Raw genomic sequence first — 144,179 nt, 5'->3', positions numbered from 1 at the left:
AGGGAGAGAGAGAGAGAGGGCTGGAGAGAAAGACTTGGGGGAGGGAGAGAGAGAGAGGCTGAGAGAAAGACTTGGGGGAGAGAGAGAGAGAGAGAGGCTGGAGAGAAAGACTTGGGGAGGGAGAGAGAGAGAGAGGGCTGGAGAGAAAGACTTGGGGAGGAGAGAGAGGGAAGGGCTAGAGAGAAAGACTTGGGGAGGGAGGGAGAGAGAGAGGGGCTAGAGAGAAAGACTTGGGGGAGGGAGAGAGAGAGAGAGAGAGAGAGGCTGGAGAGAAAGACTTGGGGGAGAGAGAGAGAGGAAGGGCTAGAGTGAAAGACTTGGGGGAGGGAGGGAGAGAGAGGGGCTAGAGAAAGACTTGGGGGAGGGAGAGAGAGAGAGGCTGGAGAGAAAGACTTGGGAGAGGGAGAGAGAGAGGGGCTGGAGAGAAAGACTTGGGGGAGGGAGAGAGAGAGAGAGAGGCTGGAGAGAAAGACTTGGGGGAGAGAGAGAGAGAGAGGCTGGAGAGAAAGACTTGCGGGAGAGAGGGAGAGAGAGAGAGAGGGGCTGGAGAGAAAGACTTGGGGGGGGAGAGAGAGAGGGAAGGGCTAGAGTGAACGACTTCGGGGAGGGAGAGAGAGAGAGAGAGAGAGAGGGGCTGGAGAGAAAGACTTGGGGGGGAGAGAGAGAGGGAAGGGCTAGAGAGAAAGCCTTGGGGGAGGGAGAGAGAGAGAAGCTAGAGAGAAAGACGGGGAGAGAGAAAGTGGCTAGAGAGAAAGTGTGAAGGAGAAAGAGGGAGGAAGAGAGAAGGGATGCTTGTTTTGTGGAAACGTGACCTTTCTTCTCTCTCCTTGTCTGAGATCTCACTGTAAGGAAATACCTGTCCGACTGGACCCCGACAAAGAGGGGCCATTGTTCCTCCTGCGGGGGCCATCGATGGCAATGTGAAAGGGGAAAAGTCACAGCACCCAACACAGTTCCAAACATTACCCTACTGAGCCATAGCAGAAGAACAAGGACACACACACACACACACACACTGTATATTAAATTACTGTGATTCAGTCATTGAGAACAATGAAGACCTTTCTTAAAGTCTAGAAACTCAGGTGATTGGTTGGGGTCATTGTGTGGACTGAGGAGAAGTCAGCGGCCAAATGGGATCTATAAAGAAACATCTGAGATCCTCAAACATCACAGGAGTCATTTGTAATAGCACAGAGCTTTGATCAGTGCTACTGTATTCTCAACGAGCAGACATACAGTGCCTCCTTCTGATCACACAGACTTCTTTTCACTGTGGCACATTGGCTCTTAAGATGTGGGCGTAATGACTGTTTATGCTTACCGCATAGTTTAGACTTAGAGAACGCTGAGGATGCTGCCAGAGGAAATGGGTTTGGATGTTAAAGAGCGATAGACCGCATACCCCACTGTGTGTTTGAGTAGCTAGCTAGTCATCCTATGGATAATATGGTTCACACAAACAACAGACATATGAGAAGCACATACGGCACCCACTAAAATGGTGGTTTTGATGGAGATGGGAGGTGAAATCATTATCAAAGTGATGGAGATGGGAGGTGAAATCATTATCAAAGTGATGGAGAAGGGAGGTGAAATCATTATCAAAGTGATGGAGATGGGAGGTGAAATCATTATCAAAGTGATGGAGAAGGGAGGTGAAATCATTATCAAAGTGATGGAGATGGGAGGTGAAATCATTATCAAAGTGATGGAGATGGGAGGTGAAATCATTATCAAAGTGATGGAGAAGGGAGGTGAAATCATTATCAAAGTGATGGAGATGGGAGGTGAAATCATTATCAAAGTGGTGGAGATGGGAGGTGAAATCATTATCAAAGTGATGGAGATGGGAGGTGGATGGAGATGGGAGGTGAAATCATTATCAAAGTGATGGAGATGGGAGGTGAAATCATTATCAAGGTGATGGAGATGGGAGGTGAAATCATTATCAAAGTGATGGAGATGGGAGGTGAAATCATTATCAAAGTGGTGGAGATGGGAGGTGAAATCATTATCAAAGTGATGGAGATGGGAGGTGAAATCATTATCAAAGTGATGGAGAAGGGAGGTGAAATCATTATCAAAGTGATGGAGATGGGAGGTGAAATCATTATCAAAGTGATGGAGATGGGAGGTGAAATCATTATCAAAGTGATGGAGAAGGGAGGTGAAATCATTATCAAAGTGATGGAGATGGGAGGTGAAATCATTATCAAAGTGGTGGAGATGGGAGGTGAAATCATTATCAAAGTGATGGAGATGGGAGGTGAAATCATTATCAAAGTGATGGAGATGGGAGGTGAAATCATTATCAAAGTGATGGAGATGGGAGGTGAAATCATTATCAAAGTGATGGAGATGGGAGGTGAAATCATTATCAAAGTGATGGAGATGGGAGGTGAAATCATTATCAAAGTGATGGAGATGGGAGGTGAAATCATTATCAAAGTGATGGAGATGGGAGGTGAAATCATTATCAAAGTGATGGAGATGGGAGGTGAAATCATTATCAAAGTGATGGAGATGGGAGGTGAAATCATTATCAAAGTGATGGAGATGGGAGGTGAAATCATTATCAAAGTGATGGAGATGGGAGGTGAAATCATTATCAAAGTGATGGAGATGGGAGGTGAAATCATTATCAAAGTGATGGAGATGGGAGGTGAAATCATTATCAAAGTGATGCAGCAATTACTGAGAAGCTGTCTAAATCTGTTCTTCAAGGTTCGCTTAGCTCCTTTAATCATTCTGAATGACCACAGAGACATTCTTACCCTGCTCATTTGTTAAGATATATTCTGTCAGGGCTTGGCAGTGGACACCAGGGTGTGGCCATTAGTCTAACTGGCTATGTTTGTGAGCCGTCATCACCCACACACACAGCAACTTGCTATGGGCGAGTTTCACATCTGCTACACACACACACACACACACACACACACACACACACACACACACACACACACACACACACACACACACACACACACACACACACACACACACTCCTGATTGGGGGAAAGGGTGCGCCTCTTTGTAAACAACAACTGCATTGTTGGAAAGGGCCCATAAGTCTACACCTGTTGTTTACGAAGCATGACATTTGATTTGATTTGAACAAAATGCAGCGTGGTAATTTTGATACATGTTTAATAAACGAATAAACACGAACAATACAAAACAAGAAACGTAATGTGAAAACCTAAACAGCCTATCTGGTGCAAACAAACACAGAGACAGGAACAATCACCCACGAAACACTAAAAGAATATGACTGCCTAAATATGGTTCCCAATCAGAGACAACGATAAACACCTGCCTCTGATTGAGAACCACTTCAGGCAACCATAGACTTTTCTAGATAACCCCACTATACCACAATCCCAATACCTACAAACAAACCAGACTAAACACACCACATAATAAACCCATGTCACACCCTGGCCTGACCAAAATAATAAAGAAAACACAAAATACTAAGACCAGGGCGTGACAGAACCCCCTCCCCCAAGGTGTGGACTCCCGGCCGCTCACCAAAACCCATAGGGGAGGGTCCGGGTGGGCGTCTGTCCACGGTGGCGGCTCCGGCGTGGGACGTGGACCCCACTCCAACAAAGTCTTAGTCCGCATGCATCGCGTCCTTTGATTGGCGACCCTCGCCGCCGACCTTGGCCTAGTAACCCTCACCAAGGGCCCCACTGGACTGAGGGGCAGCTCGGGACTGAGGGGCAGCTCGGGACTGAGGTAGCTCGGGACTGAGGGATAGCTCGGGACTGAGGGGTAGCTCGGGACTGAGGGGAAGCTCGGGACTGAGGGGAAGCTCGGGACTGAGAGGAAGCTCAGGACTGAGAGGAAGCACAGGCAGGTAGTTGGCTCTGGCAGATCCTGGCTGGCTGGTGGTTCTGGCAGATCCTGGCTGACTGGCGGTTCCGGTAGATCCTGGCTGACTGGCGGATCCTGGCTGAATGGCGGATCCTGGCTGAATGGCGGATCTGGAAGATCCTGGCGGACTGGCGGATCCTGGCTGACTGGCGGACCTGGAAGATCCTGGCTGACTGGTGGATCCTGGCTGACTGGCGGCTCTGGCGGATCCTGGCTGACTGGCGGCTCTGGCTGCTCTGGCTGCTCCATGCTGACTGGCGGCTCTGGCTGTTCCATGCAGACTGGCGGCTCTGGCTGCTCCATGCAGACTGGCAGCTCTGGCAGCTCCATGCAGACTGGCAGCTCTGGCTGCTCCATGCAGACTGGCAGCTCTGGCTGCTCCATGCAGACTGGCAGCTCTGGCTGCTCCATGCAGACTGGCAGCTCTGACAGCGCTGAACAGGCGGGAGACTCCGGCAGCGCAGTAGAGGAGGAAGGCTCTGGCAGCGCTTGACAGGCGAGGCACACTGTAGGTGCTGGCACTGGTGGTACTGGGCCGAGGACACGCACAGGAAGCCTGGTGTGGGGAGCTGCCACCGGAGGGCTGGTGCGTGGAGGTGGTACTGGATAGACCGGACCGTGCACGCGCACTGAAGCTCTTGAGCACCGAGCCTGCCCAACCTTACTTGGCTCGATGCCCACTCTAGCCCGGCCGATACGAGGAGCTGGTATGTACCGCACCGGGCTATGCACCCTCACTGGGGACACCGTGCGCTTCACAGCATAACACGGTGCCTGCCCGGTCTCTCTAGCCCCCCGGTAAGCACAGGAAGTTGGCGCAGGTCTCCTACCTGGCTTCGACATACTCCCTGTGTGCTATCCCCCAATACATTTTTGGGGCTGACTCTCGGGCTTCCATCCGCGTCGCCGTGCTGCCTCCTCATACCAGCGCCTCTCCGCCTTCATCGCCTCCAGCTCTTCTTTGGGGCGGCGATACTCTCCAGGCTGAGCCCAGGGTCCTTTACCATCCAATATCTCCTCCCATGTCCAGAAATCCGGATTTCGCTGCTCCTGCTGCCGCTGCCTGTCACCATGCCGCTTGGTCCTGTTGTGGTGGGTGATTCTGTTACGGTTTTCTTGCGGTGAAAGAGAGGAGGACCAAAATGCAGCGTGGTAATTTTGATACATGTTTAATAAACGAATAAACACGAACAATACAAAACAAGAAACGTAACGTGAAAACCTAAACAGTCTATCTGGTGCAAACAAACACAGAGACAGGAACAATCACCCACGAAACACTAAAATAATATGGCTGCCTAAATATGGCCTCTGATTGAGAACCACTTCAGGTAACTATAGACTTTTCTAGATAACCCCACTATACCACAATCCCAATACCTACAAAAAAAACAAGACTAAACACACCACATAATAAACCCATGTCACACCCTGGCCTGAACAAAATAATCAAGAAAACACAAAATACTAAGACCAGGGCGTGACAGTTGTGTGGTAGACGGGATACTCTGTCTGTTCTTTCCTAGCCCGAGTTTGCAGCTGCTGTGGCTAACTCAACGGCTAGGAGGTATCACTTCTGTAGTGAATAAGAGTTCAAAGTTCATACCATTAGCAACCAAAGCTCATGCTGAGGTTGGCTTAGTTCTGTTGTTGACATGCTAGTCCTTTTAACGCAGAGGCTGCAGACCTCACGTACTTGGAACAGGAGGTTACATTTTCGTCAAGGCTTTATATATATATATACATATATATATTTTATTTTATTTTTTTATAACCCATGTCTCTTCACAGGGGCGGGCCACTGATTGAGCAGAGCCCTAACCTTATGAAAACACAAATCTCTCATTTGGAAGCTAAAATTACATTTCATCTCTACAACAATAATTTTATATTCAAACATTTAAATTGAACAACAATTCCATGTGATGTAACTCCAATGTGCAGACTTTCCACTGTAGAGTTTATGTCATCCTATCATTGATGAGAATGTCCCAGATAACAACCACACTGACATCATATGGATTAAGTACCACCGCATATGTTCAATTGGTCAGATTACCAGAATATAGTTCATTTCCCCCCACCTTCTGATCTTCCCAGAATCTCTATGTTAACCAAGGGGTTTTCAAATTTCTGTAGGGTAGAGAGAGAAAGAATGGGGAAGAGGTATTTATGACTGTCATAAACCTACCCCCAGGCCAACTTCATGACAGGATGCGCCTGAGGTCAATTTTGAGTCTCATAGCAAAGGGTCTGAATACTTATGTAAATAAGGTATTTCTGTTTGTTATATTGAATACATTTGCTGCATTTCTAAACACCTATTTTCGCTTTGTCATTATGGGGTATTGTGTGTAGATCGATAATAATGAACAAAAAAATAGAATAAGGCTTTAATGTAACAAAATGTGGGAAAAGGGGTCTGGATACTTTCCGAATCCCACCTCAACTGCCCCGTACCCCGGCACATTGACTCGGTACCAGTACCCCTTGTATATAGTCTCATGATTGGTTTTTATTGTGTTACTATTTTCTATTTGCAAAATGTTCTTACTTTTTAACTCTGCATTATTGGGAAAGTGCTCGTGAGTAAGCATTTCTGGGTAAGTCTACAGCTGTTGAATTCAACAACAACATTTTATTAGATTGTTCAGTGTACCCTTGCTGGAGCTGGTCACAAACACACACACACACACACACACACACACACACACACACACACACACACACACACACACACACACACACACACACACACACACACACACACACACACACACACACACACACACACACACACACACACACACACACACACTGGAGATAGCAGGTCTTTAGGGCCTGGCTGTCCGCCAGCTTCACGTGGGCCTCATGCTAAGCCCTCGTCTTTAAGGTGTATTCATTTGCAGAGAGAGAGAGAGAGAGGCAGATAAAGAAAGAGAGAGACAGACACAGAGAGAACGAGCGAGAGAGGAGATACAGAGAGAGAGCAAGAGAGGAATGAGAGAGACAGAGAGAGCGAGAGTGAGAGAGTGAGTGGAAGTGAGAGAGAGCACGGGAGAGAGAGAGAGTGAGAGAGCGAGCGAGAGTGAGAGGAGAGAAAGAAAATGAGACATGACCCAGGCCTTTCCTGACACATGTCTGAGTAATCGGAGCTCCGGGAGAAACAGTGGGATGTTGCTTTCAGAATAACAGACACCAGACAGACCGTTGTCCCAGTTTATCATCCTGAAGCCAGAGCCAGGCAGCCCCCGCTATAACCCAGCTGCTTTTCAAAACTCTAAGTACAAAACTATAAACTGGTAACGCTTGTAATGCCCCCATTTTAACTACCACTTAATCCAATATCAAAAAATATAAAATTCAAATTTCAAAACTATTCTTTATGAAATGCTGAATAGAAAGAATAGTAGATGGTAAATATCATTTTCAATGCAGTACTTGACTATAACTTGACATGCAATAATAATAGAAAAATGTTTTATCCAATGGCAGGTTGTGGGCATGTTGAGAAATATGTCAGTCTTGCAGTTCATTATCCTTATACAGTACATGTGTATACTTATAGGGTATTGTAAAGCAGCTACTGTAAAAACGTAGCAAGGTGTTGTATGCCATTTCCTCCCAATGCAACATTGTGCAAGATCACCTTTCTACGTGACTTGTATCGGCTGTTTTGCTGCTTGAAATTCATCAAATTCATCAATGAAATGCAGATAATGAGTGAAATATATTGTTATTACAACCCAGGTATTTCAGCAGTGCATTGTTCCCAACATTATAATTCCAAATGGTAGCACAGAGTGAATCTTTCCACTTCGTCCTGATGAAGCACATTGGCTGATGGAGAATGATAACGTAGTGCAGCCACATCCATATAGGATTTGGTTTTACCATCCAACATAAAGTTATGTCAAATTGATACATTTATTAGATAAAAAATATTGGATTGTATGGTGCTCAGCAGTTATCAAACTATACTGAAAAATATATAAATTTAACATGCATTTAACAATTTCAAAAATGTTTCTCAGTTACAGTTCACATAAGGAAATCAGTCAATTTAAATAAATTCATTTGGCCCTAATCTATGGATTTCACATGACTGGGCAGGGGCAAAGTGTGCCTGGGAGGGCATAGGCCCACCCACTTGGGAGCCAGGCCCAGTCAATCAGAATGAGTTTTTCCCCACAAAAGGTCTTTATTACAGACAGAAATACGGTCCGTGTGGCTGGTCTCAGACGATCCCGCAGGTAAAGAAGCCGGATGTGGAGGGCTGGCGTGGTTACACGTGGTCTGCGGATGTGAGGCCAGTTGAATGTACTGCCAAATTCTCTGAAACAACATTGTTGGCGGCTTATGGTAGAGAAATTAACATTCAATTCTCTGGCAACAGCTCTGGTGGACATTCCTACAGTCAGCATGCCATTTGCACACTCCTTCAAAACTTGAGACAACTGTGGCATTGTGTTGTGTAACAAAACTGTTCATTTTAGAGTGGCCTTTTATTTTTCCCTGCACAAGGTGCATCTGTGTAATGATCATGCTGTTTAATTAGTTTCTTCATATTCCACACCTGTCAGGTGGATGGATTGTCTTGGCAAAGGAGAAATACTCACTATCAGGGCTGTAAACACATTTGTGACCAACATTTGAGAAAAATAAGCCTTTTGTGTGTATGGAACATTTCGCGGATATTTATTTCAGCTCATGAAACATGGGACCAACACTTTACATGTTGCGTTTATATTTTTGTTCAGTATATACTTGTTAACTAGGCATTACATTATTTTGGTTAAGTAATGAGCAGTTTTGAGCAGTTTTATTAAGTTATAGTTAATCATATTAACAACTGACAAGAAAATCACATCTTAGGTAAATTGAATATTGTCATGTTGCAAACATTCTAAGATTGAATCCCGTATCAAACCCACTGACCCTAGCGTAATTTGCGCCATGCTCTACAACTGAGCTTTGGACCAAATTATAGTTAATGTTTAACAACTGACAAGAAAATCACATCTTAGGTAAATTGAATATTGCATTTTGAAAAGCAGATACTAAGATTGAATATGTATCCTAATTGATAGAGTAATTTGTTGCAGTGAACAAGTGACTTTGTGAAATTGTTTGTTGTACTCAGTCAATTGAAAAAGTGATTAGAGTTTTGAAACATGAGGCATTTCAATGAATTGTTTCGATGTTTATACTTACAGTTGTGAAAATGTACCACATACTGTACTTGTGAAAATGTACCACATACTGTACTTGTGAAAATTGCACCAAAGTGAATTTAAAAAAAAACAGTATGTCATTTTGGTGTACTCCCTGTCTCAGTATGTTTGGAGTTAAGTCAATGGTCTTTAAGTCCTGTTATGTTGTGGACATCTCAAGTACATGTACTGTATGCTTTTCTCTTATCTGGAAATACCCTACTGTCTGTAGGATAATGGTTGCCTTGTTCAAGCAGACCGTTGTCAGGTCATTCAAGTGTCATGGGTAGCTACTGTCTTTCTGTACAGTACTGACACTATACCATACAGTAAGTGTGCTCATCACTGTCTGCCACAGCAAACAGGGCAGTGCTAAGCACCAAAACAGTTTTATATGTTGGGTAGAAAAACCTGTTGCAGCATATTGTAACAATGTGATAATAAAATTATGATGTATTTGTCTTGCATTTCTAATATAGTAATATTTACTCTATTGAAAATATACAGTACAAACCACCTTTCTTTGTTTTTGTTTGTACTCATAATGGATCCATCCATACAGTTCAATGATCCACTGCTAATAATAACCAAGCCTTATCGTGAGTAACCCTGGTGATGAGCCATACACGATGCTGCTAGCAGAAAAACAATGGGGTTGGAGGCTTACAGCGACTTTCGTGGATGTAACACAGATGAGTCTGTCTCCCGAGACAGTAACCACACACACACTTTTGGTCTAAACACATTCCCCTACTCCAGGCCCTGCAGCCGTGGTGGTCCCAGGGAACTGTCCTCACTCCTGACAGCATCTCATAAGTCTAAATAATTCCACACAGACACACACAAATGTGCACAAACACATGCAGACATACGCACACATACAAGGTCGTTTCTCTCACTTTCTATTCACAGCCAAAGAAAATCCACCTTTTTGCAACCAGGGGAGTTCACAACACTCAAGTTCTTCAAACAACTTTTCCCTGGCCCAACCTGTTCTCCCCTGGGCTGCTCCAATCTCTCTCTGCAGCTGACTGTGATGCTCAGAGGGAACATCTTCAGGGGTGGTCCAACTCAGGGAGGGTCTCTTCAACTCAATTCAATTTAAGGGCTTTTTTGGCATGGGAAACATATGTTTACATTGCCAAAGCAAACGGATAATAAACAAAAGTGAAATAAACAATACAAAGTGAACAGCAAACATTACACTAAAACAAGTTCCAAAGTAATAAAGACATTTTAAATGTCATATTATGTAAATACACAGTGTTGTAACAACGTGCAAATAGTTAAAGTAAAAAGGTTAAAATAAATAAACATAAATATGGCTTGTATTTACAATGGTGTTTGTTCTTCACTGGTTGCCCTTTTCTTGTGGCAACAGGTCACACATCTTGCTACTGTGATGTCACACTGTGGTATTTCACCCAACAGATGTGGGAGTTTATCAACATTGGACTTGTTTTCGAATTCTTTGTGGGTCTGTGTAATCTGAGGGAAATATGTGTCTCTAATATGGTCATACATTGGGCAGGAGGTTAGGAAGTGCAGCTCAGTTTCCACCTCATTTTGTGGGCAGTGTGCACATAGCCTGTCTTCTCTTGAGAGCCATGTCTGCCTATGGTGACCTTTCTCAAAAGCAAGGCTATGAAAAAGTGTCGGAATTGAAATCTTCTTTCGGCCTTGCTCATTTGAGAGGATGGCCTATTACAGTAAAAAAAAAAAATCAAAATTCCAATGGGAAATAAATGATTGAGAAAAGGATTTTCGGTGAGAACTGGTGAGAACTGGTGAGAAACAAGGTGAAACGTTGTCATTGTAAGCGACGGGTATAAATTTGATATCGGCACGTTCGGAATCCAATTAGGCTTGAGAAAATATTAAAACTTTTCGCCTACGACGAAAAATGAATTATACAATTTTAGGGGTTCTCACCTCGAGAGGCGTTACCTTGGTAAACGGGGACCCCAACATTTTCCATACAAAACTTATGGGCTCATATGAAAGAGGAGGTCAAATAAATGACATCTAGGGTCAAAGGTCAAAATTCCAGGTAGTCAAGGTCAGGGTGTTGACACTGAGTCTGTACATAGTCAAAGTTTTCCTGAATTTTGGGTCAGTCAAAGTGGTCAGGTATTTTGCCACTGTGTTCTCTCTGTTTAGGATCCAATAGCATTCTAATTTGTTCTGTTTTTTTGTAAATTCTTTCCAATTTTTCAACTAATGATCTTTTTGTTTTCTCATGATTTGGCTGAGCCTAATTGTGTTGCTGCCCTGGGGCTCTGTGCGGTCTGTTTGTGTTTGTGAACCGAGCCCCAGGACCAGCTTGCTTAGGGGACTCTTCTCCAGGTTCATCTCTCTGCAGGTGATGGCTTTGTTATGGAAGGTTTGGGAATCGCCTCCCTTTAGGTGATTATAGAATTTAACGTCTCTTTTCTGGATTTTGATAATTAGTGGGTATCGGCCTAATTCTGCTCTGCATGCATTATTTGGTGTTTTACGCTGTACACTTGTCACGCCCTGACCTTAGTTCCTTTGTTATGTCTCTATTTTGGTTTGGTCAGGCGTGAGTTGGGGTGGGCATTCTATGTTGTTTTTCTATGTTTTCTTTTCTGTGTTTGGCCTGGTATGGTTCCCAATCAGAGGCAGCTGTCTATCGTTGTCTCTGATTGAGAACCATACTTAGGTAGCCTTTTCCCACTTGGTGTTTGTGGGTAGTTGTTTCCTGTTTTGTGTTGTGTCACCTTTCAGGACTGTTTTGGTTTTCGTTGTTTCACTTTGTTATTTTATATTTCGCGTTCAGTTATATTAAATTAACTTGGACACTTACCACGCTGCATTTTGGTCCGATCTTTCCTGTTCCTCAGATGAAAAAGATCACTGAGGATATTTCTGCAGAATTCTGCATGCAGAGTCTCAATTTGGAGTTTGTCCCATTTTGTGAACTCTTGCTTAGTGAGCGAACCCCGGACCTCACAACCATAAAGGGCAAGAACTTTCTATAACTGATTCAAGTATTTTTAGCCAGATCATAATTGTAATGTCACATTTGATGTTTCTTTTGATGGCATAGAATACCCTTCTGGCCTTGTCTCTACGATCGTTCACAGCTGTGTGGAAGTTACCTGTGGCGCTGATGTTGAGGCCGAGGTATGCATAGTTTTTTGTGTGCTCTAGGGCAACAGTGTCTAGATGGAATTTGTATTTATGGTCCTGGCAACTGGACCTTTTTTGGAACACCGTTATTTTTGTCTTACTGAGATTTACTGTCAGGCCCAGGTCTGACAGAATCTGTGAAGAAGATCTAGGTGCTGTTGTAGGCCCTCCTTGGTTGGGGACAGAAGCACCAGATCATTAGCAAACAGTAGATATTTGACTTCAGATTCTAGTAGGGTGAGGCCGGGTGCTGCAGACTGTTCTAGTGCCCTCGCCAATTCGTTGATATATATGTTGAAGAGGGTGGGGCTTAAGCTGCATCCCTGTCTCACCCCATGGCCCTGTGGAAATAAGTGTGTTTTTTGTCAAGTTTAACAGCAAACTTGTTGTTTTTGTACATGGATGTCGTATGTTTTTCTCCCAACACCACTTTCTATCAATTTGTATAGCAGACCCTCATGCCAAATTGAGTTAAAAGCGTTTTTTGAAGTTAACAAAGCATGAGAAGACTTGTGCAGGGTGAATAAGTGGTCTGTTGTACAGTAATTTGGTCAAATTTGGTAAATCTCTCTCTACTTCCCTGTTTCTCCCTCTCTCACTCTCTATCTTTTGCTCTCTCTTTTTCTCCCACTCCCTCGCTTTCTCTCACTATTCACCTCTTTCACCTTTCCTATCTCTCTCCTTGTCCCCTCTCTCTCGCTCTGTATAATGGACGCATGAGGCAAGCAGCAGCCAGGGGAGTCACCAAGTGGTACTTTATGACCTGTGTATAATGAGCATGGCCTTATTTCTATTACAGCATATTGGATGACTGTCCTTTATATTCCAATCACCCAGCTCATTGCAACATCAATAGGTTTAGGCTGCTACATGATACTCTTATTTTCCCTATACCCATCATGAGGTTGCTGCAACCTAGCCTATGAATGAAAGTTTACAACGTAGGTAGGTGCACAGATCTAGAGAATTTTAATCAAGGTGACAGACAGTGACACATTCAATGCCGCCGTGCACACTCTTGCCTGCATCTAGTTGATCTAGGTTGTAATCCTTAGTCCAACAGTTGCAAATGTGAGTTTCTGTTGGACAAATTCAGGTATGTTTATCCCTGTGAATCGGTGGAATGAACACACCCCTGATCTCACGCAAACACAGTTCACTTTCATAGCAGCTACATTAAAACAGCATGATCACTTTGCTCATTGTATATACAGTACCACTCAAAAGGTTGGACACACATACTCATTCAAGGGCTTTTCTTTATTTGAACTATTTTCTACATTGTAAAATAATGTAGGAATCATGTAGTAACCCAAAATATATTTTAGATTATAGATTCTTCCCAGTAGCCACTCTTCCTGTAGGTATTTGCGCCAACGATGTTCCTGGAGAGCTACTTCCTGTAGATTTTTGCTCCAACCTGTTTCTGGAATGCTACTTCCTGTAGGTTTACGCTCCAACCCCAGTTATAACTAACTTGCTTCTGCTCACCAGAATGTTTTGTTGTTGAATTTTACCCCTTTTTCTCCCCAATTTCGTGGTATCCAATGGTTATGATCGTGTCTCATCACTACAACTCCAGTACGGGCTCGGGAGAGACGAAGGTTGAAAGTCATGCGTCCTCCGATACACAACCCAACCAAGCCGCACTGCTTCTTAACACAGCGCGCATCCAACCCGGAAGCCAGCCGCACCAATGTGTCGGAGGAAACACCGTGCATCTGGCAACATTTGTTAGCGCGCACTGCGGCCGGGCCGCCACAGGAGTCGCTGGTGCGCGATGAAACAAGGATATCCCTACCAGCAAACCCTCCCTAACCCGGACGACGGTAGGCCAATTGTGCGCTCCCGGTCGAGGCCAGTTACGACAGAGCCTGGGCTCAAACCCAGATTGTCTGGTGGCACAGCTGGCGCTGCAGTACAGCACCCTTAACCACTGCGCCACCCGGGAGGCACACACCAGTATTTCTACTTGCACATCCTCATCTGCACATCTATCACTCCAGTGTTAATTGATCATTTGTAATTACTTTACCACTATGGCCTATTTATTGCCTTGCCTCCTTACTTCATTTGCACACACTGTATACAGATTTTTCTATTGTATTATTGACTGTACGTTTGGTTGTCCCATGTATAACTCTGTGTTGTCGCACTGGTTTGCTTTATCTTGGCTAGGTTGCAGTAGTAAATGAGAACTTGTTCTCAACTGGCCTACCTGGTTAAATAAAGTTGAAATAACAAAAAAATGTACAGTACCATTCAAATGCTTGGACACACCTACTCATTCAATGGTTTGTCTTTATTTATATTATTTTCTACATTGTAGAATAACACATATAACACATATGGAATCATGTAGGAACCAAATTTTTTGGGGGGACAAATCAAAATATATATTATATTTGAGATTCTTCAAATTAGCCAACCTTTGGCTTGATGACAGCTTTGCACACTCTTGGCATTCTCTCAAACAGCTTCATGAGGCAGTCACAGCTCCGCCCCCCCCCCGCAGCTCCTCGCCCAAGCCTCTCCAGGTTCTCCTTTACCCAAATCCAGATAGCAGATGTTCTGAAAGAGCTGCAAAACCTGGACCTGTATAAATCAGTTGGGCTTGACAATCTGGACCCTCTATTTCTGAAACTATCCGCCGCCATTGTCGCAACCCCTATTACCAGCCTGTTCAACCTCTCTTTCATATCGTCTGAGATCCCCAAGGATTGGAAAGCTGCCGCAGTCATCCCCCTCTTCAAAGGGGGAGACACCCTGGACCCAAACTGTTACAGACCTATATCCATTCTGCCCTGCCTATCTAAGGTCTTCGAAGGCCAAGTCAACAAACAGGTCACTGACCATCTCGAATCCCACCGCACCTTCTCCGCTGTGCAATCTGGTTTCCGAGCCGGTCACGGGTGCACCTCAGCCACACTCAAGGTACTAAACGATATCATAACCGCCATCGATAAAAGACAGTACTGTGCAGCCGTCTTCATCGACCTTGCCAAGGCTTTCGACTCTGTCAATCACCATATTCTTATCGGCAGACTCAGTAGCCTCGGTTTTTCGGATGACTGCCTTGCCTGGTTCACCAATTACTTTGCAGACAGAGTTCAGTGTGTCAAATTGGAGGGCATGCTGTCCGGTCCTCTGGCAGTCTCTATGGGGGTGCCACAGGGTTCAATTCTCGGGCCGACTCTTTTCTCTGTATATATCAATGATGTTGCTCTTGCTGCGGGTGATTCCCTGATCCACCTCTACGCAGACGACACCATTCTATATACTTTCGGCCCGTCCTTGGACACTGTGCTATCTAACCTCCAAACGAGCTTCAATGCCATACAACACTCCTTCCGTGGCCTCCAACTGCTCTTAAACGCTAGTAAAACCAAATGCATACTTTTCAACCGATCGCTGCCTGCACCCGCATGCCCGACTAGCATCACCACCCTGGATGGTTCCGACCTTGAATATGTGGACATCTATAAGTACCTAGGTGTCTGGCTAGACTGCAAACTCTCCTTCCAGACTCATATCAAACATCTCCAATCGAAAATCAAATCAAGAGTCGGCTTTCTATTCCGCAACAAAGCCTCCTTCACTCACGCTGCCAAGCTTACCCTAGTAAAACTTACTATCCTACCGATTCTCGACTTCGGCGATGTCATCTACAAAATTGCTTCCAACACTCTACTCAGCAAACTGGATGCAGTCTATCACAGTGCCATCCGTTTTGTCACTAAAGCACCTTATACCACCCACCACTGCGACTTGTATGCTCTAGTCGGCTGGCCCTCGCTACATATTCGTCGCCAGACCCACTGGCTCCAGGTCATCTACAAGGCCATGCTAGGTAAAGCTCCGCCTTATCTCAGTTCACTGGTCACGATGGCAACACCTATCCGTAGCACGCGCTCCAGCAGGTGTATCTCACTGATCATCCCTAAAGCCAAAACCTCATTCGACCGCCTTTCGTTCCAGTACTCTGCTGCCTGTGACTGGAACGAATTGCAAAAATCGCTGAAGTTGGAGACTTTTATCTCCCTCACCAACTTCCAACATCAGCTATCTGAGCAGCTAACCGATGGCTGCAGCTGTACATAGTCTATTGGTAAATAGCCCACCAATTCTCACCTACCTCATCCCCACAGTTTTTATTTATTTACTTTTCTGCTCTTTTGCACACCAATATCTCTACCTGTACATGATCACCTGATCATTTATCACTCCAGTGTTAATCTGCAAAATTGTAATTATTCGCCTACCTCCTCATGCCCTTTGCACACATTGTATATAGACTCCCCTTTTTTTCTACTGTGTTATTGACTTGTTAATTGTTTACTCCATGTGTAACTCTGTGTTGTCTGTTCACACTGCTATGCTTTATCTTGGCCAGGTCGCAGTTGCAAATGAGAACTTGTTCTCAACTAGCCTACCTGGTTAAATAAAGGTGAAATAAAATAAAAATATTTTTAAAAAGTCACCTGGAAAGCATTTCAATTAACAGGTGAGCCTTGTTAAAAGTTCATTTGTGGAATTTCTTTCCTTCTTAATTAATACTTTTGAGCCAATCAGTTATGTTGTGACAAGGTAGGGGTGGTATACAGAAGATAGCTCTATTTGGTAAAAGACCAAGTCCATATTATGTCAATACGACAGTCCATCATTACTTTAAGACATGAAGGTCAGTCAATCCGGAACATTTCAAGAACTTTGAAAGTCTCTTCAAGTGCAGTCGCAAAAACCATCAAGCGCTATGATGAAACTGGTTCTCATGAGGACCGGCACAGGAAAGGAAGATCCAGAGTTACCTCTGCTGCAGAGGATAAGTTCATTGTAGCCCAAATCAATGCTTCACAGAGATCAAGAAACAGACACATCTCAACATCAACAATTCAGAGGAGACTGGGTGAAACAGGACTTCGTGGTCGAATTGCTGCAAAGAAACCACTACTAAAGGACACCAATAATAAGAAGAGACTTGCTTGGGCCAAGAAACATGAGTAATGGACATTAGACCGCTGTAAATCTGTTCTTTGGTCTGATGAGTCCAAATGAGTTTTTCAACAGAACAATGACCCAACACACCTCCTGGCTATGTAAGGGCTATTTGACCAAGAAGAAGAGTGATGGAGTGTTGCATCAGATGACCTGGCCTCCACAATCACCTGACCTCAACCCAAATGAGATGGTTTGGGATGAGTTGGACCACAGAGTGAAGGAAAAGCAGCAAATAAGTGCTGGGAACTCCTTAAAATCTATTGGAAAAAGCTGTCATCTTGGCAAAACGTGGCTACTTTGAAGAATCTTTAATCTAAAATATTTGATTTGTGTATCACTTTTTTGGTTACTACATGATTCCATGTGTTATTTCATAGTTCTGCTGTCTTCACTATTATTATACAATGTAGAAAATAGTAAAGATAAAGAAAAACCCTTGAATGAGTAGGTGTGTAATCTTTTGACTTGTACTGTACATGGGGGGTTGAAGCAGATTAGTTACAACTGGGGTTGGAGCAAAAACCTACAGGAAGTAGCTCTCCAGGAACATGGTTGGAGTGAAAACCTACAGCAAAGGTGGCTACCTTGAGAAATCTAAAATATATTTAGATTTTTTTAACACTTTTTGGGTTACTACATGATTCCATGTGTTATTTCAGAGTTTTGATGTCTTCACTTTTTATCTACAATGTAGAAAAGAGTAAAAATAAAGAATAACCCTTGAATGAGTTGGTGTCCAAACTTTTGACCTGTACTGTATATAATTCCTTCTCGCAACTATCTACGTGCTTTCCTCCTCTCACCTTTTCTCATTGCTGTGGACTTAAGTGCACAACACATCAGCTGTTTGTGAACAGGCAAAAAAACTTTCCAAGCCAAACCTTCATATCATAACCTCTAACCGCTACTCAAAGCCCACGTCGTTGTCACGTCATAGTCAACATAGCTAGTAGAATTAACACGTTACTAAACCCACTAAAATCATGCAGTACAGTGTACAGTCAGAAATCAGTTTATCTGTTACACCGGCAGGCCCCAGTGGCAATAAATTAATAAAACCAAAAGCTTACCTTGACTTCCATTGTTCCATTGTTGGATAGCTGTAGCCAGCTAGCTAATATAGCATCCCTCTCTGTTTGAGCCGGGTGTTTGAATAGACCGAATTAGCTAGCTGCATTCGCATTCGCCATCCTTAATTTTGGAAGAAATACATTTGTTCAAAACTGTTCAACTATTGTCTTTCACTCTTTTTCACTCTCGAACCCGCTTGAAAATGAGATGGGATATTTATCCTTTCAATGCCATTCGTAAACATTATCCAGAGCGACATACAGAAGTAATTTGGGTTAAATGCCTTGCTCAAGGGCACATCGATTGCCCTTCGATATAGCTAGCAGCAGACATAGTAGTACTGTATGTCACTAAGATGGTCATATGCTTCAGTATGTTCGCACACTAAAGATATTGTTTTTTCTCGTCGCTGTATGATTAAAATTGGATACTTCCAATTTTTTTCCTGTGTGCTGAACAACTTTAGTGTTGGGCAGCCAACTGAGTACGGTCCACAACAGTTTATCGATTTACCTCAGAACAGAGGACACATTTTGTATATGGCCCCCTATATAGTACATTGTTTTTGACCAGGGCACATAGGGCCATAGTGCACTATGTGTCACGGTTTTCCTCCTGGGAAGGAGAGGCGGACCAAAATGCAGCGTGGTTTTAGTTCATGTTTTTAATCTAGGAAAACTCAACGTGAACATAATACAAAACAAGAAACGTGAAAAAACCGAAACAGCCCTATCTGGTGCAACAAACGCAAAGACAGGAAACAACCACCCACAAAACCCAACACAAAACAGGCTACCTAAATATGGTTCCCAATCAGAGACAATGACTAACACCTGCCTCTGATTGAGAACCATATCAGGCCAAACACAGAAACAGACAAACAAGACATCCAACATAGAATGCCCACTCAGATCACACCCTGACCAAACAAAACATAGAAACATACAAAGCAAACTATGGTCAGGGTGTGACAGTACCCCCCAAGGTGCAGACTCCGGCTGCAAAGCTTGAACCTATTGGGGAGGGTCTGGGTGGGCATCTGTCCGTGGTGGCAGCTCTGGTGCTGGACGTGGCCCCTACTTCACCATAGTCTTAGTCCGCCTCATTGTCCGCTTCCGTGGCCTCCTAACCACGGCGACCCTTCTAAATGACCCCACTGGACTGAGGGGCAGCTCGGGACAGAGGGGCAGCTCGGGACAGAGGGGCAGCTCGGGACAGAGGGGTAGCTCCGTACTGGCTGACGACTTTGGCAGATCCTGGCTGAATGGCGGTTCTGGCAGATCCTGGCTGAATGGCGGCTCTGGCAGATCCTGGCTGAATGGCGGCTCTGGCAGATCCTGCTGACTGGCGGCTCTGGCGGATCCTGGCTGACTGGCGGCACTGGCGGCTCCTGGCTGACTGGCGGCACTGGCGGCTCCTGGCTGACTGGCGGCACTGGCGGCTCCTGGCTGACTGGCGGCTCCTGGCTGACTGGTGGCACTGGCGGCTCCTGGCTGACTGGCGGCTCTGGCGGCTCCTTGCAGACTGGCGGCTCTGGTGGCTTCTTGCAGACTGGCGGCTCTGATGGCGCAGGGCAGACGGGCAGCTCAGGCGGCGCTGGGCAGACTGGAGACTCCGGCAGCGCTGGAGAGGAGGAAGGCTCTGGCAGCGCTGGAGAGGAGGAAGGCTCCGGCAGCGCTGGACAGAGGAGCTCTGGCGCCTCTGGACTGAGGGGCAGAAGCTCTGGCAGCACCGGACAGGCGGGAGACTCCGGCAGCGCTGGAGAGGAAGAAGGCTCCGGCAGCGCTGGAGTGGAGGAAGGCTCTGGCAGCGCTGGACAGACGAGGCGCACTGTAGGCCTGGTGCGTGGTGCCGGCACTGGTGGTACTGGGCCGAGGACACGCACCTCAGGGCGAGTGCGGGGAGCTGCCACCGGAGGGCTGATGCGTGGAGGTGGTACTAGATAGACCAGACCGTGCAGGCGCACTGGAGCTCTTGAGCACCGAGCCTGCCCAACCTTACCTGGTTGAATGCTCCCGGTCGCCCTGCCAGTGCGGCCAGGTGGAATAGCCCGCACTGGGCTGTGCAGACGAACCGGGTACACCATGCGTAAGGCTGGTGCCATGTATGCCGACCCAAGGAGACGCACTGGAGACCAGATGCGCAGAGCCCACTCTAGCCCGGCCGATACGCGGAGCTGGTATGTACCGCACCGGGCTATGCACCCGCACTGGGGACACCATGCACTCCACAGCTTAACACGGTGCCTGCCCGGTCTCTCTCGCCCTCCGGTAAGCACAGGAAGTTGGCGCAGGTCTCCAACCTGGCTTTGCTACACTTCCTGTGTTCCACCCCCCCAATACATTTTTGGGGCTGACTCTCGGGCTTCCATCCACGCCTCCGTGCTGCCTCCTCATACCAGCGCCTCTCCGCCTTCTCCGCCTCCAGCTCTTCTTTGGGGCGGCGATAAATCAAATCAAATTTATTTATATAGCCCTTCGTACATCAGCTGATATCTCAAAGTGCTGTACAGAAACCCAGCCTAAAACCCCAAACAGCAAGCAATGCAGGTGTAGAAGCACGGCTCCTGATATTCTCCTGGCTGTGCCCAGGGTCCTTTTCCGTCCAACTCTTCCTCCCATGACCAGTCCTCCTTGCTCTGCTCCTGCTCCCGCTGCCTGTCACCACGCCGCTTGGCCCTGTTGTGGTGGGTGGTTCTGTCACGGTTTTCATCCTGGGAAGGAGAGGCGGACCAAAATGCAGCGTGGTTATAGTTCATGTTTTTAATCTAGGAAAACTCGACATGAACATAATACAAAACAAGAAAAAAACGAAACAGCCTTATCTGGTACAACATACACAAAGACAGGAAACAACCACCCACAAAACCCAACACAAGACAGGCTACCTAAATATGGTTCCCAATCAGAGACAATGACTAACACCTGCCTCTGATTGAGAACCATATCAGGCCAAACACAGAAACAGACAAACAAGACATCCAACATAGAATAACCACTCAGATCACACCCTGACCAAACAAAACATAGAAACATACAAAGCAAACTACGGTCAGGGTGTGACACTATGTAGGGAATAGGATAAGATTTGAGAGGCAGCCTTTATTAACTATCCAGATGGATATCTCATGATGAGGGATCCTTCCTATCGGAGGTAGACAGGAAGAGAGGAGAGGGAGACCTGAGTTGTTCCTGGATGAACCCCCACTAGTGTTGCCTAGTAACCAGCACAACTTTGGACAAAACATTTCACTCTAAAATGTACTTTCAAAAAACATTCTACTGGAGCTGGATGAATAAATACCTTATGCTCATATAACAGCAGTGTGGACTGTAGCTAGACTTTCTCCATCCAACTTAAATTGGCTTTCAAAACCAGGTTGCGGCACATTTGTTTTATTCTAGAGTCTAGACCTTAGCTAGCTCTACTGATTTAGAGGATATTGTTTTCCCCTGAGCAACACAAAAGTTTCCTGATTGAGGTAACCAGAGCATTGGGGGAATGTTATTAAAGTGCACGGCATGCTGGGACTGATTTGCATCAGCCATTGAGACGTCAGTATGATTTTATGAAGCTGGGTGTGGAAAAGAGGGTGTGTCCCAAGTGTCCCAAATGGTGCGCTATACCTTATATAGTGCACTACTTTTACTAGATCCCTATGGGGATAGGGTGCCATTTGGGACATAGAGAGTGAAAAGCTCAAAGCTGACTGATGTATTGAGGTAGTGGGTTAGTCGAGGCAACTGCACTTAAATACAGTGTTGTGTCACTTCCTGAAGGAGGAAGTAGTTGTCCACAAGGGAGAATAAAGTACATTTTGCGTTGAACCAGTGTGGCTCTTTCTCCATCCAACTTGCGTCCATTGGGCCCCATGTAGGTCTCTACCTAGATACATACAGTACCAGCCAAAGTTTGGAAATCTACTTATTCAAGGGTTTTTCTTTATTTTTTACATTGTAGAATAATAGTGAAGACATCAAAACTATGAAACAACACATATGGAATCATGTAGTAACCAAAAAAGTGTTAAACAAATCTAAATATATTTAATATTTGAGATTCTTCAAAGTAGCTACCCTTTGCCTTGATGACAGCTTTGCACACTCTTGGCATTCTCTCAACCAGCGTCATGAGGTAGTCACCTGGAAAGCATTTCAATTAACAGGTGTGCCTTGTTAACTTCTTCGAGATAGGGGGTGCTCTTTTAATTTTTGGATAAAAAAACGTTCCTATTTTAAACAAGATATTTTGTCACGAAAAGATGCTCGACTATGCATGTAATTGACAGCAACTCTGACGTTTCCAAAACTGCAAAGATATTATCTGTGAGTGCCCCAGAACTAATGCTACAGGCGAAACCAAGATGAAATTTCATACAGGAAATGCCCCCAGATTCTGAAGGCGCTGTGTTCCAATGTCTCCTTATATGGCTGTGAATGCGCCAGGAATGAGCCTGCACTTTCTGCCGTTTCCCCAAGGTGTCTGCAGCATTGTGACGTATTTGTAGGCATATCATTGGAAGATTGACCATAAGAGACTACATTTACCAGGTGTCCGCCCGGTGTCCTACGTCAAAATTATTGCGTAATCTCTAGGTCCATGCGCGTTCCATTTCTTCAGAGGAGAAACTAAACTGCCACGAATGATTTATCATCGATAGATATGTAAAAAACACCTTGGGGATTGATTCTAAACAACGTTTGCCATGTTTCTGTCGATATTATGAAGTTATTTTGGAAAAAAGTTTGCGTTGTAATGACTTAATTTTTGTTTTTTTTCTTACGTGATGAAGAAAACGGAACGATTTGTCTACACAAATAATATTTTTGGAAAAACTGAACATTTGCTATCTAACTGAGAGTCTCATTGAAAACATCTGAAGTTCTTCAAAGGTAAATTATTTTATTTGAATGCTTTTCTTGTTTTTGTGAAAATGTTGCATGCTGAATGCCAGGCTTAATGCTATGCTAGGCTATCAATACTGTTACACAAATGCTTGTTTAGCTATGGTTCAAAAGCATATTTTGAAAATCTGAGATGACAGTGTTGTTAACAAAAGCCTAAGCTTGAGAGCTAATATATTTATTTAATTTCATTTGCGATTTTCATGAATACAGAAGACAGCTCTATTTGATAAAATACCAAGTCCATATTATGGAAAAAACAGCTCAAATAAGCAAAGAGAAACGACAGTCCATCATTACTTTAAGACATGAAGGTCAGTCGATACAGAACATTTCAAGAACTTTGAAAGTTTCTTCAAGTGCAGTCGCAAAAACCATCAAGCGCTATGATGAAACTGGCTCTCATGAGGACCTCAACAGGAAAGGAAGAGTTACCTCTGTTCATTATAGTTACCAGCCTCAGAAATTGCATCACAAAAAAATGCTTTACAGAGTTCAAGTAAGAGGCACATCTCAACATCAACTATTCAGAAGAGACTGCATGAATCAGGCCTTCATTGTCGAATTTCTGCAAAGAAACCACTACTAAAGGACACCAATAAGAAGAAGACACTTGCTTGGGCCAAGAAACACGACCAATGGACATTAGACCGGTCGAAATCTGTCCTTTTGTCTGATGAGTCCAAATTTGAGATTTTTGGTTCCAACAGCCGTGCCTTTGTGAGACACAGAGTAGGTGAACGGGATGATCTTCGCATGTGTGGGTCCCACCGTGAAGCATGGAGGAGGTGTGATGGTGTGGGGGTGCTTTGCTGGTGACACAGTCAGTGATTTATTTAGAATTCAAGGCACACTTAACCAGCATGGCTACCACAGCATTCTGCAGTGATACACCATCACATCTGGTTTGCGCTTACTGGGACTATCATTTGTTTTCCAACAGGACAATGACCCAACACACCTCCAGGCTGTGTAAGGGCTATTTGACCAAGAAGGAGAGTGATGGAGTGCTGCATCAGATGACCTGGCCTCCACAGTCACCTGATCTCAACCCAACTGAGATCGTTCGGGATGAGTTGGACCACAGAGTGAAACTAAAGCAGCCAACAAATGCTCAGCATATCTGGGAACTCTAACAAGACTGTTGGAAAATGATTCCAGGTGAAGTGACTGAGAGAATGCCAAGAGTGTGCAAAGCTGTCTTCAAGACAAAGGGTGGCTAATTTGAAGAATCTAAAATCTCAAATATATTTGGAATTGTTTAACACTTTTTTGGTTACTACATGATTCCATATGTGTTATTTCATAGTTGATGTCTTCACTATTATTCTACAACCTCGAAAATAGTACAAATAAAGAAAAACCCTTGAATGAGTAGGTGTGTGCAAACTTTTGACTGGTACTGTACATGGCTGGGGGTGTGTGAAGCAGGTTAGTTACAACTGGGGTTGGAGCAAAAACCTACAGGACGTAGCTCTCCGGGAACAGGGTTAGAGTAAAAAACCTACAGGAAATAGCTCTCTGAGAACAGGGTTGGAGCTAAAACCTACAGGAAGTAGCTTTCCAGGAAGAGGGTTGGAGCAAAAACCTACAATAAGTAGCTTTCCAGGAACAGGGTTGGAGAAAAAATCTACAGGAAGTAGCTCTCCAGGAACATGGTTGGAGTGAAAACCTACAGGAATGAGCTCTCCAGGAACAGGATTGGAGTGAAAACCTACAGGAAATAGCTATCCAGGAACAGGGTTGGAGCAAAAGCCTAGAGGATGTAGCTCTCCAGGAACAGGATTGGAGTGAAAACCTACAGGAAATAGCTCTCCAGGAACAGGGTTGGAGCAAAAGCCTACAGGATGTAGCTCTCCAGGAACAGGGTTGGAGCAAAAGCCTACAGGATGTAGCTCTCCAGGAACATAGGTGGTGGCAGGCAGGTTGGAGGGTTAGAGAGAGAGAGAACCTGGATTTGTGTTTAGCTCTGGGCCCGGCAGTCAGGGTGGTCTGGTCTGTGACTACACTGGGTTTATGTTGTGTTTTTAAACATGACTACCTACCCCCTCTGCAGATCATCCTGCTCTGCTTACTCTCATTATGATAGGAGAGGAGAGGGGCCACATTACCCAGTTACAGGAAAGATGAGATCATTGGCCAGACCAGTCCCCTCACATAGTGGGTGAAACAGCCCTAAGTATAGACTCTTGCCTGAATGAGAGGTGAGGGGAATGAAGTGTGCTTGATTTTCATTGTGCATTGAGAACATTCCATGTTGGAACAGCTACAGTAGGCTATAGTGTTCACAATTACAAGCAGAGCAGAAAGCAGAGCAGAGCAGAGCAGAAAGTAGAGCATCTCCACTGACTGAACACAACACAACTCATGGTGAGCCAACCCTAACACTGTAATGCTGTGTAACATGAAGATGGGTCTGGGTCGCTCCGTGAGAACCAACGTGTTCACCTCTCTCTACCAGCAGATAGCAGCGCCAACAGCCCTGTTTTGTTTGTGTTTAGGCTTTTTTTCTCTCTTTTTTTTCTGGACAGTCATAAATGAGGGGATCCGTTGTCTTGTGGACCCGGTAATCATTTGGGACGGGATGTTCCCACGCAGCCAGGGCCCTAGCCACCTTCCTGCCAATCACCAGTGACAAAGCTGAGCCGTGTCTGAATGACTTATTGTCCCCCTGTCGAGGGAGGGGTGCAGCCAGGGAGGGGAATGGGTTTGTGATGGTCACGCAGACTCAGTAAGCTCCACTACCGGCAGCATGCACCAACACTATAGTAGTTCTAAAGGGGACGGCGCTAGAGGTAAACGGTATCAGAATGAACATGGAATGTGTCCCAAATGGCACCCTATTCCCTACGGACCCTGGTCAAAAGTAGTGCACTATGAAGGGAATAGGGTGCCATTTGGAATTAACAGAATGAACATAGACTTGAGGGAGGTTCTCAAGGTTATTAATTCTAGTTGTAAACTGGTTGTAATGATGCCATAGCTTTGCCTGCTATGGGAACCAGTGTATATGTCTCTACCACATGTACTGTAGACATGGGGAGCTATTGTAGGCAGCTACATGATATGTAAATTAAAAGGGCTATCTGTGTTGTTGAAAACTCAGGCTCGTTGGATAATAATTGGTAATAAGCTCCTTCACTTTAGATATGTTTACAAAGTTTCAAACAGAATGTTATGCCGTGCTTTCGCTTTTTGTTATGTTGTGTGGCACAGTTTGTAGATGTATTATACACATTCATGTACATTCCCCAGAGCAATTAAACCTCAATAATAAAACAGGAATTCCTACAGAGATGTAGACAACCCTTGTCCGGCTCCTTAGAGCAGCAGTGGAATAAAATGATGGAGAGAGAAGTCAAACATTTCCAGTCTGAAAAGTCCTAAACATTTTCATTCCTTCCATGCTCTCCCTGTACCTCCATTGTTTCACCCCCCTGGGGGCATGACCTAAATCTGCCATTTTACTGTTTTTCCTGGAATATAAAACACCATTGATTCAATTTAAATCAGCAGCCAACGTGAGCCAAGTGAGATGTAACATATATCCCCACAGCTATGGGAAAACGGAGGGAGAGCCCATCTAGATACTCTGAAAAGAACGACAAAGACATGCAAGACAGCCAACTGGAAAAAACACAGCTGTACCCCTTAAAGGGATAGTTCACCCAAATTCCAAAAGTATACATTGGTATTTTTTTTAAACTGCATTGTAAGTAAGCATTTCACTGTTGTATTCCGCGCATGAGACAAATACAGATGCTCTCCATCCAACCTCACTGAGCTCGAGCTGTTTTGCAAGGAGGAATGGGAAAACATTTCAGTCTCTCGATGTGCAAAACTGATAGAGACATATCCCAAGCGACTTACAGCTGTAATCGCAGCAAAAGGTGGCGCTACAAAGTATTAACTTAAGGGGGCTGAATAATTTTGCACACCCAATTTTTCAGTTTTTGATTTGTTAAAAAAGTTTGAAATATCCAATAAATGTCGTTCCACTTCATGATTGTGTCCCACTTGTTGTTGATTCTTCACAAAAAATACAGTTTTATATCTTTATGTTTGAAGCCTGAAATGTGGCAAAAGGTCGCAAAGTTCAGGGGGCCGAATACTTTCGCAAGGCACTGTACAATTTGATTTGATTTGATCCATGCTTTGGTTTAGTTTCACTGGCACTGTTTCCACATGCTAACGTTTAGCATTTGTGGCACAAATCCCATTCAAGTCACTGGACCGATATTAGCGTTTTCGCGCATCATGTCCAAATCATCCAAAAGTATATAAAATTGATTGTGAAGCTCAACAAAGTCACTTATAGATTAAATCAAATCAAATTGTATTTGTCACATGCGCCGAATACAACAGGTACCTTCAGTGAAATGCTTACTAACAAGCCTTTAACCAACAATGCAGTTTTAAGAAAATCCCAAGAAAAGTAAGAGATAAGAATAACAAATAATTAAAGACTGGCCGTAATTAATAATAGCGGGGCTATGTACAGGGGGTACCGGTACAGAGTGAATGTGTTAATGTGAAGGGGGGCACCGGTGTCGAGGTAATTAAGGTAATTATGTACATATAGGTAGAGTTATTAAAGTGTCTACGCATAGATGATAACAGAGTAGTAGCAGCAGCGTGGGGGGCAATACAAATAGTCTGGTTAGCCATTTGATTATCTGTTCAGGAGTCTTATGGCTTGGGGGTAGAAGCTGTTTAGAAGCCTCTTGGACATAGACTTGGCGCTCCGGTACCGTGCAACAGGTCAGCAGCTCAGGAGTAAATGTCAGTTGGTCGATCATTCAGTTAGAGACAGCAGGTGCGGTAGAGATAGAGTCCAAAACAACAGGTCTGGGACAAGGTAGCACATCCGGTGAACAGGTCAGGGTTCCATATCCGCAGGCAGAACAGTTGAAACTGGAGCAGCAGCACGACCAGGTGGACTGGGGACAGCAAGGAGTCATCAGGCCAGGTAGTCCTGAGGCATGGTCCTAGGGCTTAGGTCCTCAGAGAAAGAGAGAGAGAAAGAGAGAGAGAGAAGGAGAAAGAGAGAAAAGGAGAGAGAGAATTAGAGGGAGGAAATATACATTTACCCAAGACACCGGATAAGACAGGAGAAATACTCCAGATATAACAGACTGACCCTAGACCCCCGACACAAACTATTGCAGCATAAATACTGGAGGCTGAAACAGGTGGGGTCGGGGGACACTGTGGCCCCGTCCTACAATACCCCCAGATAGGGCCAAACAGGCAGGATATAACCCCACCCACTTTGCCAAAGCACAGCCCCCACACTACTAGAGGGATATCTTCAACCACCAACTTACTACCCTGAGACAAGGCCGAGTATAGCCCACGAAGATCTCCCCCACAGCACGAACCCGAGGGGGGCGACTGCTCGGCCCTAGTGATGTACTGGGCCATACGCACTACTCTCTGTACTGCCTTGCGGTTGGAGGCTGAGCAGTTGCCATACCAGGCAATGATGCAACCCGTCAGGATGCTCTCGATGGTGCAGCTGTAAAAACTTTTGAGGATCTGAGGACCCATGCCAAATCTTTTCAGTCTCCTGAGGGGGAATAGGTTTTGTTGCGCCCTCTTCTTCATGACTGTCTTGGTGTGCTTGGACCATGTTAGTTTGTTGGTGATGTGGACGCCAAGGAACTTGAAGCTCTCAACCTGTTACAGCCCTGTCGATGAGAATGGGGGCGTGCTCGGTCCTCCTTTTCCTGTAGTCCACAATCATCTCCTTTGTCTTGATCACATTGAGGGAGATGTTGTTGTCCTTGCACCACACAGTCAGGGTCAACGTGGCGGATGTGTTGTTACAGTACCTACTCTTATCACCTGGGGGCGGCCCGTCAGGAAATCCAGTATCCAGTTGCAGAGGGAAGTGTTTAGTCCCAGGGTCCTTAGCATAGTGATGAGCTTTGAGAGCACTATGGTGTTGAACGCTGAGCTGTAGTCAATGAATAGCATTCTCACATAGGTGTTCCTTTTGTCCAGGTGGGAAAGGGTAGTGTGGAGTGCAATAGAGATTGCATCATCTGTGGATCTGTTGCAAAGTGGAGTGGGTCTGGGGTTTCTGGGATAATGGTGTTGATGTGAGCCATGACCAGCCTTTCAAAGCCCTTCATGGCTACAGACGTGAGTGCAATGGGTCGGTAGTCAATTCCACTCTTTTACTTTTCGATTTTTTTGTGTATTATTGTGAATTGTTAGATATTACTGCACTGTTGGAGCAGCTAGGAACACAAGCATTTCGGCTACACTCACAATAACATCTAGTGAGTATGTGTATGTGACCAGTAACATTTTATTTTATTTGAATAACTGTTAGTCGGGAGCTTCATGAAATGGGTATCCATGGCCGAGCAGCCGAACACAAGCCTAAGATCATCATGGACAATGCCAAGTGTGGGCTGGAGTGGTGTAAAGCTTACCGCCATTAGACTCTGGAGCAGTGGAAATGCGCTCTCTAGAGTGATGAATCACACTTCACCATCTGGCAGTCCGACGGACAAATCTGGGTATGGGGGTGTCAGGAGAACGCTACCTACCCCAATGCATCGTGCCAACTGGAAAGTTTGGTGGAGGATGAATAACGGTATGGGGCTGTTTTTCATGGTTCAGGCTAGGCCCCTTAGTTCCAGTGAAGGTAAGCCAACGCAACAGGACACCATAACATTCTAGACAATTCTGTACTTTGTGTCAACAGTTTGGGAAAGGCCCTGTCCCGTTTCTGCATGACAATGCCCCTGTGCACAAAGTGAAGTCCATACAGAAATAGATTGTCGAGATTAGTGTGGAAGAACTTAACTAGCGTGCACAGAACCCTGACCTCAACCCCATCGAACACCTTTGGATTGACTTGCAACGCCAGGCCTTATCGCCCAACATCAGTGCCCAACCTCACTAATACTCTTGTGGCTGAAAGGAAGCAAGTCCCCGTAGCAATGTTCCAACATCTAGTGGAAAACCTTCCCAGAAGAGTGGATGCTGTTATTGCAGCAAAGGGGGGACCAACTCCATATTAATGCACCTGATTTTGGAATAAGATGATTGATGAGCAGTTCTCCACATACTTTTGGTTATGTAGTGTAAGTAGGAGTTGTGCCAATAATTCTAAAATGTTAGCATGTGGAAACAGTGCCAGGGAAACTAAACCAAAGTATGGATTGCTGTCATAGATTGTCTCTCGGCTGCTTACAGGGTCAGGAGACCAATATGTAATTTTATAATTTGGGTGAACTATCCCTTTAAAGCTGTAACTCTTCATACAAGGGCCATGCAGGTCAACAACTCCTGTGACTAAGTAAACATGGGTGAAATGGGGCCAGACTGTTATGAATCCAAGCCAGGATATTCACGTCTTGGAGAGTTTTATCCAACAGTCTATCATTCTGTAGTTACCATACAGTAGGCTACATACACACATCCACACTCAGCCTATCAGCATGACTCTGACTCTACAGTACATGAGGTTCAGCTACCAGGTCACAGAAGTACAGTATAAAGGACACAAGGAGACAAGGAGATAAGGTAAGGTCATAGATAGAAGACATTCTAAAAATCCTGTAGTCTGATTTTATGTGAATCTGATTCAAAGGAATCCTCTCACAATGTTTACAACAATTGTGTGAAAGAATCCTAATCTACAGACGTAAATCTGGATGTGGACCCTCCTTCCCTCCCTTCTACATGTTTATAGCAGGCTGTACGTCAGACACTGGCCTGTTTGGAGTGTTTACTCTTAGACACGAGCCCACCTCTGAGTACCAACACTAAACCCTACACCAGGGTTCCCCAACTGGCGGCACGCAGTGGTTTTATTTCACCTCCCAAGTTTTCTGAGCAAGTAAACAAAAACTTTTTTTTTTCATTGTTGAAGATAAAACACTGTAAAAACACCAGGAAATCAGCTCCCAAATATTCCCATGCATAATAGATGGACGTGATCGAAAACAAATGCAATGACAGTTTGAAATGATTATGTTTTAGTAAAATGTTATATCTGTTTAGGCTTCTTGCGATCAATTTGATGTCTACAAATTTGTAAACATGTTCCGGCTCTCGACCCTCCGCTCAAGAAAAAATCATCCCACGGTTAAATCTAGTTGATGATCCCTCTGCCCTAAACCCTTTGGAGGGTTTGTACAAACAACGTGTCTGTGTGGTTAAATGGATACTTCAGGATTTTGGCAATGATGCACATGATCTACTTCCCCAGGGTCAGATGAACTCATGGATACCATTTGTATGTCTTTTTGTCCAGTATGATGGAAGTTAGAGGTAGATGTCATGCTAGCAGCATGCTAGCAGATTCCCATAGACTTCCAGTCATTGTGCTATTTAGCATTGGCTCACAAAACTGTTTTCTAAGACCCATTTCCATCTGTTTGATCAGAAATCAAAGCCTTTGTTTATTCCACATTTTTAGGATGGAAAATGGTTGAAAATGTATATATCAATAATATAGGTTTTCATTTGACACCAAATTTGACATGCTCCTTTAAACTTCACATGTTGGTGCTCATGGGTCATTTTACATGGAAATTACCTGTGGCGGAATTAGGCTAAAAGTAACCTCCCCATCTTATAAAAGGATAACCATTATAATATATTTACAAGGTTATCTAAATTAAACTACAACAGTTTATAGTGCAGTGTGTGAATTGTGAGACCACTGACATGACATTGCATCCCACCTTTTACATGTTTTTAAAATTTAAATTAAACCTTTATTTAACTAGTCAAGTCAGTTAAGAACAAATTCTTATTTACAATGACGGCCTTGTCCGCAGCGCTGAGTGAGTGGACCCACACACACACACACGCACGCACGCACACACGCACGTGCGCGCGCACGCACGCACGCACGCACGCACACACACACAGTAGCGAGAGGAAAATAAACAGGCTGAGCTGTTCTCCGCAAAATCTAAATATTGACTCTGCAACCTGTAATCATACACAGTCTGGACAGAATAGAAATAAACAAGTGTGCGTTCTATTTATGTGTGCCTCTGTGTGTGTGTGTGTGTGTGTGTGTGTGTGTGTGTGTGTGTGTGTGTGTGTGTGTGTGTGTGTGTGTGTGTGTGTGTGTGTGTGTGTGTGTGTGTGTGTGTGCCTCTGTGTGTGTGTGTGTGTGTGTGTGTCTGTGTGTGTGTGTGTGTGTGTGTGTGTGTGTGTGTGTGTGTGTGTGTGTGTGTGTGTGTGTGTGTGTGTGTGTGTGTGTGTGTGTGTGTGTGTGTGTGTGTGTGTGTGTGTGTGTGTGTGTGTGTGTGTGTGTGTGTGTGTGTGTGTGTGTGTGTGTGTGTGTGTGTGTGTGTGTGTGTGTGTGTGCCTCTGTGTGTGTGTGTGTGTGTGTGTGTGTGTGTGTGTGTGTGTGTGTGTGTGTGTGTGTGTGTGTGTGTGTGTGTGTGTGCCTCTGTGTGTGTGTGTGTGTGTGTGTGTGTGTGTGTGTGTGTGTGTGTGTGTGTGTGTGTGTGTGTGTGTGTGTGTGTGTGTGTGTGTGTGTGTGTGCCTCTGTGTGTGTGTGTATGTGTGTCACACAATTAAGATGTATTGAATTGGATTCGTTATTGAAGCACTACAGCTTCTTTATCTGAGGCTATTTGAAGTCAAGTTGAAATATCTCTTTCCTTTAGTACTTTAGACACAGAGGGTTTCTACATATGGGACTGTATTGTGTGCTCAGTTCATGGTCTGCTACACAAACAGGCATCTGATGTTTGTTTTTGTTTTTAATTTAGGGGTGGATCAGCATAATATTGCGGAAAGATTGTTGCTTTAAACAATGTAATTGTCTGCATCATTTCCAATCCCCCATATATTTTTGGGGTAAATATATCTATATACATACGTGTACATACCCATACATATGCATACATAAACATGCATACATATACACATATATATATATATATACATACTTTTTTTTAGAATGTACCTTTATTTTAGAATGTACCTTTATTATTCCACGCAAACCCTACCACCCTTCCCCCAATTGTAGTAAACAAATAAACAGTAACACTTAGGCTTCTACCTTCAGTTTATACATATTATACACATTTACAGACACAATCTATTTTACAATAGTTAAACTTTGTTTTTAGTCCTTCCTCTATTTCTGATGTCCATTCAGTTTGATTTCTATTTGTAACTGTGCTATTTCACAAACTTTCTGAACCTATATACATTTTACAGATCCCGTATGCTGTACATTCGTTATCTTGTTATTAGTCCCACCCTTCAGCTCCATTCAACCCCTCCCATCTATCCCTTAACACCATCCATTTGAATTTGTATTTGTCATATATTTTTCAATTGTGCTGTGATGCTTCACAAAAGTACTTTCTATTCTCATAGCTTCGACAGATTGTTAATTTAAGATAAACATTTTTGCTAAAATAATTATTATATTATTGATTGATTGACTCTTGCTTTGGGGTGGCAGGGTAGCCTGGTGGATAGAGCGTTGAACTAGTAACCGAAAGGTTGCAAGTTCGAATCCCCGTGCTGACAAATCTGTCGTTAACTGCCAGACAGAAGCTATGAGAATAGAAAGGTTCAGTACTTTTGTGAAGCATCACAGCACAATTGAAAAATATATGACAAATAGAAATTCAAATGGATGCTGTCCCACATTCTGTCCCTTATCAAAACTTTTGGCGCCAGAGAGAATGACGTAACAAAGAGCTTGATTAAGCCTCCGCCATGCATATCTCACTAGGCCAGGGTATTTAAGCCTCCATATATCCAATAATTCTACTAATTTAATTTTTATATTTGACCAGGCAAGTCAGAACACATTCTTATTTTCAATGACGGCCTGGGAACAGGTTAACTGCCTGTTCAGGGGCAGAACGACAGATTTGTACCTTGTCAGCTCGGGGGTTTGAACTCACAACCTTCCGGTTACTAGTCCAATGCTCTAACCACTAGTGCTCTAACCACTAACCACTGCCGCCCCCATATATCCAGGACGTTCATGATTTCCTTAAGTGCCTGAGGGTGAGAGTTTGTAGTGTGATTTCCTTTACATAGAGGTATTTAAGACCGTATTAAAATCTCCCACCATAATAATAGAGTCTAGTGTTGCTTTTAGAGTTGATCAATTCTTATATATATTTTTAAAGAAGCTTGGATCATCATTATTTGGAACGTATAGGTTAATAAGTCATATCTGTTTATTGTCCAATAACATATTCAAAATAATCCATCTACCTTGTTGATCTGTTTGGACTATCTGCACATTTGGATCAAAATGACTGTTAATTAATACCATTACCCCTTTTGAATTTCTTTGCCCCTGGGAGAAATATATTTCACCACCAAGTCCTTTTTCCACAAAACTTAATCTAAAATTGTTGACTGAGTTTCCTGTAAACAATAGATATTATATTCCTTCTCTTTTAGCCAGGTAAATACTGATAGTTTTTTCTTATTATCTGCTAAGCCATTACAATTATAACTGGCTATACTTATTTCACCATTTACCATAATGAGACACAACTTTCAATTAGATTTATCAAATAATGTTTGTAAATGTACCATTAAAAAGTAACATGATGATTGAGTGTCTATGTAGTTGTACCATGATCTTTGAATTTCTACTAAGTAAACCTCCAATTGGTCTCCACTATTCCACCCGCTAAAAGCCCAACCTCATACCGAGTTGGGTTGTCATCCCAATGCCCGGCAGACCACCCCCGACCCCCCGGATCCCATAGCCCTGAAGAGACCGGGACCCATCCTTCGAAAAGAGCACACAGTGCCACTCACAGAACAGAAGTAGATCAACCGCCAAATGCATTTCCATTGCCCTCACCTCGATTTGTATTATATACCTGTATATAGCCATCAAAAAATATATGTATATATTTTTAAATCCTGTTTCCTATTTTCCATAATTAGCTATTAATATTTGTAGTAATGTCGGCAATTTATGCAAAGGATTTTACCTCTCACCAGTCTCGCCATCACCAAAATGACATTATTGCAAGCAATTATTATATCAGCAAACAATTATTGTGAATCATCCTATATTGTCCCTAACATCTTTTACTCCCTCGGAACAGTTGTGGGATACACACACACACACCCACACACTCACACAGACTCAAACACACTCAACCCCTTTCCCCCACACAACCATAGGCTCACATTCTCAACAGTTGCACCATCCCAGAGCCCAACTCAAGAAAAGTATTGATTTATACGAATGCATATACAGTTGCAGCTGTATGAGAAGTCCTGCAAAACTGTGCAAAAAAATGGGCAGAAATTGGGAGATTTTATTAACCATTGTCACGTCGTAGATGATGGAGGTCAAATGTACCCCTTTCCCCTGAAACACCCACAACACGACATCTGCTGTTAATTCTCATCAGCATTAACATTAAGATTAGGGAGGACACTTTTTTTTTATGAGCATGGCCTTATTTATATTACAGCATATTGGATGGCTGTCATTCATATTCCATTCACCCAGTTTAATGTAACAGCTCAATGTAACATTGATATGTTTAGGCTACTACATGATACAAGCATTTTCCCTATAGCCACCAGGGTGCTAAAAACCTAGCCTACAAATGAAAGTGTATAACATAGGTGCACAAGTCGAGAGACAAATTGGAGTAATCAAGGTGACAGACAGTGACACATTCAATATCGTCTTGCACACTCTTGCCTGCATCCAGCTGCTCTGTGGTGTAATCATTAGTCCAACAGTTGCAAAACAAGAATTTCTATAGGACAAATTCAGCTAGGTCCATCCCCATTTCATTCAGTTCACTTCTGTTTAAGATACATTTGCCAACAGAATCATTGGAATGAATACACACACCCCTGATCCCCCGTGCAAATACACTGAGTGTACAAAACATTAAGAACACCTGCTCTTTCCATGACATAGATTGACCAGGTGAATCCATATGAAAGCTATGATCCCTTATTAATTTCACTTGTTAAATCAACTTCAATTAGTGTAGATGAAGGGGAGGAGACAGGTTAAATAAGGATGTTTAAGCCTTGAGCCAATTGAGACATGGATTGTGTATGTGTGACAAAAGACAAAGACAAAATATTTAAGTGCCTTTGAACGGGGTATGGTAGTATTGGCTGCCAAGCGCACTGGTTTGTGCAGAGAACTACAACGCTGCTGGGTTTTTCACACTCAATAGTTTCCCGTGTGTATCAAGAATAGTCCACCACCCAGAGGACATCCAGCCAACTTGACACAACTGTGGGAAGCACTGGTGTCAACATCGGCTAGGATCCCTGTGGACCGCTTTTGAAACCTTGTAGAGTCCATACCCCAATGAATTAAGGCTCTTTTGAGGGGGAGGTTGTTCTGCCACGAAAGTCAACTACTCAGTGGAGTTTACTTTCATAGTAGACACATACAGTATCATCCCTTTACTTGTTGTATAATTCCTTCTCATATCTACGAGCTCTCCTCGTCTTACCTTTTCCCTTCGTTTGTGGACTTCAGTGTACAACACAATAGCTGTTTGTGACCAGGCGCAAAAACCTCTCCAAGCCAAACCTTCATACCATAACCGCTAACCTTGACACAGCCTACAACATTATCACCATATTAGCTAACGCCATAGTCAACCAACTAGAACTAACGCGTTAGTAAACCCACACTCCAATCCATGTGAGCAATTATGCAGTACAGTGTACAGCAAGAGTTTAGCAGTTATAGCAGCGGCAATAAATTAATACAACTGAAAGCTTACCTTGACTTGGAAGAGTGTTGGATAGCATTAGCAAGCTAGCTAACATAAAAGCATTCAACTTTGTTTGAGTCAGGTTGTTGAGTAGGCTAAATTAGCGGAATTAGCTAAGTAAGTGAAAGGTAAACTAAGAAGAAAAAAATACAACAAAATCTCCCTCTCAATACAATTTCTATTTAAGGGGCTTTGTTGGCATGAGAAACATATGTTTGCATTGCCAATGCACGTTAAATAGATAATAAACAAAACAGAAAAAAACTATAAAATTAACAGTAAACATTACACTCACAAAAGTCCCAAAAGTATAAAGACATTTCAAATGTCTTAGTATGTCTATATACAGTGTTGTAACGAGGTGCAAATAGTTAAAGTACAAAAGGGAAAATAAATCAACATAATTATAGATTGTGTGGTGGTGTTTGTTCTTTACTGGTTGCCCTTTTCTTGTGGCAATAGGTCAGAAATCTTGCTGCTGTGATTGCACACTGTGATATTTCACCCAATAGATATGGGAGTATATCAAAATTGGATTTGTTTTTTAATTCTTTGTGGGTCTGTGTAATCTGAGGGAAAATGTGTCTCCAATAAGGTTATACATTTGGCAGAAGGTTAGGACGCGCAGCTCAGTTTCCACCTCATTTTGTGGGCATTGTGCACATAGCCTGTCTTCTCTTGAGAGCCAGGTCTGCCTTCGGCTGCCTTTCTCAATGGCAAAGCTATGCTCACTGAGTCTGTACATAGTCAAAGATTTCCTTAAGTTTGGGTACTCTCTGTTTAGGGCCAAATAGCATTCTAGTTTGCTTTGTTTTTTTGATACTTCTTTCCAATGTGTGAATTATTAATATTTTTGTTTTCTCATTATTTGGTTGGGTCTAATTGTTTTGCTGTCTTGGGGCTCTGTGGGGTCTGTTTGTGTTTGTGAACAGAGCTCCAAGACCAGCTTTCTTAGGGGGCTCTTCTCCAGGTTCATCTCTCTGTAGGTGATGGCTTTGATATGGATGATTTGAGAATCGATTTTGATAATTAGTGGGTATCAGCCTAATTCTGCTCTGCATGCATTATTTGGTGTTTTACATTGTACACGGATGATATTTTTGCAGAATTCTGCATGCAGAGTCTCAATTTGGTGTTTCTCCCATTTTGTGAATTCTTGGTTAGTGAGCGGACCCCAAACCTCACAACCATAAAGGGCAATGGGTTCTATAACTGATTCAGTATTTTTAGCCAGATCCTAATTGGTATGTCAAATTTTATGTTCCTTTTGATGGCATAGAAGGCCCTTCTTGCCTTGTCTCTCAGATCGTTCACAACTTTGTGGAAGTTACCTGTGGTGTTGATGTTCAGGCTGAGGTATGTATAGGTTTTTTGTGTGTGCTAGGGCAGTGGGTCCCAAACTTTTTATAGTCCCGTAACCCTTCAAACATTCAACCTCCAGCTGCGTATCCCCTCTAGCAACAGGGTCAGCGCACTCTCAAATGTTGGTTTTTGCCATCATTGTAAGCCTGCCACACACACACACTATATGATACATTTATTAAACATAAGAATGAGTGTGAGTTTTTGTCGGACCAGTGCACAAATAATAATTTAATAATAATAATCAATAATTTTGCTCTTTATTTAGCCATCTTACATATAAAACCTTATTTGTTCATCAAAAATTGTGAATAACTCACCACAGGTTAATGAGAAGGGTGTGCTTGAAAAGATGCACATGAATCTGCAATGTTGGGTTGTATTAGAAGAGTCTCAGTCTTCAAACATTTCCCACACACAGTTGTCATGCTAGTGAGGGCCGAGAATTCACTCTCACATAGGTACGTGGTTGAAAAGGGCATCAGTGTCTTAACAGTACGATTTGCCAATGCAAGAAACTCTGAGCACAGCCCTATCCAAAATCTGGCAGTGGCTTCTGATTAAATTACATTTTCACAGAACCGCTTGTTGATATTTCAATGAGGCTCTCTTGTTCAGATATCGCTAAGTCGACTGGAGGCAGGGCATGAAAAGGATAACGAATCCAGTTGTTTGTGTCGTCCGTTTCAGGAAAGTACCTGCGTAATTGCTCACCCAGCTCACTCAGGTGCTTCGCTGTATCACATTTGACATTGTCCGTAAGCGTGAGTTGATTTGCACTCAAAAAATCATACAATGATGGAAAGACCTGTTTGTTGTCCTTGTTAATGAACATAGAAAAGAGCTCCAACTTCTAAATCATAGCCTCCATTTTGTCCCGCACATTGAATATAGTCGCGGAGAGTCCCTGTAATCCTAGGTTCAGATCATTCAGGCGAGAAAAATATCACCCAGACAGGCCAGTTGTGTGAGAAACTCATCATCATGTAAGCGGTCAGACAAGTGAAAATGATGGTCAGTAAAGAAAACTTTAAGCTCGTCTCTCAATTATAAAAACAACGTGTCAATACTTTGCCCCTTGATAACCAGCTCACTTCTGTATGTTGTAAAAGTTTTACATGGTTGCTGCCCATATCATTGCATAATGCAGAAAATACACGAGAGTTCAGGGGCCTTGCTTAAACAAAGTTAACCACTTTCACTGTAGTGTCCAAAACGTCTTTCAAGCTGTCAGGCAGCAAGAGCCTCTCGGCCAAATGAGCTCGGGAGCAACTGCTTGCACACACGTTACCACTCCACTATGTATTCCTGTCATGGCTTTCGCGCCATCAATACAGATACAAACATATCTTGACCACCAAAGTCCATTTGATGTCACAAAGCTGTCCAGTACTTTAAAATATCCTCTCATGTTGTCCTGGTTTTCAGTGGTTTGCAGAAGAAAAAGTCTTCCTTAATTGACCCCCCATAAACGTAACGGGCATATACCAGGAGCTGTGCCAGGCCCACTATGTCTGTTGACTCACCCAGCTGTAACGCATATAATTCACTGGCTTGTATGCGAAGCAGTAATTGTTTCAAAACATCTCCTGCCATGTCACTGATGCGTCGTGAAACAGTGTTTTTTGATGAAGGCATTGTCTGTGTAGTTTTTTGGCTTTTTCCCCCAGCATTGTCCCAGCCATATTTTGCTGAACACTACTCAAGCGAGAGAAAAAAAACTCACCCAATTGTATAGCCCTGTTGGAAAATATAAATGTACCATTTGAAAAAGTGAAGAAAAAAATGTTTAAAAAATATATATACATGTTTGTTGAAGAAGGTGGGGCTTAAGCTGCAACCCTGTATCATCCCATGGCCCTGTGGAAATAAATGGGTGTGTTTTCTCCGATTTTAACTGCACACTTGTTGTTTGTGTTCATGGATTTCATAATGTCGTATGTTTTCCCCCAACACCACTTGTCATCATTTTGTATAGCAGTCCCTCATGCCAAATTGAGTCGAAAGCTTTTTTGAAATCAACAAAGCATGAAAAGACTTTGCGTTTGGTTTGGTTTGTTTATTTGTCAATTAAGGTGTGCAGGGTGAATACATGGTCTGTTGTACGGTAATTTGGTAAAAAGCCAAATGGACATTTGCTTAGTACATTGTTTTCGCTGAGTAAATGCAGACACATCGATGGCTCTGAACAAACTTTATTTGACTCTTTGCAAACTGGAATCCATACATCCTGAGGCTGCATTCATTGTAGCTGGGGATTTTAACAAGGCTAATCTGAAAACAAGACTCCCTAAATTGTATCAGCATATCGATTGCGCAACTAGGGCTGGAAAAACCTTGGATCATTGTTACTCTAACTTCCGCGACACATATAAGGCCCTGCCCCGCCCTCCTTTCGGAAAAGCTGACCACGACTCCATTTTGTTGATCCCTGCCTACAGACAGAAACTAAAACAAGAAGCTCCCACACTGAGGTCTGTCCAACGCTGGTCCGACCAAGCTGATTCCACACTCCAAGACTGCTTCCATCACGTGGACTGGGATATGTTTCGTATTGCGTCAGATAACAACATTGACGAATACGTTGATTCGGTGTGCGAGTTCATTAGAACGTGCGTTGAAGATGTCGTTCCCATAGCAACGATTAAAACATTCCCTAACCAGAAACCGTGGATTGATGGCAGCATTCGCGTGAAACTGAAAGTGAGAACCACTGCTTTTAATCAGGGCAAGGTGACTGGTAACATGACCGAATACAAACAGTGCAGCTATTCCCTCCGCAAGGCTATCAAACAAGCTAAGCGTCAGTATAGAGACAAAGTAGAATCTCAATTCAACGGCTCAGACACAAGAGGTATGTGGCAGGGTCTACAGTCAATCACGGACTACATTCATATATATATCTTTATGTACATATTCTTTATCCCCTTACACTGTGAATAAGACAGTAGTTTTGGAATTGTTATTTAGATTACTTGTTGGTTATTACTGCATTGTCAGAACTAGAAGCACAAGCATTTCGCTACACTCGCATTAACATCTGCTAACCATGTGTATGTGACAAATAAATTTGATTTGACTTTATTTTAAATGTACTCACTCTGTCTCTCTCTCTCTGCTGTTTGAAGAAAAAAATGTGTTCAAAACTGTTCAACTATTGTCTTTCTCTCTTTTTGAGTCAACTACTCACAACATTTTATGCACTGCAGTCATCCTCCTGAAATTGTCATAATTACTGTGTTTATGGAAGGGAATGAGAACGATGAGCCTACTTGGTTCTTGTATTGAGGTCTGTACCCAGAGGAAGACGGAAAATATCTGTCCTCTGGCTATACCATAGTGTTACCTTAGAGGATGCTATTAAAGCTACTGTAGACCTTCATTGCAAACCAGTGTGTTTTAATTAGTTATTTGGTGACGTGAATATATTTAGTATAGTTTAATCTAAAAAGGATAACTTTTTAATGTTTCACTATTTTTATTTTTATGACATTCACTGAGTAGGATGGTCCTCCCTTCCACTGAGGAGCCTCCACTGATTCACATCATCCTTTTAGTTTCATATGAGTCGTATACCAACATCTGACATCAAGGGACTTTTAGCAATGGCCAAGAATACACTGAAGGGAGCAATAAAAAAAATCCAATAGGTTCTTGAAGGAGCATTATTATGACATGCCAAGTTTCCACTGAACTGAATTCGTAAATGACATCATAATAACAGATATCAATCATTGCAATTACATGTGCATGCATGTTTTGCTCTCTCTAAGTGTGTGTGTGTGTGTGTGTGTGTGTGTGTGTGCAATTTCACAGACATCCATGCACGCATACACACCCCGGAAATTTGCACTAAAGCTCCCAAACACCAAGCAGTCTCATATCAGGCTGTACATCTAGATGATTGTGGGGCTAAGTTGTCCCTCTCTGATCTGTTGTCCCTAAGTTGTTCTCCTCCCTACAGTTTAGCCATAATAGCATTGGCCTTCAAAGCCCTGTTGTTCTGGGCAGTGGGGGTGGTGGGGGGTATGTGCAAAACCTTTTTTCTTCATGCTCTGCTGACGAGTATTTTTCTCCGCTCATACAGGACTAATAAAGGCCTAGTGCACTAATTTAGTGGATTTTTGTATATGTTGTGATTTATCGAGGGGGGCTATATATCACCCTAATGATACTGTTGAGCTAGCATTGGATTTTCTCTTTCTTTCTGGGTGAGTCTTTTTGGACCATTAGCGCTGCGGCGATGCTAAAACATTTCTGGTTCCGCTACACAGACCCTGTATGAAATGTGTAAGTGTGTGTGTGTGCTGTGTGTGTGTGTGTGTTTGTGTGTGTAAGGGTGTGTTGCCAGTGCCAGAGGCAATCAGAGGAGTGCAGAGAGCCTGGCAAAGGACCTGAGTGTCAGTGGAGAGAGGGGAGAGAGAGAGAAAGGGGGAAATGGATGAACAGACAGACAGACTCTTTCACTTGACTGCATGACATCTGTCAGAATTGAAGGATGTTCCACCATGCAGTGCAGACACTTGGACAAACCCAAAACAAACACGTTCGACACCATGTCTTCCATTAGTATATTTAATAAACTAAATTTGGCTATGACTATGAGCAAGGCCATTCAAGCTGATATTTACTCTCATATTGAGAACATTGAACACAGAAGTACGCTCTTAGAAAAAAAGGGTTCTAAAAGGGTTCTTTGCAGAGGGATAGAGTTCTACCAATAAATATTTGGAAGACATGGGTTATTTGTAAGGCAAAGGGTTTACCTTTTTATCCTAAGAACCGTTTTTGGAAGAAGGGTTCTTTGATGATTCTTTGTAAGGAAAGAAGCCCACTGGGTGTAGACGTCAGTTCAACGTTCAAGACGAAATTCCCTTACGTTGATGACTTTTTGCAAATACAATCAGTTTTCCACGTTGATTCAACGTCATCACATGGAATTGTTTGGTTGAAATAACGTGGAAACAACATTGATTCAACTGGTTTTGGTTTTAAACTGCAGCTGGCCCAGAACAGTGCGGTATGTCTTGCTCTTCATTGTAATCAGAGGGCTAATATACAGTGCATTCGGGAAGTATTCAAACCGCTTCACTTTTTCCACATTTTGTTACGTTACAGCCTTATTTCAAAATGGATTAAATTGTTGTTTTTTCCTCACCAAACTACACACAATACCCCATAATTTATTTGACCTTTATTTAACTAGGCAAGTCAGTTAAGAACAAATTCTTATTTTCAATGACGGCCTAGGAACAGTGGGTTAACTGCCTTGGGGGAGAATGACAGATTTGTACCTTGTCAGCTCGGGGGTTTGAACTTGCAACCTTCCGGTTACTAGTCCAACGCTATAACCACTAGGCTACCCTGCAGCCACATGACAAAGTAGAAACTGATTAGGAAACTTTTGCAATTGTATTGAAAATAAAAAACTGAAATATCACATTTACATACATATTCAGACCCTTTACTTAGTACTTTGTTGAAGCACCTTTGGCAGCAATAACAGCCTAGAGTATTCTTGTGTATGACGCTACAAGCTTGGCACAAGTGTATTTGGGGAGTTTTTTCTATTCTTCTCTGCAGATCCTCTCATGCTCTGTCAGGTTGGATCGGGAGCGTCGCTGCACAGCTATTTTCAGGTACTTAGCTCCGTTCATCTTTCCCTCGATCCTGACTAGTCTCCCAGTCCATGTCGCTGAAACGCATCCTCACAGCATGATGCTGTTGCCACCACCATGCTTCACCGTAGGGATGGTGCCAGGGTTCCTCCAGAAGTGACGCTTGGCGTTCAGGCCAAATAGTCCTTTAGGTGCCTTTTGGCAAACTCCAAGTGGGCTGTCATTTGACTTTTTTATTATTTTTTTTATTTTTTTTTTTACCTTTATTTAACCAGGCAAGTCAGTTAAGAACATATTCTTATTTTCAATGGGAACAGTGGGTTAACTGCCTGTTCAGGGGCAGAACGACAGATTTGTACCTTGTCAGCTCGGGGGTTTGAACTCGCAACCTTCCGGTTGCGAGTCCACCGCTCTAACCACTAGGATACGCTGCCGCCCCAACTAACTGAGGAGTGGCTTCCGTCTGGCCACTCTACCATAAAGGCCTGATTGGTGGAGTGCTGCAGAGATGGTTGTCCTTCTGAAAGGTTCTCCCATCTCCAAAAGAGGAGCTCTGGAGATCTGTCAGTGACCATCGGATTCTTGGTCACCTCCCTGACCAAGGCCCTTCTCCCCCGATTGCTATAAATAAGTTTCTATAAATAAGACCTCAAAGAAAGGACATATGATATATGTAATGTCATAAAGGGTTTCATTTGAAATACTAATAAGACTTGTGGAACTGTTCATGGAGGGTTCTAGGAAGAACCCTTCAAAGATAAAAGGGTTCCTGGTACAACCCTTCATAGAGTGTTCTTGGAAGAACCTTTAGATGATAAAAATGTTCTTGGTAGAACCATTTATAGAGGGTTCTAGGAATAACCCTACATAGAGGCAGTGGTTTGAAGTACTTAAGTAAAATACTTTAAAGTACTACTTAAGTAGTTTTGAGGGTATCTGTACATTACTATTTATATTTTTGACAACTTTTACTTCACTACATTTCTAAAGAAAATGATGTACTTTTTACTCCATATGTTTTCCCTGACACCCAAACGTAATCGTTACATTTTGAATGCTTAGCAGGACAAGAAAATGGTCCAATCCACTCACTTATCAAGAGAACATCCCGGACATCCCTACTGCCTCTGATCTGGCGGACTAAACACACATGACACACATGACACACATAAACACTCACTAAACACACATGCTTTGTTTGTAAATGATGACTGAGTGTTAGTGTGCCCCTGGCTATCTGTAAATGATGACTGAGTGTTAGTGTGCCCGTGGCTATCTGTAAATGATGACTGAGTGTTAGTAAATGATGACCCTGGCTATCTGTAAATGATGACTGAGTGTTAGTGTGCCCGTGGCTATCTGTAAATGATGACTGAGTGTTAGTGTGCCCGTGGCTATCTGTAAATGATGACTGAGTGTTAGTGTGCCCGTGGCTATCTGTAAATGATGACTGAGTGTTAGTGTGCCCCTGGCTATCTGTAAATGATGACTGAGTGTTAGTGTGCCCGTGGCTATCTGTAAATGATGACTGAGTGTTAGTGTGCCCGTGGCTATCTGTAAATGATGACTGAGTGTTAGTGTGCCCGTGGCTATCTGTAAATGATGACTGAGTGTTAGTGTGCCCGTGGCTATCTGTAAATGATGACTGAGTGTTAGTGTGCCCGTGGCTGTCCGTAAATTTTAAAAAAGAAAAGGAAATGGTGCCATCTGGTTTGCTTAATATAAGGAATTTTTAAATGATTCATACTTTTGATACTTAAGTATATTTAAAACAAAACACTTTTAGACTTTTACTCAAGTAGTATTTTACTTAGTGACTTTCACTTTTACTCAAGTCATTTTCTATTAAGGTATCGTTACTTTTACTCAAGTATGAGTATTGGGTACTTTTACCACCACTGCATTAAGGGTTCTAGGTAGAACCCTCAGCGAAGGGCTTTAGGGTTCCCCTATGGGGACAAAACGTAAAGCCCTATATGGTTCTACTTAGCATCTTTTTTTCGAAAGGTGTAGCAAAGCATTAGCGTAAGTAGTGTGTTAGCTGTATATCAAATAAGCAGGTAGCCATTGGCTGGCTATTCACTTTCTATTTCTCTGAGTATGAAAGTCAACACTGAAATATTGTCTCGAGACAGTAACCCTTTGACGCATTAAAAGGACAGAATGAATAAAAGAGAGCTCTAAGTCTGAGCACTTGCACACTACAGCAAGTCATTAAAACAGAAAGCCCCTTTGCCAACAGAAATAAAGTTTCTCATTAATTGAGCTCCTATCTCAAGTGGTGGTTGTGTTGTTTGTCTCTAGTTTCAGTACTGTGTCAATAGACTGCAGGCACTCAGAGCAGCGCTTTGTAAGGGCAATGTAATGTGTAATGTGAAAGTTAGTGTGTGTGTGTGTGTGTGTGTGTGTGTGTGTGTGTGTGTGTGTGTGTGTGTGTGTGTGTGTGTGTGTGTGTGTGTGTGTGTGTGTGTGTGTGTGTGTGTGTGTGTGTGTGTGTGTGTGTGTGTGTGTGTGTGTGTGTGTGTGTGTGTGTGTGTGTGTGTGTGTGTGTGTGTGTGTGTGTGTGTGTGTGTGTGTGTGTGTGTGTGTGTGTGTGTGTGTGTGTGTGTGTGTGTGTGTGTGTGTGTGTGCCTACGTTCACGTGTTTGTGGAGCAGTATGTTTCAGCCCATGTTAATTTGAGAAGACTTGAGCGGGCAGAGAGAGGCTGTGAAACTATGCTTCCTTCAAAACAACCTCGTTAACTTCTTTCACCCAGGAACACTGAGGTCAGTCTTAGTATGAGAACCGTGAGAAAGTTTATTGGCAATATTATCCCTACAAGCCCATTTAATTTAAACGGACAGAGAGAGAGTCGTTCCACCTCAAAAATCACCAGAAAGAGAACTTCATCACCCACTATCTCAGATTGTTCAGAAACTGTTTCTGTAGTTAGAAACAGATCAGATTAGTATTACTGCAACATTATTGTGTTTAAACTTTTCTAATCATGACTAATCTCCCCAAAAAACACTTATCTATTCGATGTTTATGTATTCCTATTGGTTGGTTGAATTTACATGAGTTATGCTTGCAGATAAGGAGAACAAGGTGAAGGGATCCTGAGAGGATTTGTGTGAGTAGCAGATCTGTGCCAGCACAGGGGGATAGGCCAATGAGTGATACAGTATAGGCTTCCGCAAGATTAGCTTTATAGCATTCATAGCAATAGTTAGCAACCGTACAGCAGGGATGGAATGTAAGTTAAAAAAAATAGAGTTTGTGGTGGCAGATTCAGAGAAGTATTTGGTTGTACGAGATTTGACGTCAGAAGAGTTTTATATACAGTACCAGTCAAACGTTTGAACACACCTACTCATTCAAGGGTTTTTCTTTATTTGTAATGTTTTCTACATTGTAGAATAATAGTGAAGACATCAACACTATGAAATAACACATACTTGAGATTCTTCAAAGTAGCCACCCTTTGCCTTGATGACAGCTTTTCACACTCTTGGAATTCTCTCAATCAGCTTCATTAGGTAGTCTCCTGGAATTTATTTCAATTAACAGGTATGCCTTCTTAAAAGTTCATTTGTGGAATATCTTTGCTTCTTAATGTGTTTGAGCCAATCAGTTGTGTTGTGACAAGGTCGGGTGGTATACAGAAGAATAGCCCTATTTGGTAAAAGACCATGTCCATATTATGGCAAGAACAGCTCACATAAGCAAAGAGCAAAGACAGTCCATCATTACTTTAAGACATGAAGGTCAGTCAATCTGGAAAATTTCAAGAACTTTGAAAGTTTCAAGTGCAGTCGCAAAAACCGTCAAGCTCTATGATGAAACTGGCTCTCATGAGGACCGCCACAGGAAAGGAAGACCCAGAGTTACCTCTGCTGCAGAGGATAAGTTCATTAAGTTAACTGCACCTCAGATTGCAGCCCAAATAAATGCTTCACAGAGTTCAAGACACATATCAACATCAACTGTTCAGAGGAGACTGTGTATCAGGACATCATTGTCGAATTTCTGCAAAGAAACCACTACTAAAAGACACCAATAAGAGGAAGAGACTTGTTTGGTCCAAGAAACACCAGCAATGGATATTAGACATCTGTCCTTTCGTCTTATGAGTCCAAATTTTAGATTTTTTGTTCCAACCGCCGTGTCTTTGTGAGACGCAGTGTGGGTGAACGGATCATCTCAGCATGTGTATTTCCCACCGTAAACCATGGAGGTGGATGTGTTATGGTGTGGGGGTGATTTGCTGGTGACACTGTCTATGATTTATTTAGAATTCAAGGCACACTTAACCAGCAAGGCTACCACAGCATTCTGCAGCGATACGCCATGCCATCTGGTTTGCTCAGCATATGTGGGAACTCCTTCAAGGCTGTTGGAAAATAATTCCAGGAAAAGCTGGTTGAGAGAATGTCAAGAGTGTGCAAAGCCATCATTACATTACATTACATTACATCATTACATCATCAAGGCAAAGGGTGGCTTTTTGAAGAATCTCAAATATAAAATAAATCGGAAGTTTACATGCTGCATAGCCAAATACATTTAAACTCAGTTTTTCACAAATCCTGACATTTAATCCAAGTAAAAATTCCCTGTGATAGATCAGTTAGAATCACCACTTTAATTTAAGAATGTGAAATGTCAGAATAATAGTTCACATTCCCAGTGAGTCACAAGATACATACACTCAATTAGTATTTGGTAGCATTGCCTTTAAATTGTTTAACTTGGGTCAAACTTTTCAGGTAGCCTTCCACAAGCTTCCCACAATAAGTTGGGTGAATTTTGGCCCATTCCTCCTGACAGAGCTGGTGTAACTGAGTCAGGTTTGTAGGCCTCCTTGCTCACACACGCTTTTTCAGTTCTGCCCACAAATGTTCTATTGGATTGAGGTCAGGGATTTGTCTTTGCCACTACAATACATTGACTTTGTTGCTGGGGTTATTGTCCATTTGGAAGAGCCATTTGCGACCAAGCTTTAACTTCCTGACTGATGTCTTGAGATGTTGCTTCAATATATCCTCAGAATTTTCCATTCACATGATGCCATCTATTTTGTGAAGTGCACCAGTCCCTCCTGCAGCAAAGCACCCCCACAACATGATGCTGCCACCCGTGCTTCACGGTTGGGATGGTGTTCTTCGGCTTGCAAACCTCCCCCTTTTTCCTCCAAACATAACGGTGGTCATTATGGCCCAAAAGTTATATTTTTGTTTCATCAGACCAGAGGACATTTCTCCAAAAAGTACAATCTTTGTCCCCATGTGCAGTTGCAAACCGTAGTCTGGCTTTTTTATGGCGGTTTTGGAGCAGTGGCTTCTTCCTTGCTGAACGGCCTTTCAGGTTATATTGATATAGGACTCATTTTACTGTGGATATAGATACTTTTGTACCTGTTTCCTCCAGCATCTTCACAAGGTCCTTTGCTGTTATTCTGGGATTGATTTGCACTTTTCGCACCAAAACACGTTCATCTCTAGGAGACAGAACATCTCCTTCCTGAGCGGTATGACAGCTGCGTGGTCCCATGGTGTTTATACTTGCATACTATTGTTTGTACAGATGAATGTGGTACCTTCAGGCTTTTGGAAACTGCTCCCAAGGATGAAACCAGACTTGTGGGCGTCTGCAATTGTCTTGTTGAGGTCCTGGCTGGTTTCTTTTGATTTTCCCATGATGTCAAGCAGAGGTACTGAGTTTGAAGTTTGGCATTGAAATACATCCACAGGTACATCTCCAATTGACTCAAATTATGTCAATTAGCCTATCAGAAGCTTCCAAAGCCATGACATCATTTTCTGGAATTTTCCAAGCTATTTAAAGGCACAGTCAACTCAGTGTATGTAAACTTTTGACCCACTGGAATTGTGATACAGTGAATTATAAGTTAAATAATCTGTCTGCAAACAATTTTTGGAAAAATTACCTGTGTCATGCACAAAGTAGATGTCCTAGTTTGTTAGCATGAAATCTGTGGAGTGGTTGAAAAACAAGTTTTATTGACTCCAACCTAAGTGTATGTAAACTTCCGACTTCAACTGTGTGTATATATATATATATATATATATATATATATATATATATATATATATATATATATATATATACATACATACATACATACATACATACATACATACATACATACATACATACATACATACATACATACATACATACATACATACATACATACATACATACATATACATAGGTCTTAATTGAAAGGAAATAACCCAGTAATCATGAGGTTCTCCAGGAATTGAGTTTGACAGCCCTGGACAAAGGTGTTGGACTGACTGTCATAGGGAGTATGAGCCTGGCTACCCACCACATTTGCTTAAGTAGGATATTATACAGTTATAAATAGAATTATGTCAGACTGATCATATTTAGTCATAAAAAATGACCAGGAGTAGGGTGGATTTCAATAGAATGTCACCTTGGGGAACACCCTATCCAGGTTTGCCAGCCTGGGATGCGCACTACCCAAGATGGCTGTAGGTCCGGTGGGTCCTGTCTGGTGTGTCCTGTCCATGACCTATGAATGTAGACACAGAAAATGTGAATAAATACAGTCATTACAGAACACTATTACAGGCACCTTCCTAATGCCTATTAATAAATGTATACATTTTTTCCATCATTCACACTATGACAATAGATACTTGATATGAATAGCCTATCCAATATCATAGCTTAGGCTACATTATATAGCATAATATGCCTTTTTAGAAGTAATTGTGTTGACATTCTGGAAGGGATCAGATTAACACATAAATTGTAGTAACTAATTACCTTACTGAATTGATGTTTTCACGTTCTTCCAGTGGTAGTCTACTTAGTGTACTGCTCAGTCTGTCAAAGTCGCCCTTTTTTTCTTTATTTCATGATGTGCAACGCGGCATACCAATGCAATGGTGTGTATCTCTTTTACAATGTCAATGACCCAACTTTAGCTATATTTTCTTAAATCTGAAAACGAGCAATTCTACCAATGTGTGCCTGTCGTGCTGACGTCACTTCCGTGCAGTACAGCGTTCATGTTTGACAACAAGCCCGAGCCACTGAGATTCTGAAGACTGTGCTGTCTTTGCCCAGACTACGTGTATTTTGGGAAGCTATTTTGCCCCCTAGAATCGTCCAACGATGGCTAAATTACAATATCTGAATGTGTATCTAACTGAGCGTTTGATGCAAGCTGCCGAGGAGATACTTAGAGTGGTCGGAGACACAATCTCTGAGTACCAGGAAGAAATAGCCCGGACAAAGCGAGAAAACCAATACCTGAAACGCCACTTGATCACACCGGTCTTACCGGGTATGTAGCTAGCTCGACATTACACAAATTAGCTATAGGGCTAGAAACGTTAAATTGTATTCTACAGTAGTTGAATGTTTAGGGCAGAGAGACTGTGTATCCCACCCCTCGCCCCTACCAACTCGATCTGAGGGCCCTGGTCATGGCTGGAAGGAATTCAGCTTGTGCCAAATTAATGTCAAAAGTTGATGTTTTTTTTTTTTTTTTGCATTTGAGCATACCCTAACCATTTTCCTAACATTAACCTAATTAACCGAACTTGCTGAGTACATTTTCCTAGCCTGCTACAAAAAGTAAAATCGGACATTAATTTGACAAAAGCTGGACCGAGGGCCCTCAGTTTCCCCATGTTGCTGGCGAAATCCGAGGGTGACTTCCTGAGAGTGATGAGGGGGTCATTAAACCCATCAACTTTGGGACACTGGTGACTTGAATGATGCAATTCATGTTACACTTTGAAATAATAAAACAAGCATGAAATTATTATTAACAAATCCACCCTGTCGTTTTACAAGATATAAACATCAGTAACAGTTAAACATTACATTTTGTGAGGTATTTAATCTTTTACATGTATCAAAAATCAGACAAACAAATGCACTTGGCATATAATAATGCCTTCTCATCACACCAACACGGTTTTGGTACACCAGAAGTACATTAATTTCCAATGGAACACTGTTTGCCTTGCAGCATTGCGTTGCTGAGGCAATTGGTTATCGGAGAGTCTAATTATCCCCTACACCCTCCATAATTTTCACACCCTCAGCTTTAGGACACTTGTGCATATGGGGGAGGTGTGCGTGAACTCGCAAATAGAGGGGCGAGGGGAAGGCGAGATTTGAGATTCAGACAGAGACATAGATATACATATATATATATATTCCATTCCCAGAACAAGCTAGCTAACACAATGTTGGTCTTGTCAATCAAACGTCAACAGCTGTCATTACTTTCACTGACATCATTTATTGTCTTCTTTCCAACAGCTCCTCAGCCCATTCTCTCTGTTGTCTCAGAGCAGCAAACTCCCCCTGAGCAACAGCGCTGTGAGCAGGAGTGGAGCCCAAGTCTGGGGCAGGAGGACACAGAGCCCACACAGATTAAAGAGGAACAGGGTGAACTTGGGACCCGTCAGGAGGTAGAGCAGATTCAAGGGCCGGAGGCTGATACCAAAGAAGACTCCATAATCATTCCTCTCTGTGTGAAAGGTGACTGTGATCAGGAGCCACCTCAGTCCACACATCTTCTCCAAACTGTGGAGAACAGAGAGAAGTACTCTCTACTGACCAACACAACTGGACAGATCAAAACAGAACCTGATGGAGAGGGCTATGGAGTATCACTATCAGAACCAACCAGTGACTCCCCTCAGTCTCAGCCCCTCTCTGCAGTAAATCCAGACTGTTCTAGAACACAGAGTGAGAACACTGAAAGTGTTCAGAGAGATCCAGAAAGGAGACCAGAGGACACACAGACACACTCATGTACTCAGTGTGGTGCCGTGTTCTGTGAGCTATCCCAACTGAAGGCACACATGCTATCCCACACAGTACCACACAGTGGTGACACTAGTCACAGGCAAATCCTCTGCACAGTCTGTTGGAAGTCATTCACTTCTACCAGTTACCTCAAGGTCCACCTGCGTTCTCACACTAAGGATAAGCCCTTCCACTGTGGTGTGTGTGGCAAGAGTTTCAGCTACTCAGGCAGGTTCAGGGAGCACCAACGCATCCACACTGGAGAGAGACCGTACCGCTGCCACGTGTGTGGTAAACGCTTCAGCCAGTCAGTCCATCTGAAGACCCACCTGAGGGTCCACACAGGGGAGAAACCCTACTCCTGTCCTGTCTGTGGGAAAGGATTCAGTCAGTCCAGCCATATCAAGGGACACCTCAGAACTCACACCCGAGGAAGGTAGCACAAAGATGCCTTGTAGTGGAAAGACCCTATGAGGGGATAGACAAAGCCTTTCCCTTGAGCAACATGGGAAGTCATACTGAGGAGTCTATGGTCTCATTTACATGGCTTATCTAGTTTGTGTTACTTCCCTGTCAAGATAACGGTTAAATAAAATTGTTCTCATAGTACCCAGCATTTTGGAAGAGAAAGAGATAGAACTGAAGAGAAGGAATGTCTAATTCTACATTTAATTGAAAGACTAGAGGACTATAGAATGTGTAATGTTTTGCAGATTGAGGCATCTCATGTCTGCATTGATTTGAGAGAGCTGCTCATGAACATGCTATGAAAATACTTGACTTGAATGCATCCCCTCGTGGATCAATATGTGACATTATGTTACAGAGGAATATAATGTTAATTTCTTCCTCTTAAATATTTAAATTGGAGCTGGTTGGTCTCCTTGCAAATAAACTAACTCTGTCATATTGATTAAGCATGTGTGGGAATATTTATTTCTGAATGTCTGCTTCCGAAGAAGGAAAGAAAACTCACATCAGGTCAACGTTAGCTAGAATGACCAGTGGGACGATTGTTACAGACAGCCCATCCTCACCAATCAATGTACAGTGTTTATTTTTATGGTAGGCCTTGGATCTACGGTACCTCTGAGCTGAATAACTGTTAGAGGTCGCCCTCTAGTGGAAAAGAAGACAAGGTGAAAAATAAAGATGGCTAAAATCAGCCACCAAGTTCAAGGCCGGCCGCAGTACTGCAGGCATTGTATGCAGAAAACAGGATCCCCATTATAGTGAAGGGAAATGTAAATCTTCGTGATCAATCTTCATATAAATAAATACACATTTTAAAGACAATCATGGTACCAATAATTGCTTCTATTACACCAAATGTATGTCCTTGAACAGATTATTTTAAAAATCCCATGCAGAATAAATTAAGGGTCATTTAGTAGCTAATGGCAGCCTTACAGAGGGGGCATCACTTATTTTACGCCATTTCGCCCAGTGGGCGGTGTTATATATCAGGGTGGGCGTGGGTTGAAAAGTGCAAGGACTGTCCGATGCGCATCTGTGTTCAACCGAGAACTCTCCGCCTGCGACTTCATAATCGACATCACTGTGGTGGGTTTATTAGTACATCATTTTGCTTTATTTGAACTACCGATAGCTATTTACAGTTGAAGTCGGAAGTTTACATTAAGGTTGGAGTCATTAAAACTAGCTTTTCAACCACTCAACAAATGTCTTGTTAACAAACTATAGTTTTGGAAAGTCGGTTACGTGCATGACACAAGTACTTTTTCCAACAATTGTTTACAGACAGATTATTTCACTTATAATTCACTGTATCACAATTCCAGTGGGTCAAAAGTTTACATACACTGAGTTTACTGTGCCTTTAAACAGCTCGGAAAATTCCAGAAAATGATGTCATGGCTTTAGAAACTTCTGATAGGCTAATTGACATAATTTGAGTCAATTGTCACTCATTCATATATCCTTATGTACATATTCCTTATCCCCTTACACTGTGTATAAGACAGTAGTTTTGGAATTGTTAGTTAGATTACTTGTTGGTTATCACTGCATTGTCGGAACTAGAAGCACAAGCATTTCGCTACATTCGCATTAACATCTGCTAACCATGTGTATGTGACCAATAAGATTTGATTTGATACCTGTGGATGTATTTCAATGCCTACCTACAAACTCAGTGGCTATTTGCTTGACATCATGAGAAAATCAAAATAAATCATTCAAGACCTCAGAAAATAAATTGTAGGCCTCCACAAGTCTGGTTCATCCTTGGGAGCCGTTTCCAAACGCCTGAAGTTACCACGTTCATCTGTACAAACAATAGTACGCAAGTATAAACACCATGGGACCAGGCAGCCATCATACCGCTTCTGTCTCCTAGAGATGAACGTACTTTGGTGCCAAAAGTGCAAATCAATCCCAGAACAACAGCAAAGGACCTTGTGAAGATGCTGGAGGGAACAGGTACGAAGGTATCTATATCCACAGTAAAACGAGTCCTGTATCGACATAACCTGAAAGGCCGCTCAGCAAGGAAGAAGCGACCGCTCCAAAACCCCCATAAAAAAAGCCAGACTACGGTTTGCAGCTGCACATGGGGACAAATATTGTGCTTTTTGGAGAAATGTCCTCTGGTCTGATGAAACAGAAATATAACTGTTTGGCCATAATGACCACCACTATGTTTGGAGGAAAAAGGGGGAGGCTTGCAAGCAAAGAACACCAGCCCAACCGTGAAGCACGGGGGTGGCAGCATCATGTTGTGGGGGTGCTTTGCTGCAGGAGGGACTGGTGCACTTCACAAAATAGATGGCATCATGAGAATGGAAAATTATGAGGATGGAAAATTATGAGGATATATTGAAGCAACATCTCAAGACATCAGTCAGGAAGTTAAAGCTTGGTCGCAAATGGCTCTTCAAAATGGACAATTACCCCAAGCATACTTCAAAAGTTGTGGGAAAATGGCTTAAGGACAACAAATTCAAGGTATTGGAGTGGCCATCACAAAGCCCTGACCTCAATCCCGTAGAAAATTTGTGGGCAGAACTGAAAAAGCGTGTGTGAGCAAGGAGGCCTACAAACTTGACTGAGTTACACCAGCTCTGTCAGGAGGAATGGGCCAAAATTCACCGAACTTCTTGTGGGAAGCTTGTGGAAGGCTACCTGAAATGTTTGACCCAAGTTAAACAATTTAAAGGCAATGCTACCAAATACTAATTGAGTGTATGTAAACTTCTGACCCACTGGGAATGTGATGAAATAAATAAAAGCTGAAATAAATAATTCTCTCTACTATTATTCTGACATGTCACATTATTAAAATAAAGTGTTGATTCTAACTGACCGAAAACAGGGAATTTTTACTAGGATTAAATGTCAGGAATTGTGAAAAACTGAGTTTAAATGTATTTGGATAAGGTGTCTGTACAATTCCGACTTCAACTGTATGACACGGACGTGTGTTTGTCTTGTCCCATGTAAATAGTCTGTTTCTTCGTTTTCTTTCGTATATATTTTAATCTCACTTTCCATCTACGAACTAAATATGCTTTCCTGCAACCCGCCTCACCCAATGTGGTACGGATCTGCTATTTTTAGACCTAATAACTGTAACGTCCATCAGAAGCTAGCCAGCTAACTAGCTACTAGTTATTAGTCATTGTTAGCCACTGCTAGCGGTCTTCACCTTCAGCTCGGACACCAGCCAGCTTTAGCTCAGTGAATACCTGCCAGTCTGCACAGCTCGATATCAACCCAGAGCATATAGGACTACTTTTCTATACCACATCACCGGATTCCTACAGCAAGCTCTGAACCATTACACCGGATCACCGCAGCTAGCTAGCTGCAACCGAGTGGCTATTGTTGGCAAACGCCTCTGTCCCGAAGCAATCACCAGTTAGCCTTGAGCTAGCCTTGAGCTAGGTCCAACTCCCGGCTAGCCGACAAAGTATACCAGCTAATTCTTGGGCTACAATACCTCTTTTGCCAATTGGCCTGGTCCCTTTATTGTCGACACAGAGCCCCGCCGATCCATCACGACTGGTCTGCCGACATAAATGTCCGATGTGGTTTCAACAGGCTTTTCCATTGCAATGTCGCCGAAGACCCATCACTAGCCCTGGCCCGCTAGCTTTCTGAACGCTGTGTATACCGCTCACCTAGCTTATTAGTGACAACCGAACTGCACCCTGACCCACCTATTGCTGCTCGCTGAATCCTATGTTCACTCGGCTAAACAGCTGATGCCTGCTGGACTGTTCACTAACACGGTACCTTATTTTGTTTATCTGTCGGCCCCAGCCTCGAACTCAGGTCCTGTGTGTACCTAACTGACCCTCTCTTCCCATTCATCGCCATTTACCCGTTGTTGTCTTAACTCTCCTGATCAACACCTGTGATTGCTGTATGCCCCTCTCTAATGTCAATATGCTTTGTTTACTGCTGTTTTGGTTAGTTCTTATTGTTTTATTTCACTGTAGAGCCCCCAGTCTTCTCAACATGCTCTTATAGCTCTGTTGTCCCACCCACACACATGCGGAGACCTCACCTGGCTTATCTGGTGCCTCCAGAGATGCAACCTCTCTCATCGTTACTCAATGCCTCGGTTTACCTCCACTGTTCTCACATCCTACTGTCATGACGTTGGCCTGGGGGTACGTTTGACAGTCATAAATACCTTTTCCCCCCTTTTTCCTCTCTCTACCCTACTGATGTTACATTTGCAAAACCCATGGTTAACATAGAGATTCTGGGAACATCAGAAGGTGGGGGGAAATTAACTATATTCTGGTAATCCGACCAATTGAACATATGCGGTGGTACTTAATGAATATGATGTCAGTTCGGTTGTCATCTGAGACATTCTCATCAATGGTAAGATGACATAAACTCCACAGTGGAAAGTCTACACATCAGAGTTATCGGATTCACATGGAATTGTTGTTCAATTTAAATGTTTGAATATGAAATTAATCGTGATGGGATTTGGGTTTTCATAAGATAGGGCTCTGCTCAATCAGTGGCCAGCCCCTGTGAAGGGACATGGGCTATAAAACTTTTCAAACACGCCCTCCTCTCCCTTCCTATATAAGCCCTTGATGACAATATAACCTCCTGTTCCGAGGACGTGAGGACGACGGTCCGATCTCAGAATGGTTCCGATTAAAAACTACAGAACGAAGCCAACATCAGTGTGAGCTTTGGTTGCGAATGGTATGAACTTTGAACTCTTATTCACTACAGAAGTGATACCTCCTAGCCGTTGAGTTAGCAACAGCAGCTGCAAACGAGGGTTAGGAAGGCACAGACAGAGTATCCCGTCTACCACACAACGACGTTACTACACGTATTCAATTTACCAGCAGAGACCTTCTTCAAAGGACTCGGTTGGGCAACACGGCCTTCCATCAACCACCAACCTACCGAAGCGCAGCTCAGAGTAAATATTTATTGCATTTTCCTTTTCCAAATGGGCAGTAATTTAGAATGCTTAAGATACTGTATTTACGATAGCACAGCTTCGCCCTTTGTTCCTTTGTCTTCCCGCTTTTTCACTCAAACTCAGCGCCTTTTCTTTTGTGTAACCAGCTGTCATATCTGTTCCGCCCGCTAGGGACGTTTTCCTTTATGACGTAATTTGTAATCAAGTTATGATTTAATTATGTGTAATTCTGTGTGATTAGTTAGATATTTAGTAAATCAATAATTAAACCCAATTTTGTATTGCTGATTCAAATTGTTTGCCAGGGTTCATGCAGATAACCAAGAATTTACAACTTTCAGATGAGACTGAAAAAGCTAGCCTTCGCTTTCCTAACTGCCTGTGTATATTGGTTCCTAACTTCCCTGAAAAGTTGCATATTGTGGGAGCTAGTTGATGCTATTGCAGTACGCCACAGGATGTTTTTGTGCTGGTAAATGGCAGTCAAGTCTGGAGTGAACCAAGGGCTATATCTGTTCTTATTTTTTGGTGGCCTTCCTAAGCCAGGATTCAGACACGGCTAGGACATCAGGGTTGGCAGAGTGTGCTAAAGCAGTGAATAAAACCAATTTAGGGAGGAGGCTTTTGATCTTTACATGTATGAAACCAAGGCTTTTACGGTTACAGAAGTCACCAAATGATAGGGTCCGGGGAATAGGAGTGGAACTGGGTGCTACAGGGCCTGGGTTAACCTTTACATCTCCAGATGAACAGAGGAGGAGTAGGATAAGGGTACTGCTAAAGGCTATAAGAACTGGTCGTCTCGTGCGTTGGGGACAGTGAATAAAAGGAGCAGATTTCTGGGCGTGGTAGAATAGATTCAGGGCATAATGTACAGACAATGTTATGGTACGTTGTGAGTACAGTGGAGGTAAACCTAGGTTTTAGTGATGATGAGAGAGGTTTAGTCTCTTGAGGCACCAGTTGAGCCAGTTGAGGTCTCCACATGTGTGTGGGGTGGGAGAAAAGAGCTATTTAAGGCATTTTGAGCGGGACTGAGTGCTCTACAGTGAATTAAAACAATAAGAAATAGCCAAGACATCAGTAGACAAGGCATATTGACATTAGAGAGAGGCATAAAGCAATCACAGGTGTTGATCAGGAGAGCTAAGACAAAAATGGGTAAATGGCAATGAATGGGCAGAGAGGGTGAGTTAGATACATACTGGACCTGAGTTTGAGGCTGGGACCGACAGGTAAAAAATAATGAGGTACCGTGTTATTGAAATAGTCCAGGGGGCATCAGCAGTGTAGCCGAGTGATCATCGGGTCAAAAGAGCAGCAATAGGTGAGTCAGTGTGCCTTTCGGTAGTCACTACTACGCTAGGTGAGCAGGGGACACAGCGTTCAGAAAAGCTAGCGGGCCGCGGCTAGTGATGGTTCTTTGGAGACATCGTAACAGAATAGCCTGTTGAGACCACATCGGGTGATCACGTCGGCAGTCCAGTCGTGATGTGACGACAATAAAGGGTCCAGGCCAATTTGCAAAGGAAGTATTGTAGCCCTAGAATTAGCTGGTATATGGGCCTAGCTCGAGGCTAGCTCAAGAATAGCTGGTGCTTGCTTCGGGACAGAGGTGTTAGCTAACTGTAGCCACTCATTTGCAGCTAGCTAGCTGCGATGATCCAGTATAATGATCCAAAGCGGCAGGAATCTGGTGATATCGTAGAGATAAGCAGACCGATATGCTCTGGGTTGATATCACGCTTTGCAGACTGGAAGGTGTTGTCCGAGCTAAGGCTGGCTGGTGACTGAGAAAGAGGTGAAGACTCTTGGCTAACAAAGACTAGTTGCTAGTTAGTTGACTAGCTCCTAATGTAAGTTCCAGTTATAAGGAATAAAAATAGCAGATTGGGTGAGGTGGGTTGCAGGAAAGTATATTTAGTTCGTAGATAGAAAGTGAGATTAAGATATATACTATTGGTTAGGGGCATATCCATTGAAAAGGACCCATGAGCACCAACATGTGATGGTCATAGGAGTATATCAAATTGGGTGTCAAATGAAATTTAAGAGTCTATATTTTGTGTAAATGAAGGCATAGATACATTTTTCCATCTTAAGAATTTGGCATAAGTAACGACTTTGATTTCTGGATAACAGATGGAAAAGGGGTTTTAGAAAACATCTACAGGGGGGAGAACAAGTATTTGAAACACTGCCGATTTTGCAGGTTTTCCTACTTACAAAGCATGTAGAGGTCTGTAATTTTTATCATAGGTACACTTCAACTGTGAGAGACAGAATCTAAAACAAAAATCCAGAAAATCACATTGTATGATTTTTAAGTAATGACATAAGTATTTGGTACATCAGAAAAGCAGACCTTAATATTTATTACAGAAACCTTTGTTTGCAATTACAGAGATCATACGTTTCCTGTAGTTCCTGACCAGGTTAGCACACACTGCAGCAGGGATTTTGGCCCACTCCTCCATACAGACCTTCTCCAGATCCTTCAGGTTTCGGGGCTGTCGCTGGGCAATACAGACTTTCAGCTCCCTCCAAAGATTTTCTATTGGGTTCAGGTCTGAAGACTGGCTAGGACACTCCAGGACCTTGAGATGCTTCTTACGGAGCCACTCCTTAGTTGCCCTGGCTGTGTGTTTCAGGTCGCTGTCATGCTGGAAGACCCAGCCACGACCCATCTGCAATGGGGGAAGGAGGTTGTTGGCCAAGATTTTGCGATACATGGCCCCATCCATCCTCCCCTCAATACGGTGCAGTCATCCTGTCCCCTTTGCAGAAAAGCATCCCCAAAGAATGGTGTTTCCACCTCCATGCTTCACAGTTGGGATGGTGTTCTTGGGGTTGTACTTATCCTTCTTCTTCCTCCAAACATGGCGAGTGGAGTTGAGACCAAAAAGCTCTATTTTTGTCTCATCAGACCATATGACCTTCTCCCATTCCTCCTCTGGATCATTCAGATGGTCATTGGCAAACTTCAGACGGGCCTGGACATGCGCTGGCTTGAGCAGGGGGACCTTGCGTACACTGCAGGATTTTATTTTCATGATGGCGTAGTGTGTTACTTATGGTTTTCTTTGAGACTGTGGTCCCAGCTCTCTTCGGGTCATTGACCAGGTCCTGCAGTGTAGTTCTGGGCTGATTCCTCACCTTCCTCATGATCATTGATGCCCCACGAGGTGAGATTTTGCATGGTGCCCCAGACCGAGGGTGATTGACCGTCATCTTGAACTTCTTCCATTTTCTAATAATTGCGCCAACAGTTATTGCCTTCTCACCAAGCTGCTTGCCTATTGTCCTGTAGCCCATCCCAGCCCTGTGCAGGTCTACAATTTTATCCCTGATGTTCTTACACAGCTCTCTGGTCTTGGCCATTGTGGAGAGGTTAGAGTCTGTTTGATTGAGTGTGTGGACAGTTGTCTTTTATACAGGTAATGGGTTCAAACAGGTGCAGTTAATACAGGTAATGAGTGGAGAACAGGAGGGCTTCTTAAAGAAAAACTAACAGGTCTGTGAGAGCCGGAATTCTTACTGGTTGGTAGGTGATCATATACTTACAGTATGTCATGCAATAAAATGCAAATGAATTACTTAAAAATCATACAATGTGATTTTCTGGATTTTTGTTTTAGATTCTGTCTCTCACAGTTGAAGTGTACCTATGATGAAAATTACAGACCTCTACATGCTTTGTAAGTAGGAAAACCTGCAAAATCAGCAGTGTATCAAATACTTGTTCTCCCCACTGTACAATAAAAAATCTTAAAAGGTATCAGAAATACATCAAAACAAAATAATGTTGATGTAAAGACCCCTGCCAACACTTATATTTAGTTTTGGATAAATGGTTTACCTTCTGTAAGTTTAAAACCTCTTGAAGCAAGGGGGCTGTAATTTTGATGTTTGGATAAAACACGTTCCCAAAGTAAACTGCCTATTTTTCAGGCCCAGAAGCTAGAATATGCATATAATTGGCTTATTAGGATAGAGTACTCTCTAAAGTTTCCAAAACTGTCAAAATATTGTCTGTGAGTATAACAGAACTGATATTGCAGGCAAAAACCTGAGGAAAATCCAACCAGGAAGTGCTGTTTTTCTGAAAATACTCTGTTCCATTGCAAGCCTGTCCTCCATTTAAAGGGATATCAACCAGATTCCTTTCCCTATGGCTTCCACAGGGTGTGAACAGTCTTTACACATAGTTTCAGGCTTTTATTCTGAAAAATTTGCGAGAATGTTCACATCGCGTCAGTGGATAGCTAGGTCTCCAGGTTTGTTCATACGTGCGACACAGGAACGAGACTTTTTCTTTCTCTCTTGTATTGAAAAGGCTACCGTCCGGTTGAAATATTATTGATTATTTATTGTAAAAACAACTTGAGGATTGATGATAAAAACGTTTGACATGTTTCGACGAACTTTACGGATACTATTTGGAATTTACGTCTGCCTGTCATGACCTGCACGAGCCTGTGGATTACTCAACAAAACGTGCCAACCAAATGGAGGTTTTTGGATATAAAAATAATCTTTATCGAACAAAACAAACATTTATTGTGTAACTGGGAGTCTCGTGAGTGCAAACATCCGAAGATCATCAAAGGTAAGCGATAAATTCTATTGCTTTTCTGACTTTTGTGATCAATCTACTTTGCTGCTAGCTGTTTGTGATGTTTTGTCTGCTGAGAGCTGTCCTCACATAAACGCTTGGTTGGCTTTCGCTGTAAAGCTTATTTTTAATCTGACACGCCAGGTGGATTAACAATAAGCTAAACTGTGTTTTGCTATATTGCACTTGTGATTTCATGAAAATTCAATATTTTTAGTAATTTCATTTGAATTTGGAGATCTGCAATTCAGTGGATGTTGACGAAAATGATCCCGTTAAAGGGATCGGTATGCCAAGTGTAACAGCGTTCTTCGTTTGTCGAAAGAGAGTCGGACCGAAATGCAGCGTGGTGGTTACTCATGACTTTAATGAAAAAAGCGACACTTGAAATAACTATACAAATACAAAACAACAAACGGAACGTGAAACCTAATTATAGCCTATCTGGTGAAACTACACAGAGACAGGAACAATCACCCACGAAATACACAGTGAAACCCCGGCTACCTAAATACGGTTCCCAATCAGAGACAACGAGAATCACCTGACTCTGATTGAGAACCGCCTCAGGCAGCCAAGCCTATACAACACCTCTACTCAGCCGCGATCTCAAATACTACAAACCCCAATACGAAAATACAATAACCCCATGTCACACCCTGGCCTGAACAAATAATTAAAGAAAACACAAAATACTAAGACCAAAGCATGACAGAACCCCCTCCCCCTAAGGTGCGGACTCCCGGACGCACCTCAAAACCATAGGGAGGGTCCGGGTGGGCGTCTGTCCATGGTGGCGGTTCCGGCTCGGGACGTGGACCCCACTCCATTAATGTCCTAGTTCCTCCCCTTCGCATCCTGGGATAATCCACCCTCGCCGCCAACCATGGCCTAATAGTCCTCACCCAGAACCCTACAGAATTGAGGGGCAGCTCGGGACTGAGAGGCAGCTCGGGACTGAGGGGCAGCTCGGGACTGAGAGGAGCCCAGTCCTGAGAGGAAGCTCAGGTAGGTAGTAGGCTCCGGTAGATCCTGGCTGGCTGGCGGATCTGGAAGATTCAGGTTGACTAGCAGATCTGGAAGATTCTGGTTGACTGGCAGATCTAGAAGATCATGGCTGACTGGCAGCTCTAGCTGCTCTATGCAGACTGGCAGATCTGGAAGAGACTGGTTGACTGGCAGATCTGGAAGAATCTGGTTGACTGGCAGATCTAGAAGATCATGGCTGACTGGCGGATCTAGCTGCTCTATGCAGGCTGACAGCTCCTTGCAGACTGACAGCTCTGACTGCTCCATGCAGGCTGACAGCACCCTGCAGACTGGCAGCTCCTTGCAGACTGACAGCTCCTAGCAGACTGGCAGCTCTTTGCAGACTGACAGCTCTGGCTGCTTCATGCAGACTGACAGCTCTGACTGCTCCATGCAGGCTGACAGCACCCTGCAGACTGGCAGCTCCTTGCAGACTGACAGCTCCTTGCAGACTGACGGCTCCTTGCAGACTGGCAGCTCCTTGCAGACTGGCGGCTCTTTGCAGACTGACAGCTCTGGCTGCTTCATGCAGACTGACAGCTCTGGTTGCTTCATGCAGACTGACAGCACCTTGCAGACTGACAGCTCCCTGCAGACTGGCAGCTCAGGCTGCTCCGAACAGGCAGGAGGCTCCGGCAGCGCTGTAGAGGAGGAAGGCTCTGATAGTGCTGAACAGGCAGGAGACTCCAGTAGCGCAGGAGGGAAGGAAGGCTCTGGCTGTGCTGAACAGGCGAGGCGCACTGACGGCCTGGTGCGTGGTGCTGGAACTGGTGCTACAGGATCGAGGACACGCACAGGACGCCTGGTGCGGGGAGCTGCTACCGGAGGACTGGTGTGTGAAGGTGGCACAGGATGGACTGGACCGTGAAGGTGTACTGGAGAGCCTGAGAGCAGGACTGGCACAGGACGTGCAAGGCTAGGTAGGTACACAGGAGGCCTGGTGCGGGAGGCTGGCACATTTTTCACCAGCCGACTAACACGCACCTCAGGACGAGTATGGAGCGCTGACCCAGGTGCCATTAGGCACCATGCTAGCAACTCCCTCATTACTCTCTCTTCCACTTTCCCCATTAACTCCTTCACAGTCTCTGCTTCGCTCACCTCTAACACCGGCTCTGGTTCTGGTCTCCTCCTTGGCTCCTCACGATAAACAAGGAGAGTTGGCTCTGGATAGACCGGACCATGCAGGCGCACTGGAGCTCTTGAGCACCGAGCCTGCCCAACCTTACCTGGCTCGATGCCCACTCTAGCCTGGCCAATATGAAGGGCTGGTATGTGCCGCACCGGGCTATGCACCCACACTGGAAACACTGTGTGCTCCATAGCATAACACGATGCCTGCCCGGTCTCTCTAGCCCCCCGGTAAGCACAGGGAGTTTGCGCAGGTCTCCTGCCTGGCATAGCCATACTCCATTTAAGCCCCCCCCCCCCCAATAATTTTTTTGGGCTGCTTTTCGAGCTTCCTTGCCAACCGTGTTCCCTCGTATCGTCGGCTCCTATCTCCGGCTGCCTCTGCTCTCCTTAGTGCCTCCACCTGTTCCCATGGGAGGCGATCTCTTCCGGCCAGTATCTCCTCCCAAGTCTAACAACCTTTACCATCCAACACGTCTTCCCATGTCCATTCTCCGAATAATTCATCCTCCTTTTGCTGCTCCAGCTGTCGCTGCCTGTTTCCACGCCACTCGGTCCGTGTGTGGTGGGTGATTCTGTAACGGCGTTTTTCGTTTGTCGAAAGAGAGTCGGACCGAAATGCAGCGTGGTGGTTACTTATGACTTTAATGAAAAAAGCGACACTTGAAATAACTATACAAATACAAAACAACAAACGGAACGTGAAACCTAATTACAGCCTATTTGGTGAAACTACACAGAGACAGGAACAATCACCCACGAAATACACAGTGAAACCCCGGCTACCTAAATACGGTTCCCAATCAGAGACAACGAGAATCACCTGACTCTGATTGAGAACCGCCTCAGGCAGCCAAGCCTATACAACAACCCTACTCAGCCGCGATCCCAAATACTACAAACCCCAATACGAAAATACAATAACCCCATGTCACACCCTGGCCTGAACAAATAATTAAAGAAAACACAAAATACTAAGACCAAGGCGTGACACCAAGAGGTTTTGCCATTACAAAAACCCACACACTGTATCTTTATATTTTCTAATTTCTCTCCGTCATGAGGGTGGAGGATAATAAACATTTACATAAGTAATAAGTAGTGGTAGACCTACCAATTAGTTATAGTGATTTGACTGATATTAATTTTGTTGATGAATTATCAAGTGATTAAAACTCAGAATTACCAAAACAAATCAGTAAAGGAATTACTGCAACTGAATTGGCTACACTGGGAAATCATAGAAGACATAAAACACAGTTGGGTCACCTGCACCTGCTACTCCCTTCCACTGGCATACTGTTATGTTCAGCTCTTAATGGTTTTCTTTGTCTTCCTGTCATCTGGTGATCAAACCAGGTGTTAAAACAGTCAGAATCTGGACAACACCTTCCTCTCTCTGCCTCTCTCTCTCTCTCTGCCTCTCTCTCTCTCTCTCTCTCTCTCTCTCTCTCTGCCTCTCTCTCTCAATCTCCTGGTAATGCCAACTCTCCCAGTTCTTACTGACAACTATCAATGAGCCTCCTCTCTTTCCATTTACTGTAACCAGCATCTCACCACCCGACACCTGACATCCTTGGACGTTGAAAAGTTGTTTAAGTTTGGTCAGTCCACCCTGGCTTTGATGTTAACGTCAACAGTCAGACCGGACTGGACAAAATCTAAACTATAAAAAAGGTCCCCCTGTGAACTTTCCCTTGGGACCATCACACAACATCCAAAGGACTAGTAAAATGAAAGTCCTGAGAACCTCTTTAAAAGGTTCTGACATGGTGATGGTCATGGACATGGTGATGGTGACATGGTGATCTCCTGGGAACAAACAGGGAAATAGAGAAAGTTCCCCGAGAGAACATTCCCTTGGGTCCATCACGCAACTTTCTTAGAAGGTTATCATAACGTCAGTGGAATAATGTTCCGCCAAAACCCTTAAGAGACCTAACGGGAATGTCGTTGAATGTCCTCAGGACATCCCCTGTTTGCTTGGATGCTGTATTGCATGGAAACAAGACTATTTTTGACTGTAGACTGTAGGCTACTAATAACAGCAGCTGTATAGTCTAGCCTATTATGCGTTCTGGCCAGGGTAAAGTGGTAATGTTATGTATTTATAGCCCATTTGTTTGTGAGAAAATGTGAATGGGATCAAATGTGCTTTATATTCAAACTTGGGCTGACTTGGCTACCAATACTTTTTCAATCCAAAATGATGTACTGGAATTTAGCAATAAACACAATACATGTGTACATGAGTATATTTTCTATTAGACCTACAGTTGCAGAGGGCAGGACTACATGATGCAAAACTACATAAAGCAAGCCCTGTGAGTTTTATTGTCCAATCATGTTATTTTCTGTGTCTGTGTGGTTAGGTTACCAGATCAGGAAAAACAATGTGAAATGTTGCTTTAATTCTATTCTGTGGTTGCATGAAATAGAAAACATAACGTGAATTCAGCGATGACATTTGTTTTCTTCATCTTTGGGGCTCCCTGATGAAACAGGGAGCTGACCCCATGGTGTGACAAGGCTCAGCAATGTTAGGATTTTGAAAGTCGTGTAGTCTAGGATGCATGGCATTAGCCAACCTGTAGCGCTGTGTTGAATAACCTGTAGCGGTGTGTTAAAGCGAGTGCTCAGCACCGAGGTAAAGTATGTTTTATATCTGACATTCACTGTTAAATTTCTTGTTCGCAATAACTTTTGCATTGATTGTCATAGAAACATAAAAACAAGTGCTAATTATTTAAAAAAATTCTTGCCTATGTTTACAACATTTGATTTGCATAAAAATGAATGTGTTGATTTAATATAAATAATCAAATCATATAAAAATGCTTTTATATCTCTTGTTCGCAATACCTTTGCATTGATTGTCATAGAAACATCAAGTGCAAAATATTCTAAAAAGGTTTGGGAAAGACACTGAAAGAAGAGACAGATACTTTAATTGGAGAACAGGAAGGTTTGACATCAAGAAGAGGACAACAGAATGCAGAGAATATTTCATTATTAATCCTATCTTCATGGCTTCACCCTCTTATTTTATAGTAAAACATTGTCTCTTTCTTAAAAAATGTCAACCTTCTAAGTTAGTTTGTTTTAGTTCTGTAAACCATTTACATCTATTGAATCTTAATTGCTTAAAACAGTAGGCTGCTTTAAATCTGCATTAGGCAATAAACTCGCATTGCTTATTTTCAAAGCTTTGTGGAAAAGGAAGCACACACCAGTGTGACTTTTGACAATGACATCACAATCCACAACATTAGTTTAGGTAAACAGCTGAAGGATGGGGCTGGGGAAATTTCATCCCTCTCCAATTAATGAACATTGAATGTCAAGACTTAATTTTATAATCCACTTTTCAATATTTTCAATAAACCACTAACTCAAGCTGAACTGGACAAGGTGGCTGACTGGAAGAGGTGGCTGCAGCTAGGGTTCATGTTGTGTTTACAACCGTCTCCAGAATCCCAGTGAAAGACCCTGGCCGAACACACTCCCATTCACATCGACGGGGCTGTACTGTAGCGGGTCGAGAGCTTCAAGTTCCTTGGTGTCCACGTCACTAAGGACCTATCATGGTCCAAACACACCAACACAGTCGTGAAGAGGGCACAACAACGTCTCTTCCTCCTCAGGAGGCTGAAAAGATTTGGCATGGGCCCTCAGATCCTTAAAAAGTTCAACAGCAGAACCATTGAGAGCATCTGGACTGGCTGCATCACGGCTTGGTATGGCAACTGCTCTGCGTCTGTCCGCAAGGATATACAGAGAGTAGTGTGTATGGCCCAGGTCAAACTCCCTGCCATCCAGGACCTCTATACCAGGTGGTGTCAGAGGAAGGCCCTAAAAATTGTCAGACTACATCCCCCAAAGTCAGAGTCTCTGCTACCACACAGTAAACGGTACAGGAGTACTACGTCTGGGACCAAAAGGCTCCTGAAAAGCTTCTACCCCCAAGCTATAAGACTGCTAAATAGTTAACTAAATAGCTACCCGGACTATCCGCTTGGACCCTTTTATTATCTTCGACTCTACCCATACACATACTTACACTGACACTCCAACACACAGACACACACACACACACACGCACACACACACACACACACACACACACACACACAAACAAACAAACAAACAAACACACACACACACACACACACACACACACACACACACACACACACACACACACACATAACATATTCACACAGGCACACATTTGCCACACACACACACTTCTACATCACATACGCTGCTGCTACTGTCTATTATATATCCTGTTGCCTAGTGACTTCACCCCGACCTATATGTACATATCTACTTCAATTACCTCGTACCCCTGCACATCAACTCAGTACTGGTACCCCTTGTACAGTAGCTGGGCTGAGGATAATTTAGGCACTGTGTGTCCGTTGCATGACTTTACGGATGTCATGTTTCAAGCGGCACATCAGAATCATTAGTACAGCAAACACTATTAGCAGTCCTCACATCAACCTAACAAACCAAATCCCACTACAGATACCCTGGTCTACAGATACTCTGGTCTACAGATACTCTGGTCTACATATACCCTGGTCTACAGATACTCTGGTCTACATATACCCTGGTCTACAGATACTCTGGTCTACATATACCCTGGTCTACAGATACTCTGGTCTACAGATACTCTGGTCTACAGATACTCTGGTCTACATATACCCTGGTCTACAGATACCCTGGTCCAGTAAAATGTGTAGGATGAGGGATACAGCATTTCCTACTTAACCAAATTAATCTTGACTTCTGCAGCTTGTTCTGAGCGAGCTTCAATCTGGCGGCCAGGTGGAGGTCTTCCGGGTTGTGGTGTTATGTCTCGGGAACAGGTGTTGCCTCCATAAGTACCTTGAAACAAAACAGTGGTCAGGGCACTGGACAGACAAGGGGACCTATACATTATGTATATCAATAATTGCACACTACTGCACTCTGTAATTACACACCATTTGAAAGAGTAACCTGGCTCTCCTTATTTTGCTGGTCTGTGACCAGCAGTAATATACACAAATACAATGTTCCTCCCTCTACTTAATTTACACACCATCCCACATTTCAAGATATGAATACTGTTGTTTTGGGCAGGGAAAAGGAGTATGAGCTCTCTGCAATCGCTTGAAGAAGACACAGGGGCGGCAGTAATTGAGATCTGGAACCCAAGATGACTGTGGTCACCTGCCGGTGTGATAAGGCACCTGGCAAGCTGGTCCCTAGCAACCAATCGGTTTGGTTAGGGCCAGAGGTGGGAAGGGCCAGTTAAAATGTTTGTCTCTAAGAGAGGGCTGTGAGATGGTGTGCTAAGAGTCACCGGCAGGTAATTGTGTAACACCATTTGCAAAGCTAAAACTTGTATGGCAGTGACGGCTTCAGTTCCATTAAGCGTTTGAATAATTTGGATTTAGTTTGATGTTTCGTTGACAACCCATGAATAATTGATTGAGGATAAGCGATAAATGTATGTTTTGTATGATTTGATTATTTTGATCAAATCAACACCTGAATTTGAACGCAAATCAAAAGGCCAGACCTTTTTAGGATAATTATCACTTATTTTAATGTTATGACAATCAATGAAAAGTTAGTTGTGTTCGTATTTATTAGGGATCACCATTAGCCAAGGCAGCAGCTACTCTTCCTGGAGTCCTAACATATTAACTTCTTGGTGACAGGGGGCATTATTTTCACGTCTGGATGAAATGCATGCCCAAATTTTGGCAAAGTTTACAAGTCACTTTTGACGACGCTTTTTGATCCTTCGATGTAGGCTCTTCCTATCAATGTGAAGCAGAATTCACCAAGCGTTAGATTGTTCACCCACTAATAGGGAACGTGAGCTGGATTTAGACCGTCGTGAGACAGATTAGTAAGTTGGAACCGGTGTTTTTCTGGATCAAACGCGCCAATTAAATTGACATTTTGGATATATATCGACAGAATTAATCGAATAAAAGGACCATTTGTGATGTTTATGGGACATATTGGAGTGCCAACAAAAGAAGCTCGTCAAAGGTAAGCCATGAATTATATTTTTATTTCTGCGTTTTGTGTCGCGCCTGCAGGAAAGAAATATGGTTTCTCTCTTTGTTTACGGAGGTGCTATCCTCAGATAATAGCATCGTTTGCTTTCGCCGAAAATACTTTTTGAAATCTGACATATTGGCTGGATTCACAACAAGTGAATTTAATTTGCTGTCTTGCATGTGTGATTTAATGAAAGTTTGATTTTTATAGTAATTTATTTGAATTTGGCGCTCTGCATTTTCCCTGGTTTTGGCCAGGTGAGATGCTAGCGTTCCACATATCCCAGAAAGGTTAAGGCATTTACATTACACATAAAACAAAATATAAAACAGTGTAACATTATTACACCACTACATATCTACAATACAAAATGTATAATACCACCATACAACAATATTACAATCTACGTGTGTAGAGTGCGTGTGCTAGCATGTGTGTGCGTATGCGTCTGTACCTGTATGTTTTTTAATTTTTTATTTATTTTACCTTTATTTAACCAGGCAAGTCAGTTAAGAACACATTCTTATTTTCAATGACGGCCTGGGAACAGTGGGTTAACTGCCTGTGTGTGTCTCTTCACAGTGCCCGCTGTTCCATAAGGTGTATTTCCATCTGTTTTTAAAATCTGATTCTACTCCTAGTATCAGTTACCTGATGTGAAATGGAGTTCCATTTAGTCATGGCTCTATGTAATACTGTGTGACTACCATAGTCTGTTCTGGACTTGGGAATTGTGAAGAGACCTCTGGTGGCATGTCTTGTGGGGTATGCGTGGGTGTCCGAGCTGTGTGCTAGTGGTATAAACAGACAACTCGGAGCATTCAGCTTGTCAACACTTCTTACAAAAAAGTAGTGATGAAGTCAATTTCTCCTCCACTTTGAGACATGAGAGATTGACATACATATAATTAATGTTAGCTCGCTGTGTACATTTAAGGGCCAGCTGTGCTGCCCTGTTCTGAGCCAATTGTAATTTTCCTAAGTCCCTCTTTGTGGCACCTGACCACACGACTGAACAGTAGTCCAGGTGCGACAAAACTAGGGCCAGTAGGACCTTCCTTGTTGATAGTGTTGTTAAGAAGGCAGAGCTGCACTTCATTACGGACAGACTTCTCCCCATCTTAGCTACTGTTGTGTCAACATGTTTTGACCATGACAGTTTACAATCCAGGGCTACTTCAAGCAGTTTAGTCACCTCAATTTACTCAATTTCCACATTATTTATTACAAGATTTAGTTGAGGTTTAGGGAATTATTTGTCCCAAATACAATGCTTTTAATTTTTGAAATATTTAGGACTAACTTATTCCTTTCCACCCATTCTGAACCTAACTGCAGCTCTTTGTTAAGTGTTGCAGTCATTTCATTCGCTGTAGTAGCTGATGTGTACAGTGAGGGAAAAAAGTATTTGATCCCCTGCTGATTTTGTACGTTTGCCCACTGACAAAGAAATGATCAGTCTATAATTTTAATGGTAGGTTTATTTGAACAGTGAGAGACAGAATAACAACAACAAAATCCAGAAAAACGCATGTCAAAAATGTTATAAATTGATTTGCATTTTAAAGTATTTGACTTTACTCAAAGACAGTGGCATGTTGTTAGTAAAGTTTGAAAAAAGTAAGGGGCCTAGACAGCTGTCCTGGGGAATTCCTGATTATACCTGGATTATGTTGGAGAGGCTTCCATTAAAGAACATCCCTCTGTGTTCTGTTATACAGGTAACTCTTTATCCACAATTTAGCATGGGGTGTAAAGCCATAACACATACATTTTTCAAGCAGCAGACTATGATCGATAATGCCAAATGCCGCACTGAAGTCTAACAGAACAGCCCCCACAATCTTTCTATGATCAATTTCTCTCAGCCAATCATCAGTCATTTGTGTAAGTTGAATGTCTTTCCCTATAAGCATGCTGAAAGTCTGTTGGAAATTTGTTCACTGTAAAATAGCATTATATCTGGTCAAACAATTTTTTCCAAAAGTTTCCAAAGGGTTGTTAACAGGCTGATTGGTTGGCTATTTGAGCCAGTATGTAACGAGTGCGCTGAGAGTCAGGAAGCAAGTTCAGGTAGTGTTTAATAAATAAAATAAACAATGAACATGAAATGCAAACAACGCACTGACATAAAACAGAGTCAATAACACCTGAGGAAAGAACCAAGGGGAGTAACAGATATCGGGAATATAATCAAGGAGGGGATGGAGTCCAGGTGAGTGTCATGAAGTGCAGGTGCGTGAGACGATGGTTACAGGTGTGGGAAATAATCAGCAGCCTGATGACCTAGAGGCCAAACTCCGTTTTCACAATTCCTGACATTTAATCCTAGTAAAAATGCCCTGTTTTAGGTCAGTTAGGATCACCACTTTATTTTAAGGATGTGAAATGTCAGAATAATAGTAGAGAGAATGACTTATTGCAGATTGTATTTTTTTCATCACATTCCCAGTTGGTCAGAAGTTTACGTACACTCAATTAGTATTTGGTAGCATTGCCTTTAAAAATGGTTTAACTTGGGTCAAACTTTTCAGGCAGCTTTCCACTAACTTCCCACAATAAGTTGGGTGAATTTTGGCCCATTCCTCCTGACAGAGCTGGTGTAACTGAGTCAGGTTTGTAGGCCTCCTTGCTCACACATGCTTTTTCAGTTCTGCCCACAAATTTTCTACAGGATTGAGGTCAGGGCTTTGTGATGGCCACTCCAATACCTTCACTTTGTTGTCCTTAAGCCATTTTGCCACAACTTTGGAAGTATGCTTGGGGTCATTGTCCATTTGGAAGACCCATTTGCGATCAAGCTTTAACTGGGACTGATGTCTTGAGATGTTGCTTCAATATATCCACATAATTTTCCATCCTCATGAGCCATCTATTTTGTGAAGTGCACCAGTCCCTCCTGTAGCAAATCACCCCCACAACATGATGCTGCCACCCCAGTGCTTCACGGTTGGGATGTTGTTCTTCGGCTTGTAAGCCTCCCCCTTTTCCATCAAACATAATGATGGTCATTATGGCCAAACAGTTCTATTTTTGTTTCATCAGACCAGAGGACATTTCTCCAAAAAGCACGACCGTGGTCCCCATGTGCAGTTGCAAACCGTAGTCTGGCTTTTTTATGGCAGTTTTGGAGCAGTGGCTTCTTCCATGCTGAGCGGTCTTTCAGGTTATGTTGATATAGGACTCGTTTTACTGTGGATATAGATACTTTTGTACCTGTTTCCTCCAGCATCTTCACAAGGTCCTTTGCTGTTGTTTCTGGAGGGAAATGCTGTAGGAATGCTCAACCGGTATCGCTCATTCAGCCGACAGAAACTTTCAACCGGTTTTCCCCTCTTGTCTCTACTCCTCCCGTTACGGGGTCTGAGACGCCGAAGCTTCCCACCATTAGCTCTGACAAATTGAAAACCCTAGTCATTGGCGACTCCATTAACCGCAGTATTAGACTTAAAACGAACCATCAAGTGATCATACACTGTTTACCAGGGGGCAGGGCTACCGACGTTAAGGCTAATCTGAAGATGGTGCTGGCTAAAGCTGAAACTGGCGAGTGTAGAGAGTATAGAGATATTGTTATCCACGTCGGCACCAACGATGTTAGGATGAAACAGTCAGAGGTCACCAAGTGCTACATAGCTTCAGCATGTAAATCAGCTAGAAAGATGTGTCGGCATTGAGTAATTGTCTCTGGCCCCCTCCCAGTTCGGGGAGTGATGAGCTCTACAGCAGAGTCTCACAACTCAATCGCTGGTTGAAAACTGTTTTCTGCCCCTCCCAAAAGATATAATTTGTAGATAATTGGTCCTCTTTCTGGGACTCACCCACAAACAGGAACAAGCCTGGCCTGCTGAGGAGTGACAAACTCCATTCTAGCTGGAGGGGTGCTCTCATCTTATCTACCAACATAAACAGGGCTCTAACTTCTCTAGCTCCACAATGAAATCGGGTGCAGGCCAGGCAGCAGGCTGTTAGCCAGCCTGCCAGTTTCGTGGAGTCTGCCACTAGCACAGTCAGTGTAGTCAGCTCAGCTATCCCCATTGAGACCGTGTCTGTGCCTCGACCTGGGTTGGGCAAAACTAAACATGGCGGTGTTCGCCTTAGCAATCTCACTAGGATAAAGACCTCCTCCATTCCTGTCATTATTAAAAGAGATTGTGATACCTCACATCTCAAAATAGGGCTACTTAATGTTAGATCCCTTACTTCAAAGGCAATTATAGTCAATGAACTAATCACTGATCATAATCTTGATGTGATTGGCCTGACTGAAACATGGCTTAAGCCTGATGAATTTACTGTGTTAAATGAGGCCTCACCTCCTCGTTACACTAGTGACCATATCCCCCGTGCATCCCCCAAAGGCGGAGGTGTTGCTAACATTTACGATAGTAAATTTAAATTTACACAAAAAAATATATTTTGAGCTTCGAGTCATGAAATCTATGCAGCCTATTCAATCACCTTTTACAGCTACTGTTTACAGGCCTCCTGGGCCATATACAGTGTTCCTCATTGAATTCTCTGGATTCCTATCGGACCTTGTATTCATAAGCAGATAATATTCACATTTTTGGTGACTTTAATATTCACATGGAAAAGTCCACAGACCCACTCCAAAATATTTTCGGAGCCATCATCGACTCAGTGGGTTTTGTCCAACATGTCTCTGGACCCACTCACTGTCACAGTCATACGCTGGACCTAGTTTTGTCCCATGGAATAAATGTTGTCGATCTTAATGTTTTTCCTCATAATCCTGGACTATCGGACGACCATTTTATTACGTTTGCAATTGCAATAAATAATCTGCTCAGACCCCAACCAAGGAGCATCAAAAGTCGTGCTATAAATTCATAGACAACACAAAGATTCCTTGATGCCCTTCCTGACTCCCTCTGCCTACCCAAGGACGTCAGAGGACAAAAATCAGTTAACCACCTAACTGAGGAACTCAATTTAACCTTGCGCAATACCCGAGATGCAGTTGCACCCCTAAAAACTAAAAACATTTTTCACAAGAAACTCGCTCCCTGGTATACAGAAAATACCCGAGCTCTGAAGCAAGCTTCCAGAAAATTGGAACGGAAATGGTGCCACACCAAACTGGAAGTCTTCCGAATAGCTTGGAAAGACAGTAACGTGCAGTATCGAAGAGCCCTTACTGCTGCTCGATCATCCTATTTTTCCACCTTAAGAAAAATGTATCCATGCTTTTGTTACTTCTAGGTTAGACTACTGCATTTAAGCATTACATGGGCTTGCTCCTACCTATCTCTCTGATTTGGTCCTACCGTACATACCTACACATACGCTACAGTCACAAGACGCAGGCCTCCTAATTGTCCCTAGAATTTCTAAGCATAATGAGCTCCATTTTTATGGAATGGACTGCCTACCCATGTCAAAGACGCAAACTCGGTCTCAACCTTTAAGTCTTTACTGAAGATTCATCTCTTCAGGGGGTCATATGATTGAGTGTAGTCTGGCCCAGGAGTGCGAAGGTGAACGGAAAGGATCTGGAGCAACGAACTGCCATTGCTGTCTCTGCCTGGCCGGTTCCCCTCTTTCCACTGGGATTCTCTGCCTCTAACCTTATTACAGGGGCTGAGTCACTGGCTTACTGGTGCTCTTTCATGCCGTCTCTAGAAGGGGTGCGTCACTTGAGTGGGTTGAGTCACTGATGTGATCTTCCAGTCTGGGTTGGCGCCCCCCCCCTTGGGTTGTGCCATGGCGGAGATCTTTGTGGGCTATACTCGGCCTTGTCTCAGGATGGTAAGTTGGTGGTTGAAGATATCCCTCTAGTGGTGTGGGGGCTGTGCTGGCCACAGTGTCTCCTGACCCCTCCTGTCTCAGACTCCAGTATTTATACTGCAGTGGTTTGTGTCGGGGGGCTAGGGTCAGTTTGTTATATCTGGAGTACTTCTCCTACTTATCCGGTGTCCTGTGTGAATTTAAGTATGCTCTCTCTAATTCTCTCTTTCTTTCTCTCTCTCGGAGGACCTGAGCCGTAGGACCATGCCTCAGGACTACCTGGCATGATGACTCCTTGCTGTCCCCAGTCCACCTGGCCGTACTGCTGCTCCAGTTTCAACTGTTCTGCCTGCGGCTATGGAATCCTGACCTGTTCACCGGACGTGCTACCTGTCCCAGACCTATTATTTGACCATGCTGGTCATTTATGAACATTTGAGCATCTTGGCCATGTTCTGTTATAATCTCCACCCGGCACAGCCAGAAGAGGACTAGCAACCCCTCATAGCCTGGTTCCTCTCTAGGTTTCTTCCTAGGTTTTAGCCTTTCTATGGAGCTTTTCCTAGCCAACGTGCTTCAACACCTGCATTGCTTGCTGTTTGGGGCTTTAGGCTGGGTTTCTGTACAGCACTTTGAGATATCAGCTATATAAATACATTTGATTTGCTTTAATGACTCCAACCTAAGCATATTTAAACTTCCGACTTCAACTGTATATTATCAAGCATTTCACACATATTATCCAGATAATATGACTGACTGTTAGCACTTGGTGGTCTATAGCATCTTTCCATAAGAATTTTGGTGAGGCAGATGACCCTGTAGCCATTTTACTTAAATTGTGTTTAACATGAGATCTTCTCTTAGCTTTACAGGAATGTGGTTCTGAATATAGAAAGCAACACCCCCCTATTGGCATATCTGTATTTTCTGTAAATGTTATAACCGTGCATTGATACCACTGTGGGTAATCACCTCACTATTCAGCCCATTGACTGGTGAGCTAATGTGGTTCATTTCACATTAGTGTCATTTCACAGTGGTGTCAAAGTCCTGCAATAAGAGTTATGACCTTAATATTTGTGTAAACTCTTCACAGTTGTGTTCTGTGGGTGTCACTGACTAGACTGATACGTATGGATCTTGGGTCTATGAAATTAGGTAAGGCTGTACATTGCAATATGAATGTTCAGTACACAGTAGGTTGACTGGTGAGCTAATGCCAAGAGTGTGCACAGCTGTCATCAAGGCAAAGGGTGGCTACTTTTAAGAATCTTAGTTATAAAATATATTTTGATTTAACACTTTTTTGGTTAATACATGATTCAATATGTGTTATTTCATAGCTTTGATGTCTTCACTATTATTCTACAATGTAGAAAATATTAAAAATAAAGAAAACCCTTGAATGAGAAGGTGTGTCCAAACTTTTGACTGGTACTGTACAAACACACACACACACACACTTGAAGTAGTGGCAAGGGGAACCACTACTTCAAGGTCTCAAAGCGAGTGATGTCACCGATTGAAATGCTATTAGCGCGCACCACCGCTAACTAGCTAGCCATTTCACATCGGTTACACTAAGATTATTGGAAAATGAACACCTAACATTTTAATCATTATTAGATCCTGTTCAGAGAAGTACACAAAGTCAATGATAGGCAATATGTCTAAGGTCATGACTGTTATATTGCCTGCAGTACACTTGATGGCTGACAGGTAGAGTAAGTGCATCTGTTTCTGTTATGCCTTGTTTACATCAAGACATATTTCATTACGCCATATGTCGTCTTCACGGAGTCTTGCCCCACTACTGAATGGACAAGTGTAACGCAAGATGCAGGAGAGCCTGTCACTCATTAAATATACAAATATAATTCAATACAGGATAAATATATTTTTTAAGTGGATAATATTTAATTACTTGTTCCTCAACTTGTTTCTCCAACTTTATAGCAAGTCAAGCTAACTTGCAATGTAGAGCAGCTAGCTAGATAAAAGCTAGGCTTGGTTGAAGATACAGTATCTTCAGTCTAGCTTTTAGCTAGCTACTGTGCTTTCGGAAATTATTCAGACCCCTTGACTTTAAAAAAATGTTGTTACGTTACAGCTTTATTCTAAAATGGATTAAATTGCTTTTAGCTAGCTAGCTGCTTTGCAGCCTCCCAAAATAAATGTGGTCTCTGAGAGACAGGCTCTCCTCCACCTTGCAGAAACTGGTGCAATTGTGGAATCTGCAGAAACCCCTCATTATACTTCTATTGGTACATTTAAAGCTCGGACAGGCGGAAAGCAGGAGCACTCCAGTACAGTAGGTGGCATTAATGCACAATAACATTGGATGCCAGCCGCCAATAAACCCCACAGAAGAAGGGTCAGGGGCGACAACAGTAGCTAGCTAACCAGCTGTACATGATAGACAGTGTTCTTTGTCCCCGCCTGTCAGGCACTGTTTTCCCGTTAGTTGTGTTAATGACATGAGGGCAGGTGTTTGGCAGGTAGGAGCGAAGGACCCACATTCAAAAGTGTCACAAGTATGAAGACAAAGACAGTACAGTATGAAACTCTGATGAAATGTTCTGCTCGAGATGGGGGGCGTTCATGCTGTAACCAATGGGATGCTCGAGGGGGGTGTTTATGAAGGAACCAATGGGAACGCCCCGAATGCAGGCTGCGGTAGCACACTAACAGCGGTTAAGACTCCGTGAAAATGACAAACAGTGTATTGAAATGCGTCACAATGTAAACTGATGAACTAATGAAACTCCATTCATTAAAATATATATATATATACTGCAAAGCACTGTAACTGTAATAATTAATGCTTTACTGGTTGTAATTCAGAGAGAGAAACTCCTTTGGAATGTGTGTCCCCTATCAGTAACCACATACAGGAAAATTCAGCAGCTGCCCAAGAAGATAATCAATCTGTTCAATTCTTCCTGTGTGATTGTGTCTGTTCACTGTGACAGGGATTAACAATTCATTTGACGTTCCAATGGTGAATGTGATTAGAGTGCCGACGTCACTTCCCTTGCGCACAGCGTTTACGTTTGACAACAAGCTGCGTGTATTTCGGGAATATATTTTGCCCCCTATAATCGTCCAACGATGACTAAATTACAATATCTGAATGTGTATCTAACTGAGCGTTTGATGCAAGCTGCCGAGGAGATACTTGGAGTGGTCGGAAACACGATCTCCGAGTACCAGGAAGAAATAGCCCGGACAAAGAGAGAAAACCAATACCTGAAACAACACTTGATCACACCGGTCTTACCGGGTATGTAGCTAGCTATATTACTTTACTGTACTACTCATTTACACGAATTAGCTAAACAGCTAGAAAAGTTACATTGTTTTCTACAATAGTTGACTCTGTGGGGCAGAAAGACGGTGGATGCCTAGCTCTCAAACTCGTAAGCAGCCAGAAGGCTTCTCCTATAGTTTCAGCCATTAGCTTCGCCCACGACTACCTCACGTGAACTACAATCCGGACGCTGTTTTAACGTTTATAAACTTCAACTTCATAATACATATGGCTCTTATCTTTCATCAGCGCGGAATACCGGAGTTCCCACTCGTGCACTAGTGATGGGTCGTTCGACCGGCTCTTTTTGGTGAACGTTGGGAATCGCGTCGGTGAACGAGCCGTTTATTTGGCTCCCTGATTTGCATACTGCTAATACTGCTTTTTGAGCTTTAAAAAAAGATGATCTGCAAATAGGGTACAAAATCATTCTCCGAATATGGTAAGGTGGAGACAGCGGAACAATTTGGTGCAGGATTTTTTGGGCCTAATTTAGATATGTTTCTACTTACAATTGCCAACATTTTGGTAGGCTATTTCGAGAGCTTGGGACAAAGTTCTGTCTGCATTTTTGTCAAAAAATGAGTTGACATAGCCTTGTTCTGTTCAATGATCTCTACCTATATAGTACTCTAAATATTCAATCCATGTTGATAAGCTTAAAATAATAAAATATAAAAATAGCTGACACCATTTAAACCAATGAGGGTTTGGAACTTTAAAGCCAATTATCTCAGAATCATCATCTTGCAGATATAACCTTATAGTCCCAAGCTCTTGATGTGTTAGTGAACTGTCTATAATTAGATACATGTAGCTGCTCTTCTGTCATTATATGTTGCCCTATAAGACTAAATAAACCCTTGCTCACCAGAATGTCATCAATTGATAGATTTAATGCTTCAATCTAGTTGACATTGGTAAAGTTCTTTTCTGCTTCTTTTGTAGAGCAAAGACGTTTAGGCACTGATGAGAAAATGCAATAACTCAACAAAAAACGGGACAGGTTTTGTAAAGTTACTAAAATGACATCAGTTTGACCGGTTGTAAGGAAATGGAAAGCTATGAAAATGACCCAACATGTTTCTAATAAAATTTCAGTTTGGCTTGGATGCATGTCTTATGTGGTTGAAATATTAGCTTTCATGATGCTGATAAAGATAGCACCTCTACAGACTGCATTTACATTCTCTAAAGATGCTGAAATAAATCAATCATATTTCTCCACTCCTGTTCATTTCACATTTGGTGTATAATTTTACTGCAATTAATGCTTAATTCCGCAGGATTTAATATTAAGGCTATGTGAAAGGTTAGATCTACAGTCAGTGTCCAGATTTCAGTTTCCATTTAAAACATCTGATCAGTAGGCTACAGTTCCCTTGATGTGCCCATCTTGTGACTTCAAATTTGTATAGCACCTTACAATGATCACACATAAGATAGCAGTGCTGGCTATCATCCTCTTTTACCACTTCACCAAATCTTTCATTACTATTCTTGCCCTGCCTTCTCGTTATTTTCAACTCTTAATTTTACAGCTTTTCTCTTATTGAATTCAACTCAGACATTGTCTTTTTATCCTCTTTGTATCAACTAACTTTTTCTGCCCCTTCACAAAAAACGTTTGGTTGATTGGCGTGTAGGCTATTTTGCGCAGAAGCTTATAGGCTCACGTACTAATGCCAGAAACCCTAAAAAGAATGAAAGAAAAACTTCAATGTACAATAATAAATTGTACAAAAATTCTTTTTTTTAATGTATCGTTTTCTCTTCATTCAACCAGCCTGTCCTTCATCCACACAATATTGCATGACCCTAAACCCGCCTACACCGCAAATATATCAGCGTGGACAGCTGGTTATGAACTAACCCCCACATCACTACAATAAACCCATCAACTTCAGGACACACTTGTGACTTGAATGATGGAATTCCTGTTCCACTTTAAAAAATAATAAAACATGCATGAAATTCAAAAGAATATATCCCCCTGTTGTTTAACAAGATATAGTGCATTTAGAAAGTATTCAGATCCCTTGACTTTTTTCACATTTTTGTTATGTTACAGCCTTATTCTAAAATTGATGAGAAAAAAACAATTTAATCCATCTACACACAATAACCCATAATGACAGCAAAAACAGGTTTTTAGAAATGTTTGCATACACAAAAAAAATGGAAATATCACATTTACATAAGTATTCAGACCCTTTGGTAGCAATTACAGCCTTCAGTCTTCTTGGGTATGATGCTACAAGCTTGACACACCTGTTTTTTGGAGTTTCTCCCATTATTTTCTGCAGACCCTGTCAGGTTGGATGGAGAGCGTCGATGCACAGCTATTTTCAAGTCTCCAGAGATGTTTGACCAGAGTCTGGCCTCTGGCTGCTCAAGGACATTCAGAGACTTGTCACGAAGCCACTCATGCGTTGTCTTGGCTGTGGCCTTAGAGGATCATTGTCCTGTTTGAAGGTGAACCTTCACCCCGGTTTGAGGTCCTGAGTGCTCTGGTGCAGGTTTTCATCAAGGATCTCTATGTACTCTGCTCCGTAGGGATGGTGCCAGGTTTCCTTCAGACGTGACGTTTGGCAATCAGGCCAAATAGTTCAATTTTGTCTACACCAGTCCACAGAATCTTGTTTCTCATGGTCTGAGACTCTTTAGGTGCCTTTTGGCAAACCCCAAGCGGGCTCTCATGTGCCTTTTAGTGAGGAGTGGCTTTCGTCTGGCCACTCTACCATAAATGCCTGATTGGTGGAGTGCTGAAGTGATGGTTGTCCTTCTAGAAGGGTCTCCCATCCCCACAGATGAACTCTGCAGCTCTGTCAGAGTGACCATCGGGTTCTTGGTCACCTCCCTGACCAAGGTCCTTCTACCCTGATTGCTCAGATTGGCTGGGCAGCCAGCTCTAGGAAGAGTCTTGGTGGTGTTCTTGTGCACCTTCAATTCTACAGAAATGTTTTGGTGTCCTTCCCCAGATCTGTGCCTTGACACAATCCTGTCTCAGAGCTCTAAGGACAATTCCTTTGACCTCAAGGCTTGGTTTTTGCTCTGACTTGCACTGTCAACTGTGAGACGATATATATATAGAGAGGTGTGTGCCTTTCCAAATCATGTCCAATCAAATGAATTTACCACAGGTGGACTCCAAGCAAGTTGTAGAAACATCTCAAGGATGATCAATGGAAACCGGATGCACCTGAGCTAAATTTACAGTCTCATAGCAAAGGGTCTGAATACTTAGATAAATAGGGTAAAAAAAAAATGTTAAGCCTGTTTTTGCTTTGTCATTATGGGCTATTGTGTCTAAATTTTTTATAAACACATTTCATGCCTTTCTACTACGCTTTATATGACTGGAGACATAGCAGAATAATTTTTTTAACAACAAAAGGTTCAAGGTAGCCTACTCTGCTAACAGCTTTGTCTGATTTCATATAATAGCCCTATAAAAAGGGGAGAAACAAATACAATGACATCCATCTACCATAGAGGAGGAAATTATTGTCCAAAAATAAACATTCAAGTGGCACTGACCCAACAATGATAGAGTGAATGTGTGCGCTCATCGGGGATATGGCCAATGCTCTCCGATGGTGCCCTACTCTACGCGGTCAGCCATGCTTTTTTTTATTTTTTATATTATGAGCCATAATTATGGCTATCCAATCTTTTCATCACATTAGGAATAGCAGGCTAACTAACATAAGTTTGCAAATGTGATGATGTATGGAATGCATTATTACAAAAGGCGCATTTTTAATGGTGACAATTAACTTCAAACTCACTGGCCACCTATGCGCTGGTACAACACACTCAAATAATGCAGTGCCGTGGCTTGATCCAGGTGGTTATCGGAGGGTCTAATTAAATCCTACACCAGGGGTTCCCAAAATATTTTGGCCTGCGACCCCATTTTGATCAACACTTTTCTGTGACCACACAATATATAAAAAAAAGAGAGTGATGTAATCAACGGCCAATGTTTACCTTTTTAAATTGGGGATATGACAGTCTATTACAAATCAGTCTGACAGTACTTTTGATAGTATTTGAATTTGTCTGTTTCTTTTGCAACCTCTAGTTTGGGAAACGCTGCACTACACCCTCCATAAATTTCACTCCCTCAGCTTTGGTACACTTGTGTGTATGGCAGACGCACGCGTGAATGCCCAAATGGATGGATGGGTGAGGGGAAGAGGTGACATGGGATTCAGCCAGAGACATAGCTATGTCATTCCCAGAACAAGCTAGCTAACTCACTCAATGGTGGTCTTGCTAATCAAGCGTCAACAGCTGTCATTGATGTAAATTGTCTTCTTTCCCACAGCTCCTCAGCCCATTGTCTCTTGGGTCTCAGAGCAGCAAACTCCCCCTGAGCAACAGCGCTGTGAGCAGGAGTGGAGCCCCAGTCTGGGCCAGAGGGACACAGAGCACACACAGATTAAAGAGGAACAGGGTGAACTCAGGACCCGTCAGGAGGTAGAGCAGATTCAAGGGCCGGAGGCTGATACCGAAGAAGACTCCATAATCATTCCTCCCTGTGTGAAAAGTGACTGTGATCAGGAGCCACCTCAGTCCACACATCTTCTCCAAACTGTGGAGAACAGAGAGAAGTACTCTCTACTGACCAACACAACTGGACAGATCAAAACAGAACCTGATGGAGAGGGCTATGGAGTATCACTATCAGAACCAACCAGTGACTCCCCTCAGTCTCAGCCCCTCTCTGCAGTAAATCCAGACTGTTCTAGAACACAGAGTGAGAACACTGAAAGTGTTCAGAGAGATCCAGAAAGGAGACCAGAGGAGGACACCCAGACACACTCATGTACTCAGTGTGGAGCCGTGTTCTGTGAGCTATCCCAATTGGATGCACACATGCTATCCCACACAGTACCACACAGTGGTGACACTAGTCACAGGCAAATCCTCTGCACAGTCTGTTGGAAGTCATTCACCTCTACCAGTTACCTCAAGGTCCACATGTGTTCTCACAATAAGGATAAGCCCTTCCACTGTGGTGTGTGTGGCAAGAGTTTCAGCTACTCAGGCAGGTTCAGGGAGCACCAACGCATCCACACTGGAGAGAGACCGTACCGCTGCCACGTGTGTGGTAAACGCTTCAACCGGTCTGCCCATCTGAAGACCCACCTGAGGGTCCACACAGGGGAGAAACCCTACTCCTGTCCTGTCTGTGGAAAAGGGTTCAGTCAGTCCAGCCATATCAAGGGACACCTCAGAACTCACACCCGAGGGAGGTAGATGAAAGAGGCCTTTTTTTTAATTAGGATCGCCATTCTCCGACGCCAATGGCGACAGCTAGTCTTACTGGGGTCCAACACATAACGAAAAAGACATTAAAGACAAAAGACTTTACACTTAAACATTAACATGTAGTGGGTGTGTGCACTCAGTTCCACATACATGTTAGTACATACACGCAACAAGTAGGTCAAATGGGGGAGAGGCGTTGTGCCGTGAGGTGTTGCTTTATTTGTTTTTTAAAACCAGGTTTGCTGTTCACTTTCCCTATATGAGATGGAAGGTTCCATGCAATCATGGCTCTGTACAATACTGTACGTTTCCTTGAATTTGTTCTGGACCTGGCGACTGAAAATATGTCTGGTGGGGTGAGTGCTGTGTGTAAGTTGATTATGCAAAGAATTTGTCATTTCGAACACATTGGTGTTTCTTTATAAAAACGAGAAGCCATGCAGTCAGTCTTTCCTCAACACTTAGCCAAGAGAGACTAGCATGCATATTATTGCTTTAGGGGATGGCGGTGTCAAAAAGCAGAGCATCTTTTTACCACGGAGAGACCTCTCCCCATCTTTACAGCCATTGAATCAATATGTTTTGACCATGACAATTTACAATATTAAGATAACACCAAATAATTTAGTCTGCTCAACAGCCAAACTATTAATTACCAGATTCAGCTGAGGTCTAGAACTTACGGAATGATTTGTACCAAATACAATGCTCTTAGTTTTTTAGATTTTCAGGACCAGTTTATTACTGGCCTCCCATTCTAAAACTGACCAACTCCTTGTTTAGGGTTGCAGTGATTTCACTAGCTGTGGTTGCTGGCCCACATAGGGTTGCAGTGATTTCACTAGCTGTGGTTGCTGGCCCACATAGGGTTGCAGTGATTTCACTAGCTGTGGTTGCTGGCCCACATAGGGTTGCAGTGATTTCACTAGCTGTGGTTGCTGGCCCACGTAGGGTTGCAGTGATTTCACTAGCTGTGGTTGCTGGCCCACGTAGGGTTGCAGTGATTTCACTAGCTGTGGTTGCTGGCCCACATAGGGTTGCAGTGATTTCACTAGCTGTGGTTGCTGGCCCACATAGGGTTGCAGTGATTTCACTAGCTGTGGTTGCTGGCCCACATAGGGTTGAATCATCAGCAGACATGGACACAGGATTTATTTAATGACAGTGGCAGGTCAGCTTTCCATCTAAGTTGTCAATGCCAGGAGGTTTGTCATTATTGATCGATAACAATTGTTCCGCCTCTTCCACACTAACTTTACAAAATTCAAACTTACAATGCTTTTATTTTCTTTTCTTTCAACTGTTCGTGGTTGGCATTTACTGCCTAGGTTTGCCCTCTTTGCCAATGAAGTAATTATTAAAATAATTGGCAACATTAAATGGTTTTGTGTTGAATAAGCCATCTGATTTTATGGAAGATTAAGTTGAATTTTTTTATTTATTTAACCTTTATTTAACCAGAAAGGGCTCATTGAGATTTAAAATATATTTTTCCAGAGTGTCCTGGTCAAGATAGGCAGCACCAAGTCATTACAAAAATTACAGACAAACAACATGAAAGACTACAAGTAATCTAATAAAAACCATAGAATTCACAGGAGTGTCTTCCTGCCCATAATTTAATTTAAAGTACTCAAATTATTTTCCATCATTATTTTTATCATTGACCTTGTCTTCATAAGTTTCTTTTAAGTCACATAATTTCTCAAGTCTCAATAAGAGATGTGCAGCCAGACTTATTAACCACTCCTTTTGCCCCATCTTTCAACCATCGTTCTTCAATTCCTCATCAAATCCTTAACAATTCTAACAGTCAGTTTCTTGACAGGTGCATGTTTATCAATAATTGGAAGAAGCAATATCATAAATTCATTAAGTGCAGCATCTGGATGCTTCTTATTAATCACATCAGACCAACAAATATTTTTAACATCATCCACATAAGTCACAGTTAAATCTTTTGTATGATCTCTTATACACTATTTCAGGCCCAGCTTTTGGAACTTTGGCCTTCCTGGATATAGCCACTATATTGAGATCACTGCATTCAATGGGTACGGATACAGTTTTAGAACAAAGTGCTACAGTATTAGATCTACATGTGGACTATATAAACTTATCAAAAAAAAGAAACGTCCTCTCACTGTCAACTGCATTTATTTTCAGCAAACTTAATGTGTAAATATTTGTATGAACATAAGATTCAACAACTGAGACAGGAACTGAACAAGTTCCACAGACATGTGACTAACAGAAATGGAATAATGTGTCCCTGAACAAAGGGGCGGTCAAAATCAAAAGTAACAGTCAGTATCTGGTGTGGCCACCATCTGCATTAAGTACTGCAGTGCATCATCTCCTCATGGACTGCACCAGATTTGCCAGTGCTTGCAGTGAGATGTTAACCCACTGAGGAGGGACCCTGGGCATCTTTCTTTTGGTGTTTTTCAGAGTCAGTACAAAGGCCTCTTTTGTGTCCTAAGTTTTCATAACTGTGACCTTCATTGCCTACCGTCTGCAAGCTGTTACTGTCTTAACGACCATTCCACAGGGATACAGTGTTTAAACCCTCTACAATGAAGATCTGTGAAGTTATTTGGATTTTTACAAATTATCTTTGAAAGACAGGGTCCTGAAAAAGGGACATTTTGGTTCCTGTAGTGTAAACACCCTGGTAGGTTGATTGACCTGAACCAGATTACATGCACTGATTACAGTGAGAAGCTTCCTCTTGAGCAAACAGCTTGATGGAAACAGTCAATATTCAGGTCCCCAAAAAAGTAGACCTCTGTTTATATTACATACACTATCAAGCATTTCACACACATTATCTAGATACTGACTGTTAGCACTTGGTGGCCTATTGCAACACCCTAAAAGAACAAGCTTTAGTTGAGATAGGTGAACCTGAAGCCATAACACTTCAATATCACTTTACATGAGATCTTCCCTAAGCATTCGAGGGATATGTTTTTGAATATGTATTTGTATTGCTTGTATTGCTACTGCTTTATCAAAGGAATTAGCTGAGTGAGTCTCAGAAATGGCTAATACAGTGCATGCAGAAAGTATTCAGACCCCTTTCCTTTTCCACATTTTGTTATGTTACAGCCTTATTCTAAAATGGATTACAAAAATATCAATCTACACACAACACCCCATAATGACAAAACAAAAACAGGTTTTTAGAAATGTTTGCAAATGTATTAAAAATGTACAAAATGTACATAAGTATTCAGACCCTTTGCTATGAGACTCGAAATTCAGCTCAGGTGCATCCTGTTTCCATTGATCATCCTTGAGATGTTTCTACAACTTAGAGTCCACCTGTGGTAAATTCAGTTGATTGGAAATGATTTGGAAAGGCACACACCTGTCTATATAAGGTCCCACAGTTGACAGTGCATGTCAGCAAAAACCAAGCCATGAGGTCGAGGGAATTGTTCCTAGAGTTCTGAGACAGGATTGTGTCGAGGCACATATCTGGAGAAGGCTATCAAAAAATGTCTGCAGCATTGAAGGTCCCCAAGGACAATGTGGCTTCCATCATTCTTAAATGGAAGAAGTTTGGAACCACCAAGACTCTTCCTAGAGTTGGCCACCTGGCCAAACTGAGTAATCAGGGGAGAAGGGCCTTGGTCAGGAAGGTGACCAAGAACCCGATGGTCACTCTGACAGAGCTCCAGGGTTCCTCTGTGGAGATGGGAGAACCTTCCAGAAGGGCAACCATCTCTGCCACACTCCACCAATCAGGCCTTTATGGTAGAGTGGCCAGACGGAAACCACTCCTCACTAAAAGGCGCATGACAGCCTGCTTGGAGTTTGCCAAAAGGCACCTAAAAGGACTCTCAGAGCATGAGAAACAAGATCCTCTGGTCTGATGAAACCAAGATTGTACTCTTTGGCCTGAATACCAAGTGTCACGTCTGGAAGAAACCTGGCACCATCCCAACGGTGAAGCATGATGGTGGAAGAATCATGCCGTGGGGATGTTTTTCAGTGGCACGGACTAGGAGACTAGTCAAGATTGAGGGAAAGATGAACAGAGCAAAGAGAGAGAGATCCTTGATGAAAACCTGCTCCTGAGCGCTCAGAACCTCAGACTGGGGTGAATGTTCACCTTCCAACAGGACAACGACCCTACACACACAGCCAAGACAACGCAGGAGTGGCTTTGGGACAAGTCCCTGAATGTCTTTGTGTCCCAGCTAGAGCCCGGACTTCAACCCGACCGAACATCTCTGAAGAGACCTAAAAATAGCTGTGCAGTGACGCTCCCCATCCAACCTGACATAGCTTAAGAGGATCTGCAGAGAAGAATGGGAGAAACTTTCCAAATACAGGTGTGCCAAGCTTGTGGCATCATACCAAGAAGACTCAAGGCTGTAATCGCTGCCAAAGGTGCTTCAACAAAGTTGAGTAAAGGATCTGAACACACAATTTGATATTTCCGTTTTTTCTTTTTAATACATTTGCGAACATTTCTAAACCTGTCTTTGTTTTGTCATTGTGGGGTAGGTTGAGGGGGTGGGAACGATTTTCATTTTAGAATATGACTGTAACATAACAAATTGTGGAAAAAGTCAACGGGTCTGAATACTTTCCGATTGCTTGGTAAGTGCTTGAAAATTCACAAAAAGTGACGTTAGCTGATTATCTCATAGAACAAGATGTATAAGATCTCCTTCTCCTTGGCCTGTATTTATCACAGACCTTATTTTTTTGGCATTTCTCCTTTTCCTGGGTAGCTTATCAGAGATAGCCTTAGAGTGGAAAGAGCCCACGAGGGAATAGACAGAGCCTTCTGTTCTCAAAGCACCTAGCTTTTGGAAAGAGGAAGATAGACATACCTTCTCTTCAGTGCTACTAATTCTACATAGAATTGTAAGACTAGAGGACTATAGAATGTATGATGTTTTGCAGACTGTAACTAAGGAACCTCATGTCTATTGAGTTAAGAGAGCTGCTCTAATACAATGCTATGAAAAGACTTTAACGCATCCCCTCGTATCACTGGAGAAATAGAAGGTTCATTTGTTAGATTTGCCATTTTTTATTGTTGATGATTTCAATAGGAGTTTGTTGGTCTACTTGCAAATAAACAATCTCTCTGTCATATTGATTAAGTAGGCCTATGTGTGGGAACATTTTATTTCTGAATGTCTGTTTCTGAAGAAAAACAATACTATCAGATCAATGTTCTAGTGATCAGTGGGACTGTTACAGACAACCTATCCTCACCAATGTTGTTGTAAAACCATATTTGAACACTAGATGGTATACTTGAATTATTTCTCCTCCACAAAAGTGTTACACAAGCTCGGTTTCCACTCTATTGGCGACAGATTTTCTGCATAAAACTGTGTGCGTTTTCCCACCAGATGTGTTCCCATCAAATGGACTTGTGCATAAAAGGCTGTATGTGATGACAGTGCACATGAAAATATTCACATATACCAAATAAAAAAACAGTTCAATGGTTTGCATCGCATTTAACTATGATTATTATAATATCAATATTTGCGCATAAAATAATTAACGCCATTTCTCGCTAAATTCATTTGACTGATTTTACATTTTGAATGGAAACCTAGTTACAGTTGAATATGATTGCCCTCACAGGTCCTGCCAAGCAACAGCCTTAAATCCAGAAACCCAACTATTGGTAAGTTTATACGTACAAACATTAAAAAAATCTATGATGACTATATAGCAAAAAAAACGTCCCACTAGAGCTCACCAGCTTGTAGCCCTAAAAACAGGAAATGAGTTACCTGTGGTTTATTCAGCCATTCCTATAGGGGAAATGAATGTGGAAAGAATTGAGTTTTGGGATAAACACCGAAAATAAGGTCAGGGTAACACAAGCTTCGATCTTTTGTTCTATGAGATAATATCAGTCAGTTAACAGTCAGTTAACATGACCTTCATGAATTGAAGCATTTGTGCTTGTTTTGATTACATACAGTGAAATTCAGAAAGTATTCAGACCCCTTGACTTTTTCCACATTTTGTTACCTTACTTACAGCTTCATTCTAAAATTGATTAAATAGTTGTTTTCCTCAATCTACACACAATGTTTGCATATGTATAACAGGGCTGAGAGGGAGTTTGGAGTTTAGCCAGAGTGAAATTCTCACTCTCCAAGGAGATAACAAGGCACTCACAGCCAAGTTAAAAATCCACAATTCCAACATGGATTGTCTACTCAGGGAAAACAGGGTGATGAAGGAGTCACTACTAGACATACAAAGTCATAGCATGTGTGAAAATATGTTTTTTTCTGGGATTCCTGAGGACGCATTCCAAAAACTCAGAGGGCGCGATCAGAGAATTCATGCAATCGGCCTTGAAACTTCCTATAGAGACTGTAAACTAGGTGGCTTTCCCCCGAGTACTCAGACTTGGAGCTCAGAGCGACAAGACCACGGGTCCCCGACCGATCATTGCAAAATTTGAACAATATCAACAAAAGGAGCTGATCAAATGTAGGGGAAGGGAGCTTACAGAGACCAAATTTGGTCTCAATTTCCAAGGGAGATAAACGAACGTCGTAAGAGACCGTATCCGGTACAAAGGCAACAGACGGAGAAGGGTAAGCATGCCTTTCTCATTGTGGACAAACTATAGATGGACAGCTATTCCCGAGACAGCTCCATAACACCATAGCTGTACTAAATTCTACAGGGACTTAAGGTTACGAAAAAAAGAAAGTATGGGAACTGTAAAAATATCTGAACATTATGAAGTGGATATGAACACACACATACTCAGTTACATGCTCCTGTACACATATGGACTTATACATGCTGTAGAGTAATGAAAGATGTCTTTCATGATCACGTGAAATGTCAATTTCTATGGAATTGCTGGGATGTGTTTTTCAATGATGATAAAGGTCATTATGATGGAACTGTGACAGTGATACGATATGGTTTACAATTATCATCATGAATATTAAGGCTTTACGCACTACATTTTACACACACGCAGACACTCAACCATGCAAATTGGCAGAGTTATTATTTATTTGGACGGCATACATTATAGTCTTACTCTTATACAGGCATTGTACACACTCACTAAATCACATCCAATATCATACACATCAACCCACTCAGATTTACTACACACATCATATCTTGTCAAATCTAAGGGTAGAGCTCATATTCAAGCCCCTTGGGTGCTGCTGTAGAGTTACATTAGAAGTGCCCTTCCAAGAAAGCTCAAGGTCATCGGCCACATAAAATGACGTCAAATCACATATCTACAGTAGCTTTGATTGGACTGATCATGTCAACATCATACTTTCAAAATCTTAGCTAGCAGTCATCATCATGAATGAAGTCGACAATCTACTGGCAAATCATTTTGAATCCTTGAAGAGAAATAATGAAGAGAAATTATAGATGAAAAATATCGGTGCTAATCGGCCATTGGATATAAACATTACACAACAAGTTGGAAATCGCAAATTCAACAGTGTGTGGTTTGGAAGGAATCCGTGGCTAACTGCAAATATTGCAAAGCAATCACTAGCCTCCTATTCAGTTGAGTGGGTGTGTGGTCCCAATTCTAAGTTTAAGGGTCTCTTTTCCAAGCTTAAAATTAAAACATTCAACATTGGCCATGCTGTCAATCCAGCATGATTTCTGCCGCACTCAAAACAACTGTTAACTCGGAACTGGGAAATCTGACCAGTGAGTTCAAGACAACGGGGAACTCAGGGAAAAAACTAGCTCCGACTGGGAAATTACATTTTGAACGGTCATCCAACTCGGAATTGTAAGTCGGGAACTTGGGCCTCTTTTTAGAGCTACAACCTGAAGATCACTGACATCATCATGATTCAACCTTGTTTTTTTTCCGAGTTCCCAGTTGTCTTAAAAACACCACACATCCAGAGAATGCCAGACTTTGATGACAACGTTTTATGACAAAATTTGCCCATGAAGCTCTGCCACACCACCTCTCTGTTCAAGTGAGCACAGCACAACAAGTTGAGTCCAAATATGTATTGTATGTTGCTGCATAAATACTGCAATATGTTAGGGAGATATTTATACTGTAGCTAAGAAAGCAATACTAAGTATATGTTGTGTAGTAAGCTGTTAGTAACCCATGTGCCTCGCCCTAATAATTTGGTGAATTTTGCCCTCTTAATTTAACCTACTGTTCTGACTTGGTGGTGCACATGTAGCCTAAAACCTGTTTTAGAGAAATGTAATCACTGAATATTGTAAGAGCTTTCATTGTCTGCTTATATGCCCCCTTTATTTATCCTACGGTTCTGACTTGGTGTACAGTAAGAACACTGTAAGAACGACCTATGTTCTGAATTCTGTCTCTGTACATTTTAAAAGTGCTGAACAAATAGTTATATTGACTACGTCCATCCTAGCTCATTAATGTTTTAATCGAAATGACAGATTTCCTCTTATCCACTCGTTCCCTTATGCCATAGTTTGTACATCTCAATTGTAAGTAGAAACCACATTTGTTTAAGCAAATCAGCCATATCAGTTATGTTTTTTTAAAGGCAGTAAATGAGGCTTAATTAACTGTTTTGCTGCCAGACAAGGCTCCACTGATAGCCAGGTGTAGCAGTGGTAAGATGTTGGGACTGCTATTGGGACTCTGCTGTTGGGACTGCTATTGGGACAGCTTTCTGTAAGCACTAACAGTTTGTGGGCACCGTTTGTCAACGTTATAGTGCAATTCATGTATTGATCAGTGTTGTGTAGTGGCGCTCAGCCACTATAGTGTCTTCTCCATCAATCAATTAAATGTATTTATAAAGCCCTTTTTACATCAGCAGATGTCACAAAGTGCTATACAGAAACCCAGCATAAAACCCCAAACAGCAAGCAATGCATATGTAGAAGCAATGTCAGAGACGAACAATCCTTTAGAATTAATACAATACGTTCCTACATTTAAATGATAAGCACGGCCATATGCGACTAGAGTGCCGACGTCACTTCCGTGCTTACAGCGTTCCAAGTGTGCAACTGCAGCATTGCTGCATTTAGAGTGTTCTTCCCTCCCGCCGAACACCTGCCCTTGACGTTGTTAATTGAACTGCGGGAAAACAGACCAGACAGGCGGAAAGACACTCCCCTGCTAGTACAGCAGGCAGGAGCAACACTTAGCACACGGTTTCCATTAGTGCGGGAGGCTGGGGCGACACCGTGTGCTAACTAGTTAGCAAGCAAGCTAGCATACGGTGTGCTAACAGCCGATAAAGCCCACAGAAGAGGCGGGCGGAAACGGTAGCAAGTACACACCCGTAGTGCCCCTCACCTCCAACTACCTGTGTACTAGCTATAGTTAGCAACCCTTTCCACCCCCGCCTCTTCTGTGGGGTTTATCTGTGGTTGTAATCCAACATTATGGTGCATTACCGCCATCTTTTATTATTATTTTTTTTTCACCTTTATTTAACCAGGTAGGCTAGTTGAGAACAAGTTCTCATTTGCAACTGCGACCTGGCCAAGATAAAGCATAGCAGTGTGAACAGACAACACAGAGTTACACATGGAGTAAACAATTAACAAGTCAATAACACAGTAGAAAAAAAGGGGCAGTCATTTACATTTACATTTACATTACAGTCTATATACAATGTGTGCAAAAGGCATGAGGAGGTAGGCGAATAATTACAATTTTGCAGATTAACACTGGAGTGATAAATGATCAGATGGTCATGTACAGGTAGAGATATTGGTGTGCAAAAGAGCAGAAAAATAAATAAAAACAGTATAAAAACAGTATGGGAATGAGGTAGGTGAAAATGGGTGGGCTATTTACCAATAGACTATGTACAGCTGCAGCCATCGGTTAGCTGCTCAGATAGCTGATGTTTGAAGTTGGTGAGGGAGATAAAATTCTCCAACTTCAGCGATTTTTGCAGTTCGTTCCAGTCACAGGCAGCAGAGTACTGGAACGAAAGGCGGCCAAATGAGGTGTTGGCTTTAGGGATGATCAGTGAGATACACCTGCTGGAGCGCGTGCTACGGACGGGTGTAGCCATCGTGACCAGTGAACTGAGATAAGGCGGAGCTTTACCTAGCATGGACTTGTAGATGACCTGGAGCCAGTGGGTCTGGCGACGAATATGTAGCGAGGGCCAGCCGACTAAAGCATACAAGTCGCAGTGGTGGGTGGTATAAGGTGCTTTAGTGACAAAACGGATGGCACTGTGATAGACTGCATCCAGTTTGCTGAGTAGAGTGTTGGAAGCCATTTTGTAGATGACATCGCCGAAGTCGAGGATCGGTAGGATAGTCAGTTTTACTAGGGTAAGCTTGGCGGCGTGAGTGAAGGAGGCTTTGTTGCGGAATAGAAAGCCGACTCTTGATTTTATTTTCGATTGGAGATGTTTGATATGAGTCTGGAAGGAGAGTTTGCAGTCTAGCCAGACACCTAGGTACTAATAGATGTCCACATATTCGGCAGCGTAGCCTAGTGGTTAGAGCGTTGGACTAGTAACCGGAAGGTTGCGAGTTCAAACCCCGAGCTGACAAGGTACAAATCTGTCGTTCTGCCCCTGAACAGGCAGTTAACCCACTGTTCCCAGGCCGTCATTGAAAATAAGAATATGTTCTTAACTGACTTGCCTGGTTAAATAAAGGTAAAAAAAAAAAAAAAAGGTCGGAACCATCCAGGGTGGTGATGCTAGTCGGGCATGCGGGTGCAGGCAGCGATCGGTTGAAAAGCATGCATTTGGTTTTACTAGAGTTTAAGAGCAGTTAGAGGCCACGGAAGAAGTGCTGTATGGCATTGAAGCTCGTTTGGAGGTTAGATAGCACAGTGTCCAATGACGGGCCGCAAGTATATAGAATGGTGTCGTCTGCGTAGAGGTGGATCAGGAAATCGCAAGAGCAACATCATTGATATATACAGAGAAAAGAGTCGGCCTGAGAATTGAACCCTGTGGCACCCCCATAGAGACTGCCAGAGGACCGGACAGCATGCCCTCCGATTTGACACACTGAACTCTGTCTGCAAAGTAATTGGTGAACCAGGCAGGCAGTCATCTGAAAAACGAGGCTACCGAGTCTGCCGATAAGAATACGGTGATTGACAGAGTCGAAAGCCTTGGCAAGGTCAATGAAGACGGCTGCACAGTACTGTCTTTTATCGATGGCGGTTATGATATCGTTTAGTACCTTGAGTGTGGCTGAGGTGCACCCGTGACCGGCTCGGAAACCAGATTGCACAGCGGAGAAGGTACGGTGGGATTCGAGATGGTCAGTGACCTGTTTGTTGACTTGGCTTTCAAAGACCTTAGATAGGCAGGGCAGGATGGATATAGGTCTATAACAGTTTGGGTCCAGGGTGTCTCCCCCTTTGAAGAGGGGGATGACTGCGGCAGCTTTCCAATCCTTGGGGATCTCAGACGATATGAAAGAGAGGTTGAACAGGCTGGTAATAGGGGTTGCGACAATGGCGGCAGATAGTTTCAGAAATAGAGGGTCCAGATTGTCAAGCCCAGCTGATTTGTACGGGTCCAGGTTTTGCAGCTCTTTCAGAACATCTGCTATCTGGATTTGGGTAAAGGAGAACCTGGAGAGGCTTGGGCGAGGAGCTGCGGGGGGGGGGCGGAGCTGTTGGCCGAGGTTGGAGTAGCCAGGCGGAAGGCATGGCCAGCCGTTGAGAAATGCTTATTGAAGTTTTCGATAATCATGGATTTATCGGTGGAGACCGTGTTACCTAGCCTCAGTGCAGTGGGCAGCTGGGAGGAGGTGCTCTTGTTCTCCATGGACTTCAGTGTCCCAGAACTTTTTGGAGTTGGAGCTACAGGATGCAAACATCTGCCTGAAGAAGCTGGCCTTAGCTTTCCTGACTGACTGCGTGTATTGGTTCCTAACTTCCCTGAACAGTTGCATATCACGGGGACTATTCGATGCTATTGCAGTCCGCCACAGGATGTTTTTGTGCTGGTCGAGGGCAGTCAGGTCTGGAGTGAACCAAGGGCTGTATGTGTTCTTGGTTCTGCATTTTTTGAACGGAGCATGCTTATCTAAAATGGTGAGGAAGTTACTTTTAAAGAATGACCAGGCATCCTCAACTGACGGGATGAGGTCAATGTCCTTCCAGGATACCCGGGCCAGGTCGATTAGAAAGGCCTGCTCACCGAAGTGTTTTCGGGAGCGTTTGACAGTGATGAGGGGTGGTCGTTTGACTGCGGCTCCGTGGCGGATACAGGCAATGAGGCAGTGATCGCTGAGATCCTGGTTGAAGACAGCGGAGGTGTATTTGGAGGGCCAGTTGGTCAGGATGACGTCTATGAGGGTGCCCTTGTTTACAGAGTTAGGGTTGTACCTGGTGGGTTCCTTGATGATTTGAGTGAGATTGAGGGCATCTAGCTTAGATTGTAGGACTGCCGAGGTGTTAAGCATATCCCAGTTTAGGTCACCTAACAGAACAAACTCTGAAGCTAGATGGGGGGCGATCAATTCACAAATGGTGTCCAGGGCACAGCTGGGAGCTGAGGGTGGTCGGTAGCAGGCGGCAACAGTGAGAGACTTATTTCTGGAGAGAGTAATTTTCAAAATTAGTAGTTCGAACTGTTTGGGTATGGACCTGGAAAGTATGACATTACTTTGCAGGCTATCTCTGCAGTAGACTGCAACTCCTCCCCCTTTGGCAGTTCTATCTTGACGGAAGATGTTATAGTTGGGTATGGAAATCTCAGAATTTTTGGTGGCCTTCCTGAGCCAGGATTCAGACACGGCAAGGACATCAGGGTTAGCAGAGTGTGCTAAAGCAGTGAGTAAAACAAACTTAGGGAGGAGGCTTCTGATATTGACATGCATGAAACCAAGTACTGGAGTGCCCTTGCCTCACGCCCATGTACTGGAGTTCTTTCTAGTTTAAAAATGTACCAATAGAATAATAAAGTCATGGGTTCCTACAGATGTGAAATGGCTAGCTAGTTAGCGGTGGTGTGCGCTAATAGCGTTTCAATCGGTGACGTCACTTGCTCTGAAACCTTGAAGTAGTGGTTCCCCTTGCTCTGCAAGGGCCGCGATGCTTCCTGGGTGTCAGTTGGTGATGTGTGCAGAGGGTCCCTGTTTCGAGCCCGGGTATGGGCGAGGTGATTGACTAAAGTTATACTGTTACACAGAAACGCCCTGAATTGCGGCCTGCAGTTGCACCCTTCTCTTCAAGTTTGACACCTCAGTTCGGTGAGCAAGAATAAGCAACACCAGTGTTGGAAAAAATTCTCAATTGTCATACTTGAGTAAAAGTAAAGGTACCTTAATAGAAAATGACTCAAGTAAAAGTCAACCAGTAAAATACTACTGAAAGTATTTGGTTTTTAATATACTTAAGTATCAAAAGTGAATGGAATTTCTTAAACATACTTAAGTTTCAAAAGTACAAGTGTAAACCATTCCTTATATTAAGCAAACCAGACGGCACCATTTTCTTGTTTATTTTTTATTGACAGATAGTCAGGGACACACTCCAACACTCAAACATAATTTACAAACAAAGCATTTGTGTTTAGTGAGTCTGACAGTTCAGAGGCAGTAGGGATGACCAGGGATGTTCTCTTGATAAGTGTGTGAATTGGACCATTTATCAAGTTTTTTTGTGTGTCAGAGAAAATGTATGGAATAAAAAGTACATTATTTAATTTAGGAATGTAGTGAAGTAAAAGTAGGCAACATTTAAAAAAGTTAAGTACAAGTACCCCAAAAAACGACTTTAAGTGGAACTTTAAAGTTTTTTTACACAACTGAGCAAGACCTAGAAAGAATAAGTCCTAAGGGATTTTCCTTCAAAATATAAGTCCTACAATGAATAGGGTGAAAAAGAATAACTAAACATGATTGATAATATTAATAATAACAATATGAATAATCATCCCATACTTAATTAGCCCATTCGTATTGCACAATGTTTAGTATGTTTTTCACATTGAACATACAAGTATTTACACCATTTGATGTACATTCTGTCGGAGTTAAAGTGGGGTCCATTCTTCTCAGGAGTACTTTGAGTTTTTAAATCTGCAGTTTACATCCATAGGAGTGTTGAAGCTCATTTGGCAGCCCTTACAGAGTGGTCCATCAACTTTAAAAAATATATTGGATTTCAAATTGGACATGTATAGCTATTGCACTATACAAAATAATCTGTATGTTGTGTCACAGTAAAAGCTCCTCTGGGTGTAAACTCTGTGGATTTGGAAACTAGAAGTGCTCCTGAATAGAATGGATCCCCTTTTGCTGTGTATGTACAATATGAAAAACGATTGGATTAAAGTGAACAAATACATCACAATATACATGATTCTTTGAATGATAACTAGTATAAAATATCGATACGTGTACATTTTCCATAATTTTCGACCTAATTATTCCTTTACAAAGTAAACAGGACGGGACTCTTATTCCGAAGGATTCCAAAAATCCATGAACCGGAAGTACTTATTTATTCTTGCCTGCTTCACAGCGGTAATTTTGACAACAAGCCCTAGCTAGCTACGTGTATTTCAGGAAGATATTTTGTCCCGTTAATCTGCAAACAATGACTAAATTACAATATCTGAATGTATTTCTAACTGAGCGTTTGATGCAAGCTGCCGAGGATATACTTGGAGTGGTCGGAAACACGATATCCGAGTACCAGGAAGAAATAACCCGGACAAAGAGAGAGAATCAATACCTGAAACGACACTTGATCACACCGGGTATGTAGCCATCAAGACTACTGTACTCTTCTCATTTACACGTATTATCTAGACACGTATTGCATTGTATTCTACAGTATTTGACTCTGTAAGGCAGAAACACGGCGAATACCTAATGTAGCAGGCGTAAAGAGACTCCTGGGCGGAGGTTTGTTTTTTAGGTGAAACGGCCGTTAGGTTAAATACTTGAACCGGAAACAACCGATTGTATCTACTCCCGGAGAGTCATCAATCCCAAACCACCCCCACCAACGCGTTTAGAGGGCCCTCGGTGGCGAGGGGATCAATAAACCCATAAAGTTGGGGACACACTGTTGACTTAAGTGCAATACATGTTCCACTTCTAAATAATAATTACGAGCATTCAAATTGATAACCCCCACACAGTCGTTTTACAATATTTAACTTTTATTTTAAAAGGTAGTCTCATAACTCTCGGAAACCCTTCTCCATATCTAGGGTTTCCAGGTGTTACATTCCACCACCGTTGGCTCCACGTGAACTACAAAACCGAAGCTGTGTTTTATTTTTTTTAGAAACTAGAAAACAGATGCATAACCTGTGTGCTTCCAGTTGACACAGGTGTTTGTGTAATGCTAGATAGCTATTTATCACAGGTTACCACCTATGTCTTATAATTAGGTACGCCTCTCCATTATTGTGTGTGAACTTGCACTACATGCCACGACAACTGCCATTGAGTGTACTTGAAACAGTACAAAGCCAATTAGCATTACGTCACTACATGCCGTACATTAGCTAGCTAGTACACACACGCTAGGCCTGCTCTACGCACTCATTTAAGTTGTTTTTTTTTGCGAACAGTGTTTGATTGAGTTATATTATTAGACTAAGTTATGACTATCCAATCTACTCATCACAGGAATAGTAGGCTATTTTACATAAATCTGACGGCCTGTGCCCAAGGAAGCGAAGGTAACCTGCCTAAATGATTACCGCCCCGTAACACTAACGTCGGTAGCCATGAAAAGCTGGTCATGGCTCACATCAACAGCAACCTCCCGGATACCGTAGACCCACTCCAATTCGCATACTGCCCCAACAGATCCACAGATTATGCAATCTCAATCACACTCCACACTGCTCTTTCCCACCTGGACAAAAGGAACACCTATGTGAGAATGCTGTTCATTGACTACAGCTCAGCGTTCAACACCATAGTGCCCACGAAGCTCATCACTAAGCTAAGGACCCTGGGACTAAACACCCTGCAACTGGATCCTGGACTTCCTGATGGGCCTCCCCCAGGTGGTAAGGTTAGGCAACAACATGTATGCAACGCTGATCCTCAATACTGGGGCTCCTCAGGGGTGTGTACTTAGTCCCCTTCTGTACTCCCTGTTCACCCATGACTGCGAGGCCAAACACGACTCCAACACCCTCATTAAGTTTGCTGACGACACAACAGTGCTAGTAGGCCTGTTCACCGACAACGATGAGACAGCCTATTGGAAGGAGGTCAGAGAACTGGCAGAGTGGTGCCAGAACAACAACCTCTCCCTTAATGTGAGCAAGACAAAGGAGCTGATCATGGACTACAGGAAAAAGCGGGCTGAACAGGCCCCCATTAACATCGACGGGGCTGTAGTGGGTTGAGCGTTTCAAGTTTCTTGGTGTCCACATCACCAAGACAGTCGTGAAGAGGGCATGGCAAAACCTTTTCCCCTTCAGGAGACTGAAAAGATTTGGCATGGGTCCCCAGATCATTCAGTTATACAGCTGCATCATTGAGAGCATCCTGACCGGTTGCATTACCCCCTGGTATGGCAACTGCTCGGCATCTGACCATAAGGCGCTACAGAGGGTAGTGCGTACAGCCCAGTATATCACCGGGGTCAAGCTTCCTGCCATCCAGGACCTATATAAAATTGTCAGACTCCAGTCACCCAAGTCATAGACTGTTTTCTCTGCTACCGCATGGCAAGCAAGTCTAGGACCAAAAGGCTCCTTAACAGCTTCTACTCCCAAGCCATAAGACTGCTGAACAATTAAACAAATGGCCACTGGATTATTTACATTGACCACCATTTGTTTTGTACACTGCTGCTACTCGCTGTTTATTATCTATGCATAGTCACTTCACCCCTACCTACATGGACAAATGACCTCAGCTAACCTGTACCCCCGCACACTGACTCGGTACCCCCTGTATATGGCCTTGTTATTGTGTTACTTTTTATTATTTTTAACTTTTGTTTATTTGGTAAATATTCTCAACTCTTCTTGAACTGCACTGTTGGTTAATGGCTTGCATGTAAGCATTTCACAGTAAGGTCTATACTTGTTGTATTTGGCGCATGTGACAGTTTGATTTGAAATGTGATGACACATCGAATGCTTTATTTATAACGGTGCATTTTTATGGTGAAAGTTAGCTTCCTTGGCACGGTTGAAGTGGTTTATTGAAGTAAAGTGGGGCAAAAAAGTATTTTGTCAGCCACCAATTGTGCAAGTTCTCCCTCTTAAAAAGATGAGAGTCCTGTAATTTTCATCATAGGTACACTTCAACTATGACAGACAAAATGAGAAAAAAAATCCAGAAAATCACATTGTAGGATTTTTAATGAATTTATTTGCAAATTATGGTGGAAAATAAGTATTTGGTCAATAACAAAAGTTTATCTCAATACTTTGTTATATACCCTTTGTTTGCAATGACAGAGGTCAAACGTTTTCTGTAAGTCTTCACAAGGTTTTCACACACTGTTGCTGGTATTTTGGCCCATTCCTCCATGTAGATCTCCTCTAGAGCAGTGATGTTTTGGGGCTGTTGCTGGGCAACACAGACTTTCAACTCCCTCCAAAGATTTTCTATGGGGTTGAGATCTTTAGACTGGCTAGGCCACTCCAGGACCTTGAAATGCTTCTTACGAAGCCACTCCTTCGTTGCCCGGGCGGTGTGTTTGGGATCATTGTCATGCTGAAAGACCCAGCCACGTTTCATATTCAATGCCCTTGCTGATGGAAGGAGGTTTTCACTCAAAATCTCACGATACATGGCCCCATTCATTCTTTCCTTTTCACGGATCAGTCGTCCTGGTCCCTTTGCAGAAAAACAGCCACAAAGCATGATGTTTCCACTCCCATGCTTCACATTCGCATTCGCATTCTTTGTCCTCCAAACGTGACGAGTTGAGTTTTTACCAAAAAAGTTATATTTTGGTTTCATCTGACCATATGACATTCTCCCAATCTTCTTCTGGATCATCCAAATGCTCTCTAGCAAACTTCAGACGGGACATGTACTGGCTTAAGCAGGGGGACACGTCTGGCACTGCAGGATTTGAGTCCCTGGCGGCGTAGTGTATTACTGATGGTAAGCTTTGTTTCTTTGGTCCCAGCTCTCTGCAGGTCATTCACTAGGTCCCCTTGTGGTTCTGGGATTTTTGCTCACCGTTCTTGTGATCATTTTGACCCCACGGGGTGAGATCTTGCGTGGAGCCCCAGATCGAGGGAGATTATCAGTGGTCTTGTATGTCTTCCATTTCCTAATAATTGCTTCCACAGTTGATTTCTTCAAACCAGGCAGCTGTGCAGGTCTACAATTTTGTTTCTGTTTTTCTTTGACAGCTCTTTGGTCTTGGCCATAGTGGAGTTTGGAGTGGGACTGTTTGAGGTTGTGGACAGGTGTCTTTTATACTGATAACAAGTTCAAACCGGTGCCATTAATACGGTTAACGAGTGGAGGACCGAGGAGCCTCTTAAAGAAGAAGTTACAGGTCTGTGAGAGCCAGAAATCTTGCTTGTTTGTAGGTTACCAAATACTTATTTTCCACCATAATTTGCAAATAAATTCATTACAAATCCTACAATGTGATTTTCTGGATTTGTTTTTCTTCTTATTTTGTCTGTCATAGTTGAAGTGTACCTATGATTATTTATTTATTTTTAAGTGGGAGAACTTGCACAATTGGTGGCTGACTAAATACTTTTCTGCCCCACTGTATCTAATTAGCCCCTACACCATCCATAATTTTCACTCCCTCTGCTTTGGGAGATGTGTGCATATGGCAGTGGCACAGCAAATAGAGGAGTGGGGAAAGGCTGATATTCAATTCAGCCAGAGACATAGCTATTACATTTAACAGAACAAGCTAGCTAACACAATGTTGGTCTTGTCAATCAAGTGTCAATAGCTGTCATTGCTTTCATTGATGTCATTTATTGTCTTCTTTACACCAGCTCCTCAGCCCATTGTCTCTTGGGTCTCAGAGCAGCAAACTCCCCCTGAGCAACAGCACTGTGAGCAGGAGTGGAGCCCAAGTCTGGGGCAGAGGGACCCAAAGCCCACACAGATTAAAGAGGAACAGGGTGAACTCGGGACCCGTCAGGAGGAAGAGCAGATTCAAGGGCCGGAGGCTGATACCAAAGAAGACTCCATAATCATTCCTCTCTGTGTGAAAGGTGACTGTGATCAGGAGCCACCTCAGTCCACACATCTTCTCCAAACTGTGGAGAACAGAGAGAAGTACTCTCTACTGACCAACACAACTGGACAGATCAAAACAGAACCTGATGGAGAGGGCTATGGAGTATCACTATCAGAACCAACCAGTGACTCCCCTCAGTCTCAGCCCCTCTCTGCAGTAAATCCAGACTGTTCTAGAACACAGAGTGAGAACACTGAAAGTGTTCAGAGAGATCCAGAAAGGAGACCAGAGGAGGACACACAGACACACTCATGTACTCAGTGTGGTGCCGTGTTCTGTGAGCTATCCCAGCTGAAGGCACACATGCTATCCCACACAGAACCACACAGTGGTGACACTAGTCACAGGCAAATCCTCTGCACAGTCTGTTGGAAGTCATTCACCTCTACCAGTTACCTCAAGGTCCACATGTGTTCTCACAATAAGGATAAGCCCTTCCACTGTGGTGTGTGTGGCAAGAGTTTCAGCTACTCAGGGAGGTTAAAGGAGCACCAACGCATCCACACTGGAGAGAGACCGTACCGCTGCCACGTGTGTGGTAAACGCTTCAACCAGTCAGTCCATCTGAAGACCCACCTGAGGGTCCACACAGGGGAGAAACCCTACTCCTGTCCTGTCTGTGGGAAAGGATTCAGTCAGTCCAGCCATATCAAGGGACACCTCAGAACTCACACTGAGGGAGGTAGAAGAAAAATGCCTTGGACTGGAAAGAGCCCATGAGAGGTTAGACAGTCTTCTATTCTCAAAGTAGCCAGTGTTTGGAAAGAGAATGACACATTCCTTCTCTTCAATGCTACTAATTCCACATATTATTGTGACACTAGAGGACTATACCATATGTGATGTTTTGCAGACTGAGGCACTTCATGTCTGCATTGATTCGTGAGTTGCTTAATAACATGCTATGAAAATACTTGTGCCTCATGTTACACTAGTTAGGTTACACTAATTATGTTAAGAGAGAAATATAATGTTAATTTTGGTTAGATTTGTTTCCTGAAGTGCTCAGTGGGATAATGGTTACAGCCTTTTTTTAAATCAATGTTGTAAAACCATGTTTGAACACTAGATGGGATACTTGAGTTCTCTCACCCAGGAACACAGAGGTCAGTCTTCGTATGACAGGAAGTCCATTAGACCAATATTATCCCTGTTTTTATTTTACACACCCGAGAGTCCATTTCATTGAAACTGACCGAGAAAGGTTTTCTACTGTACACAAAGTTTACCTCAAGTTCTTTCATTATGTCAATTTATCATTTGTTAGAGTAGGCTAAACTTGTGTAGTATGTGAATCGATGTACAGTGTTTATTTTTATGGTAGGTCTAGCTAGGAGCTACTTCTGAGCTGACTAACTGTTAGAGGTTGCCCTCTAGGGGGGAAATAAAGACGAGATCTGAAAAATAAAGTTGGATCAAATCAGGGAACACTGCCCCCTCTCATTGAAGCCACGAAGTTTAAGGCCGACTGCAGTACTGCTGGCATTGTTTGCCGAATACAGGATCCCCCGATTATAGGGAATGGGAAAATGGCAATTTTCGTGTAAATAAATACAAAATAGAAGTCATTCATGGAACTAATAATTGCTTCTATTACACCAGATGTATGTCATTGAACCGATTAAAAAAAAAAATAATGATAATTAAAATTCCACACAGAAGAAGTGAAGGATAACTTAGTAGCTAATAGCAGCCTGCAGTACCCCGGTTAGCATTTAACTTGAGATACTCTGAGGGGCAAGAATGAGCTGGGACACGAGAGGTGTCCAGCTGCGACATCGTCCTTCAGGGTCTCTGCTGCCACCTACTGATATGTCATCTCAGTGCAGTGCATCTCTCTGGAAAAGTGGGGGTTTCAAAAGGAGTGGGCGTTTTTCAAAAGCAACCATATAATTAGAAATGGGGGTCTCGAAAGGTGCCACTTGACGTAATTTGGGTTATCGGACGTTAGTCACTGTCTGCAGATGACAGTAAGGAATTCCAGTTATGCAACAAGAAGGCTATTCACTCACTGGGAGCTGTTTTTGAACGTTACCTACCAGTAGCGATGTATGTAATGTTTAGTTCGTAAATGCTAGGTAACGTCAGCTACCTTGTAAAGTAAAACAAATCATTAATTTTACCATGTATTTTTTAATTCAATCTTTGATAAATAATAATAATTGAAATATCAAGTCGTGGCAGTTTTAGTGTTTTTGAAATCCCCACTTTTCCTGAGAGATGCACTGTCCCATTCCTTTTCAATGGCTGTGCGAAGTTGCTGGATATTGGTGGGAACTAGGAGAAGCTGTCATACGCGTCGATCCAGAGCATCTCAAACATGCTCAAGGGGTGACATGTCTGAGTATGCAGGCCATGGAAGAACTGGGACATTTTCAGCTTCCAGGAATTGTGTACAGATCCTTGTGACATGGGTCCGTGCATTATCATGCTGAAACATAAGGTGATGGCAGCGGATGAATGTCACGACAATGGGCCTCAGGATCTTGCCATGGTATCTGTGCATTCAAATTGCCATTGATAAAATGCAATTGTGTTCATTGTCCGTAGCCTTCCCATACCATAACCACCATGGGGCACCACCGTTGACAAACTGCTCGCCCACATGACGCCATACACGCTGTCTGTCATCTGCCTGGTGCAGTTGAAACCGGGATTAATCTGTGAAGAGCACAATTCTCCAGCGTGCCAGTGGCCATCGAAGGAGAGACTGTTACCACGCCAAACTGCAGTCAGGTCAAGACCCTGGTGAGGACAACGAGCACGCAGATGAGCTTGCCTGAGACTGTTTCTGACCGTTTGTGCAATACATTAATTGATTGCACAAACCCACAGTTTCATCAGCTGTCCGAGTGGCCGGTCTGACACAGGTAAAGAAGCTGGATGTAGAGGTCCTGGGCTGGTGTGGTTGCACGTGATCTGCGGTTGTGAGGCCAGTTGGACATACTGTGAAGTTTGAAATGAAATGTTTGCTAATATGGCTGTTAATGGGGCAATTGATGGCTGCAACCACCAGACTAGTAATAGTAGTTTAAAATATAATACTACTTTTTAAAAAACAGTGGTGCACATTTATAAATGTATCATTCTATTTATTATCAATTCAGGCAATTTATCATATGGATTTTTGTTAGCCGAGCTTGACAAAATGGTTGCTACGCAGGCTGGTTAATGTTCTTCCCGGTAGCTAGCCAAATTCAACTAGGGGTGTGTTCATAAATTCAATCTGGAGTGCAAGAGTGCACTTTTGGAATTGAGAGAACACCTCACTCTGACCATTTTACTTAAGCCCTTGCAGAGCTGGTCAGGCTGTTTTTATGTTATCCAGAGCATTGGTGACTAACTGTGCTCCTGGCAACCATTTAATGAAGCTTTTTTGCTGACGTTTACTGACACCTCCCATATTCAAGGGGTGTTGAGAGTTCATAAATTCATCAGTTCTTCTGCAATCTGGCACACTCAGATGTGAGTGCTCTGAAATCAGAGTAGATGGCCAGAGTGAATTTACGAACGCACCCTAACTCAGTCACGTCAAACATTGAACCTGGAATGACAGTATATTAGCTGCATTTTCATTTGTTTGATGTTTTATTTCTATTGGCATTTATTTTGATATTTCTATGATAATGTTAGAAAGGTGATTTAGAATGGCTCAAAAAGTTGTCTTGTCTGGGCACCGTTCACAGAGATTGAAATTCAGAAGTTGGCAAGGCAGACAGTGAGGATTATAAATGAACCCCTGATGTACCAAACTAAATGCTGGGCTAGAAGCAAGGTGAAATAATGTGTGCGTTGAGAGAAATATACAAGATATGATTCAGACAGGAACATGGTATTCTTATGGAGGCGCAGTGATAATTCTCAGATGGAACTGTTAGCAAGCAATTGCATAAGTGTGTCTGTGACGGCCAATACAGCACAGCTTGGAACACTGCTCGTCCAATCAGCATCCAGGATCCAAACAACCAGTTTAATAATTAAGCAATAAGGCCAGAGGAGGTGTGCTATATGGCCAATATAACACAGCTAAGGGCTGTTCTTATGCACAATGAAATGCGGAGTGCCTGGATTACAGCCCTCAGCTGTGGCATATTGGCAATATAACACAAACTCCTGAGGTGCCTTACTGCTATTTTATACCATGGCATTATTGAATAATCGTTTCTGATTGGCTTGAAGGGCATTCTAGTGTGCATTATTTTGCTATAACGCAAGGACCTGTATATCAGCAAGGTAGAATTCAATGGCTAAACAAGCAAGTATGTTTCTTTGGTTACCAAGGCAACTACTGTAGCTATCTATACTGAACAGAAATATATAAATGCAACATGCAACAATTTCAAAGATTTTACTGAATTACACTTCATAGAAGGAAATCAGTCAATTGAAATAAATTAATTAGGCCCTAATTTATGGATTTCACATGACTGGGCAGGGCATAGCCATGGGAGGTCATAGGCCCACTCACTGGGAAGCCAGGCTCAGGCAGGCATAGTTCTTTCCCACAAAAGGGCTTTATTAAAGATAGAAATACTTCTCAGCACACCCCTCCTCAGACAATCCCACAGGGGAAGAAGCCCGGATGTCGGCTGTGGAGGTCCTGGGCTGAAGTGGTTACACGTGATCTGCGGTTGTGAGGCCAGTTGGACATACTGCCAAATTCTCTGAAGCTATGTTGGAAGCGGCTTATGGTAAAGAAATTAACATTCAATTCTCTGGCAAAAGCTCCGGTGGATATTCCTGTCGTCAGCATGTCAATTGCACACTCCCTCAACTTGAGACATCTGGCAATGTGTTGTGTGACAAAACTGCACATTTTAGAGTGGCCTTTTATTGTCCCCAGCACAAGATGCACCTGTGTAATGTCCATGCTAATTTAATCAGCTTCTTGATATGCCACACCTGTCTGGTGGATAAACTGTCCACTTTAATAAATGGAACACTAGTCACTGGGGCTCCCGAGTGGCGCTGCTGTCTAAGGCACTGCATCTCAGTGCTAGAGGTGTCACCCTGGTTAGATTCCAGGCTGTATCACAACCGGCTGTGATTGGGAGTCCCAGAGGGCGGTGCACAATTGGCCTAGCATCGTCTGGGTTATGGCTTGGTCGGGGTAGGCCATCATTGTAAATAAGAATTTGTTCTTAACTGACTTGCCTAGTTCAATAAAGGTTAAACATTTTTTAGAATAATGTTTACATATCTTGCATTACTCAACCCGTGTATACTGTATCCTATACTATTCTACTGTATGCTGACATATGTATGCTGTATGCTGACATTGCTCGTCCATATATTTATATATTCTTAATTCCATTCCTTTACTTAGATTTGTGTGTATTGGGTATATGTTATGAAATTGTTAGATATTACTGCTCTGTCGGAGCAATAACATATGCTAAACAAGTGTATGTGACCAATAAGATTTGATTTGAAAGAGATACCTAGTCAGTTGTATAACTGAATGCATTCAACTGAAATGTGTCTTCCGCATTTGACTGAATCAGAGAGGTACGGGGGGGCTGCCTTAATTGACATCCACGTCTTCGGCGCCCTGGGAATAGTGGAGTTAACTGCCATGCTCAGGGATAGAACGACAGAATTATCTTGGAAAAGGAGAAATGCTAAAGATTCGAGTGAAATAAGCTTTTTGGAAAAATTTATGGAAAAATTCTGGGATCTTTTATTTCAGCTCATGAAACATGGGACCAACACTTTACATGTTGCGTTTATATTTTTGCAGTGGTGGAAAAAGTACTCAATTGTCATACTTGAGTAAAAGTAAAGATACCTTAATAGAATATGACTCAAGTCACCCAGTAAAATACTACTTGAGTAAAAGTCTTAAAGTATTTGGTTTTAAATATACTTAAGTATCAAAATGAAATATTATTGCTAAAATGTACTTAAGTATCAAAAGTAAAAGTATAAATAATACATTCGTTAATAAGCAAAACATACGGCACCATTTTCGGATAGCCAGGGGCAACTCCAACATAATATACAAATTAAGCATTTGTGTTTAGTGAGTCGGTCAGATCAGAGGCAGTAGGGATGACCAGGGATGTTCTCTTGATAAGTGTATGAATTGGACCAATTTCCTGTCTATCGAATGAGTACTTTTGGGTGTCGGGGAAAATGTATGGAGTAAGAAATATAAATAGTAATGTACAGATACCCCAAAAAACTAAAGTAGAACTTTAAAGTATTTTTACTTAAGTACTTTACACCACTGTATTTTTATTCAGTATAGTAAACTTGCTACCTACTTCAGTGGATGTTGAACACATTTCTACCTGCAAATGAGTTAAATTATAGCCATGGCATAAAAAGGATAATCAACTCTGCGCTCTATGGGTTCTCTGTAAAATAATGCAACTCTGTTTCAGCCAATCAGCATTCAGGGCATGAACCACCCAGTTTATAATAAAAAATAGTCTATTTTATAACTGAAAATGTACAATTATTTGTGTAAAACTAACACTGAAATACAAATCAGACATCTCCTGGCTTCAAAACAGAAGTCCAAACTGGCTCGAAACACCCAGTTTATAATAGACCGTATACCATGTGTAACAGTACTCTACTCTTCTTGCGTTGTGTATAATATTTTTTTTTAAACCTCACGTCAAAATCTAACCTATATCTAGTACACTGGTAAAACTCACCCTACTTATATCAGATATATATTAGAAGTGCAAATAAACGATAACTTTTGTGTTACTTGTTTATGTGTGAAGAGCCTCAGCCAGAGAAATCATCCATTTCGATAATAAAATGCTGTAGTGGCGCCCTCTTGTGGCGAAATGCGATATCGCCATAAACTGCACCAGCAACGTCTTATCTGATTCTTCAACGGCAACCACGGCGAAGTTCTGAGATGGAAATCCAGCGAAGGATGATCCGTTCCAGAAGAACGGTCACGGCGCCACTGTAACAGTACTCTTCTTGCGTTGCGTATAATCAGTCATCGACACGGAACTCCAACATGTAGCACCAGTCATGTAGATTTATTCTGATAGGAACAGCACAAAATTGCATGTCATGCAATGCACGGCTCACCATCCAACTGCACTCACGCACGCTGGTCTGGTGCTTGTTCACTGGGCTAGTTACCAAAATAATACAATTACAATATAATATCTGTAACAATGTACCTGATAGGAACAGCACAAAATTGCACGTCAGACACAGTAAGTTGCTAGCTAGTACTGGCGGGAATTCTTTACATCAAAATGCACAACAAATATTCTACAAAAACCACTGCATCTTATGTGTGATTTTCGAATAATATTTACAAACAATTTGATATAAATTGTACATTTAAATCATCACTTGAGAGTATAAAAATGACTTTTGACGTGCAGTGCTTTGCAACCAACAACTTACCGCTGGTTTGGTGCTTGTTCACTGGGACAATTCTAACTTGAACATCCCCCCCTCGTAAGCAAGCTACGCAAACCAGCCAATAAGATGCCATGTTGAGTAGGTGAAGGCAAGACAAACTCAAACCAAAAACCCATTGGCTTAACAATATGGTGGCAAGGGGAATCACCAATATAACCCTGTTTCACATGTCTATGAAAAAAACATTTAATTGTACTGTCTAATTATGTTGGTAACCAGTTTATGTAAAGTCTAATCAACGAGGGGCTATGCGTTCTATAGAAAATAATGAACGACGTGGAAGGTGTGTTCCACAGAAACGCTAGTGGAGTGGAACGAACCTTCCACGTCGTTCATTAGTGTCTAGTTTGAGAGAAAGATGCCTCACAAGTCCTCAACTGGCAGCTTCATTAAATAGTACCCGCAAAACACGAGTCTCAACGTCAACAGTGAAGAGGCGACTCTGGGATGCTGGCCTTCTAGGCAGAGTTCCTCTGTCCAGTGTCTGTGTTCTTATCAAATCAAATTTTATTTGTCACATACACATGGTTAGCAGATGTTAATGCAAGTGTAGCGAAATGCTTATGCTTCTAGTTCCGACAATGCAGTAATAACCAACAAGTAATCTAGCTAACAATTCCAAAACTACTACCTTATAGACACAAGTGTAAGGGGATAAAGAATATGTACATAAAGATATATGAATGAGTGATGGTACAGAGCAGCATAGGCAAGATACAGTAGATGGTATTGAGTGCAGTATATACATATGAGATGAGTATGTAAACAAAGTGGCATAGTTAAAGTGGCTAGTGATACATGTATTACATAAAGATGCAGTAGATGATATAGAGTACAGTATATACGTATACATATGAGATGAATAATGTAGGGTATGTAAACATTATATTAGGTAGCATTGTTTAAAGTGGCTAGTGATATATTTTACATCATTTCCCATCAATTCCCATTATTAAAGTGGCTGGAGTTGAGTCAGTGTGTTAGCAGCAGCCATCTATATCTTTTTTTTTATTGGCCAGTCTGAAATATGGCTTTTTCTTTGCAACTCTGTCTAGAAGGCCAGCATCCCGGAGTCGCCTCTTCACTGTTGCCGTTGAGACTGGTGTTTTGCGGGTATTAATTAATGAAACTGCCCGTTGAGGACTTGTGAGGCATCTGTTTCTCATACTAGACACTAATGTACATCTTCAGTTTCTTGGCAATGTCGTGCATGGAATAGCCTTAATTTCTCAGAACAACAATAGACTGACGAGTTTCAGAAAAAAGGTATTTATTTCTGGCCATTTTGAGCCTGTAATCGAACCCACAAATGTTGATGCTCCAGATCATTCAACAAGTCTGAAGGAGGCAAGTTTTATTGCCTCTTTAGTCAGAACAACCGTTTACAGCTGTGCTAACATAATTGCAAAAGGGTTTTCTAATGATCAATTAGCATTTTAAAATGATCAACTTGCATTAGCAAACACAACGTGCCATTGGAACACAGGAGTGATGGTTGCTGATAATGGGCCTCTGTATGCCTATGTAGATATTCCATAAAACAAATTGTTCGTTTCCAGCTACAATAGTCATTTATAACATTAACAATGTCTACACTGTATTTCTGATCAATTTGATGTCATTGTAATGGACAAAAAATTTGCTTTTCTTTCAAAAACAAGAACATTTCTAAGTGACCCCAAACTTTTGAACGGTAGTGTTTTTAAAATATTTTTTTTCCAAATTGCATCTCTGTTTGTAGAATGAGCAGCGATGCTCCTCGGAGTGTGAACTCTGTGGATTTGGAAACTACAGGTGCTCCTGAGTAGAATGGAGCCTAATTTCACTGGGACACAATTTACCGGAAATTGTGTACTGTGCAATATGTATATGTGCAACATTAAAAAAGTACTGAACATTGTGCAATAGGAATGGGCTAATTAAGAAAGGGAAAGGGGGATACCTAGTCAGTTGTACAACTGAATGCCTTCAACTGAAATGTCTTTCGCGTTTAACCCAACCCCTCTGAATCCGAGAGGTGCGGGGGGGGGCTGCCGTATAGTATAAGTATCTTGTAATCATGACCTCAAAAAGGTTGTTCCAATATGAAATGTAAGTTGATTGGCCACTCTTTAAGGGCCACAAAATGAACAGTGATGCTCGGCTGGCTGTAAACGCTGTGGATTTGCTCCTGATTAGAATGGACCTCCCTTTATTGTGACATAATGTACATAAACATTGTGTATGGTGCAATATGTATGTCCAATATGAATTTTGGGGGGAATTTAAGCTGATAGACCACTCTTTAAAGGGGCAATCTGCAGTTGTTACATACATTTTTGGACTTTTAAATTAATGATATGTACCCATTGATTCTTAAAGAATATAACATATAAATGCACCATGAGCTTAGTTCGACTGCCGTACCCATTTAGAACCCAAAATATAAGCAAATGTAAACAAGCACTTTATAGCCTCAACTTGGTTAGAACTATAATTTTATAGATGGCCAGTCCTTCCATCCTTAGCTCTTTATATGAATTTTACATTTCTCAAGCCCTAAATCTCTGATTTTTACTGAAACAGGGAGGGATGGCTTTATTGTTTCAACACCTGTTTGACAATAAGTGCCGAGCATCAACGCTCCTCTGGTTGTAAACTCTGGATTTGGAAACTACAAGTGCTCTTGAGTAGAATGGACCCTCCCTTTTACTGTGACACAATTTACAGAAAATTATATGGTGCAAATAGGTATTTGTTATTCAGCTGATAGGTCACTCGTTTTAAGGGCTGCAAATTGAGCAGCAACGTGTAGCTCTGTTGGTAGAGCATGGCCCCTGCAGCGGCAGGGTGGTGGGTTCGATTCCCACGGGGGACCAGTACGAAACAAATATTCAAACGTATGCACTCACTACTGTAAGTCGCTATGGATAAGCGTGTCTGCTAAATTACTCAAATGTAAGCGTGTCTGCTAAATTACTCAAATGTAAGCGTGTCTGCTAAATGACTAAAATGTAACGCTCCTCTGGCTGTAAACTCTGGATTTGGATACTAGAAGTGCTCCTGAGTAGAATGCACCCTTTGTTGACCATTTAAGCCTTGAAATAATAATAAATCGCATATAAATACTTGTAATTATTATTGATATGATAACTAGTATAAAATATGTAATTGTGCATATTTTCTATCTTCGCCCTAATTATTCGTTTACAAAGCATACAGGTCGGAACTCATATTCTGAAAGATTGTTTTTAAACTCGTGACCCGGAAGTACTTAGTTATTCTTGACTTCACAGTGGTCTAGTTATCTACGTGTATTTCAGGAATATCTTTTGCCCCATATAATAGTCAAATGATGACTAAATTACAATATCTGAATGTGTATCTAACTGAGCGTTTGATGCAAGCTGCCGAGGAGATACTTGGAGTGGTCGGAGACACGATCTCCGAGTACCAGGAAGAAATAGCTCGGACGAAGAGAGAGAACCAATACCTGAAACGACACTTGATCACACCGGTCTTCCCTGGTATGTAGACTACTGCACTTCACATTTACACGAATTATCTAGATAGCTAGAAACGTGTTATATTGTATTTTACTCAGTAGGGCAGAGAGAGACCGTGAAACCCTAACCAAATGTAGCAGCCTGAGCGGAGTCCCCAAATTCGAATTTTCCGGAGAAATCGGAAGTTAGGTTGAAAATACTGTATCCTTGACAACCGGAAACATTAGCTGACCTTCAATCCGGCGGAGAGCGTTGACTCCCACACCACCCCTCGCTCCTACCAACTCGTTCGGAGGACTCTCCGTTGTCACGTTTTGCTGACAGTTTAGAGGTTGACTTCCAGAAAGTGGCTCGGGGATCAATAAACCCGTTCGGGACACTTCGTGACTTGAATGATGCAATTCATGTAAAACTTTTAAATAATAAAAGAACATGAAATTCAAATTAACGAGATGATACTTAATTTATTTTAAAATGGAGGCCCATTGAGACCAAGGTCTCCCTGCAGGGGTGCCTGGTATCTTACAATTACAAAACAAAATCACACAGGAAATACACCAGAAAATGTAAATACAAAGAGAATACCCCAAAATATATAAACCTCAGTAACAGTTTAACATTACATTTGGGAGGTATTTCATCATTTACATGTGTCAAATGTACGTCACATAATTAGGCACACCTCTCCATTCTTTTTTGTGAAATTGCAATCAGATCTATCTGCGGACTGCAGTAACTACACACCGTGCCCACTGCCATTGAGGGTACTTGTAACAAACAGTACGACGTTCATTAGCATTACTTCACTACATACCACGCCCTCAACCATTACTCTAGCTATGCAAAAGAATGTGGACACATTCAAATGAGTGGATTCTGCTATTTCAGCCACACCCGTTGCTGACAGGTTTATAAAATCGAGCACACAGCCATACAATCTCCGTAGACAGACATTGGCAGTAAAATGAGTGTGGAAGAACTTGACTGGCCTGCACAAAACCCTGACCTCAACCCCATTGAACACCTTTGGGATGAATTGGAACACCAAATGCGAGCCAGGCCTAATTGACAAACATCAGTGCCCGAAACTAACTAATGCTCTTGTGGCTGAATGGAAGCAAGTCCACGCACAATGTTCCAACATCTAGGGGAGGGCCTTCCCAGAAGAGTGGAGGCTGTTATAGCAGCAAAGGTGGGACCAAGTCCATATTAATGCCCATGATTTTGGAATGAGATGTTCGATGAGCAGGTTCCACATACTTTTGGTCAAATAGTGTAGCTGGTACACACTAGCTAGCTAGTTGGTAGACACTAGCTAGTGGGCATAGGTGCCGTGTCCATTAGGCTAAAGTAGCCCCAATTTGAATTCATTTTTTAAATGAATTAGCCTAAAATCATTCAAAATAGGCTACTACACCAGGAAGCATGTTTTGGCTGCAGACGTTCATTAGCTTCTGTAAAAAAAATAAAACTGTGGATTGTTTTAAATCACATTGCCTACGTTTGGAAGGGCCCCCAATTCAGGCATCGTGGGCTGGCAAATACCAAATAGATGATTGTTGAGTTGCAACTGTCAGTAAAAAGTAGAAAAGTCCAGCAAGGCATATCATACAATATTTCAAAATACAATTGCCGGAAAACAGTTTGGAAAGCAAATGGCTATTGATGTAAAGAGAAGACAATGAAAAGACTCTAATCTGTCTTTTAGTTATCAAAATTCAACTTAATTGAGCGAACAGTATAGCCTTCTTATTGGCACCAACGGAGAGCATCGGCAACATCCCCGGTGAGTTTGCATATTCACTCTTTATCATTGTTGCTTTAGTGCCACTTCATATTGTATTTTCTGACAATAATATCCTCCTCCAGGTTAGATGGGTGTCATATTGTATTTGGTTCTCCCTATTATTCATCTGTTTGTATCCAGTCATATTAAGTGTAGAAGAATGGCATGAAATGTGTTTATGAAAAGGCAACACTTTTCCTGTGCAAAGAAATAAGAAACATATCTGATATAGCCTGGGGGAAGGTGTGATATGGGATTCAGCCAGAGACATAGATATTCCATTCCCAGAACAAGCTAGCTAACACAATGTTGGTCTTGTCAATCAAACGTCAACAGCTGTCATTACTTTCATTGACGTCAAGTGTTGTCTTCCTTCCCCCAGCTCCTCAGCCCATTGTCTCTTGGGTCTCAGAGCAGCAAACTCCCCCTGAGCAACAGCGCTGTGAGCAGGAGTGGAGCCCAAGTCTGGGGCAGGAGGACACAGAGCCCACACAGATTAAAGAGGAACAGGGTGAACTCAGGACCCGTCAGGAGGAAGAGCAGATTCAAGGGCCGGAGGCTGATACCAAAGAAGACTCCATAATCATTCCTCTCTGTGTGAAAGGTGACTGTGATCAGGAGCCACCTCAGTCCACACATCTTCTCCAAACTGTGGAGAACAGAGAGAAGTACTCTCTACTGACCAACACAACTGGACAGATCAAAACAGAACCTGATGGAGAGGGCTATGGAGTATCACTATCAGAACCAACCAGTGACTCCCCTCAGTCTCAGCCCCTCTCTGCAGTAAATCCAGACTGTTCTAGAACACAGAGTGTGAACACAGAAAGTGTTCAGAGAGATCCAGAAAGGAGACCAGAGGAGGACACACAGACACACTCATGTACTCAGTGTGGAGCCGTGTTCTGTGAGCTATCCCAACTGAAGGCACACATGCTATCCCACACAGAACCACACAGTGGTGACACTAGTCACAGGCAAATCCTCTGCACAGTCTGTTGGAAGTCATTCACCTCTACCAGTTACCTCAAGGTCCACCTGTGTTCTCACAATAAGGAGAAGCCCTTCCACTGTGGTGTGTGTGGCAAGAGTTTCAGCTACTCAGGCAGGTTCAGGGAGCACCAACGCATCCACACGGGAGAGAGACCGTACCGCTGCCACGTGTGTGGTAAACGCTTCAACCGGTCTACCCATCTGAAGACCCACCTGAGGGTCCACACGGGGGAGAAACCCTACTCCTGTCCTGTCTGTGGAAAAGGGTTCAGTCAGTCCAGCCAGATCAAAGGACACCTCAGAACTCACACCAGAGGAAGATAGGAGAACGATGCCTTGGAGTGGAAAGACCCCATGAGGGGATAGACGGAGCTTTCTGTTCTCACAGTACCCAGCTTTTAGGAAGAGAAAGGGAAAGACATTACTTCTCTTCAATGCTACTAATTCTACGTATACAGCAAAATATGTGGACACCCCTTCAAATTAGTGGATTTGGCTATTTCAGCCAATCCCGTTGCTGACAGGTGTATAAAGTGTACTTTTAGTTGACTTTCAAAGTGACACCATCATAAGATGCCACCTTTCCAGCAAGTCAGTTTGTCACATTTTTAGAGCTGTTATTGTGAAATTGAAAAGTATAAGAGCAACAATGGCTCAGCCGCGACGCGGTAGGCCATACAAACTCACAGAACGGGACCGTTGAGTGCTGAAGCGCAGAGTGCATAAAAACGCTTGTCCTTGGTTGCAACACTCACTACCAAGTTCCAAACTCTGGATGCAACGTCAGCACAAGAACTGTTCGTCGAGAGCTTCTTCATGAAATGGGTTTCCATGGCTGAGCAGCCGCACACAAGCCCAAGATCACCATGCGCAAAGCCAAGTGTGGCCTGGACTGGTGTGAAGCTCGCCGCCATTGGACTCTGGAGCAGTGGGATCGTGTTCTCTAGCATAATGAATCACGCTTCACCATCTGGCAGTCCAACAGACGAATCTGAGTTTGGCGGATGCCAGGAGAACGCTACCTGCCCGAATGCATAGTGCCAAGTGTAAAGTTTGGTGGAGGATTAATAATGGTTTGGGGCTGTGGAAAGCCTCCCAGCAGAGTGGAGTCTGTTATAGCAGCAAAGGGGGACCAACTCCATCTTAATGCCCAAGATTTTCAAATTAGATGTTCGACTAGCAGGTGTCCCCATACTTTTGACAACGTAGTGTATTATTGTAATACTAGAGGACTATAGAATGTATGATGTTTTGCAGACTAACTGAGGCACCTCATGTCTATTGAGTTAAGAGAGCTGCTCTAATACAATGCTATGAAAAGACTTGAATGCATCTCCTCATGTATCACTAGGTTACACTATCTATGTTTCAATTGGAGCTGGTTGGTCTCCTTGCAAACAAACGTTCTCTGTCAAATTGATTAAGCTTTTGTGGGAACATTTACTTCTAATGTCTGAGAAAAAAACACATCAGGTCAATGTTAGCTGGAGTGACTAGTGGGACTATTGTTACAGACAGCCCATCCTCACCAATGTTGTTATAAAACCATGTTTGAACACTAGATGGCATATACTTTAATTATTTCTCCTTCACAAAAGTGTTACAGGTTTCAATGCCCTCACAGGTTGCCAAGCAACACCCTGAAACCCAGAAACACAGCTATTGGTAAGTTTATGCATACATTCAGAATCTATGCTGACTCTAGCAACAACAAAAAACTTCCCCAATGGGTCTCCTTTTCTGTGTGAATTTGTGTGGTTACTAGGGTACCATGCAATAATAGAGCACACCCCAATACTGTTCATACTGTTCATATACCCCCAAATGTATACATGTATGTCCTTTGACCCCCCCAAGGTGGGCTCATAAAGATGTCATTACCATTCAAATGGCTTCATACCTCAATATGTGATGTATTCTAAAGTTAAACACATCAAAATGCCTTAGTTTGAGAAGATTATTACTTGATAATTCAAAATGACATCTCATACCCTCAATCCTGTTGGCCCAACGAACCGCATAACGTTCATAACATTTAGTTGTGTTACAGCCTGACTTCGAAATGGATTAAATCATGTTTTGTTCTTACACATCTACACACAATACCCCATAATGACAAATTGAAAACATGTTTTTAGACATTTTTGCAAATGTATTGTAAATGAAATACAGATCAAATTTACATAAGTATTCACACCCCTGAATCAATACTTTGCAGAAGCACCTTTTGACAGCGATTACAGCTGTGAGTCTCTAAGAGCTTTCCACACCTGGATTGTGCAACAATTGGTTGATGATCATTGTTAGACAACCATTTTCAGTTCTTGCCATATAATTTAAGTAGATGTGATTTAAGTAGATGTAGCCCTTTCCTAGATGTAGATGTAGCCCTTTCCTGCATTCAGTGACCAAAAGAGCCCTCTTTGGCCTCATGGCTACAATCTTATTAATATTTTGCATAATTGAATAATTAATAAAGATTTTTATTTTACAACGAAAATCCTGTGTTTTTATGTCAAACAGTTTTGTTATTTCAGTGTTCTGTGATGTCTGGTCCTTCTGTAGCTCAGTTGGTAGAGCATGGCGCTTGTAACGCCAGGGTAGTGGGTTCGATCCCCGGGACCACCCATACGTAGAATATATGCACACATGACTGTAAGTCGCTTTGGATAAAAGCGTCTGCTAAATGGCATATATATATGTCTATAAAGTGTAATATTGGGACACAAACTCAAAATGCATCTCAATTCTATATCTGACTTGGTACAGGTGTCTTCTTTTTTTAAAGCACGTAACCATGTGTAGTGAGGTGTATACTCTTGTTTCAAAGTATATTTGTTTCAGACTACCAATAACCACTCTGTGACCCTGATTTAGCCCACTGTAGTGAAACTTCAGTGTAGATTTGGCCTTGTGATTTATGTTATTGTCCTGCTGAAAAATGAATTAATCTCCCAGTGTCTGGTGAAAAGCAGACTGAACCAGGTTTTCCTCTAGGATTTTGCCTGTGCTTAGCTCCATTCCATCTATTTTTTTTATTCTGAAAAACTCCCCAGTCCTTAACAATTAAAAGCATACCCATAACATGATGCAGCCACCAGTATGCTAGAAGATATGGAGAGTGGTATTGGATTTGCCAACATATTACTGATTACAACACTTTGTATTCAGGACAAAAAGTGAATTGCTTTGACACATTTTTTTTGCAGTATTACTTTAGTGCCTTGTTGCAAACAGGATGCATGTTTTGGAATATGTTTTATCCTGTACAGACTTTCTTGCTTTCACTCTGTCAATTAGGTTAGTATTGTGGAGTAACTACAATGTTGTTGATCCATCCTCAGTTCTCATATCACAGCCATTAAACTCTGTAACTGTTTTAAAGTCACCATTGGCCTCATGGTGAAATCCCTGAACAGTTTTCTTCCTCTCCATCAACTGAGCTAGGAAGGATGCCTGCATCTGGGTGGGTGTTTAAAAATATATATATATATATTTTACCCAAACTGACTTGCCTAGTTAAATAAAGAACAAATTCTTATTTTCAATGACGGCCTCGGAACAATGGGTTAACTGCCTTGTTCAGGGGCAGAACGACAGAGTTTTACCTTATCAGCTCGGGGATTCAATCTTGCAACCTTTCGGTTACTAGTCCAACGCTCTAACCACTAGTAGTGTATTGATACACCATCCAAAGTGTAATTAATAACTTCAGCATGCTCAAAGGGATATTCAATATCTCCTCTTTTTTTGTTACCCATTTAAGGTGCCCTTCTTTAAAAGGCATTGGAAAGCCTCCCTGGTCTTTGTGGTTGAATCTGTGTTTGAAATTCACTGCTTGACTGAGGGACCTTACAATTATCTGTATGTGTGTGGTACAGAGAGGAGGTAGTCATTCAAAAGTCATGTTAAACACTATTATTGCAAACTGAGTGAGTCCATACAACTTATGTGACTTGTTAAGCACATTTTTACTCATTAACTTATTTAAGCTGGTCATAACAAAGGGGTTGAATACTTGACTCAAAACATTTCAGCTTTTCATTTGTAATTATATATTTTTTAAATGTTCAAAAACATAATTCCAATTTCATATTTTGGGATATTGTGTGTAGGCAAGTGACCAAAAATAAAATGTAATCAATTTTAAATTCAGGCTGTAACACAACAAAATGTGGAACAATTCAAGGGATGTGATTACTTTCTGAAGGCACTGTATTTAATTGCCTGCACATTGTGTTGTAGTAAAGGGGGGCCCATTCCACTCAGGAGCACTTTTACTTTCAAAATCAACAGAGTTTTCAACCCAAGGAGCATCACTGCTCATTCTGTGGACCTTAAAGGGTGACCTATCAGAGTTAGAAAGCTGGCTGTCAAACATTTTACAATATAAGTTTACTTTTATTCATCTATCTGTATATTTCAAGACGGGGAAGAGGGAGGTGCGATGAGATACCCAATGGGTTGAACAATATTTTTTCAGCACTTATATTGAAGATGCTATTACTTAAATATTGGAAGTCAAATGATACACCCATGTTAAGAAAATGGAAGAATCAAATGGTTTATTATTTAAATATTGGAGAAAAAAATCTGGCTACAGACAAACAACACAATTTGAAGTCATATGGGGCTGAGTCTTACAAGCATTAGAAACAAAGTTGGGTGTGGATACGGTGGGAACGTGGGTCCGAGCAAGTGTGATGTCATTTGTTTGTGGAAATGTATTTATATAAATGTTAAGTTGTCTATTTAGTCTATGTACTGTATGTTTTTGCTTGCTCCCTTCGGTCTCAACGTAGACTTTGATCTGAAGCCATTATTGTGACTTTGCCATTGTAATTGTTTGTAAGTTTTTGTAGTCAAATGAATTTATGATCGTATGCTATCCATTTGTTGTTTGTATGCTGTTCTTTGTATTCCATTTTAATATTTGATAATTAACCAATGCTTTTAGGCCACTCTTGGCCATGATTACAGACACCGCAGTGTTTGTGATTATACCCTGATGAAGACAGGTTGGCTGTCAACTTGGCAATTACATTTTTGCATCTGAGCTCCTAGAGTGTGCGGCTCTCTTTTAATTTTCAAGTTTTCTTCTCTGCTAGCCAGCGCCCTGCCTAAATAGGTGTGTTTATTTTTCTTCTAAATATTTGTATTAACATAAGATTCAACAACAGACAAACTGAACAAGTTCCACAGACTTGTGACTAACATAAATGGAATATCTGGGAGTCGAAATCTAAAGTAACAGCCAGTATCTGGTGTGGACACCAGCTGCATTAAGTACTGCAGTGCATCGCCTCCTCATGGACTGCACCAGATTTGACAGTTATTGCTGTGAGATGTTACCCCATTCTTCCACCATGGCACCTGCAAGTTCCCGGACATTTCTGAGGGGAATGGCCTAGCCCTCACCCTCTGATCCAACAGGTCCCAGACATGCTCAATGGGATTGAGGGTCATTTCAGGATGAGCCTGAAGGAAGGGTACCACATGATGGAGGAGGATGTCTTCCCTGTAATGCACAGCGTTGAGATTGCTTGCAATGACAACAAGCTCAGTCCGATGATGCTGTGACACACCGCCCCAGACCATGACGGACCCTCCACCTCCAAATCGATCCCGCTCCAAAGTACAAACCTCGGTGTAACGCTCATTCCTTCAACGATAAACGCGAATCCGACCATCACCCCAGGTGAGACAAAACTGCGACTTGTCAGTGAAAGCCCTTTTTGCCAGTCCTGTCTGACCAGTGATGGTGAGTTTGTGCCTATAGGAGACGTCGGTGATGTCTGGTGAGGACCTGCCTACAAGCCCTCAATCCATCCAGCCTCTCTCAGCCTATTAAGCACAGTCTGAGCACTGATGGAGGGATTGTGCATTCCTGGTGTAACTCGGGCAGTTGTTGTTGCCATCCTGTATCTGTCCCGCAGGTGTGATGTTCGGATGTACCGATCCTGTGTAGGTGTTGCTACACGTGGTCTGCCACTGCGAGGATGATCAGCTGTCTGTCCTGTCTCCTTGTAGCGTTGTCTTAGGCGTCTCACAGTACGGACATTGCAATTTATTGTCCTTGCAGCAGGCCCAAGGCATGCTCATCCAGTTGAGCAGGTACCCTAAGCAGAGTCAGGGTCAGTAGAAAGGCCTCTTTAGTGTCCTAAGTTTTCATAACTGTAACCTTAATTGCCTACCATCTGTAAGATGTTAGTGTCTTAACAAACCTTCCACATGTTCATGAATTGTTTATGGTTCATTGAACATGGTGTTTAAACCCTTTACAATGAAGATCTGTGAAGTTACTTGGATTTTTACGAATTATCTTTGAAAGGGTCCTGAAAAAGGGACGTTTATTTTTTTGCTGAGTTTATATATAAACTACTATTCAAAGGTTTGCGGTCACTTAGAAATATCCTTGTTTTTTAAACAAAAGCATTTTTTTGGTCCATTTTAAAATAACAAAATTGATCAGAAATACAGTGTAGACATTGCAGCTATAATAGACATTGCAGCTATAATAGTCATTTACAACATTAACAAATGGCTGATTTTGAAATGGAATATAGGCGTACAGAGGCCCATTATCAGCAACCATCACTCCTATGTTCCAATGGCACGTTGTGTTAGCTAATCCAAGTTTATAATTTTAAAAGGATAATTGATCATTAGAAAAACCTTTTGCAATTATGTTACCACAGCTGAAAACTGTTGTGCTTATTAAAGAAGCAATAAAACTGGCCTTCAGACTAGTTGAGTATCTGGAGCATCAGCATTTGTGGGTTTGATTACAGGCTCAAAATGCCCAGAAACAAAGGACTTTCTTCTGAAACACGTCAGTCTATTCTTGTTCTGAGAAATGAAGGCTATTCCCTGCGAGAAATTGCCAAGAAACTGAAGATCTCGCACAACGCTGTGTACTACTCCCTTCACAGAACAGCGCGAACTGGCTCTAACCAGAGTAGGGGGAGGCCCCGGTGTACACCTGGGCAAGAGGACAAGTACATTAGTGTCTCGTTTGAGAAACAGACACCTCACAAGTCCTCAACTGGCAGCTTCCTTAAATAGTTCATTAAATGGCCTTCTAGCCAGAGTTACAATGAAAAAGCCATACCTCAGACTGGCCAATAAAAAGAAAAGATTAAGATGGGCAAAAACACAGACACTGGGCAGAGGAAGATTAGAAAAAAGTGTTATGGACAGAAGAATCTAAGTTTGAGGGGTTCGGATCACAAAGAACATTCATGAGATGCAGAAAAAATGAAAAGATGCTGGAGGAGTGCTTGACGCCATCTGTCAAGCATGGTGGAGGCAATGTGATTGTCTGGTGCTGGTAGAGTGGGAGATTTGTACAGGCTAAAAGGGATCTTGAAGGAAAGCTATCACTCCATTTTGCAACGGCATGCCATACCCTATGGATGGCGCTTAATTGCAGACAATTTCCTCCTACAACAGGACAATGACCCAAAGCACAGCACCAAACTATGCTTTAACTATTTAGGGAAGAAGCAGTCAGCTGGTATTCTGTCTATAATGGAGAGGCCAGCACAGTCACCGGATCTCAACCCTATTGAGCCTGTTGTGGGAGCAGTTTGACAGTTTGACTGTAAGAAGTGCCCATCAAGCCAATCCAACTTGTGCTTCAGGAAGCATGGGGTGAAATCTCTTCAGATTACCTCAACAAATGGACAACTAGACAACTATGTGAAAGGTCTGCAAAGATGTTATTGCTGCAAATGGATGATTCTTTGACAAAAACCAAGTTTGAAGGAAATAATTACTATTTCAATTAACAATTATTATCTATAACCTTGTCAATGTCTTGACTATATTTCCTATTCATTTTGCAACTCATTTCATGGAAAACAAGGACATTTCTAAGTGACCCCCAAACTTTTGAACGGTAGTGTATATACAGTACCAGTCAAAAGTTTGGACACCTACACATTCCAGGGTTTTTCATTTTTTACTATTTTATACATTGTAGATCAATGTTGACTATATCAAAAATATTCAATAACACATGGAGTCATGTAGTAACTGAAAAAGTGTAAAACAATTCAAAATATATTTTATATTTGAGATTCTTCAAAGTATCCACCCTTTGCTTGATGACAGCTTTGCACACTCTTGGCATTCTCACAACCAGCTTCATGAGGTTGTCATGGTAGTCGTGCCTTGTTAATTTGTGGAATGTATTTTTATCTTAATGCGTTTGAGCAAATCAGTTGTGTTGTGACAAGATCGGGTGGTATACAGAAGATAGCCCTATTTGGTAAAAGACCAAGTCAATATTATGACAAGAACAGCTCAAATAAGCAAAAAGAACGACAGTCCATCATTACTTTAAGACATGAAGGTCAATCAATCTGGAAAATTTCAAGCACTTTGAAAGTTTCTTCAAGTGCAGTCGCAAAAACCGTCAAGCTCTATGATGAAACTGGCACTTATGAGGACCACCGCAGGAAAGGAAGACCCAGAGTTACCTCTGCTGCAGAGGATAAGTTCATTAGAGTTACCAGCCTCAGAAATTGCAATCCAAATAAATGCGTCACAGAGTTCAAGTAACAGACATCTACAACATCAACTGTTCAGAGGAGACTGCGTGAATCAGGCCTTCGTGGTTGAATTGCTGTAAAGAAAACACCGATAAAGGACACCAATAAGAAGATAATTGCTTTGGCCAAGAAACACATGCAATGGACATTAGACCGGTGGAAATCTGTCCTTTGGTCTGATGAGTCCAAATTTGTGATTTTTGGTTCCAACTGCCGTGTCTTTGTGAGACGCAGAGTAGGTGAACGAACGGATTATCTCCACGTGTGGTTCCCACCATGAAGCATGGAGGAGGATGTGTGGGGGTGCTTTGCTGGTGACACTACAGTATCTGTGTATCTGCATTTATTTAGAATTCAAGGCACACTTAACCAGCGTGGCTACCACAGCATTCTGCAGGGATACGCCATCCCATCTGGTTTGCGCTTATTGGGACAATCATTTGTTTTTCAACAGGACAATAACCCAACACACCTCCAGGCTGTGTACGGGCTATTTAACCAAGAAGAAGAGTTATGGAGTGCTGCATCAGATCACCTGGCCTCCACAATCACAGACCTCAACACAATTGAGATAGTTTGGGATGAGTTGGACCGCAGAGTGAAGGAAAAGCAGCCAACAAGTGCTAAGCATATGTAACAGTACTCTTCTGGCGTTGTGTACATCAGTCATCGACACGGAACTCCAATATGTAGCACCAATCATGTAGCTTTATTCTGATAAGAACGACACAAAATTGCACGTCATGCAATGCCCGTCTCACCATCCAATTCTGCACACACGCACGCTGGTTTGGTGCTTGTTCACTGGGGCAGTTACCAAAATAATACAATTACAATATACAATATAATATCTTTAACAATGTACCTGATAAGAACGACACAAAATTGCACGTCATGCAATGCCCGTCTCACCATCCAACTCTGCACTCACGCACTGTACAAAATATATGAACCCCCCCCACCAGGCACAGTAAGTTGCTAGCTAATACTGGCGTGAATTCTCTACAACAAAATGCACAACAAATATTCTCCAAAAACCCCTGCATCTTATGTGTGATGTTTGAATAACATTTACGAACTATTTGATATAAATTGTACATTTAAATCATCACTTGAGAGCATAAAATCACTTTTGACTTACGGTGCTTTGCAACCAACAACTTACCGCTGGTTTGGTGCTTGTTCACTGGGACGATTCTAACTGGAACATCCCCCCTCGTAAGCAAGCTACGCAAACCAGCCAATAAGATGCCATGTTGAGTAGGTGAAGGCAAGACAAACTCAAACCAAAAACCCATTGGCTTAACAATAAAGTGGCAAGGGGAATCACCAATATAACCCTGTTACACATATATGGGAACTCCTTCAAGACTGTTGGAAAAGCATTCCAGGTGAAACTGGTTGAGAGAATGCCAAGAGTGTGCAAAGCTGTCATCAAGGCAAAGAGTGGCTAGTACTGTATATAAAAAAGTGGCCTGACAGTTTAAAACCTCTTCAGGATCAGACCCTTTTTTTCAATTTCTGCCTAAAATTACATACCCAAATCTAACTGCCTGTAGCTCAGGACCTGAAGCAAGCATATGCATATTCTTGATACAATTTGAAAGGAAACACTTTGAAGTTTGTGGAAATGTGAAATTAATGTTGGAAAATATAACACATTAGATCTGATAAAAGATAATACCCCAAATAATACATGTATTTTCATAGGTTAGTTTCACCCCTATCATCACGTTTATTCATGTGGTAAAGGTAGGCAACATTACCTCGACACTGATTTTCAACACAGGGGCCCCACAAGGGTGCCCCCTCAGTCCCATCTTGTATTCCCTGTATGCTCACAACTGCGTGGCCTCACAACAGTTCCAACTCCATCATCAAGTTCGCGGACAATACGACAATAGTAGGCCTGATTATCAACAACTGCGAGACGACCTACATGGAGGCGGTAGGCATTCAACCTTTCCCTCAATGTCAGCAAAACAAAGGAGCTGATTGTGGACTGCAGGAGGAACCAGGCTGCATATGCCCCCATACTCATCAACAGGTCTGTTGTGGAAACGTCAATAACTTCAAGTTCCTAGGCTTACACATCTCAGAGAAGCTGTAATGGTCAAGGCATGACAGCGACTCTTCAACCTCAGAATGCTGAAGAAAATCTTCCTTTCCCAGAGGGCCCTCAGTGTTCTACAGGAGCACCATCGAGAGCATACTGTTGGGCTGCATTACAGCCTGGTACAGAAACTCCACCGTCGCTGACCGCAAGGTTCTTCACAGGATGATATGTGCAGTCGAACGCACCATTGGGTGCACACTGCCTGCCCTGCAGGACACCTACAACACCAGGTGTCGTAAGAAGGTCAAAAAAATCATAAAGGACCCCAGCTCTCCGAGCCATGCCCTGTTCTACCCACTTCCATCACTCAGATGCGGGAAGTACAGGAGCATCATGGAAAAACTGGAAGACTGGCCAATAGTTTTTACCCCCAGACCTCCAGGCTTGCTGAATAGCCACCACTAGTCAGCTACCTGCTCCCTCCTTCCCCTGCTACTCTCCATATGGACATTTTCCCCACACCCCAATGACATTCATCACTGTTGCAGTTGTTAATACGTATATTATTATTTATATTTGTGTCTGTTTTATTTCCCTTGGTCCCCACACCCCAATGGTAATTTACTCTGACTGCTGCTCCCCTATATTCATTCCCTCCCACCCCCTCAACAGTCTTTACAATGCCTCCACCACAATGGACATGTATTCATCACTGATACAGTTGATATTATGTATATAGTGCTATTTATATTTACATGTATGTTTTTGTATTACCATAATCATTATTTTATTTCACTTAGTCCTGCATATTGGAGCTGGGAGCCTAAGATTTTCACCGTTCCCTGCAATCACACCTTCACCCCTGTAAATTTGACTTACAGTGCCTTCAGAAAGTATTCACCTTCCTTTACTTTCCTCACATTTTGTTGTGTTACAGCCCGAATTTCAAATTGATACATTTACAACATTTTTCAGAATTTTCACAAATGAATTAAAAATAAAAAGCTGAAATTCCTAGAGTCAATAAGTATTCAAACCCTTTGTTATGGCAAACCTAAATAAGTTCAGGAGTAAAAATGTCACATGGACTCACGCTGTGTGCAATAATAGTGTTTAACATGATTTTGTAATGACTACCTCCCTCAGTCGAGTCGAGAAATGCATTTCAAACACAGATTCAACCATACCTATTGGTAAAAATAAAAAATACATTTTTTAAATCACATATCACACATACATACTTTTAATCATTATTTGTGACAACTAGTATAACATATCTATAATTGTGCACATTTTCCATCATATTCGCCTTTATTAATTGAAAAAAGCATACAGGACGAAACACATTTTCTGAAATATATATTTTTTTTAAATCCGTGACCCGGAAGTACTTGGTTATTCTTGACTTCTTCACAGCGATCTAGCTATCTATGTGTATTTCGGAAATATTTCTTGCCCCCTATCGTCCAATGATGACTAAATTACAATATCTGAATGTGTATCTAACTGAGCGTTTGATGCAAGCTGCCGAGGAGATACTTGGAGTGGTCGGAGACACGATCTCTGAGTACCAGGAAGAAATAGTCCGGACGAAGAGAGAGAACCAATACCTGAAACGACACTTGATCACACCGGTCTTCCCTGGTATGTAGCTAGCTAAACAACTTTACTTCTCATTTACACGAATTATCTAGATAGCTAGAAACGTGTTTAAATTGTATTCTACAGTATTTGAAGGATGAAACCCTAACCTAATGTAGCAGGCGTAAAAAGACGCCCGAGCGGAGTCCCCACATCAGGGTTGCCAGGTTATACCTTGCTCAAAAGTCCCGAAAACGACCCCCAAAAATGTTCTCAGACAGAGTTGTTGTCACATTTATCCAATATACCCATTTTCCATAACGTTATCGAGCGAATTAAGAAGAATAGTCATTTTTAACGAAGTGGGCTAAGAAGCAAACTAGGTTTTCCATAAAAATAGTTCTTGCAAGTTTAATAATATGTCACAAGAGACAATATACATCTCCCTTATTAAACTCTCCAGATCATTTTCCATCAATGGATGTCGATTAAGCAATGTCCGTGGTATAAGGGCTGTTCTTAGGACATAGCCCGTAGCCGTGGTATATTGTCCATATACCACAAGTGTAACAGTATAACTTTAAACCGTCCCCTCGCCCATACCCGGGCGCGAACCAGGGACCTTCTGCACACATCGACAACAGTCACCCATGAAGCATCGTTACCCATCGCTCCACAAAAGCCGCGTCCCTTGCAGAGCAAGGGGAACTACTACTTCAAGGTCTCAGAGCAAGTGACCGATTGAAACGCTATTTAGCGCGCACCGCTAACTAAGCTAGCAGTTTCACATCCGTTACACAAGGAACAGCCCTAAGCTGTGGTTTATTGGCCATATACCACAAACCCCTGAGGTTTTTGCTATTATAAATTGGTTACCAACCTTAATTAGAATATACCATGCCTTTCAACCAATCAGCATTCAGTGCTCAAACTACCCAGTTTGTAATTGTAATTACATTTTATTTATTTTTTACCCCTTTTTCTCCCCAATTTCGTGGTATCCAATTAGTAGTTACCATCTTGTCTCATTGCTGCAACTCCTGTACGGACTCGGGAGAGGCGAAGGTCGAGAGCCGTGCATCCCACGAAACCCAACCAAGCCGCACTGCTTCTTGACACATTTCCCGCTTAACCCGGAAGCCAGCTGCACCAATTTGTTGGAGAAAACACAGTACACCTGGCGACCGTGTCAGCGTGCACTTTGCCCGGCCCGCCACAGGAGTCACTAGTGCGTGATGGGACAAGGACATCCCTGCCGGCCAAATCCTCACCCGGACGACGCTTGGCCAATTGTGTGCCACTCGAAGGGTCTACCGGTCACGGCCGGCTGCGACAGAGCCTGGACTCGAACCCAGAATATCTAGATCACTGCGCCACTCGGGAGGCCCAAATAAATCTTGTTTGCGAATGCGCACAACTATAGATTCACCACTCAAACTCTCCTGTTGAATGTAAGTAGGAGAGAGGATCTCAATCTCTGGGCAAGAAACACTTGGACGAATTTCAAAAAATGAATGTTAGGTTATTTTCTGGCAATTGTGATGTTATTATGTGCCAGATGTTAAGTCTACAAACCATTATAAATGGCCTTTGTGAGATTTATTTGCTATTACAATAGGCATAAGCTACTGACTAAAATATGGGTTTATAATTGCAATTCAACTGCCATGGTTTGCTGAGCTAGATGCAGGTAGTGTATAGCACCTGAGAGGCTAACATCTCATTTCAGGGAAAAGTCCACAATGAAACTGACATTAAATGTGGAGAATGATACATTTGAGATAGAGCTCAGACCATGATTACAATTGACAACTTCCAAGTTAATTAAATAAACATGGAGATTAATAATTGCATAATAACACAAGGCTACAACAAACTGAGTTATTGGCTATTTATTAAATCTGTTTGCAAGCTCCAGGAAGGCTACACAAGTTGCAAGAATTGATTTGCAATGACTCCAGTGATATCTTCATTTCAATATATTTATTGTATCAAATGGTAAGCACAGTAGCCTGCAATGGAATATAAATTAATAGCCTACATGATGGCCAACAGATGCAAATGTAGCCTATCATTCTCCACAATTCATGTCATTTTGATTGTGGACTCTTTCCAATAACACAAGCACGATAGGGGGGACCCATTTCAAATTTCTACTCGTGCAGCCATCCAGACCCTAAAACTGAGCCCGAATAAAAACCCTTCACTTGATACGGTTATCCATAAGAAAAGTCAACATTAGAATATGAATTTATCTAAAGAGCTCTATTGCGCCTAAATCATTTTCCAATGCTTTGTCGTCGCCGTTATGTCAGTTATAGCGTGTTAATGTTTTATAGAAAATGAGTATATTCATAGTTACCGATCTAAATAGCCTACTTACAACTGGTAAGTTGTGCGCGCGTGCTGCACTGTCTCCATGACTCAGCTGCCTCTGCTGCAGCACTCTCTGAACCAACACACACATCCAGCCCTCTCCCTCTCCATCAGTCACTCACTCAGTAACAGCCTGTTCACTGCCTGATAGTCAGCAGCATCAGGTAACAATGAAATATATACAGTGCCTTCGGAAAGTGTTAAAACCCCTTCACTGTTTCTACATTTTATGTTACAGCCTTATTCCAAAATTGATTTAATAAAAACAAATCCTCAGAAATCTACACACAATACAACATAATGACAAAGCGAAAACAGGTTTAGACATTTCTGCTAATTTATAAAACATAAAAAACATACCTTATTTACATAAGTATTCAGACCCTTTGCTATGAGACTCGAAATTGAGCTCAGGTGTGTCCTGTTTCCATTGATCGTCCTTGATGTTTCTATAACTTGGAGTCCACCTGTGATAGATTCAATTGATTGGACGTGATTTGGAAAGGCACACACCTGTCTATATAAGGTCCCACAGTTGGCAGTGCACGTCAGAGCAAAAACCAAGCCATGATGTCGAAGGAATTGTCCGTAGAGCTCTTGAGACAGGATTGTGTTGAGGCACAGATCTGGGGAAGGGTACAAAAAAAATGTCTGCAGCATTGACGGTCTCCAAGAACACAGTGGCATCCATCATTCTTAAATGGAAGAGATTTGGAACCACCAAGACTCTACTAGAGCTGGCCGACCAGACATACTGAGCAATCGAGGGAGAAAGGCCTTGGTCAGGGAGGTGAACAAGAACCCGATGGTCACTCTGACAGATCTCTAGCGTTCCTATGTGGAGATGGTTGTCCTTCTGGAAGGTTCTCCCATCTCTGCAGCACTCCACCAATGAGACCTTTATGGTAGTGACCAGACGGAAGCCACTCCTCAGTAAAAGGACACCAAGATGGAACTCTTTGGCCTGAAATGCCAAGCGTCACGTCTGGAGGAAACCTGGCACAATCCCTACGGTGAAGCATGGTGGTGGCAGCATCATGCCAGCATCATGCTGGGAGACTAGACAGGATCAAGGCAAAGATGAATGGAGCAAAGTACCGGGAGATCCTTGATGTAAACCTGCTCCAGAGTGCTCAGGACCTCAGACTGGCGTGAAGGTTCACCTTCCAACAGGACAACAACCCTATTCACACAGCCAATATAATGCAGGACTGGCTTCAGGACAAGTCTCTGAATGTGCATGAGTAGCCCAGCCAGAGCCCGGACTTTAACTCTTGAGAGACCTGAAAATAGCTGTGCAGCGACACTCCCCATCCAATCTGACAGAGCTTGAGAGGATCTGCAGAGAAGCTCCCGAGTGGCGCAGCGGTCTAAGGCACTGCATCTCAGTGCTAAAGGCGCCACTACAGACACTGGTTAAATACTGAAGACTCGAGGTTGTAATCTTTGTCAATGGTGCTTCAACAAAGTACTGAGTAAAGGGTCTGAATACTTATGTAAGTGTGATATTCCAGTTTTTTTTATTTGTAATACCTTTTAAAAAATGTCTAAACCTGATTTTGCTTTGTCATTATGGGTTGTTGTGTATAGGGCAGGGGCGGCAGGGTAGCCTAGTGGTTAGAGTGTTGGACTAGTAACCGGAAGGTTGCAAGTTCAAACCCCCTCGTTCTGCCCCTGAACAGGCAGTTAATCCACTGTTCCTAGGCCGTCATTGAAAATAAGAATTTGTTCTTAACTGACTTGCCTAGTTAAATGAAGGTAAAATAAAAATAAGGTTGTAACGTAACAAGATTTTGAAAAAGTAATGGGGTCTGAATACTTTCCAGATGCACTGTATAGTGTATATTATTAGCCTACATTATGACTATCCAATTTACTCAGCCTACTATTGCTAATGTGATATCTTACATAAGTTTACAAATGTGATAATGCATGCTTTTTGATGGTGAAAATATGCTTCCCCAAACGCACCCAAGCTATTTGCTAGTACACACTAAAAAGTAATGCATTGCCTTATGGGATTCCACTTCGCTCTGAAGCAGCAGCGTTGGTTATCGGAGTGTCTAATTAGCCCCTACACCCGCCATCATTTTCACACCCTCAACTTTGGAACACTTGTGCATATGGCAGAGGAATGCGTGAATGTGCAAATGGATGGGCGAGGGGAAGGGTGATATGGGATTCAGCCAGAGAAATAGCTAGCTTGTTCTGGGAATGACATAACTAACTCAATGGTGGTCTTGTCAATCAAGCGTCAACGGCTGTCATTACTTTCATTGATGTCATTTGTCTTCTTTCCACCAGCTCCTCAGCCCATTCTCTCTTGGGTCTCAGAGCAGCAAACTCCCCCTGAGCAACAGTACTGTGAGCAGGAGTGGAGCCCCAGTCTGGGGCAGGAGGACACAGAGCCCACACAGATTAAAGAGGAACAGGGTGAACTCAGGACCCGTCAGGAGGTAGAGCAGATTCAAGGGCCGGAGGCTGATACCATAGAAGACTCCATAACCATTCCTCCCTGTGTGAAAAGTGACTGTGATCAGGAGCCACCTCAGTCCACACATCTTCTCCAAACTGTGGAGAACAGAGAGAAGTACTCTCTACTGACCAACACAACTGGACAGATCAAAACAGAACCTGATGGAGAGGGCTATGGAGTATCACTATCAGAACCAACCAGTGACTCCCCTCAGTCTCAGCCCCTCTCTGCAGTAAATCCAGACTGTTCTAGAACACAGAGTGAGAACACCGAAAGTGTTCAGAGAGATCCAGAAAGGAGACCAGAGGAGGACACACAGACACACTCATGTACTCAGTGTGGTGCCGTGTTCTGTGAGCTATCCCAACTGGAGGCACACATGCTATCCCACACAGAACCACACAGTGGTGACACTAGTCACAGGCAAATCCTCTGCACAGTCTGTTGGAAGTCATTCACCTCTACCAGTTACCTCAAGGTCCACCTGCGTTCTCACACTAATGAGAAGCCCTTCCACTGTGGTGTGTGTGGCAAGAGTTTCAGCTACTCAGGCAGGTTCAGGGAGCACCAACGCATCCACACTGGAGAGAGACCGTACCGCTGCCACGTGTGTGCTAAACGCTTCAACCGGTCTGCCCATCTGAAGACCCACCTGAGGGTCCACACAGGGGAGAAACCCTACTCCTGTCCTGTCTGTGGAAAAGGGTTCAGTCAGTCCAGCCAGATCAAGGGACACCTCAGAACTCACACCCGAGGAAGGTAGAAGATTCCTTAGAGTGAGGGGATAGACAGAGCCTTCTGTTCTCAAAGTGCCTCCCTTCTCTTCACTTCTACATATAATTGTAACACTAGAGGACTATAGAATGTGTAATGTTTTGCAGACTGAGGCACCTCATGTCTGCATTGATTTGAGAGAGTTGCTTAATAACATGCTATGAAAAGACTTGACCCTTATGTATCACTAGGTTACACTAACTATTTTAGAGAGAAATACAATGTTCATTTTGGTTAGATTTAAAAAAAGATATATCTTGATTTTCAATAGGAGCGGGTTGGTCTCCTTGCAAATAAACTGTCATATTGATTAAGAATGTTTGGGAACATTTATTTCTGAATGTCTGTTTCTGAAGAAAATAAACTTGCATCAGCTCAACGTTAGCTGGAGTGACTGTTGCTACAGACAACCTATTCTCACCAATGTTGTTGGTAGATGGTATTCTTGAATTATATATCCTCTACAAAAGTGTTACAATGTTCAATGTTATTGCACTCACAGATCTTGCCAAGCAACATAGCCTGAAATCCAGAAACCAATATATTGGTGAAAAAGTTTATACATTCTAAATCTATGATTACTCTATATAGCTAAAAACATCCCCAATAGGTCTCCTTTTACTGTGTGTGAATTTGGTGTGGTTACTAGGGTACCATGCGATAATAGGCACATCCCAATACGGTTCATTCTGGCTCGATATACCCCCAAATGTATGCATGTATGAGATTTGACCCCCCCCAAGGTGGGCCCATAAAGATTTCATTACCATTCAAATTGGTTTTTACCTTAATGTGTTGTATTATGAAGTTTATAACACATCCAATGGCCTGAGTTTGAGAAGATTGTGTTAAATCAAAATATTTTAGATTCTTTGAAGTGGCCACTTCAACAACTTGACAGCTTTGCACACTCTTGACATTCTCTCAACCAGCTTCATGAGGAACAATGGTAGATAGCTAGCATAAAAAACAAGATACATAATGCTGTAATAATGACAAAAATATTCTTAAACTACTAACAACTTTGTCAGTAAAACATATAGCTTACTTACAGTTTTGGTATTCACGCACAGTGATGAATAAATTGGTCAGAAAGGAAATAATGTCCAAAACTGATATATGTTCACAGCAGTAGGTGGCGAGCTGCACTTGGCAATGAACTGAACACTCTGCCTGCGTGTGATAGCTGTGACGTCATCACTGAGTTCTTACACAGCCGCCCCAAATGTCTGCTATGACATTCTAGCCAGATGGAAAGTCTTCTAGATGAAAGGTTAGTCTGCATCATCATCAAGGATGTCTGGGTGAACTGGAGAGTGGATTGACCGCCCCGTGTAGGGATCTAGTTGTTGCCTTCATGAGGTCTTCCCATGTATCACACTTGCAGATATCTGGGAGCTGAGGACTGTAACTGATAGACCCATGTCCGCAGAAGGATAATTTCTTCAGTTCGCTGTCATTAGTTTGCTGTCGTCAGGCCCTGGGTCAGCAGAAGGCATTGAAGGCCACTGATCTTCTGAGTGTTGGAGGAACTCGAGGCCTTGGTGCCATCAATGTGGTTGGGCCAGCTCTTTCAGGGTCTTGCCCGAGTGATGTCATCCTCTGTTTTTTTTGCGGTGTCCACATGCCACCAGTTGGTTACATCTGTAAGGTCCTAAATCTTTGCAACACGATTTCCTACGAAGACCTTGTATCTATAAAATTGGTTCGGAACAGAGGGTGACTTGTCCGATGGGCAGGGTGAGTTCTGCTTGGAGGACACTGACCAGCTGAGCCCCAGTGAGTACAGCACTCAGCTTCAAGCGAAGCATAGTCAGCTGCTTCTTTGGCGCAACGCGAGACCTGGCCAGAACGAAGGAAATGTGCACCTGCTTCTGGTCGTCCGCATGTAGACAACTGAGCCATATGCTCTCTCTGATGCATCACAGAATATTTGGAGGTCTCTGGTTAATTTTGGATTGTCAGTATATGGTGGTGCGTAAGTTCTGGGGAGTTCCATCTGGGCAAGGTCAGGAATCTCTTGTTTCCAGCCAAGCCATTTGTCCAGCAGGCTCTGAGGCTGATGGGGTTGTCCCAACCTAACTCTTCTTTCCACAGGTCCTGGATGAGTACCTTCGCTCGGGTTGTGAAAGGCGTGATGTAGCCTAGCGGGTCATATTGATGAGCGAGCATGCTGTAGATATTCCTCATTGTAGGTTTGGAGCGCTCCACAGTGCAGTGCTTGTATCGCAAGGAGTCTGAGGCAGTTCCAATGTAGCCCCAGGGTTGGCTCCTGAGATCCATGGTACTTTGGGAAACACACAGTTCGCTGCTTTCCGATCTGGCCTCGGGTGGTAGGTGATTGATGACAGCTGGTACATTGCTAGCCCACTGGCGTATTTCAAAGCCTTCAGCATGGAGGTCCATTAACAAAGTTTATTGCTTCCTCGGAAGAGGGGATGCTTCATAGGCAGTAGTCCACGTAGAATGACTCCTTCACAAGCTCTTGGTTGACTCCTACATTGTCCTGAACGTGTCGCTGCAGAGCGTAGATGGCACAAGAGGGTCGACAAGTCATGCCGAATGGCAAGACCTGCCACTCATAGGTGCTCGGTTTTTCAGTTCTACGCATGTTCTGTCAAATGAAGCATAGCACCGGTTTGTCAGCTGGTAAGAGGCAAATCTGATAAACATGCCTTTGATGTCACCACTTACAGTTACGGCATGTTGACGGAATCTGAGAAGGACACCGAGCAGGGATGGTCCCAAGGTTGGTCCAGGAAGGAGAAGGACATTGAGCGACTGTCCTTTATGCTGGAATGACCAGTTAAACACAATCCTATCCTTTCCATTGTGATGCACAATATGGTTGGGTATAAACTCAGTAGATTGTTCAGCTACCTCGGGTGGCACCAGTGACACTTAACCTGCCATCTGCAGATTCTTGATATCCTGGCAGTACACCTCTGCGTGTTTTGAATCTGGCGAGTCTTCACTCCATGGAGGCTTGGCAGTACAGCTTCCTTTGGAGCATGGAGAGTTGCATTGTTGACTCGACGAAGCAGGGATGTAGCGTAGGGCTGAACGCCATCAACTTCTATCCCAGAGGTGGACGTCATGGCTTGCTGGTCTTGTTTTGACCGAGTCGCCAGCTTCTCACTCATGTAGGAAAGGTTATCGATCTGCCAAAGACGCTCAACATTTTTAAGAGCTCGGCAGAAGGCGTGACGGTAGTGGTGAGCAGGCACTATTGTTCAGCGGGTGATGTGTGGACAAAGCTAGTAGAGCCTTGCAGGGACCAGCCATGTTCAGTGTGGATGGTAATGGGTCCACCAGGCAGGCCTGTACACTCTGGCTGTATGGGTATCAGGAAGTGAGGCATGTCTGAACCAATCAGCTTGGTCCACTGGTGGCATGCAGCTTACGGAGGTGGTCGTATTGCCTTTGGAGAGCTGCTACTGATCAGGAGTGTTCGGAAAGGCCTAGGTTGTCTGCGGTGAATGCCTGACATATCTAATGCTTCTTGAAAGGTTTGAGCAGGGGCGACACCTCAAAGGAAACCGAGGCACCTTGAAGTTGCACAACGCCTTGTCGAACTGTCCTGAAGGTGAGGGTCTCAGGCTCAGAATTGGGGTTAAGTTGTTGAACAGCCTGTGGCAGGACAATGCTACGCTCAGGGCCATCATCGAGCACGGCGTGTGTCTCCAGGGCTCGGTCTCCATTGTAAAGTAAGACCTTCACGACCTACAGCATTACAGGGTCTGTCCATGTACATCTTGGTCGTAGGGACACTCATCATGAGCACGCTTTTGTGGTTTTCCTGTACGGCATCATAAAAGATCGTTAGGAGCTGCTCTTTACATGTCTTGCAAGGTCGTCGGAGGGCGCAAGCATCAGCTTTGTGGGATCGTCTGCACTTCCAGCACCTTTTCCAATCCTTTATCCACTTGACCATCTGTCCTGTGATCAGCTTCTTGAACTCTTCACGAGAAGAGAAAGTGTTCTTTATTGTCACAGTGGGGACAGTATAACTTTGGGTTGGATTTCTCCTTGGATTGAGCAGGCTCCTTTGGGTTTGGGTCTTCCTTGCATTGAAAAGGATTGAAGCAGATTTCTCCTTCTGTCTTGTTAAGGCACGGTGGTCTTGAATGGCTTAGGCATGTCACATTGACAGACGGCTGCAGCTCTGTTTGACCTGGGTGTACGTCTGGTCCGTGCCAGACCTGAAGTTGCAGTGATTGAAGCAGTACTCAACGAATTCATCCCGGTAGCTCTGTGGCATATTGCTCAAGAGCTGGTCGACGTGAGATCCAGATCTGAGCTCATAGCCGTTCTGCCCCTCAAGGGTCCAGAGCATGCCTACCAGTGAGTGGATAGACAGGGCAAAGGTGTCGAAAGCTTCTTCATCTCCGGACCAGAAGGCGGGAGAGTTTAGGATGGTGGCTAGCTCACACTGGACAAGTTGGCTGACCGTACTTGTCCTGCAGGGCTTGTAAGGCAGCAGTGTAAAGTCTCGGGTCGTGCATGTAGGCCTTAGCGAGCTGTACTGCACTCTGTAGTTTCAGGTGGGCTAGGAGCACTTGATACTTATACTGCTCATTTAGGTGTCTGTGACTGCTCATCAGGTCATCGAGGAACATCTTGAGGAGGGCAAAATCCCTCTCTCTACCGCTCTCAAAGTAGGGCAACGACGGCTTCAGCATGCTGTCTGATGAGGCAATCAGCTGTATGATGAGGCAATCAACTGATCCGTGCCAGACGGCGGAGCAGGCTCCGGGTAGGGTGCCATCTGTCCCGGGGCAGGATGTAGTGCTGCTGGATTGGGATAGGGCATGCCTAAACCTGGATGGAAGCTTGGTGCTGCTGGGACTGGATAAGGCATGTTTTGTTCCACAGGTAAGTAGGGTTCACCTGGAAAAGGGTATGGTGTAAAACCTGGTGCAGGATGTGGAGCTGCGGATGCTGGTCCAGGGTATGGAGCCGCAGGTGCTGATCTGGGTTATGGAGCCACAGGTGCAGAACCACGGGAGCTAAAGCTGAGTGTGGAACCACGGGGGCTGGGTGCGGAACCACAGGAGTTGGGGCTGGGTAAGGAACCACGGGATCTGGGTACGGAACCACGGGAGTTGGAGCAGGGTGCGGAACCACGGGAGCTGCTGATGAGTGCCTCAGGTACGCAGGGAGAAGATGATGTGAGTCTTCATAGGCTCCACCTTGTTCTCATAGGTTGGCGTGGTTGTGTCAGTGATATAGTTGCAACGCTGTCACATGATTCATCAGATGGTGCTGGTGAGGGGCACCTCTGCTCTGGCTGAGACATCTGGGTTCTGGCTGCATCAACACCTTCATCTTTTACTTTAAGACAGCATGTGACAAGCTTGGCTAGCTCTAGATCAAATCAAATGTTATTTGTCACATACACATGGTTAGCAGATGTTAATGCGAGTGTAGCGCAATGCTTGTGCTTCTAGTTCCGACAATGCAGTAATAACCAACAAGTAATCAAACTAACAATTCCTAAACTACTGTCTTATACACAGTGTAAGGGGATAAAGAATGTGTACATAAGGATATATGAATGAGTGATAGTACAGAGCAGCATAGGCAAGATACAGTAGATGGTATCGAGTACAGTATATACATATAAGATGAATATGTAAACAAAGTGGCATAGTGAAAGTGGCTAGTGATACATGTATTACATAAGGATGCAGTCGATGATATAGAGTACAGTATATATGTATGCATATGAGATGAATAATGTAGGGTAAGTAACATTATATAAGGTAGCATTGTTTAAAGTAGCTAGTGATATATTTACATCATTCCCATCAATTCCCATTATTAAAGTGGCTGGAGTTGTGTCAGTGTGTTGGCAGCGGCCACTCAATGTTAGTGGTGACTGTTTAACAGTCTGATGGCCTTGAGATAGAAGCTGTTTTTCAGTCTCTCGGTCTCAGCTTTGATGCACCTGTACTGACCTCGCCTTCTGGATGATAGCGGGGTGAACAGGCAGTGGCTCGGGTGGTTGATGTCCTTGATGATGTTTATGGCCTTCCTGTAACATCGGGTGGTGTAGGTGTCCTGGAGGGCAGGTAGTTTGCCCCCGGGGAGCCTTACGGTTGAGGGCGGAGCAGTTGCCGTACCAGGCGGTGATACAGCCCGCCAGGATGCTCTCGATTGTGCATCTGTAGAAGTTTGTGAGTGCTTTTGGTGACAAGCCGAATTTCTTCAGCCTCCTGAGGTTGAAGAGGCGCTGCTGTGCCTTCTTCACGATGCTGTCTGTGTGAGTGGATCAATTCAGTTTGTCTGTGATGTGTATGCCGAGGAACTTAAAACTTGCTACCCTCTCCACTACTGTTCCATCGATGTGGATAGGGGGGTGTTCCCTCTGCTGTTTCCTGAAGTCCACAATCATCTCCTTAGTTTTGTTGACGTTGAGTGTGAGGTTATTTTCCTGACACCACACTCCGAGGGCCCTCACCTCCTCCCTGTAGGCCGTCTCGTCGTTGTTGGTAATCAAGCCTACCACTGTTCTGTCGTCCGCAAACTTGATGATTGAGTTGGAGGCGTGCGTGGCCACGCAGTCGTGGGTGAACAGGGAGTACAGGAGAGGGCTCAGAACACACCCTTGTGGGGCCCCAGTGTTGAGGATCAGAGGGGAGGAGATGTTGCTACCTACCCTCACCACCTGGGGGTGGCCCATCAGGAAGTCCAGTACCCAGTTGCACAGGGCGGGGTCGAGACCCAGGGTCTCGAGCTTGATGACGAGCTTGGAGGGTACTATGGTGTTGAATGCCGAGCTGTAGTCGATGAACAGCATTCTCACATAGGTATTCCTCTTGTCCAGATGGGTTAGGGCAGTGTGCAGTGTGGTTGAGATTGCATCGTCTGTGGACCTATTTGGGCGGTAAGCAAATTGGAGTGGGTCTAGGGTGTCAGGTAGGGTGGAGGTGATATGGTCCTTGACTAGTCTCTCAAAGCACTTCATGATGATGGAAGTGTGTGCTACGGGGCGGTAGTCGTTTAGCTCAGTTACCTTAGGTTTCTTGGGAACAGGAACAATGGTGGCCCTCTTGAAGCATGTGGGAACAGCAGACTGGTATAGGGATTGATTGAATATGTCCGTAAACACACCGGCCAGCTGGTCTGCGCATGCTCTGAGGGCACGGCTGGGGATGCCGTCTGGGCCTGCAGCCTTGCGAGGGTTAACACGTATTAATGTCTTACTCACCTCGGCTGCAGTGAAGGAGAGACCGCATGTTTTTGTTGCAGGCCGTGTCAGTGGCACTGTATTGTCCTCAAAGCGGGCAAAAAAAGTTATTTAGTCTGCCTGGGAGCAAGACATCCTGGTCCGTGACTGGGCTGGATTTCTTCCTGTAGTCCGTGATTGACTGTAGACCCTGCCACATGCCTCTTATGTCTGAGCCGTTGAATTGAGATTCTACTTTGTCTCTGTACTGACGCTTAGTTTGTTTGATAGCCTTGCGGAGGGAATAGCTGCACTGTTTGTATTCGGTCATGTTACCAGACACCTTGTCCTGATTAAAAGCAGTGGTTCGCGCTTTCAGTTTCACGCGAATGCTGCCATCAATCCACGGTTTCTGGTTAGGGAATGTTTTAATCGTTGCTATGGGAACGACATCTTCAACGCACGTTCTAATGAACTCGCACACCGAATCAGCGTATTCGTCAATGTTGTTATCTGACGCAATACGAAACATATCCCAGTCCACGTGATGGAAGCAGTCTTGGAGTGTGGAGTCAGCTTGGTCAGACCAGCGTTGGACAAACCTCAGCGTGGGAGCCTCTAGTTTTAGTTTCTGTCTGTAGGCAGGGATCAGCAAAATGGAGTCGTGATCAGCTTTTCCGAAAGGGGGGCGGGGCAGGGCCTTATATGCGTCGCGGAAGTTAGAGTAACAATGATCCAAGGTTTTTCCACCCCTAGTTGCGCAATCGATATGCTGATAAAATGTAGAGAGTCTTGTTTTCAGATTAGCCTTGTTAAAATCCCCAGCTACAATGAATACAGCCTCCGGATAAATGGTTTCCAGTTTGCAAAGAGTTAAATAAAGTTCATTCAGAGCCATCGATGTGTCTGCTTGGGGGGGTATATACGGCTGTGATTATAATCGAAGAGAATTCTCTTGGTAGATAATGCGGTCTACATTTGATTGTGAGAAATTCTAAAT

General features: G+C 42.9%; 2 protein-coding genes across 7 annotated transcripts; both read left to right on the top strand.

Moving 5' to 3' along the window:
* Positions 1–50,961: 50,961 nt before the first annotated feature.
* LOC118391510 (zinc finger protein 227-like) lies at positions 50,962–105,950 on the top strand. Of its 6 annotated transcripts, none has more exons than XM_052458333.1 (3): positions 50,962–51,269; positions 52,259–52,410; positions 84,569–90,493. In XM_052458333.1, exons 1-3 carry the CDS (start codon positions 51,098–51,100, stop codon positions 85,349–85,351), a joined length of 1,107 nt encoding a protein of 368 aa, XP_052314293.1. In that variant the 5' UTR covers positions 50,962–51,097; the 3' UTR covers positions 85,352–90,493. The 6 variants fall into 6 exon arrangements, 5 of the variants coding, with proteins under 5 accessions (XP_052314293.1, XP_052314294.1, XP_035638867.1 ...); XR_008061070.1 differs by lacking the exons at positions 50,962–51,269; positions 52,259–52,410; positions 84,569–90,493 and adding exons at positions 98,854–100,071; positions 103,663–103,811; positions 104,275–105,950; XM_052458334.1 differs by lacking the exon at positions 52,259–52,410 and having other exon boundaries at positions 84,417–90,493.
* A 9,226-nt stretch (positions 105,951–115,176) lies between these two features.
* LOC118391610 (zinc finger and SCAN domain-containing protein 2-like) lies at positions 115,177–136,783 on the top strand. The gene is made up of 5 exons (XM_052458733.1): positions 115,177–115,432; positions 117,580–118,513; positions 128,609–128,693; positions 130,226–130,445; positions 135,063–136,783. Exons 1-5 carry the CDS (start codon positions 115,258–115,260, stop codon positions 135,995–135,997), a joined length of 2,349 nt encoding a protein of 782 aa, XP_052314693.1. The 5' UTR covers positions 115,177–115,257; the 3' UTR covers positions 135,998–136,783.
* The last annotated feature ends 7,396 nt before the right edge of the window (positions 136,784–144,179 follow it).

Source organism: Oncorhynchus keta, chromosome 12 (genome assembly GCF_023373465.1).
Source record: "Oncorhynchus keta strain PuntledgeMale-10-30-2019 chromosome 12, Oket_V2, whole genome shotgun sequence".
NCBI classification, from domain to species: domain Eukaryota; kingdom Metazoa; phylum Chordata; class Actinopteri; order Salmoniformes; family Salmonidae; genus Oncorhynchus; species Oncorhynchus keta.
The sequence above is the reverse complement of the archived record's forward strand: the minus strand, read 5'-3'. Positions and strand labels throughout refer to the sequence as shown.

What these genes read in the sequence shown, in the direction of transcription:
- LOC118391510 (XM_052458331.1), top strand. Translation starts at nt 79,885, where the DNA reads ATGACTAAATTACAATATCTGAATGTGTATCTAACTGAGCGTTTGATG. An exon ending in GATCACACCGGTCTTACCGG is followed by an intron (nt 80,057 to 104,274) that starts GTATGTAGCTAG and finishes TCTTTACACCAG; the next exon opens with CTCCTCAGCCCATTGTCTCT.
- LOC118391610 (XM_052458733.1), top strand. Translation starts at nt 115,258, where the DNA reads ATGATGACTAAATTACAATATCTGAATGTGTATCTAACTGAGCGTTTG. An exon ending in ACTCACACCAGAGGAAGATA is followed by an intron (nt 118,514 to 128,608) that starts GGAGAACGATGC and finishes GCCTCACAACAG; the next exon opens with TTCCAACTCCATCATCAAGT. An exon ending in GATCACACCGGTCTTCCCTG is followed by an intron (nt 130,446 to 135,062) that starts GTATGTAGCTAG and finishes TCTTTCCACCAG; the next exon opens with CTCCTCAGCCCATTCTCTCT.